This window comes from Lissotriton vulgaris, chromosome 2_2 (assembly GCF_964263255.1).
Source record: "Lissotriton vulgaris chromosome 2_2, aLisVul1.2, whole genome shotgun sequence".
Lineage (NCBI taxonomy): Eukaryota > Metazoa > Chordata > Amphibia > Caudata > Salamandridae > Lissotriton > Lissotriton vulgaris.
The window spans coordinates 15,605,678-15,749,856 of NC_141688.1; positions in this window are offsets into that span (position 1 = coordinate 15,605,678).

Genomic DNA, 144,179 nt, shown 5'->3' on the forward strand with positions numbered 1-144,179 from the left:
TCCAGGCGCTAGCATACCCCAATGGCTTATTTGAACAACCAGGTCTTGAGGGCCATTCGGTATTCTGGAGGTGAGGAGATGGTCCGGAGGAGCATGGGGAGGCTGTTCCAGGTCTTTGTGCAATGTGGGAGAAGGAGCGTCCTCCACTTTTGCTTGGGTAGATGAAGGGAGTATGGGCAAGTGAAAGGGAGGTAGATATTAGTCTTCTCGATGATTGGTGGAAGTTCAGACTATGTTTAATATAGGAGGGTCCTTGGTTGTGTAGAGCCTTGTGTGCGTGGGTCAGCAGCTTGAATTGCCATCTCTTCCTTATGGGGAGCCTGTTGAGTTTCCAGAGGTGGGGTATGATTTGGGTTTGTCTGGGAAGGCCGACGAGGAGTCTGGCTGCGGCGTTCCGGATGGTCTGGAGTCACTGTAGAATGTGTGCAGCAATTCCTATGTAGAGGGCATTGCCATCGCCCAGTCGGCTGGTGATTAGGATCACAGTACATCTTGTGAGTAAGCCACTTGAAGATCTTACATAGCATGCGCAGAGTGAGGAAGCAGGTGGAGGAGACGGCATTGATCTGTGATTTCATGGTGAGCTTGTTGTCAATGATGCTTCCTAGATTTCTGGTGTAGTTGAAGGGAGTGGGAGCAGGTCGTAGGTCTGATGGCAACCAGGAGTCGTTTCATGTGTTGCTACTGTTGCCAAAGATCAGTACTTCCATCTTTCCTGTGTTCAAGTTGCAGGCAATTTCTCTTCATCCAGTCAGCGACGTTTGTTATGCATTTGTGGAAGTTGGTTCTGGTGGTGGCAGGGTCGTCTGTGAGTGAGAGGATGATTTGGATGTCTGCGTAGGAAATTATGTTGAGACCGTGGGATCTGACGATTTTGGCCAGCGGGGCATATATGTGTTGAAGAGTATGGGGCTGAGCGATAAGCTCTGAGGGACACTGCAGGCGATCTTCTTGAGTTCAAGGGTGAAAGTTGGGATGTGGATTGTTTGGGTTCTTACAGTGAGGAAGGAGGTGATCCATGTGAGTGTGCCCCCTTGTATGCCGTTGTGGTGGAGTCTTGCGATGAATGTGTGGTGGGATACGGTGTTGTAGGTTGCTGATAGGTTGAGGAGGATCAAAGCTGATGTTTTTCTTCGGTCGAGGAGGGTTCGGATGTCATCAGTGGCTGTGATCAGGGTGGTTTTGGTGCTGTGGTTGCTGCAAACTCTGGATTACGCGTTGCGTAGCTAGTTCTGCTCCAGGTGTGTCATAAGTTGATTGTTGATGGTCTTTTCCAGTACCTTCGCTGGCACTGTAAGCAGGGAGACTGACTGGTAGTTTTTTAGTTTGCTGGAGTCGGTGGAGGGTTTTTTGAGTAGGGATCTGACTTTAGCATGTTTCAAGGCATCTTGAAACATGCTAAAGTCAGACCCCTACTGACAGTCCTACGCATCTGGAAATATTGCCGTGGTGATAGAGGTGTGAAGTAGAGAAGGGAGTTCCTGGCCGATCCTTTGGTTTCCAAGGTTGTAGATGTGGTCTCGGCATGGGTCTGTGGGAGCTCCAGAGTGGATGGATTTCATGGAGGAGGTGGTATCATGGGTGGAGAAGATGTTCCAGGTGGTCAGTGTGTGGATCAAGTCTGTTACGGTGGTGGCGTATCTGTCAAGAAAGTCCGAAGGTGTGGGTTGGGGTTTGACATTTACGTATATGATTGTGATCATGTTGTTGAAGAAATAGGCGAGGTTGTCGCACAGCTCCTGTGAGGGTGTGATTTTGTTTTCGCTGGCAGCCGGGTTGGAGAATTCTTTAACGATGTTGAAAAGTTTCTTGGTGTTGTTGCCGCTGGTTTCAATGCGTGCAGCAATGACTGTTTTCTTTGTTGCACTCAGCAGGCAGTGGTAGAGGTTGAGCAAGGTCTTGAAGGCTGTCTCGTCAGAAGTGTCCCTGCTGGAGCGCATCTCCTCTCCAACTGTTTGCTGTCTCGTTTTACTGTTCTGAGATCTTTGGTGTACCAGCTGGCATTTTTGGGGAATTCTCTCAGGATGTTGCTCTTCATGTAGACAATGCTGTCTGCGTAATTGGTGATCCAGGCATTGAAGTTTCTCACTTCCTAATTAAGGTTGGTGGTGTTAGCAGGGTTGGAGGCGTTGAGGGCATTAGGCCTGCTGGTTTCTGAGATTTCTTTCCACCTCTGGTGGGGGCCAATGTTCATCTTGGGGATCGCAGTGTGGGAGCTGGAGATGCTGAAGCGAATGATGGAGTGATCGGTCCATGTGAGTTCTGTGACAAGGCTGTATTTGATGCAGTTGCTGGAGGTGAACATTGGGTCTAGCATGTATCCTGCGATGTGTGTAGGGTCTTGGAGTATCTGGGTCAATCTGTGGCTGCTCATACTGTCAAGGGGTGTGCAGTGTTTTTGTCTTTGGGCTCGTCGATGTAGAAATTTAGGACACCGAGGAAGATGTAGTCCTTGGAATCTAAGGCTAGGGGCGCAATGAAGTCTGCGATAGTGTTGCAGAAGCTGGAGCACGGGCCTGAGGGTCATCCTTGTGGAGCTTGAAGTTGAGATGTTCTATGGGGGTGGTGGTGTCGGTGGTGGTAGTACACTGTATGGTCTCTTTGTGGATGATGGCTGTTCCTCCTCCCAGCTTGTTGGTGCTGTCCTGGTGAGCGATTTTATATCCGTTGGGATCGCTGGGCAGTGTCTGGAGCAGATGTGAGGTTGTGCCAGATCTCAGTGATGAAGATTATGTCAGGTGTGAGGGTGGTGATTAGGTCCCGTAATTCAGTAGAGTGCTTGCATAGTGAGCGTGTGTTGAGAAGGGGGCATGCATGTTTGTGATTTTGTTCAGGTGGTGTCTCTGGTGTATTCAGGGTGGGGCTGGTAGGTGGGCGGGTGTGTAAGCAGTGGCAGTGGGTGCAAATGAAAGGCCCTACCGTGGAGCGTGGGTCAACGCGGTGGCAATGTTTGTTAAGGCGTCCGCGGTCGAGGGTGTAAAGCTCGCCGATAATGTATCTTCAGGGCCAGGGTTCGTGGATCTGGTTGCACTGCGGCCTGCATTAAGAAGGTCCTGGGTAGAGCGGGGCTTCTGTTGGTGGGAAGAACGGTGGTTGGGAAAAGCCGGTCAGGAAAACCCCAGCTGGAAAACCCGGCAGTTGCAGTGTCACTGAATCAGTCTCGAACAAGCAAGAACTGGAGGGCACAGGCAAGTGGCAGGCTAGGTGCCCAGGTGCCTAATGTTTCAGAGGCCTACGGTACTGAGTGTAAGCTTTTCCCACTATGCAATCAGGTATGTAGACACCAAATTCCAAATGTGCACAAAATTACAGTTGGCAAGGCAAAACACTAGGGGCTAGATGTAGGTAAAAAAGATTTACCGAATTTAAATTACCGAATTTTACCGATTCGGTGATTTAAATTCGGTAAATCTATGGGTCCGATATGTAGGTATTCCAGATGTGCTGGAATACCGAATCGGATGAATTCGGTATTTACCGATTCGGTAAATACCGAATCAGTAATGCCCATTCATTCCTATGGGCTTTGAAGCCCATAGGAATGAATGGGCCTTACCGATTCGGTATTTACCAAATCGGTAAATACCGAATTCACAAGGGTGCAGGGGGTGTCACTTTGACACCCCCTGGCACCCCCAAAACAGGCTTGGGTGCCATGTGGCAGGCATACCTGCCCTAAGGGCAGGTCTGCCTGTCACATGACATAGGTGTGCATGCACACATGTGCATGCACACCGGAATCGGTATTTTACCATGGATTTGTATTCCATGGTAAAATACCGATTCTGTAAGCCATGTGCAGAAGGTACATTGCCTACCTACATAGCATTTTCGGTAATTTTACCGAATCGGTATATATTACCGAATCTGTAATTATTTTACCGATTCGGTACATATTACCGAATCGGTAAATTTACTGATTCGGTAATGATACCGATTCGGTAAAATTACCGAAAATGTGCCCCTACATCTCAATAGCCCTTTACCGATCGGAAACGGCCGAAAATCGGTATTTTCGGCCGATTCCGAACGGTAAAGGGCTACCTACATCTGGCCCTAGATCTCTTAACAAGGTCCATCAAGGATTCTGACACTGCAAATCTTCTATAACCATGGTTTGTCAGAGAGTGGAACCAACAGCAAAAAAAACGTGGCCACTAACGTAATCTTTGAGATTCAGTGTAACATAAAAAACCCATCTGTAGACTTAAATTCTGAGTAATAACAATCAACCTTTAAATGCCTACTGACCTGATTGTAACTATCTCTTATCCCCACAGTTTCACCTATGCAAAATTCCTTGCCTGCTACGATCATCTGTGAAATTCCATGTAACAAAATACCTGCCTACAAGCTTTGGCACAAACTAATAACAATCCATCCTTAAAAGCCTATTGTCTTTAACATATGATTTTCACAATTAACCCTTGTCTACTATGGTAATCTGTGACATTCTAAATAACAAAATACCTTTCTGTGGGCTTTAGTATAGAGTAGTAACAATCTGTGCTTAGATGCCTAGGCCTTTAACATATGCTTTTCACAATAATTGTGTCAGGCCTAGTGGCCTTATCATAGTCTTCCATAATAAATACTTAAGGCCTACAGACATGACTATTGGCTTGCCACTGTAACCAACTCAGTCCTGGTGCATGCAGTATAAACTTCGCCACAAGACAAAAAAAGCAATTCATGCTGTGTTTTTAGTAGCATGCAAATTCTGTATTGAGGTGGTGGAGGATTTGTGTGGGTGGAGCCTATGTCCCTCTCTCAGTAGGACTCTGAAAGCTCTTTTTATTGATCACATAAGGTGAGGTGACAGCTACACTATTAAGCCGGAACTAAAAATGAATGTAGCTTAATGACTGCCCTTCTCCCATCTGTGCTGCTGCTAAAGAAAAACACCATAAATTATCTAATTAACTAAGGCACTTTAATAGTATTACAATGTCATGTGTGTGCCCCTGAAAGTTCAAAGTTAGGCAGCTGGACAAATAGACAAAATAACATCTGTATGGAAGGCAAGCACTTTTTTTTAGGAAGCACACTACATCTGCCCAACCAAACATGTACTCCTGGCTCATAACTAACATATTGGCGGAACCAACACCCCTCTCCTGATAATTCTCACATAATTGTGGCGAAAACTGCACTGTCAAGCAGACCATAAAAAGGGAGATAGGTGAAAGGGGAAAGTCAGAAAATAAAGGGAAGGTCAAGGAACCTGTAACAGAAGATGTGGCTTAGAAACACTCTAGAAATTTATGATTGATAAACTCGACTAGATAGAGTACAATCAGTCGCCTTCGGCAATTTCAATTCACCTTCTTTCACTCTCCCTTGCGGTGTCCCCCAGGGATCCTCGCTAATTCCAACACTATTCAATATCTATGTGTCGGACTTGGCGAGGATCATAAAAATCCATCACCTGGCGGTGACATCCTACGCTGATGACACCCAGATTGTCTTAGCCATTAACAAAAATGGAGATGAAGTGGCTTCCAATTTTAATCAGGGAATGTTAGCAATAAGGAATTAGATGTCCATAAATTGCTTGAAGCTTAACTCCGATAAAACGGAGGTGATGGTGTTTGGCAATCTCTCCCCAGCCTGGTCTCCCACCTGGTGTCCTGATGCCCTGGGACCACCCCCCTCTCCAGTGACCAAGGCAAGAAATCTCAAAGTTTTACTGGATACCAAACTCACTCTCATGCACCATGTTAATGCGGTTGTATCCTCCTCATTTTACACCATGAGAATGATTAAAAAACTTCTACCCTATCTCCCCATAAACATGGCAAAAACTCTGGTCAGTGCACTGGTCATGTCTCGCATAGACTATTGCAATGCGCTTTTAGTCAATGCTCAGGAAGGAGTCCTAAAAAAACTGCAATTGGTGCAGAATGCTGCAGCCAGACTGATCACGGCCACCCCCAAGTATACTTCCATATCTGGCACAATTGAACAGCTTCACTGGTTGCCGGTAAAGAAAAGAACTAAATTCAAAGCACTATGCATTGCGTATAAGGCAATCCTCGCTCAAGGCCCAGCCTTTTTAAAAGATGCACTCTGCCCCTATAAACCTGTCAGATCCCTTCGATCTTCTACTGCCGGTCTTTTGCAGGTTCCCAGGACTAAGAAGGTCTCCTGGGGAGACAGATCCTTTATAGTGACCACTACCAAACTATGGAACAGTCTTCCAAACCATATTAAAACTTGTACTTCCCTTCTCTCTTTCCGCAAACAGATAAAGACCTGGCTGTTCAAACAATAACTACTCATGGACTAGTTCTGTGGACACTCAGCGCCGAGGCACCCTCGGGTATTTGTGCGCTAAACAAATTTCCCAAATCAAATCAAATCAAATCAATTAGAATCCAAACATGACATAGGCAGAATGTTGGAATTGAGAGGGAAGGTATTGGGGACGCAGACCAGAAGCAAAGAAAAAGAAAAATTAAATTGGAATAGGGAGTATCAGGGAACATGGAGGTTAAGCACAGGTAGGCGAATAGATTGATTTTTTTTTTTATTTAATGACAAGAATTTGTCTCCCCACCTCCCCAAATATGCTGATTCCTAAAAGTGCCGGCTCTTTACCAGCAACAAAAAGAAGTATTGTTATAAAAAATGCATATCATTTTAAAGAAAAAGTGTGGGTGCTTCCTAGCAGACAGATTTACGTAGAACATGTATAGAAGAAACCTGTTATAGTTTTCTTGCACATTACAGGGAAATACGATTCTTATTGCAGCAAAGAAACGGGGTTATTGAATTTGCATTACTGGATCCTCAAGACACAGTTCAAACGCGCAATCATTAATAAAAAAAATACAAAGAAAAAGAATGCAAAGAAAAAAGCATTGGTAAAGTAAAGTATAGGGCCACCGGTGCTAGTAATTCAGCACACTTCTTTTTAGGCGAATATACCTATGTGATAAGGGAAAATGCGCTTTCACTAAAATCGGATGAGAGCCAGGGTCAGAAGTGAGCTGATCCACTATATTCTTTGGTGGGTATAAGCAAAATATAAATGTCAATATCAGAGATCAATGGACGAAGGCGGACACAAAGCCTCTGTATTTAATTATATATATGCAATTTACGCATTTATTTGACTGTATGACGTTGGCAATATGCAAAGCTAATTCTATGCCTATCCTAAATAGAGAAGCAATCTTATGACATACTTCATACAATAATGACTGTTATTAGATGAAATGGCAGTTAAAGACTGTCCTAGAGACACCTTCAAAAACATTTATTTGAATTGAGACACCGGAAATATAATGTAAGGGAGAGGGAAAAATAGAAGACCAGAAAAAGATGACGATCAAATGAGAAAATGAAGCAAAAGATAAAGTATTGGGGGACACAGGCCCCAAATATTAGAGAGAACATACCGGGAAACAGTCGGCCTCACGGCCCTCCTGTATCTTACCATTCTTTTTCTTTAGATGTTGGTAACAGTGCATTTTTCTGATGAATGGTTGCATGACATTCCCATCGCTTGAGACAAACTGCGTATACTGCTACAAAAGCATGAAATGCCCAAAGCCACGTTTATAACAAGAAGACACGTTTTAATTTGTTGCACACGGACACACTTACACCTGCTGTGCTAATAAACAATATTGGCCATTTTCACAAAGGTATTTAAGTTAGAAAACATGGAGAATGCTGAGAAATCTGCAGTAGTGATGCTCACCCAAGGATGTGAAGTGGTTGTTACTGTGCGTGGTTTGCCCTTTAAGTTTGTGAATGCCTACAAAGATATACATCTTTCACAAATATCGAACCAACTCCTTCCCGCTTTGGTAATGGTGTTGTAAAGTTACTCCATTCCAGGTTTGGAGTAACTCTCTTCCGGGATGGGAAGAGGAAAGGATCACGCCCACATATAGTGCGGTGTAGGGGAAAGGCTTACTCCATAGGTAAAAAGTTAATACGCACATAGGAAAAAATATGCATTTTCGTAGTTGGCTCCATTCCCACTGCGCTGAAATCTGCGCCATGTTGAATTCCGCACAGGGGAGATAGTTGGCCAGAAAAGATGTCACATGACAGTGTAATATGCTTCGAAATATGTATCCGGTGCTGCTTTCCAGTCATGCTAAACAAGAAAAACTTTTAAGTTTTTCATATTTTACTGAGTCAGAATCAATCGTCTAATGCCTTTATGCTAGGATTGACAAGGTTCGCACTATCGTTTCCATGCATACATATGGATTCAAAGTGTTTGATAAACAATGTTATTAGTTTTCATCAATGTTATTTCCATAATAAGCTGTATGACTTCTAGGACGGTGCTACGTGCATTATGTGAATGTTTCTCATTTCCTCTTTCTTTATCTTAGTGTTTCACAACTGGAAAATAATAATTAGTCCAAGAGTAAAAAAAAAAAAGTTTGGATGAGTAACTATTAATGAGTCATCTGAAGTGAGTTCACAGTTGGAGACTGAAAGATAAAATATTTTCATGAATGATTACTGCAAGCAGTATGAATTCAGCCACACCGTAAAAGAAATCTAGCCTCTGATAAAAGGATATGTCTCATTGCACTCCTAGCTCATCGGGAAACACTGAGGGATGCCCAAAAAGTGCTCTTAAGTTGATTAAAGTGTTGTTTGAATGAAGATGGAACAGAACTTACAGTTCACAACATCTTTGCATATTGCCACTTAAACAGAAAAGATAAACAGAAGTGTAGTAATTGTATATATATATATATAGCTCTACTCGTCTCCTAAACAAATCAGTGTGCCCCTCCTCATCTGAATCCCTCTCCCAATCCTTAGAAACGTTTTCATCCCGACACTCCTGTATCACGGCCAGACCTAACAACCCTTTAAATAGTCCATGCTCTCTTGTCCTGCTGATACAGAGTTCCTCGGCCTCTGATAAAGTGACCCGCCTGCCCAGTGATGGCATATATGCAGCATTTGGAGACCGGAAAGAAGGAGTTTTGAGGAAAAAAAGTATTGCTGGCATTTATTTTAGCGAATGAAGCTGTGGCAATTTTAGGCTGCAAAAGGCTAAATGTAAGTATCTTTCGGGCATATTTACAAAGAAGTGATGGAGTGCGGCGTTAGCCTTCTTGGCTTAACGTCGTGTTCCGCCACTTCTGAAACACAGGGGTCTACTGTATTTACAACAATACGGTATAGCCATGATTTTCCTCCTTGCACTGCCTAGCACTAACAGTGTGCTTTGCACAGCACACATAGAAGTTGCAACTCATCATTTTTAAAATTATTGTTTATGCGCAGGAAAGGACAGCAATGTGTTTTGCTGTTTCTATGTGTGCTGCACAATGCAGCACACATAGAAACAGCAAAAATAAGGAGAAATAAAGCATTTCTCCTCATTTCGCCATCTATAGACCAGGTTTTTTTTTGTCCTAATTTTGGCGCTGCCTCCTATTTACGCCAACCTTGTAAATAGGGAGCAGCGTCAAAATCAATGGGTGTTGCGGCAGAACTCCCACCACAACTGTGGTGTTGGAGAAGGCCTCGAAGAATAAGACGCAGCACAAGTGTGTTAGTGGTACAATGACCGGCTACAGTCTGACGCCACGCCCAGTTCTCTGGGCTTTTATTCACAATCCAGCGTGCCGCCCGCGCGGACACAGGGTCGGCCCACTGCTCATACGCAGGAGGGGGTGTGGCTACAAACCCCCACAAACTGTACCCATTTGGGTTAGCCCATTACAAGGCTGAACACTACATTCCTCCTTTACCTATAAATGTAAAAACAATTAAATCAACAGCAAGATATTTAAAACGCCTCTCAAAACATAGCAGTCTATGTAATATACGAAACCAAAACTAGAACAGTCTTACTTGGGTTTGACAGTTAAACAGGATTGTCCTACTTCCTCAACCGGCAGCGGGCAACAAAGTCTCAATACTTCTGGGAGGGCTGCGGGCAGGGCCGCAGGTGGTACCTGCCCTGACTGCCCCTGCTCGGCGGGGTTTGGAACATGTCCTCCGAATAATCTCGTTCTGCTATGTCCATGCAGCTCTGTGCTCCTGACGACGGGACTCCTTCCCGGTCCTGCGGGGAGGGAGCACTTCTTGGGCTGGAAACTCTGGGTGGCAGATCGTCCCTTGACGCTTCCCCTGGGCTTTGTGGAGTGTCCTGGTGGTCACCTCTAGACGCTTCTCTCGGGGCCTGTGGAGTGTCCTGATGGTTATCTCTCGCCTCCGGGAATTCTCCGTCTTCATCTGTTAAGACTTTTGAAGAATGACACATTTCTTGTGACTCTTTCTCCCCACCGGGATGCAGTGACCATGGTAACATTGATGTGGACCACGGTCCAGGGGTCCAATTCAAACGGCAGTCGGAACTTTCCTCTTTGGTGACGATCTTTTACCAGCACCCGATCCCTCACTTCGATCGGGCTGTCGGTGGCTCTCCTCTGCCGGGACGCTTCGGCATTTGTCTTTGTTCTTCGTTCCATCGACTGGTTCGGTGGGGCTGGAGTCGCTGCCCACGTTGGGTGGTATGGGATGGTATCCGTGACTACCCTGCCAAAACAGAGGCGGCTTGGCAGGACTCCTGTCGTGCAGTGAGGTGTTAGTCTGTATTCACGCAGGAATTGATAGAGGGCTAGCTCTAGACTTTGGCTGTCGGCTAGAGATATCTGAATAGTCTTGTTTAATGTCCTCATTAGCCGCTCAACTTCTCCGTTCGCTTGGGGCCACCTCGGGGTTATGCGTCTGTGTTTGATGCCATGAGACTGTAGGTACTCTCCTAGCTCAGTGACATTGAAAGGGGGTCCATTGTCCGTACGCAGTTCACCAATGAGCCCATGGGTAGCTATGATCTTTTCCAGCTTCGGTATGACTTCTAAGGCGGTGGTGGAGCACAGGATCTCCACTTCCGGATATCGTGAGAAGTCGTCCACCATGATTACTGGAGCAGGGTGGTCAGGCAGGCTGGTTGCCAGAAACACAGGGCACCTCTGGACGATGGTCTCCACGATCCGGTTCAGACACGGGAACCAGAGTTTGCTCCGGAGGCGATTCTTCGACTTTACAATGCCCTGATGCGCTCCATGAGCTAGGAGTGCTGCTTGTTGGGTGAGACAGTCTGGTAGCACCAGGCAAGGGCCCCTCAGGAGGCATCCTTCCGGGGAGACTGACAGTTCATTGGGGACCTGGTATAATGATTTCAACGTTGCTTGAGCTCCAGGAGTACGGAAAGAAGCAGGGCTTTGGAGGTTTATCCAATTTTCGGAGGCGGTGGCTTTGATGGCGATTTGTAAGCAGTCATCCTCTTTGGTAGCTCTCACTACTTCATTCAGACAGATAGGTAAGGGCCTGGACCTTTCCACAATCATCCATACATACTCCTCTGTAGCCGTGGCTTCCGCTGCTTCTGCAGCGGTAACTGGGCGGGCATGCCGCGTCAGGAAGTCGGCGGGGTTCCGGGTGCCGGGTCGATATTCCACGGTGAACTGGAATTCCTGGAGTTGGAGCACCCACTTCTCGATTCATGGAGGAGGACGAGTGGAGGATCCCTGGAACAAAGGGATGAGGGGCTTGTGGTCCGTTATCACCACGAATGGGTGTCCATACAAGTAGATGTGAAAATGCCGACACCCCACAGGATCGCGATAGCCTCTCTCTCGATTTGTGAGTAGCGCTGTTCTGTAGGTGTGATAGTTCGGCTTGCATAGGCCACGGGGGCCCACTCACTGCAGGCTTGCTGCTGGGCTAGGACAGCTCCTAAACCTGTTGGGCTGGCGTCCACTACTAGTTGCGACTCGTTCCGGGGGTCAAAGTAGGCCAGCTTGGTGTCTGCTGACAGGGCGGCCTTGGTCTCGCGAAAGGACTCCTGTTGTTCCGGGCCCCTCTCCAAAGTGGTGGTAGACTTGGTGAGGTCGCGAAGAGGGCCGGTGAGATCTGCTAGGTCTTTGATGAATCGCCCACAGTAGGTGACCTTTCCAAGAAAACTGCGAACGGCCGTCACCGATGTTGGGGCGGGAGCTTCGTGAATGTCTTTTACTTTGTCTGGGTCCGGGTCTATCCCTTGATCCGAGAAACGGTACCCAAAGAAGCTGATGTCCTTACGCAGGAAGTCGCACTTTTCCCAGTGGAGGGTCAGGCCTCGTTCTTAGAGCCGGGCGAATACCGCATGGAGGCGCCGGATGTGCTCGTCCAAAGTTGGCGCGTGGACTAGGATGTCGTCACTGACATTCAGAACACCGTCTAGCCCTTGCAAGACATTCTGAATGATGTTTTTAAAAACTTCTGCAGCACTTGATATTCCGAAGTTTAGCCGGGTGTATCGCCAGAGTCCAGCATGAGTAGGGAAGGTGGTTATTGGGCGTGAATCTGGGTGTAGGGGAATTTGGTGGTATCCTGACTTCAGATCCATTTTTGAGAACCATTTGGAACCAGATAGTTCCCCAATGAAGGTGTCTATTGTGGGCGTTAGGTGGCGTTCACGCTTGATAGCTAAGTTGGGAATGCGCATGTCCACGCAGATTCTCACTGTGTCTGGCTGTTTTGGTTTCTTTGCTACCACTATGGGTGATACCCACAGGGTAGGGCCGCTCACTCTCTCGATGATCCCTGCTTGTTTGAGCACCCTTAGCTCCGCTTCTACCTTAGGTCGCAGGTGGAATGAAATCGTCGGTGCCGGAGGGCCACCGGGGTGACTGATCTGTCTATGTGAAGGTGGATGGCCGGTCTCTTCAAACACCCGATTCCGTCGAACAGGGTTGTGAACTCTTGTACTAGGTGGTCGAGGCTGTGAGCTTGGACTGTGAGGGCAAAGTGGATCAATCCTAGGTCCTGTGCTGTCCGGCATCCCAGCAGGAAACCTGACCCTTCCTGAGACACGTAGATCTTGGTTTGCAGGCAGATGGAACCATGGGATAGGTTAGTTCGGAACATTTCACACAGGCGAAGTGGACGGGTGGTGCCGTAGGTGTACACTTGCACTCTGGAGGGGTGTAGTGCCGGGGCATTCGTCAGTGTACGGAATACGCTGGCTGCCATTAGATTGATTGTCGCGCCTGTGTCGATTAGAGTTGGTACCCTCTGGTCCTGGATGTCGATGGTGCACATGGGTGCTGCCGGCGGCGTGGCTGCGAGGGTGTTAAGCATCCGGACGACATGTATGGAAGCAGTGTCGGCTTCATCCTCGTCCATGTCGCTGTTGGTGGGACTGGTCGGGCGCGGCTCCACTGTCCTTACTCTCCTGCGTGGGTCATTCTGTTTCTTCCTCGGCGTTGACCGGCACACACTCGTGAAGTGATTGGCCTTTCCGCAGGCGCTGCAGACTTTGCCTTTTGCTGGGCAGGCTCCATTGTGAGGCGTCAGGCCTCCACACCACGCACAGGTGCGGCTACCCGATGACTGGGCTGGTTTGGGCGTTCCTCGTTGGGGCTGTTTTGGGCGGGCATCCAGAGAATCGGTCCAGAGGGCGCACAATGTCTCAGTCTTGATTGCGATGTTGGGTTTAGGTTCCATATGTGCGGCTCTGGCCTTGGACAGCTCTTTGGACCGACGGAGCGTGAGGATGTCTCTCATGGTCATATTGTCTTCCTCCAATACCCTTTCGCGCAGTTTCGAAGATGCGCAGCCCTGTATGAACTGGGCGCGGATCTCGTCGTCAGCATCCGGAAGGGTGCACGTGCTTGCTAGCTTCTTCAGCCTTGCATAAAAGACGTCAATGGACTCATCTGAGATTTGGCGGGCTTGGCAGAGCAGGAACCTCTTGTAGTCTGCACTGGCGAAAGGCTTGAAATACGCGGTGGTTGCATCGCGCAATGTGGCGTAGTTTCTGGGCGGGTCGCCTTCTACCACGTTCTTTGATATGTCATGGATCGCCTCCCCTCCGAGGTGCAACAGAATGGCATGCCGCCGCTCAACTGCGATCTCTGCCGCCACGAAGTAGTTTTCCAGGCGTTCCACCCATTTCTTCCAAAGTGCAGCTTGCGACGGTGGTGTGCCGGTGACTGTGAATGATTCCAGGGGGGGCACGTTGGTCATGGCCGCTGAGGGCGGGCGCAGGTGGCGAGGGCCTCGACTGTGAACCTCAGGGTGAGATGTCTTAGCTCTCCAGTGCTGTCGGCGGGTTCTCTGGGCAGACACAGGTGGCTAGGAGCTTCCGGCCAGCAGGAGGAGCAAACCAGGGGCCTTGAATGGACCAAACGGTGTCTCACGCGAAATGCGTGAGAAATGGGAGGTCCGGTGCGTTGCACACGAGAAGTGTGAGGGACGGCAGGCTTTCACGTAGCTCCGCGCATGCAGCCTGCGCAAAGACAGAGAGTTGTCAGGCGGGTGGGGGGCCAGTCGTAAGGCCTGGAGGGGCTGCCGGGGATGCGGGCAGGCGGGTAGGAAGAGCTGGAGCGCCTGAGCACTTCGCACCCTCACCTTGGAGGCCATGAGGTATCACCGCCGGGTCTGAGGGGCGGGGCCGTGGCGGGGAGAGAGATCCAGCACGTACAGAGCCTCAGCGGAGGCAGGCGGTGAGTCCGTTTGGGGTGCGCTCGGCACCAGGGCAGCTAGGGGGGGCCTCACTCAGCAACGTGGTAAGGCGGGGGCTGGACCGGCTGCCGGATGGGGGCCGCAGGGGCTGCGCCAAGCCGCTCCTTGGGCAAGAGCGTGGTGAGGCAAATGCACGCGATGGGGTGGTGAGACCACCTCGTCGCCAATGTGGTTTTGGAGAAGGCCTCGAGGAATAAGACGCAGCACAAATGTGTTAGTGGTACTGGTACAGTGACCGGCTACAGCCTGACGCCACGCCCAGGTCCCTGGGCTTTTATTCACACTTAAGCGTGCCGCCCGCGCGGACGCAGGGTCGGTCCACTGCTCATACGCAGGAGGGGGGGGTGTGGCTACAAACCTCCACAAACAGCACCCGTTTGGGTTAGCCCATTACAAGGCTGAACACTACAACAACACCAATTGCCCAAGCCTTTCACACTAAGTATAGCTTGAAAGGGTGCCTTATTTACAAGGCAACGTTCATCCATGTTAAGTGGCTTAACACTGCCTTGTAAATAAGGCGAAAACCGTATCGCAACTGGAACGTCTTTGAAAGTGACGTTGTTGTGGCGATAGGGGCTTGTAAATATGCCCGTTTGTCTCCTAAAAAGTGCAAGTCTTCCGTTTTAGTCGGGTCTATTGGCGTGTATGTATAGTGGCAGGCGAGCCTGGCTCGAACCAAAGGCCTAGCTCTGGTTTGGCTCTGGGGCCCAGTTTCAGGGCGAGCCACAGAAAACTGGGTCACTAAAACTTCACTCCCTTCTGCAGTTTTGAAAAAGATACCAAATAAGCAACATCCTGCAGAATGAAAAATTGCTGTTCCTAAGTACCAACATAAACAACATATTGCAATTTTAATTAAATGCGGAACAAGTGTCAATCACACGGCAGCCAGTAGAACTTTGCATTGACGTACAGTGACATGAGAGCCACCTTCTTATAGCAGCGCTTATTTTGTGCAAGAGGGCAGCAGCGGCTGGCTTGTACTGAGGATGATGAGGCAGAAGGGGGCACACAAAAAAATAAATGAATACATTCACTTACCTTCGCAGTGCAAAGTCCTCCTCTCTCAGGTGTGGTCTAGGAAGCTCCTGATTCAGGAAACGGCACTACCCAATCCTGGCGCTGCTCTCAGAGCATGAAAGCAGCACCAGGATTAGATAGTGCTCTACCAGAGCTCCTAAGAGCACAGGAGGCCTCTGCTTTAAAAAGTTAAAATGTGCATGTCTGGGTGGCCAAGATGGCCGGCCAAAGGGACATGCTCAGCGCTGACCCCGCCTGACACTTCGTTTGGGATGGGTTGCTGAAAAATAAAAACAAATTCAGCTCTAGAACTTGTGGGGTGATGCTCTTCCGCTTAAATGCAGAAGGGGAGCACAAAGCACACATTTTTTGGAGAACATGATTGATTTTTTTTTATTGTCAAGCCCTGAGCAAGAGAGAGAAAGGCAGAAAAGGGAGAAAGAAGTAGGCAGAAAAAGAATAGACAACAGCAAGTAAGTGAGGAATCGGAGATGAAAAAGAACTTTCAAGAGTGCAAGAAAGAGGGGTATTGCTGGCAGCCAACAAAGCGGTCGCGCTTGGATAGTATTCTCGTCTGGTCCCAAGTGCCTGCATAATCCTTCCTCAAAGCAGTACCAGAGATTCATGCACCATTTGGCAGACACCATGAAATGCAGCCCCAAGTGACAGTTGGAAAAGATGCTGATGTGTGGCCGGGCCACACAGACTCGAATTAGCCCACACCCACCCCAGGGCTATAAGGAGAGCGACCTAATCGAGTGGCACCACTGAGGAGTGTTGGAGCGTGGGTAAAGGCTTCCTTGTTCTGGCTTTTCATGAAGTTCATGAAGGGGTGACTCTGGGCCTGAAGAGCTTGTTGTGGAAGGCCTAGAACCTGTTGCTGTTGAGAGTTTCCTGCATGGTTCAAAGAATGGGGGAAGCAACAGCTTCACGAGAATCTCAGACCTGGGGCGGTTCTAGAATTTGTGGGGCCACTGGCAGAAAGGGAACGTGCGAGACCACTCTAATTTGCATACATGTGACAACCCAGGACATTACATCACATAATTACATCAATTGCAGTCCTCTTGCATCTTGAAGCGACTTTGCAAGAATCAACTTTCCTAGTGTGGATATCAGTAAAACAATCAAAACAAATAATAACACTAATACAAATATTTTATGAAGTTCCGGTAAGTGGAAACACATTATATGAATCACATTGGGTGGAAAAGCTTTGCTAGGTTTCTCCAAAGCTTACATCTTCAACCAAATGTTAACAAATAATTTCCAGATTAGTGCATTATTATATGCATTGCGTATGTAATACTTCCATGGCACACAACTAGCCGAGAAGTACAGGGTCAAAGCCACTGTAAATATGTGATATGAGAGGTTGCTGGTTTGTGGACCATTATTGCATCATGATGTAGTGTTCTTCAAAGAAGTGCATATACAGCTGTTTTGCAAGTTTGAGTTGGGTTGGGGCTGTCTGGGTAGACTTGTAGCTTATTTTTCTTATTTTTTGCACTTCATCTTCCGAATTAAAGGTGGCCTTGCTGCGTTGTGCAGAGAAGTACCAGGAATGGAGAACTTATCATCAAAGTAAGCATGGCTAATCTTGATTTCACTGTTACAAGCTGTTGTATAAGCATTGGTTTATGCCCAACTAAATTCACAAGGCTTCCTTTTTCTTTTCTCAAACCTTAACTGCTGAACTTCTTAAACTGTTCAGAAAAATGGGGAAGGTATTTATTTTCCTCACCACATGGAAACATGCCTCAGTGAAACCAAAAAAAAAAAACCAGCCCTGATCCACAAAATCTCGACAACATTCGACAAATTGGCTTTCTAACATTCCACAGCACTTTTGAAAAACGACCTTTAAATACCTTAAGCAGTTTGTTGAAGAATAGCTTTTAGATATCTTCTAAGCCTGATTTAAGACAGGCAACGTCAACGGATCCAGGCAGAAGACTCAGGATTTTTGACCCAAAAATTGCTTTATTTTGTCTGACTCCCACGGGAAATTGCCTCTGGTTAACTGGGGTGTGAGCCTGGTCAACCAACAACCACAATCATTGTCAGGGTAAGAAACAAGCAAACCCCAAATTAACATGTGCTCAGCACCCTGGTAGCATCGCACCGTGCAGTCATGCTTAACTTAGAGGCAATGTGTAAAATATTTTTGCAACACTTTAAACAGTATAACAGTGAAAACACCACTCACAAAGATCCCATACAAGGTTAGAAAAATAGGGCCCTATTTACTAGATAAAACAATGACAAAAATCCAATTATTAAAACTGGAGTTATGAATTTGTGAAGAATAAAGTGTAACATTGCTCCTCAAATGAAAAAGCGCCAACCACGGTATCTGGTTGCACTGGATGGGGTCAGAGGTTTAGGCCAACTGCAATGGCGTGCACGTTGGACACAGTCCCAAATTAGTTCCCCTGAAGTTTTACTTTTTTTTTTTTTTGAAGACTTTATTGATGTCCGTGCATTTTACACAGCATTCGCCTACAACCCGGAGGCCGGCTGCTATTTTATAAACATTTGGGTATATCATGGCACATCAGTCCTCCGGAGAAGTTATATGTCATCATCAACATAATACCAGTTATCAAATAACATATCAGCCTGCACCAAAAGTTTCAGTGTACGTCTTACTTTTATGTTTTTATAAACTTAACTCAACTTGTGACTCGATAGCTCAATTATGCAGTTCATACCATTAAATTGCACATTACTAGGTTCATACGAGTAAGTTCTGACTGTTATTCCTCTCCATCTTCCCGCCCGGAGTTCTCTCTGCCAACCAACCTCCCCCATTCTCCCTGTTCCTGCCCTCCCCGACTGTTGTCCCCTGCTCCGTGTTCAAGCTATATCTTCCTCATCCTCTGAATCGTCCGTCTCTTCCTCCGATAATGGTTCACATATATCCCCACGATAGCTGTTCCACGGAAGCCATATTTTGTTCCATTTCTTAGGATTAGCCCTTTGCTTGTACACTGATTGTTCAATCACCATGAGCATATCTACATTCCTACACCACTGTGCTCGGGTTGGGACCTCTATCGCCCCCCATTTCTGCGCTATATCACGCTTGGCCACCATCAGTCCTATAATAGCCCATTGTTGTCCCTGGCGTGTCAGATCATTAGGCCCCCATACATTAAGCAGACACATGCGTGGATCTGGCGAGAGTGAGACCTCAAGAGTTTGTGAAATCGTACGCAATACTTGCCTCCAGTAGTCCCCAATCAATGGACATTCCCAGAGTGTGTGGAATAGTGTCCCTTCCTCACCACAGCCCCTGAGACAGTATGGATGATCAGCCCTGTTGATTTTGTGAAGTGTAGTCCTCGTATAATACACCCTATGCAGTATTTTAAATTGCACTAGCCTAAATCGTGCTGAGACACCGGCTTCTCTTGGGGAGGCCACGGCCTCGTTCCATTCCGTTTCGTCCATCTCTGCTATTTCACTCTCCCACTTCTCCTTCAGTTTTTGTAGTGGATCTGGCATGTTATTCAATAATTTCCGATACGTAAGGGAGGTGGCGCTTGTTTGCATATAGTTTGTCAAGAGGCGATCCTCCAATGGGGAGGATTCCGGTACATCCGTACCTGCCTCAATCGCCGATAGCAGTGCATGTCGTATTTGTATGTAGCGGTATGTCTCGGTAACTCCCAGGTCGTACTGCTGCTGCAGCTGGTCAAAGGGGAGTACTCCGTCTCTAGTCGATAGGTCACCTACCGTGGATATTCCGATATTATCCCACTGCGTGAACCCTTTACTCTGCCTTAAGTTCCCCAAGGCCTTAGTGTCCCACAGGGGCGTGAGTTTAGTTATGACACCCCCCCATTTCAGTTTCGCCTGGGCTTTGTGCCATATCGCTACCGTGTGTTTGGTGGGTCCCATGAGCTGTGACAACAGGCTCTTGTTGTATAACAGGGATAAAAGACTGTTTGTATCCAGTTGCGCTCTGTCTGCCAGATAGGCCGGGTCATTTTGCGGCACATGTAGCCACTGGTTAATAATCTTGAGGTGAACCGCCCAGTAATACAGTTGCACGTTTGGTATGGATATCCCACCACTATACCAATCTCTGACCAATTTCCCGTGTGCCACTCTCCCCACAGCAGCCCAGTCAGTGCCGATGTCACTCTACGAAAGTATGAAGGCGGCACTAATACCGGTGTATTTTCTAACACATAAAGAAAACGCGGAAGTGCCTTCATTTTAAATAGGGCCGCCCTCCCTAGTAACGTCAGCGGGAGCGTTTTCCAATGTCTCGCGTCTGCCTGAAGCCGCGTGAGCCGTGGTAGTAGGTTTAGGTCATAGAAGACCTTACTGTCTCGGGTAATGGCTATCCCCAGGTATTTAAATGTGTCGGTCGCCACAGTCAAGGGACAGTCGGCTGGTAGGGCCGGGGTGGGGCCGCTAAGTGTATATATTACCGATTTGGTCCAGTTGATTTTGTAGCCAGATGTGTGACCATGCCGTTCACACAGTGCCAGCAATATCGGGATCCCCCGCTCGGACTCCGACATATAGATCAACATATCGTCCGCATATAATGAGACCCTGTCTTCCCAATTTTCCCCCCATCTTATTCCTCTTAGCAACTGGGATGTTCTAAGTACCACTGCCAGTGGTTCTAGGGCTAGCGCAAACAGTAAGTGTGAGAGCGGGCATCCCTGCCTTGTCCCCCTAGCCAAGGCTATGTCGCGGGAGATATGACCATTTGCCGCCACATGCGCCACCGGTTCAGTATATAGCAGTCGAATCCAAGAGATAAATCTTGGGCCGAAGCCCATATGGTCCAAGACCGCAAAAAGATAGTGCCATTCCACCATGTCAAACGCCATCCAGGCATCCAGCGACAGAATAGACGTTGGTTCCGTCAGTGACGGTGCCCTTGCCAGCACTCCATGCAATCTTCGGAGATTATGCGCCTTACTCCTGTGAGGCATGAACCCCGACTGATCCGGATGGATCAGGTGTGTCATGTGTGGCATCAGTCTGGTAGCCAGCAGTTTCGCCAATATTTTGGCTTCTGCGTTGAGGAGGGAGATAGGACGATAGGACGAGGTCTCATCTGGCGGCTTACCCGGTTTCGGGATTGGCACAATGGTGGCGACTCGTTGGTCAAGAGGCAGAATTCTCTTTGCTAGGCTTTCGTTGTACATATCCAACAAGGGTGTGCTTATCTCTTCAGATATAGTTTTATACCACTCCACCGGGATCCCGTTGGGGCCCACAGCTTTACCCACGTGCAGTGCATGGATGGCTAGTTGGATTTCATTCGCCGACAGATCTGCGTCGAGCTCTCCCCGTGCCCCCTGCGTCAGTGTCTGTGTTGGTATTCCGTGAAGCGCCACCGTCGCCTCCTCCTGTGTTATGGCCACCTCAGGGGTGTATACGTCTCGGAAATGCGCCGCCAGGGTTTCAACTATCACGGAAGGCCACGTTTCCGCCTCCCCGTTAGAGCCTTTCAACTGTAGTATATGTTTGGCACCTCCCTTTTTCTTATCTAGCCAGGCTAGGAGCTTGCTGGCCTTATCCCCGATATCATAGATTCTGTGTGTCGTCGCTGTGATGTCCTCGACCGTCTTCCTACGAAGATGGTCACCATGAAGTCGCTGACAGAGCTGCAGTGTATGAAGTGTGTCGGCAGTCGGGTCAGTCATGTGTGTCAGGTGCGCCTGCTCAAGTGCAAGTTCCAGTTTCGTCAATTCCTCTCTCTGAGCGCGTTTGTATCCTGTTACAGACGCTATTGCCCGTCCTCTCAGGACCGTCTTGTAGGCCTCCCAAAGGACCGACGGCGATGTCACCGAGGCCACATTTTCGCAAAATGATATCGTGTAGCCTTCTTCAAGTCTTTACGTATGGTCGGCACCCTGAGTTATCCGGGGAAGATTGGGTATATTCGTCTTCTAGCTATTTCAGGACTGGATAATGTCAGTGTCAGTGGTGAGTGATCCGAGATGCCCCTGGGTTTCATTTGCACGTCGCTCAAGGTGAGGAGGCCCACTCCCAAAGCAATAAAATAATCAATGCGTGATAGTCAGTGACTTTCCTTCCCACTGGCCATGCGCTGCTGCGAAGCAACCCTGGTCGTCTACTTTAGTGGATTGCAATATGAACCGGGACGATTTCTTCAGCAGTATACCCGTACCCCTAGACCCTGAGGAAAACTCCGAGTGTGCAATCATCTGATACCCACGCCTATCTAGTGCCCGGCTAGCTGCACCCACCAGGTGTGTTTCCTGCAGTAGAACTACTGTGGGACTTATCCTCCGGATGGCCTGTAGAACCAGCCCACGCTTAATCTTATCACCCAATCCCCTTACGTTCCAGGTCATCAGTTGTAAAGGTAGTATTGGCCCTTGCTCAGATCCCCCGCCCATCGGACCATCCCGAGTGTCACTTGCCATTATTATCCTGTAGTGTTGGAGCGAAGCAGCCCCTGAACTTACTCTGACCTAACCTTTGTACAGCTGTCCACGTGTCCTCGTGTATGTACCACAGTAAACCTTTTTGAGTCGAGCAGTTCAAACAGTTTGCTAACATTGATAACTTCCCCCCCCAAAATCCCCCCCTCCCTGCCCTCCAGCTACACGGACATATAACCGCCCGCCTCCCCAACTAAGCGGAGTGCTCAACCCTTTCCCCATACAGTTTATACTTGCTCTATGGGGTGAAGGACTCTCCGGAGACGGCAGCCCCTCACACTCCCTCCGGGGGCCCCTTGGCCCGGTGCCCAATGGCAGTCCATCAACCACACCGCTGGGATCGTAAAATGTTCAAAATCACCGGCGGTCATTGTTCCTCGTTGGCTTCTTCGTCTACACTGTCTCTCAACTGCGAACGTTCTTCCGCGTCGTGCCTAGAGTCCTGGGAATTCCGATGCCCACCTGTTCTTTGAGTCCTGTTAGTTCTATTGGAGCGGCGTGGTTGGGTAGCCGGCCTCCAACCATCCAGCCAGTCTCGGGCTATCTCAGGATTATCAAAAAAACAGGTCTTGTTATCCGCCACTACACGCATCTTGGCCGGGAATAGCATCGAGTAGGGAATCTCTCGTTTTCTGAGTTCTTTTTTCACATCCAGGAATGTCTTTCTACGGCGGGCCACCTCTGCCGTATAGTCTGGGAAAAAGGCTAGTGTGGAGTTTTGAATCTTTACCGGTGGTGACACACGCGCCGCCTGCAGGATGGCATCCCTGTCCCGAAAATTGAACAGTCTGGCTAGGATCGGGCGCGGGGCTGCACCCGGCTTCGGTTGTCCCCCTGGGACCCGGTGCGCTCTCTCAACAGAGAAGAAGGCGGAGAGGCCCTTAGGTTGGAGCTCCTTCTGTATTAGTTCTTCCACATATAGGTCCATTGCTCTAGTGCCTTCAGACTCCGGAACTCCTAGGATCCGTATGTTGTTTCTCCGAGAGCGCCCTTCTTGATCATCCAACCTTTCACGCAGTACCTTATTTTCCGCCGACATCTTCTCCATTGCTATTTGAAGCTCTGATACATCCTCGACCAGCGACTTCGTAACCACCTTCATGGAGCTCACCTTCTCTGACATTTTATGGAAGTCCGCTCTTATGAGAGTTATTTCGGTGGATATCGTGCCTACCGTCACTTGGACTTGTGTCAGGGCTCTCATGACATCATCCAGCGTTGCCTTTTTCCCATTCATGCCCTCTGCCGCTTTGCCCGCCGGCGTCTTACCATCCACTGGGGAGGATACGCTCTTATCGCAGGCGAACCGGTCAATTCTGGTCTGCGTAGTACCACCTTTCGTGCCTTTTCCTGCCATAGTGGCCAGTTCTGCGTCTGCTTACACCCCAGGCTTCAGGCACTGTAGCGATGTGTTAGTGCAATAGGTGCGACCGGTTGTCTTAGTGCTGGTCTGAATGTTAGTCCACTGCACCCTCACCTTAATGCTGTCGTCCAGCACCGTGTGTACACCCGTCCAGGATATTTGTCACTCACTCGTTGGTTTCTAAAGGTTCACTATTCAAACCAAGGTGTCATCCATTGGTGGTCTCATGACTCCGCGATCTGGGCTGCCGGCCATGCCTTGTCCAGTGATCAATGGCACTCCAAAGGTATACTGCGGGTGTGAGTCAGCCGCCCACACATCCTGGGGCACAAAACAGGTTTCTCAGTGCTGTTCAAAAGGTGGTACACCCCAGGTCTCAGTGGCTCTGCGCACTAATTAACTGCGTCATTCGCACGTGAAGGAGAGCAGCCTCGTGCCCGGATCTACCTCGTATTACTCACGCAGTCTGTATCTGGCCGTCCGGCGTCAGAGGGTGCCAGGCTTCCAATCACTCATGTGCACTCTCCTGTAGCAGGACCACCGCCCAGTTCAGCCCGGCACCTCGTACCTCTGCAGCTTGCCAGTGTGCAGTATCGGTCACCGCCTCCACAACAGTGTGTCTCCACGGGTCCGTTAACAGCTCCTCTCTTTTCTGGCACTGAGCAGCGTCGCTGCCACCGTCGGATACCACTGCTGGTAGTTGCCGGTGAGATATGTCTGTGTGACTTGGGATGGGTCGTCCTGCACCAAGATGGCTGCTCACCCTTCTCCGTCGTCGTCACCTGCGCCGGAGTTAGCCCGCGGCCCGACCCGGCCTGTTGTCCGTACCCTCAGTGTTCTTTGCCGAGTTCGTGTCGGGTGTACTGCAGCGCTTCCATGTGCAATTCCACCGAAGTTTGCTCACCGCCTCTATGTATTCCGGGGTCGGGCGCTTCCGGTGTGTTGCGCCCCGCTCCGCTGTACTTCTGGTCGGCTTTAACCACAGGCGAGTCCCCGGTCTGAAGTCTCTTGTTAGGCCAATCTTGTCGCCGGCGATAACTTCACTTTGCCGCTTCTGTTGCCGCCCAGCGGTAGTGTTTCAGGCACCGCCCGGTCCCGGGCGTCGGGTCCCCCAATTAGAGACCTAATCTTGGCCGGATAAGTGGTCGGATGGTCAGAGAGGCAGCTCTATCCCCGGAGCTCGCCTTTTAGGCAGCCGCCATGTTCAGCCGCTAGCCACGCCCCCGAAGTTTTACCTTTTCAAGTTTTGTGCCAACAGTCCTGTTCATGTTGGAGAGGGTCGCTAGTAGCGAAGAGAGTGTCGCGGGCAGTTGTCGGCGTGGTGCAAAGAGCAGGCCGAGTGTCATGGATGGGTGGGCTGGTGCTTCATGCTGGTGGTGGTGGCACATGAATATTTTTGTTTTAATCAGTTCAACCCTTAACTTACAAGGGTGGTGTTAGAAATGGGATTGCTGGTTGGCTAGGCTTGCGCCAAAGCCAGGCAGAAACCACCACTCTAGTCAGGGCAAGGGAATTACACGCTGAAGATAACCCCTGCTTACCCCCTTGGTAGCTTGGCACGAGCAGTTAGGCTTATCTCAGAGGCAATGTGTAAAGCGTTTGCCCAACACACACACATACACAGCAGCAACACCCTAAGTACACTACAAAAGAAACTCCACACAAGGTTATTGTTATAAATAGAAAGTCCTTGAGCCAGGTGTATAAACAGGATAGGTTCTTGTCCTGAAGAACCTAATCTGGAACTTGACCTAATAAACCTATCCTGTTTATACACCTGGCTCAAGGACTTTCTATTTATAACAGTTACATCAAAAATAGCCTTAGAAACATAATCACACATTTACACTGTGCCAACTGGCACTGGGCAATATTCACAGGGGATTATATACAGGACCGTGCCAATCGGGCCATGGTCAGAACCATCAAAACAGGTAAGTAAATATAAAACACAACCAATAACTACTGGCACAATAATCACCTCAGCATTACCACATTGGGCATAAAACATGTTAGGCCCAAAAATCATTAGCATAAACACATTACGCCATAATCACGGTGCATAAATCACATTATACATACGCCATCAGTATAATCACCTTGGAAATAAATCATTTTAGGTATCACATTAGGCATAAATCACGTTGTGAAACCACATTAGGCATCCTCATAACACATTATGCGCCATATTAGAGCTCTGCGCCCTACCACATAAAACTGAACCCCAGGCCAACTGGCCTTTTCTAGGGCTCCAATGCCCTATGTCCAGCAAAGTCAGGGCTCAGCTGCAAATGCCTCGAAAACGCACCATGTGCACATGCGCTGGGGCATGGGGTACACTCACTCCTCCTTTAGTAAACAGAAGATCACTGGCCCCCTCGTTGCAGCTGCCGGTATCTGCTGCACAGCTGTGCAGGAAACAAACTGCCCTGTCACTCTTCGTGCCTCTGGCACCCAAAAACAATGCCCCACACTCAGCCCCTGAGACCGGGACTCTTCTGGTGCCTCCTCTGGCAGGGGGAGGTACGCACCGACGATGCAGGAGTTGGAGCCCTGCTCAATGGGCTCTTCACACTGGGTGGCAGGCACCAACAGTATGCCCTGACAATTCCCTCCCTCGCGGACACTTCTGGTGCCTTCTCTTTATGTGCAAGTTAAAACCCCACTCACCGGCCTCTGCAGACTTCCTCCCACTAGCACTGGCAACTCCGCTCCGGGCTGGTATCTGTGTCTCCTCCGGTCTCATCTGTGGCCGCACCACCCATGGCAATACTTCAACAGCCGGGGACACAGAGCGAGGTCCCCGTTGTACTTGTCGCAGCACCACCCCCGGCCAGGCAATCTCTGCCTTGCCTTCTGGTCTCTGTGGCGACGCTTCCGCTGGATCGGTTCCAGTCAGGCCAATACGCGGGGCTTCCACCATCACACAGGGGACCCGCCTTCTTCTTCACCCTCAGTTCCGACGACTTCCTCACCGGCCGGCATCTTCCTGTGCTCGTGCTTTGAGCAGGCCCCACCTACAGTCTATCGCGAGTGCCTGACTTCCGTTCTCGGCGCACCTTCTCTGTCAGCAATTGCGGGATGGGCTCCCGCTTAAAATCAAAGCACAGAAGCGGGGTGGGCACCTGCCAGCCACCCACAAAAGTGGCGGGAAATGCGGGGTGGCACACGCTTTAAAAATCTCTATTAGAAGGGTGTCCTCCCGCTATGTTTTTAAAAGAGCATAAAAACACGGGGTAGGCTCCTGCCTCAATGGCATAAACGCAGGGTAGACTCCCGCTGAAATCGGCAAAATGTGGGGTGGGCTCCCGCTTCCCATACTGTGCCGGGGAATCCACACGCTGGGATTCCCCCCAGACGCTCTGGCATCCCAGTGCTGCAGAGCACACATGCTCCGCTCCTCTCCTCTTCCTCTGGTAAATAAAATAAAGCGCTCAGCCTGTCTCCCACCTGACACAAACAGGGAGCAGGCAGCCCTTCTTTTCCAGAAGTGCGCAGGCAGGCAGAAATAAAGAGTCCTTGGTGCTGGGGAGAGCACAGCCAGCCAGGTTGTCCAGCACGCAGGGACCCCCGGGAGAAAGCAGCTGGGTCCCGCGCCGGTTTCTCCTGGCACAGGGTCCCCTCCAAGTAAGCACAAGCACAGAACAATTTCATGGGATCACAGCCCCTATGTTTATACCTAGTTTTCTTTTGTCTGCCCTGGCACAGGGCTTGGGGAAAACAGTCAGAACTGGTTATGGAGCACTCTGTTTACCAGGCTTCTCTTCCCTATTATTAGGTGGGGGTTCGTCTTCAGACACACCACAAGGGGGCGGAGCAAGAATTCACCAAGGCAGGCACCATCCTATTCAGGGACCAGGGATTTCTCCTCCCACCACTCCAAATGCAGATGTCCCATTCAACCTAGTGCTTACTCACCCTGCCCCTCCTGGAGCCGCACACACCTCACCAGCTCCTGTCACTCAAAAGCCACACATGCAATCCACTGCAGGCAGATATATAGCACATTGAAATGCCAACGTCTAAAAGTGGCATTTCTAAAATAGTTATAATAAATCTGCGCACACCCTTGCGTAGTATTTATTATCACTATTCCAAACATACCAACCTTGACCACGCTGCGCCTCCCATATCAGGGATTACCACTGAAACACTTATCAGGCAATCCCCAATGCAGTCCGATGGGAGGGCAGCCCCACAATGGTGCGAAACTAAAATGGCTGTTTGTCACTACCAGGACATGTCACACACATAAGGTACATGTCCTATCTTATACCTACACTGCACCCTGCCCATAGAGCTAGCTAGGACCTACCTTAGGGATGACTGATATGCAGTAAAAGGCGGGGGGTCACGGACATGGCACACACATTAGGTGCCTTATCACAGCGGCAGTAACACTGCGCGCACAGGCCCTGCAAAGTCCTGAGATAGGTTTCAAGGCTCCTTTGGTGGTGTAGTGAGGGCTGAGCCTTGTTATACACATTGTTATGTTAGCATGGGCTTATTAGAAGTTTAAACTCCATTTTTCCTTTCTGCTGCTTTTGCACACAAAACTGCATATAACTGTTATTGTAAGTTAGGCTGGGTGAAATGCTTCACATGAGACTGGCTTGATTTCAGCATCCCTAGACTTACATCGTTACTCTAGTCTGCACACTGAGTGCTAAAGCCTCCAAGGTTATCATCAATCAATCAATCAATCATGCATTTATAAAGCGCGCTACATACCTATGAGGGTCTCAAGGCGTCGGGGGGGGGACTGCTACTGATCGCAGAGCCAGGTCTTGAGAAGTCGTCTGAAGGCCAACAGGTCCTGGGTCTGTCTTAGGCTGGCAGGGAGATCGTTCCAGGTCTTGGCGGCGAGGTAGGAGAAGGATCTGCCGCCGGCAGTGGTTTTCCGGATACGAGGAACTGTGGCGAGGGTGAGGGTGGCAGAGCGGAGGTTGCGGGTGGGGGTGTGGAAGCTGAGTCGGTTGTTGAGGTATGATGGTCCGATGTTGTGTATTGCTTTGTGTGCGTGGATGAGGAGTTTGAAGGTGATCCTCTTGTTGACTGGGAGCCGGTGCAGGCCTCTCAGGTGGGGTGCGATGTGGCTGGGTTGGGGGACGTCCAGGATCAGTCCTGCTGAGGCGTTCTGGATTCGTTGTAGTCGTCTCAGGAGCTTGGCTGTTGTTCCTGAGTAGAGGGCGTTTCTGTAGTCGAGTCTGTTGGTGATGAGGGCCTGGGTGAAGGTATTTCTCGTGTCGGGAGGGATCCACTTGAAAATCCTGCGGAGCATTCGGAGGGTGTTGAAGCAGGACGCGGAGACGGCGTTGACTTGCTTGGTCATGGAGAGGGAGGAGTCGAGGATGAAACCCAGGTTGCGTGCGTGGTCGGTGGGTTCCGGGGTTGTGCCTTATCATGTGGGCCACCAGGAGTCGTCCCAGGCTGATGGGGTGGGTCCGAGGATGAGGACCTCCGTTTTGTCTGAATTCAGCTTCAGTCTGCTGTCCTTCATCCAGTCGGCGACGGCCTTCATTCCTCTGTGGAGGTTGGCTTTGGCGGTGTTGGGGTCTTCGGTGAGGGATATGATCAGCTGGGGGTCGTCGACGTGGGAGATGATGTTGAGGCTGTGCTGTCGTGCGACGTGGGCGAGTGGAGCCATGTAGACATTGAACAGCATCGGGCTGAGGGAGGATCCCTGTGGGACGCCGCAGATGATCTCAGTGGTACTTGAGCGGAAGGGAGCGAGGCGGATGCTCTGGGTTCTGCCGAAGAGGAAGGATGTGGTCCAGGCCAGGGCCTTTTCTTGAATTCAGGCGTCATGGAGGCGCGCTGATAGGGTGCGGTGGCAGACCGTGTCGAAGGCGGTTGATAGGTCCAGGAGGATGAGGGCGGCTGTTTTGTTGCGTGCTTATCTAGGTTCCTGATCGATACTGTGACCTTATGCCCCTATTCGGCTATAAATCCATTTATTCCCTATATTGGCATAACCGTTCAAGTGCGATTTTCTGTAAAGTCATCTCTGGCCTCACACGAACAGAGCCACACTCCAGCATGACTCTCTGCTACTTCCTTTGCGACCAATTAGTACAATGACAGAGCAGTAGTCACTATCTGATATTCCTAGATAACACTCCGAGTTCTTCAACAAGATAAAAACTTAGCAAACCTGGAAATCCCCTCTTGCTATGTTTTGATTAGTAATGGAACTCTAATGAGCAACTGATAACTGCCACTTCCTAGTGACATCTTTAATTGACGTCTTATGTCCAGCAAACTTGCGTCAAACCCGGCACCTGTCAGGTATAAATATTACCAACGTTGCCTTAAGCAATGAGCGAACCTGTTGCTGATGCCAGCTGCCTGCATGACCCCGTGTTGGTAAAAACTAGCACTCTGTCGCTGCAGCCTGCTATCCTGTGGTGGTGAAGCTGCTGATTACCATTATCGCCGCTACAGCGCGAACTATGGTGCAGTACGCTTAAGGAGCTGAAACAGCCGTCCTCTGCGAAGACATCCAGCCCAGCTGCCCGCGGACGCTTTCACCCCTCCTTCCTCGACGCGCTGAGAGAAGCCGCTGCCTTTCTCGTGCAGAGAAATCCAGTCCCGGCGCTTCCAGTTTACCCTCGCAGGTGACTGGGATATCGAGAGAGACCCCTGAAGGAGATACCAATCCTCCATCATTCTATTCAGAGGTATGGTGTTGACTAAACCCTTAGACGAGAATTCTTGAAACAAACCTTGGCAAAACCAACTTAACTTAAGCTACTTACTTACTCCCCTTCTCACGTGTTAGGCTTAGGTCAGGAACACTGGGGTAGGCTTAGTTAGAAGCACCAGTTGAGTATGTTAGCCTAATGTATATATGACTGTATATATGTTTTATTACTTTTAAACCATTGTATGGCTAAGAAACCATATCAATGCTTTTACAGTTCTATTTCGCAATTCTTATCTTACTGTACGTACTTTTTATAATAACAGTTATTGCAATTGTGGCAATACATTTCTCTTGTACGAGAAGAAAGACTGTTCAATAAATGTTAACCTTTATTGATACACGCCCGTCTCTTTATTCTCTACATACTGTGAAAGTAAACTGCACTAGACTGACTGAGTGAAATCTGTGTCTATTGTTTCACACGACCCTAGAGATCGACTCTTGATCTGAGGAGCAAAGTTGTCATGTTGCACGGTTGTTGGAAAACTGAATCCCTTCTTGTCTGTGCCAAGGAAGCTGATCACTTCCTATGCAGAGAAGAAAGTTTCCAGTGACCTCTGAGCTAGTTGGTAACACAACCTAATTAAGTTTAGCATAGTCAGTGGAGGCCTGGAATATAAGCAGTTCCACGTCGATACTACTGTTTATGTTATTCCAATGCGCAGGGCCTAGTGGGAAACTAGGAACTACACTACATGGCGCCCTAACGTTTGGTAAGGCGATAAACTAACGCAAGACTTGTAGAGTAACTCAGTCGTGCATATTTCACACTCCTTTCTCCCGTAAATACTCCAATAGACGTCTGGAGTGGGTGAAAGGTTAAAATCCGCCCGACCTTAGTAGGAAGAGATTCCTATGTAAAGCTCTGGTTTATTCAACGTTGAAGGATACAGTGTTCCAAAATATTGTGCACCTAATCTTTGTCTCCTTGGAGACCTACTCTGCAAAAACTGCATTTATAGAATGTCAGTACAAAACAACGGCACCACTGGGGCCGCAGCAGATGCGACTCAGCAAGGTCCCGAATACGCAGACCCGGATGCTATTATCATCCCGGTCCAGTTAAGAAGATCTATAACTTTAAAACTTATAGAACACGGACTGACACCTCAAGGTGGTACAGTAATTTTCGTGATAGAGGCTCACGAGTATCGGCAGACAGAGGTATTCTATTCATGGATAAACTTTCCAGCGGTAAACGCTATAACACAAGAGTTTCACTATTACAAAATAGAGAAACCTCCGGAAGAGTACGCTCCTTTCGAGGAGGTTGAAATTCCACTTAAATTAGGGCTAAAAGAAGGGCTATCGGCAAGTGATAAAAAGATCTAAAGTTGCACCTTGGTATTCCCCTTCCCTTAGGACTCTGAAACAAGCTTGCCGCAAAGCGGAGAGAGCCTGGAGGAAAGACCGCTCCCAATCGAAGAAATTGGAGTATAGAGTGGCAATTAGGCAATACAAGAATGAAATAAAACTTGCTCAAGCCAAGTTCTATGAAACCAAAATCAACATGGCAGCTAACTCCCCTAGGGAAATTTTTAAAATTGCCAAATCTTTAATTTCCCCTCCTTCAGAGATCTTGCCATCAGAGGGTGCACAGGTTCGCTGTGAGAATCTGGCCACTTTCTTCTCTCAGAAGATTCAGGCCATCTATTCCCAACTCTCGAATGGTAGTGAAGATATGGCTTCCTCCATCACCTTGGACTCTGATCCACCTGTATCCTGTTCTTTAGTCTCTTTTCCACTTCTGGATCCCAGCACTCTAGACATCCTGGCCTATAAAGTTACCTCAGGATCTCCAAACGATCCAGCTCCCCCACAGACCTTAGTAAAAGTTATTGACACCATTCGCCCGTTTATTCTGGAGACTCTTAACACCTCCATTACCTCCAACTCTGTCCCAGCCACATGGAAGTGCGCGATGGTAAGGGCATTGCTGAAAAAGCCGAATTTGGACCAGAACAATCTGTCCAACTTCCGCCCCATCTCGCTGCTCCCATGGATGAGCAAATTGTTGGAGAGACATATTAATAAAATCTTAGGGGACTACCTAGAGTCCAACAATCTTCTACAGGTCTCCCAGACGGGGTTTCGTCCCCAGCATGGCACCGAAACTGCCCTTCTGGCAGTAACAGAGGCAGCCAGAGCTATAATGGACCAGGGAGGTAAAACAGCCATTATACTTCTTGACCTCAGTGCCGCGTTCGACACTGTTAACCATGCCACACTTTTACATCGTTTGAAGGGCATGGGAGTGTCGGGCGCGGCCTTGACTTGGCTGACCTCCTTCCTGGAGGAACGCTTTTTTCAGGTGTTTGAGGGAGAGGTGGCATCATCAAAACATCCGCTTAGCTGTGGGGTTCCACAGGGCTCCTCCCTGAGCCCCACACTTTTTAATGTCTATATGCAGCCTCTAGAGAAGATAGTCCTCCCTTTTGGTGTGCGAATTGTCACCTACGCAGACGATACCCAACTTGTGGTCTCTCTGGACCACAAGGAGGGTTCGTCTAACACCTTGGGCCCTTGTCTAGAGGCTGTTGCTAAGTGGATGCAACTCTCCCACCTCAAACTCAACGGGGAGAAGACTGAGATCATGTTACTAGGTAACCCCTCCCCAACCTCCTTAGCCTCTGGATGGCCTATATGCCTCGGTGTCCCCCCCCCTCCTAAGGACCAAATAAAGAGCCTAGGAATCTGGCTTGATAGAGCGCTGGATTTCTCAGTCCAAGCTACTAAAACGGCTTCCATTTGTGTGGGACTAATGAAAATGCTCCGTAAAGTGCTCCCCCTACTTCCATTTCAGGCGAGAAGGGTCATGGTCCAGGCCCTGATACTCTCTCGCCTGGACTATGGAAACGTTCTATATCTAGGAGCCCCGGCAGCAGTGACTAAAAAACTCCAAGTCACCCAAAACTGTGCCGCCCGTCTATTGTTTAACATCCCCCGCTGGCAATCAGCAAGGAATGCCTTAAAAGAACTTCATTGGCTTCCAGTGGCTGCCAGAACACAGTTTAAGGCCATGTGCATTTTGCACAAATCTTTCCATCGAACTGGCCCGGCAGTTCTGTACCCCCTAGTGTTACCTTACTTACCATCCAGAGCTCTTCGTTCGGCCTCATTGCATCTTGCTACCATGTCAAAAATCAAGAAAGCCCGCTGGGGCGGCCGCTCTTTCTCTCATACAGCGGCGAAACTCTGGAACTCCCTGCCTCTAACCCTTAGACAAAATAACAACCGAATGTCATTTAGGAGAGATTTAAAAACCCACCTGTTTTCAAAAGCGTACTAATTCACCCAGCAGCCCGATACAATAATCAGTCTAAAGCGCTGCGAGGCCTCCGGGTGGTTATGCGCTATATAAATGGAATTTTTCATTTCATTTCATTCATTCATTTCAAGAGCACCTGCTCTGGTTTAATGGCGCCCTAAAACACAATGATCACATAACTAGGCTCGGTCCACTGGGTAGACCAGGAGCCACGTGGCCGGTTCTAGCCAGCTACACACCACATCCTGACATTGCAAGAATGTCTAAAGAAGAGCTGTTAGCACAGCTAAATACATTAATAAAAATACATAGGCAATTAGTCCAATATGTAATGCGGACTGCAACAGTCCAGCCAGCTGTTAATACACCACAGCTGACCCCTCATCAGGGGAACACAAATAAAATCACACCACAGAACATACAGTCATGTCTTGGTAAAACACCCGTAAAACGGGAACAAATTCCTTTCTGGTTAGCCCAGAAAATCACTCAAATAGAGGCAGTATTTCCTGATACTACCCCTATTGAGAAACACAGAATCTTGACCATCTGCCTTCCTATGGGAATCGCACCACACGTGGAGGACTGCGACACTTGGGGTACAGTCTTTGCTTCCATTTACACAAAAACACACGGTGTTCCGTCTATGGCGGTAATACCAGAAGTGCTAAAACAGATTCAAAATGAATTCGGTCCAGAGCCCGCTTTAAATCTAGGTATGAAATTACTGAAAGACTTCAAATAGGTCACGGCTATATTATTAGCCAACGTAAAGGGAGAAGCAGCATCTGTGGCAATTCGCCAGAAGTTGAGGGAAACAGATATAAAAGATCCTGTTGAGCTTGCAAAAATCATAGAAAAATGCTATGAAGAATTAGGTAGAGACAGCTTGGGTGGGAAACCAGTTAAGCCCCAACTGCTCGAAAATCCTGAAAAATTATTTATTAAAAATAATTTAAACACTCCTAAAAAGAGCTGGGATGGAAATAAACAATCCACTCCCAAGGAAAAAGTTTTCCAGTCCAGAGGAAGGTCTCCTCGACGGAGGGAAAGAACTCCGACTCGAGAACGCCAGTCTCCCCAACGGGAGCCCTCTGAGAAATGATATAACCTTAGAAATAGGGATAATATAAAAAAACCTGATAGATATCAAAGTATTGATACACGTCCCTCTCGATCTCTTCCACAGAATTCGGAAAGAAGAGGACGGTCAGACCCAGGAGAGCACACCAAGTCCAAAGACAAGGAACCTGCTCAAAATAAGAAATCTCAATTTCAGAAAAAGAAGGTAGCCAGTATTAGAGTAATCAACCATGCCGAGAATACTGAGGACACAGTTGAAAAACGGGGAGTGGGCATTGACAATGTTGGACAGTGCAGCAGAAATCAGTATAGCGCGCAAGATCTTGATGAGTCATCTGGAGACAGTGGACACGAATGAATACATTCAGGTTGAAACTGCCGACGCCAGACTTAGCGAGCCCCATAAAATATACGAAATAACATTGCGTATGGAGGGTGATAAGACTAGGAAAATTAAGGGTCTGTTTTGGGATAAGCTCTCAAAAGGCTATGATATTCTGTTAGCTGAAAAAGATTGGCCCCCAGAGTTTGTCAGGGAGTGCCCTCGTGGCGAAGAAGTGATTATGCCTGCCTTCTCGAATCACATACCGATTCACAAAAAATACACATATGCAAGGAAATGGGCAGTAGCCCAGGCACCTGCGTTGTATAAAAATCATGTAGGATGGGATGAGGATTCAACGCCTCACAAAATCCAATTAAAAAGTGAACCAACTGCCCAACGGCAGTATCCCATAAAGCAAGAAGCTAAAAAACAAGTCAGGGAGATCTTAGATCAACTTGAGTACCAGGGGGTGATTGAAACATGCACCTCTCAAATGAACAATCCTTTGTTTCCTGTCTCCAAGCCAGACAATTCATATCGTCTAGTTTTGGACTACAGACATCTTAATACATGTTGCAAAACTTTTGCAGTACAAAACTCGCATAGTGCAGCCCTAATGAATAACATAGTTAGGAAAAAATACAAAACGACATTAGACATTTCTAATGGTTTCTTTTGTCAAAACATTGCACCAGAAAGCAGATATTTGACCGCTTTCTCCGCATTTGGGTCGCAGAAAAAATTCTGTCGACTCCCACACGGGTTCAAGAACAGCCCAGGACTATTCTTAGCTAAGGTAACAGAGTTACTACAAATCTATGATGATGAAGCATTGTCTTACGTAGATGATATTTATCTCACAGACGACGACTTGGATACTCACTTGAAAAGAGTGAACACCATTATACTTGGGTTCGCAGCAGAGGGTTACAAATTCAACTTTAAAAAGTCCCGAATTGCCCATCTGACAGTACTATTTTTAGGGTACGAATTATCAAGTGAAGGGAAAAGCCTAGCGGACAACTTCTTAGAGAAGTGCGCTGTACTCCAAGCCCCAAAAACGCTGAAGAATTTACAATCAATACTAGGTTTTCTGAATTTCGGAAGAACTTACATACTAAATTACGCAGAGAGGGTTAAACCTCTCTACGAACTAATTAAACCTGATTTAAAACAAATCAATTGGACTCAAAAACACACAGAAATTTTGAGATCACTGCAAACAGACATGTTAGCAAAAACAAAATTAGATACACGTGACAACACGATCGATCTTGTAATCCGAGTCATCCCAGGAAGATGCGGATTCACGTACCTAACCTCTAATGAGGGAGAAAAGGTACCAATTTCAATTAAATCTCACTTGTACACACAAGCAGAAAAAACATTCAGTCACACAGAAAGAACTGTGAACGCAGTGCAAATCGCATTAGCAAATGAAAGAGAACTAGCACACGGCAAACGGATTAATATCCTTACAGCGGAATCCGCCTTCGAGGCGCTATTCAGCCCGGTAAACCTGCCTACAGTGTCACTGGATCCGAAATGGATACAGTGTATAGATTCTCTAGGAGCGGAAGATGTGAAATACTATTTCGCCCCGCAATACGAAGAACTGAATGATTTAGAATATGAAGAAGAATATTCTCTGTCAATCGAAATTCTGCCTCTCCCACAATACGCCTGTATAATCTATACAGATAGCTTTGTACAGCATTTTAATGTAGAGAGTAAATCCTACAATGCAGCATGTGCGATCATTAAAGGTCGTTGGCTGTCCGGTAAATTCACACCGAAAGTAACAAAAACTGAATCAGTAAAGTACTGTTCGGTACAGAGAACTGAAATCAGATGTTTAAAGATGGCGCTCGAAAATGCAGAACGCGAATTCCCCACACTTATAGTGTGCGATTCTCATTTTTGCGTCAATTCTTACAATAACAAACTGCAGAGTTGGATCGAAAACGACTACAAAGATGACACAGGTGCCACAATAAATCATAAAAAGCTCTGGAACGAGGTAGCTCTTTTACACAAAGAACTACAAAAGACTCACGTGATTCACACACAGAGTCTTCAACGTGATGGCGTTCACGTTGCAGGGAATTCATTGGCTAATTCAGCCACCGCAGAAGCAACTAACACGGCTTCCGTAGCCACAAAAAAGCGTACAGATAAGTATATAGACGGGGAAACCATGCTAGCAGTAAAAACGACCGTAAAAGGCGACTGTGCAGCATTACCCGTAAACTATCCACTCAATTATGCATACATAATCGATGCAAACTCCGTTCCTTTTGCTCGAATCCCTGGAGTGGGGGATAGAGTAATTCCAAACATGAACAGGAGAATATTTTTAATAGCAGACGCACACATGGGTTTGGGTCTAAGGCACAGAGAGATCAAGGAATCACTGACTGAATTACAATCAGCATTCTGGTGGCCGGGAATGAGTGTAGAACACCAAATATATGCAAACAACTGTGAAAACTGCAATAGGGATCGCAGTAGCGAACCTTGCTACCGGCTACCGATCAGAAAGAGCGTAACGCTGCCTACACCCCGTCCTGCGTCCTATTAATAGTTAAGACGAAATACACTTAAATAATGAGGCCACCAGCGCTCGGCTGACGCTAGAACGGTTATAAAAGATTTGCGAGTCCTTATCGGCACATACGCAATTACCACGTTCCATTCTGACCAGGGTCCTGCTTTCAGCTCTCAAGCCTATAAGGAGGCCATGGCCAGCATGGGAATTGGGTTGTGGTATTCTTGTCAGTCATACCCCGGAAGGGAATAGTGTGATAGAAAGAAAAAACCGTGACATAAAGCAATCTATAACAGCGAAGGTATTAGGTTCAGGTGCTGGGTGGGTCAAACATTTAATAAGTGTCCAGACTAGTCTTAACAACATGCCAAGAAATTCTCTAAAAGGTTTCAGCCCATACGAACTATTGTTCGGAATTAGAATGCCCGTTCAGGACCTCGATAGTCAGATGTCAGTGGTACAAGAAGAAACAACGCACTTTGATGTAAAGGATCGTTTGGCTGTTTTACAGGAACTGAATGAAACAAGAAAATCATTAAGCAACATAAAGTTAAAACAACAGCCAAGTACCACTGACGAGGCACCACCCGCAACAGCCCCAGCAAGGCCTGTCTGGATTCCAAAGATTGGGGATCTAGTCAGAGAAAAGATCGCGGTGAAGAAGGAATTTGGGCCTTCTTACAGAAAAGCAGTACCTGTCTTGGCAGTCACCGGAACAAGATCAGTTGTGCTACCGCCCCTTGCTGGTAAAAAGGAGAACAGAGTCGTGTCCATCGATCTGGTAAAACCATAAGCATGTGGCCTATAATCAACAGTAGGCCCAGTGGACTCCCAAGAAACAACAGAATACCCAAACTTGCAACAATCCAAGAGGTTCAAACTGAAAGACTCATCACATTCGATCAGCCTGCAGTGCACAATGAAGGACTATGCAATACAGCCATGGAACTCGTGCCTCTTGAAACACAGATTGAAACAGTTCGTCAAGAAACAACACCAGTCTACAATGATGTGGCATCAGAAAGTGCTACCGAGAGACAGATTGAAAGAACAATCCCATCAATTGACAGAACTGCCTCTGGTTATTTCATCAACTTCGACAACTTCTCTGAAGATCAAAACGACCCCGAAGTGATGCCAGAAACAAAAAAGTCTTTTAAAGAAAAAGCAACAGAACTCTTTCATCAACTGAAGGAAATCTACCTTATTTCCCCTTGGCTAGAGTTCTGGTTCGGTCTAGGTGTATTTTTCCTCCTGCTTTGGCTCATCATGGTACTATGTTTGGGAAAATTCATTGAAGGAAAATATATTACAATGGACACAGCAAGTCAGAACATCAACCTAGTCCTGAAACCACACAGATCATCCCACGTGATGAAAAGAGAACTGTCAAAAGTAAATGTCACAGCAATTCCAATACCTGGTGGGGTAGTATGGGAGAAAACAGACTATGAGATCTATGGTCCGGTCGAAATCCTGAAGTATCCTCATCAACTAAAGGTTTCCTTAAGTGACTTTGTAACACCGAGTACATTCTCTGATGATTGGGACTCTAACAGTATTAATGACATGATGTCTGATTTAGTAATGTCAGCTAGATTCACAGATCATGATTATTCACAAGGTTCATCTAGTTATGAGCAGTTATTCTGTTACACCCACTATGGGGATCATTACTTGCATAAATCTGCACAGCCTAGAAATGTTTTTATGTATAATCAATGGGAACATTGTTCTACACCACCTAAAAGCAGTTCTAAAGCATTTTTTGAGAAATTCAAATACTTCTCAGGGTTTAACACCAGTGATGCAGAAACGTTTTATTATAAACTGTTAGATAAAACAGGAATGAAAACAATGCTGACAAATTCTAAATTGATATATTCAGAAGCATTTTATGACAAAATGATGACATTTGGTTTTGATTATTGGAAAAATAATATTGAAACGAAAACAATTTGGGGTACAAAAGATTGGCAGGTGCAAGGCATTGAAGCACTATTTAGAACCTGCATGATACCAGAACAAATGTTATTTTTAAATGACACTGTACACCAAACATCTTGTCTTGGCCTAGCTAAGATCAAAGACCTTAAAACACCGTCTATACCAAAGCCAATACCTGAGAATGCAACCACAGATATTGAGTTAGACGTGTCACAAATTTTACATTTCAACAGAACACATCCTGATTGGAAAAAGTGGTTAATCTGGCCTACAGACACAAATAGCTGTCAAGATAGATTCCTGAATAAAACACAGGGTTTAAAAATGACCAGATTAGACTCAAGATACTCCCAGAGACAACATCCAGGGATTATTACAACATACAGTGTAGGGAAACTCTGCCTAGAATGGCTAACTACATCCACACTGGCTGAAATTAAGCAACACTTGTCTTTATTAAAAGATGGTGCTGATTTGCGCAATTTCATTCTTGGACCACGCAAACAGCGTCAAAAGCGTTTCATAGCGATCAGCATCTATGCTGCTTACAACGAGGCTTGGAAAGTAAAGCAAATTGAAACTGCTGAAAAGATACGAGAAATTGATCGTATTAATTTGGAAAAATCACTTTCTGTGGTAGACAATGGGTTAATGACTCTGTCTTCCAGAATATATTCGTTGGACAATATTGTATCCTCTGCCTTTGATGTGATAGACAGAGATTTGCTTATGTTACAACAGGGCCAGTCTCAATTACGCTCTATTATAGAATTAGGCTGGACGCTGCAAAATCTTCGTTCAGGCTATGTGCCTTGGCGTTTAATCAACACAACGTCATTGTTTTCCAGTTTTAACCTTACTGATAAACAGATCAGTTTGGCACAGAAAGGAGCAGACTATACAATCCTGAGCATCGAAAAACTCGAGCGATTACCATTGACAATGTCAGAGAGTCCTGTCATTGAATGGATAATACACGGAATTATCACCATTCCGATAACAACTTTCCGATTTAAAAAGTGCCTTGAATACATACCTGCTGGCCAGTATGAACAATTGGGTAAAGGATATGTAAAATCTGAATGGAAATTACCATACACTCATTCTTGCTATAGTGACAGCGACAAAAATGTATTTCTTAGTGGTGAGAATTGTAAACATTCACTAAGCGGTATACTTTTGTGTCAGGGTATTAATTTACACGGAGCATGTGATGGAAATTCAAACAACCTCTCATGCCACCAGCTAGTCACACCTGCAACTCAGATAGAGCCCTTCTTTATGCAACTCGCAAACGGGAGTTACATTCTAAGAACGGATCACAAGTGTTGTGGCCTCGCGCCCGGAAAAAGTTATCTAGTACAAGTAACGTCCATGGTCAAATGTTGTATGCAAGCATTGTTCCCGAGCGGGCCTCCAGACATAGTGACTCCCCTCTGGCCTCGTCTGAATCTCTATTCTATACGAATTGATACATTAAGCAAAATGAAATCTGTGCTTTTACAGACAACAGTGCCTATAACGTCATCTAAAGAGACGTATGATCTTCTAGTCGCAAGGACGGCTACTGAGGTCCATGACCTTTTATCAACAAATTGCCCCGTGCATTTCGTAGAAATGTTCAGCCAACTCCTTAACATGTCTAGTGCAACAAGCATCCCAGGCATATTTAAGACAGTCTTTACGGGACTGCTAACACCCTTCCAGGCAATTTTGGGAATCTTTCCTAATTTTGTGCACTCCATTTTTGGTGGTATACCACTATTTTTGGGACTCATCGCAGGGATTCTATTTTTGATCCTCCTGCTTCGATATGGCAAGCCTCGCCTCAGACATAGCTCCCATGGGAATGGAAGAGACAATCCTAGCAATGCGCTACAGGGACAGGATAACTAACGTCCTCGGATTGGCCAGGCTGAGAGATCTAAACATGACCTGGTTCCTTTCATTCAGACCGATATGGCAAAATTGCATTTTACCTGTGCTACGGTGTATGCTTTGCGGCGATGAATGCGTGTTGGACATCTGTCTTTCACTTCCATCAGCAGTACCAATGGACGTCGATACTTTGCTCAGTCCAATAACGGCTCACGCATTGTGTTGTCCCCAGCGGCTACCAATCCTGATGACGGCATTCGTGGAGACTCCTGTACTACAGCCAAGTGGTAACAGTGGAGCGAGTGACAAAAGCAACATCATCCAGGTACAACGTTCTGTGAGCATTGCTGGTCCTGCCTTCGATGACAGCAATCATTCTCACACCTGCCAAGTTACAGCGCTATCTAATTTGGTTGAACTATCACCTGAATTTGTAGACCAATTCTTTGCGAGCCTGTCTGATACGATGTTCTCACCCACAGAGAAACAATAACTTTTTGAGAAGCTTTCCGACACACAGCGTTCCCATGAACTCTGAATTCGGCCTTCAGTTTTGATCAACAAAAACTGCCAGGAGCTTTGGAAATATATTTTCTTTGAATTGGACAATTTTTTCTAATATTGACCTTTTTTTGGCACGAACAATTCTCTGCTTAACGTAAAAACTATTCTTAAAGAACAGAAGCTTCACACTTCTATTTCTAGAACACATCTAGAGACATAACGACATAACACCAGCCTCTAGCACACATGTTATTACAAAGCATTTTTATGTGATGATTTATCTCGCATTTCTTCTGTCAGAGATACTTCATGTGTAATTCTTTATGCATAATCGTTCATTGATTTCATATGCATTATTTTTTGAATGATTACTATGCTTTAAAAAACGTACAGTACCTAAAATTCCATGTATTACAAGTACGCCTATTTCGAATGCATTTATGTATTTTGGGGTGGGCAATGTTACACATGCATCTAATTGCTTAGTTTAAGCAATTTTGATGGACATTAACCCGTGGAGTGGGTGTTGCGTGCTTATCTAGGTTCCTGATCGATACTGTGACCTTATGCCCCTATTCGGCTATAAATCCATTTATTCCCTATATTGGCATAACCGTTCAAGTGCGATTTTCTGAAAAGTCATCTCTGGCCTCACACGAACAGAGCCACATTCCAGCATGACTCTCTGCTACTTCCTTTGCGACCAATTAGTGCAATGACAGAGCAGTAGTCACTATCTGATATTCCTAGATAACACTCCGAGTTCTTCAACAAGATAAAAACTTAGCAAACCTGGAAATCCCCTCTTGCTATGTTTTGATTAGTAATGGAACTCTAATGAGCAACTGATAACTGCCACTTCCTAGTGACATCTTTAATTGACGTCTTATGTCCAGCAAACTTGCGTCAAACCCGGCACCTGTCAGGTATAAATATTACCAACGTTGCCTTAAGCAATGAGCGAACCTGTTGCTGATGCCAGCTGCCTGCATGACCCCGTGTTGGTAAAAACTAGCACTCTGTCGCTGCAGCCTGCTATCCTGTGGTGGTGAAGCTGCTGATTACCATTATCGCCGCTACAGCGCGAACTATGGTGCAGTACGCTTAAGGAGCTGAAACAGCCGTCCTCTGCGAAGACATCCAGCCCAGCTGCCCGCGGACGCTTTCACCCCTCCTTCCTCGACGCGCTGAGAGAAGCCGCTGCCTTTCTCGTGCAGAGAAATCCAGTCCCGGCGCTTCCAGTTTACCCTCGCAGGTGACTGGGATATCGAGAGAGACCCCTGAAGGAGATACCAATCCTCCATCATTCTATTCAGAGGTATGGTGTTGACTAAACCCTTAGACGAGAATTCTTGAAACAAACCTTGGCAAAACCAACTTAACTTAAGCTACTTACTTACTCCCCTTCTCACGTGTTAGGCTTAGGTCAGGAACACTGGGGTAGGCTTAGTTAGAAGCACCAGTTGAGTATGTTAGCCTAATGTATATATGACTGTATATATGTTTTATTACTTTTAAACCATTGTATGGCTAAGAAACCATATTAATGCTTTTACAGTTCTATTTCGCAATTCTTATCTTACTGTACGTACTTTTTATAATAACAGTTATTGCAATTGTGGCAATACATTTCTCTTGTACGAGAAGAAAGACTGTTCAATAAATGTTAACCTTTATTGATACACGCCCGTCTCTCTATTCTCTACATACTGTGAAAGTAAACTGCACTAGACTGACTGAGTGAAATCTGTGTCTATTGTTTCACACGACCCTAGAGATCGACTCTTGATCTGAGGAGCAAAGTTGTCATGTTGCACGGTTGTTGGAAAACTGAATCCCTTCTTGTCTGTGCCAAGGAAGCTGATCACTTCCTATGCAGAGAAGAAAGTTTCCAGTGACCTCTGAGCTAGTTGGTAACACAACCTAATTAAGTTTAGCATAGTCAGTGGAGGCCTGGAATATAAGCAGTTCCACGTCGATACTACTGTTTATGTTATTCCAATGCGCAGGGCCTAGTGGGAAACTAGGAACTACACTACAGTTTCTCCTTTGTCCATCTGGATCCTGATGTTGTCTGTGGCGGCAATAAGCGGTCTCGATGCTGTGGTTGCTGCGGAAGCCAGATTGGGATGGGTCCAGGACGTTTTTGGCTTCCAGGTAACGGGTCAGCTGTTTGTTGACAATCTTCTCTGTCACTTTTGCCAGGAATGGGAACAGGGAGATGGGCCGGAAGTTCTTGAGGTCCTTGGGGTCCGCCTTGGGTTTCTTCAGAAGGGCGTTGATCTCGACGTGCTTCCAGCTTACCGGGAAGGTTGCTGTCTCGAAGGAGCTGTTGATTGTTTTCCGGAGGTGGGGTGCGATTGTTGTGCTGGCTTTGTTGAAGACGTGGTGAGGGCAGGGGTCAGATGGGGATCTGGAGTGGATGGAGTTCATGGTTTTGATGGTGACTTCGTCGCTGATGTGAGACCAGGCAGTCAGGTGGCAAGTGAGGGTGGTGGAATCAGTGGTGGGTGTGGGGGTGTCGGAATTGAAGCTGTCGTGGATTATTGGCGATCTTGCGATGGAAGAAAGTGACCAGGGAGTCAAACAGGTCTTGTGATGGTCGGATGTCGTTGGTGTTGGAGCTGGGGTTGGAGAGTTGTTTTACGATGCTAAAGAGCTCTTTGGTGTTGTGTGCGTTGTTGTCCAACCGGTCCTCAAAGGCGGTCTCTTGGTGACCACCTGGACCTGCTCCATTGTGGTCGCTCCCCTATGCTCCCAGCCACGATCCCCAGGCTGATTGCTGCACTCCTCCTGCTCCGCTTGCTGCCTCTGACGACTGCCTGCCCCAGCTGCTGCTCCTAACACCCTCTGCCTACCTGGGTGATCGCGCTCCGTCGCAGCCTGCACTCCCTGAGCGCCTCGAGGGAACATAGCGCCTGGTATCGTTTTTTCTACAATTGTTTTCATAACGCAAGGCATCTCCTTGCATTTCGCGCTGCTTTGAAGTGTTTTTATTTACTTTGACGCTCTGATTGCTATCCCTGTTTCCGCCCGTCCATTTTGGGTCTGATCACTCGTGTCTCCTCCCCGCTCCCCGCCTCCCAGCAGCCCCTCCCACCCACAAGCAAAGCAGCCCGACCCTGCCCACACCCCTCTGTGACCACCTGGACCTGCTCCATTGTGGTCGCTCCCCTATGCTCCCAGCCACGATCCCCAGGCTGATTGCTGCACTCCTCCTGCTCCGCTTGCTGCCTCTGACGACTGCCTGCCCCAGCTGCTGCTCCTAACACCCTCTGCCTACCTGGGTGATCGCGCTCCGTCGCAGCCTGCACTCCCTGAGCGCCTCGAGGGAACATAGCGCCTGGTATCGTTTTTTCTACAATTGTTTTCATAACGCAAGGCATCTCCTTGCATTTCGCGCTGCTTTGAAGTGTTTTTATTTACTTTGACGCTCTGATTGCTATCCCTGTTTCCGCCCGTCCATTTTGGGTCTGATCACTCGTGTCTCCTCCCCGCTCCCCGCCTCCCAGCAGCCCCTCCCACCCACAAGCAAAGCAGCCTGACCCTGCCCACACCCCTCTGTGACCACCTGGACCTGCTCCATTGTGGTCGCTCCCCTATGCTCCCAGCCACGATCCCCAGGCTGATTGCTGCACTCCTCCTGCTCCGCTTGCTGCCTCTGACGACTGCCTGCCCCAGCTGCTGCTCCTAACACCCTCTGCCTACCTGGGTGATCGCGCTCCGTCGCAGCCTGCACTCCCTGAGCGCCTCGAGGGAACATAGCGCCTGGTATCGTTTTTTCTACAATTGTTTTCATAACGCAAGGCATCTCCTTGCATTTCGCGCTGATTTGAAGTGTTTTTATTTACTTTGACGCTCTGATTGCTATCCCTGTTTCCGCCCGTCCATTTTGGGTCTGATCACTCGTGTCTCCTCCCCGCTCCCCGCCTCCCAGCAGCCCCTCCCACCCACAAGCAAAGCAGCCCGACCCTGCCCACACCCCTCTGTGACCACCTGGACCTGCTCCATTGTGGTCGCTCCCCTATGCTCCCAGCCACGATCCCCAGGCTGATTGCTGCACTCCTCCTGCTCCGCTTGCTGCCTCTGACGACTGCCTGCCCCAGCTGCTGCTCCTAACACCCTCTGCCTACCTGGGTGATCGCGCTCCGTCGCAGCCTGCACTCCCTGAGCGCCTCGAGGGACCATAGCGCCTGGTATCGTTTTTTCTACAATTGTTTTCATAACGCAAGGCATCTCCTTGCATTTCGCGCTGCTTTGAAGTGTTTTTATTTACTTTGACGCTCTGATTGCTATCCCTGTTTCCGCCCGTCCATTTTGGGTCTGATCACTCGTGTCTCCTCCCCGCTCCCCGCCTCCCAGCAGCCCCTCCCACCCACAAGCAAAGCAGCCCAACCCTGCCCACACCCCTCTGTGACCACCTGGACCTGCTCCATTGTGGTCGCTCCCCTATGCTCCCAGCCACGATCCCCAGGCTGATTGCTGCACTCCTCCTGCTCCGCTTGCTGCCTCTGACGACTGCCTGCCCCAGCTGCTGCTCCTAACACCCTCTGCCTACCTGGGTGATCGCGCTCCGTTGCAGCCTGCACTCCCTGAGCGCCTCGAGGGAACATAGCGCCTGGTATCGTTTTTTCTACAATTGTTTTCATAACGCAAGGCATCTCCTTGCATTTCGCGCTGCTTTGAAGTGTTTTTATTTACTTTGACGCTCTGATTGCTATCCCTGTTTCCGCCCGTCCATTTTGGGTCTGATCACTCGTGTCTCCTCCCCGCTCCCCGCCTCCCAGCAGCCCCTCCCACCCACAAGCAAAGCAGCCTGACCCTGCCCACACCCCTCTGTGACCACCTGGACCTGCTCCATTGTGGTCGCTCCCCTATGCTCCCAGCCACGATCCCCAGGCTGATTGCTGCACTCCTCCTGCTCCGCTTGCTGCCTCTGACGACTGCCTGCCCCAGCTGCTGCTCCTAACACCCTCTGCCTACCTGGGTGATCGCGCTCCGTCGCAGCCTGCACTCCCTGAGCGCCTCGAGGGAACATAGCGCCTGGTATCGTTTTTTCGTTTTTTCTACAATTGTTTTCATAACGCAAGGCATCTCCTTGCATTTCGCGCTGCTTTGAAGTGTTTTTATTTACTTTGACGCTCTGATTGCTATCCCTGTTTCCGCCCGTCCATTTTGGGTCTGATCACTCGTGTCTCCTCCCCGCTCCCCGCCTCCCAGCAGCCCCTCCCACCCACAAGCAAAGCAGCCCGACCCTGCCCACACCCCTCTGTGACCACCTGGACCTGCTCCATTGTGGTCGCTCCCCTATGCTCCCAGCCACGATCCCCAGGCTGATTGCTGCACTCCTCCTGCTCCGCTTGCTGCCTCTGACGACTGCCTGCCCCAGCTGCTGCTCCTAACACCCTCTGCCTACCTGGGTGATCGCGCTCCGTCGCAGCCTGCACTCCCTGAGCGCCTCGAGGGAACATAGCGCCTGGTATCGTTTTTTCTACAATTGTTTTCATAACGCAAGGCATCTCCTTGCATTTCGCGCTGCTTTGAAGTGTTTTTATTTACTTTGACGCTCTGATTGCTATCCCTGTTTCCGCCCGTCCATTTTGGGTCTGATCACTCGTGTCTCCTCCCCGCTCCCCGCCTCCCAGCAGCCCCTCCCACGCTCCGCCCCCTCCACTATCCTTCAAATGCCAGATGTCCCAACGCGCAGCGTCCACGCGCTACGGCCACGCCGAAGGTGCGCCAAAGGTAAGCCCGTCTACGCCCGTCCGCGCCTGGACCGCGCCTAGCGCCAGACCCCCTGCCCCTCGCTTTGCCCACCCCCGCATTACCTACGATGCCGCCACCCTCCTAGCCCTTAACCCCGGTCGCGCCCCCAACTGCGTCCAAGCCGCCCCTGGCCACACCCATGGACCTTTCTCTTGCTACTCCTGCAAATTCTGCGGCACCGACAACATCTCCACTACGACTACACCACAGACTCCCGAACCCAACCACCTACAATGCATCCTTCTCAACACCCGATCGGTGCACAGGCACGCCATTGACCTATGGAATCTACTAGACACCATCTCTCCAGACGTCGCCTTCCTTACGGAAACATGGATGAATGCTTCCTCCGCACCAGACATCACCATTGCCATCCCTGAAGACTATAAGATCACTCGCAAAGACCGTACCAGCCACACAGGAGGAGGAATCGCTATCGTCCATAAGAAATCTATCCGCATCTCAACCAGCTCTGACGCCAACCTCGCCAACTCCGAACACCTTCACTTCCAGATCCACATCGACCCCAAAACCACACTCAGAGGCACTCTCCTCTACAGACCACCAGGACCCCGCGCAAAATTCAGTGAAGACATCACGGACTTCATCTCTCCACACGCGCTCCCCTCCAAAGACTATATTCTTCTGGGAGACCTCAACTTTCACCTTGAAAAGATAAACGACCACAACACCGCCACCCTCGTGGACAACCTCGCCAACCTCGGACTTAAACAACTAGTCACTTCCCCCACCCACACCGCAGGTCACACACTCGACCCCATCTTCACCTCCAGCAATCATGTCTCCTTCAGCCACACTACGGATCTCCTATGGACCGACCACAGCTGCGTTCACTTCACTTACAACAAGCCGAAACCCATCAACCACTCCCAACCTACCCTGCAAAGAAACTGGAACAAAATCACCACGGACCAAATCTCCGCATCGCTCCTTCGAAACTCCCCAGCCCTCTCTTCTAACGCCAACGAAGCCGCCGCCAACCTCACCCTATGGTTATCCATCACCGCCGACACCTTAGCACCACTGAAAAAACGTCAAAGCAAACCTGGCAACAAGAAGGCCTCATGGTTCAACGATGATCTTAAGAAATCCAAGAAACTCTGCCGCTCCCTTGAAAAGGCCTGGAAAAAAGACCCAACCACTAGCACCAAGGACGCATTCAAAAGCGCCACCCGCACTCACCACCAACTGATCCGAAAAGCCAAGAAAACAGCATTCAAGGATCGACTTGACAACAACGCCCACAACAGCAAGGAACTTTTCAACATCGTCAAGGAATTTTCCAACCCCTCGGCCAACTCCAACGACATCACCCCCTCTCAAACCCTCTGCGACTCCCTAGCCTCTTTCTTCCACAACAAGATTGCAGACATCCACAACAGCTTTGACAACCAACCCGGAAACCAACCCACCCTACCACCTGCTGACCATCTTCCCCCCGTAAACACCCTTAACGCCTGAAACCCAATCTCCACTGAGGAAACCATCCGCCTGATGAATTCCATCCACTCTGGATCCCCCACAGACCCATGCCCTCACCACATCTTCAACAAAGCTGACTCCGTCATAGCACCGCACCTCCGAGACGTCATCAACTGCTCCTTCAACTCCGCTACCTTCCCAGAAGTCTGGAAACATGCTGAACTCACCGCCCTTCTGAAAAAACCAACAGCGGACCCCACCGAACTCAAAAATTACCGCCCCATCTCGCTTCTTCCATTCCCGGCCAAAGTCATCGAGAAAGCCGTCAACAACCAGCTCGCCGCCTTCCTCGAAGCCAACAAATCCCTCGACCCCTCACAATCTGGCATCCGAGCAAAACACAGCACTGAGACCGCCCTCATCGCAGCAACAGACGACATTCGAACTCTACTGGACAATGGAGACACAGTCGCCCTCATCCTCCTCGACCTCTCTGCAGCATTCGACACAGTCTGCCACAGCACCCTTCTACAACGCCTCAATAACATCGGAATCCAAGGAAAAGCACTTGAATGGATCACCTCGTTCCTCACCGGAAGGACCCAGAGAGTCCGCCTTCCTCCATTGAAGTCCGAGGCCTCTGAAGTCATCTGCGGCGTACCTCAAGGATCCTCACTCAGTCCCACCCTCTTCAACGTATACATGAGCCCCCTCGCGGCCATCGCCCGCCAACACAACCTCAACATCATCTCTTACGCGGATGACACTCAACTGATCCTTTCTCTCACCAAGGACCCCAGCACCGCCAAAACTAACCTACACGAAGGAATGAAAGAAGTCGCAGAATGGATGAAACAAAGCCGTCTGAAACTGAACTCAGACAAAACAGAAGTCCTCATCTTAGGTACATCCCCCTCTGCTTGGGACGACTCCTGGTGGCCGGAAGCCCTCGGAAAAGCACCCATCCCGACAGACCACGCACGGAACCTGGGCGTCATCCTGGATTCTTCACTCTCAATGAACAGACAAGTCAGCGCCGTATCCTCTTCCTGCTTCAACATTCTTCGCATGCTCAGAAAAACATTTCGCTGGATCCCCTCCGAAACAAGGAAAACAGTCACCCACGCTCTGGTCACGAGCCGACTGGACTACGGAAACACCCTCTACGCAGGTACCACCGCCAAACTTCAGAAGAAACTCCAACGAATCCAAAACGCCTCAGCCAGGCTCATATTAGACATCCCACGCAACGAACACATCTCTGGTCACCTTAAAGACCTCCACTGGCTACCCGTCAATAAGAGGATCACTTTCCGACTGCTTACCCACGCACACAAATCACTCTACGACATAGGACCAGACTGCCTCAACTCACGACTGTCCTTCTACACCCCCCCCGCCAACTACGTTCTTCCAGCCAAGCCTTCGCAACTGTACCTCGCATCAACAAGTCCACCATGGGAGGCAGATCCTTTTCATATCTGGCTGCTAAAACATGGAACTCTCTCCCCGCTTACCTTCGCCTCACCCAGAACCACCTAGCGTTCAGAAAGCAGCTTAAAACGTGGATATTTGACAAATAATCCTCCTCCCCTTCCTAAGCGCCTTGAAACCCTCTGGGTATGTAGTGCGCTATACAAATTTTGTGACTTGACTTGACTTGACTTGGCGGTCCTGATGAGTTGGTGGTGTCTGCGGGTGGTGCTTTTGTGGGTTGTGTGACTGTCTGGTGTTCGGTCGTGGAGCCATTTCTTCTCCAGCTTCCGACAGGTGCGCTTGGAGGTCCGGAGGTCTTCGGTGAACCAGGCGGCTTTCATGTTGGTGTGGTTAGTAGTGGAGGACTTGAGAGGGGCGAGGGCGTTGGCGCAGTCGATGATCCATTGTTTGAGGTAGGTCGTGGCAGTGTCTGGGTCGGTGGGGTTGGCGGGTGGTCTCAGGGCGAGGGTGGTAGTCAGTTGGTCCTTGGTGACCTTGCCCCAGCAGCGGCGTGGTAGCTGTTGGGTGCGGTGGTGTGTGGTGGGTTTTGCATAGGTGAAGTGGACGCATTTGTGGTCGGTCCAGTGGGGTTCGGTGGTGTGGTTGAAGGAGATGTGGGGATTGTGGAGAAGATGGGATCCAGTGTGTGTCCAGCGGCTTGGGTGGGTGTCGTTACGAGCTGCTTGAGTCCGAGGTTGCCGAGGTTGGCGATCAGGGCGGTGGAGTTGTCGTCGTTGTTGTTCTTGAGGTGGAAGTTCAGGTCCCTGAGGAGGATGTACTCTGTGTAGGCGAGGGCGTGGGTGCTGACGAGGTCGGCGATGGTGTCGCAGAACTGTGGTCGTGGTCCGGGTGGTTTGTAGACCAGAGTTCCTCTGAGGGTGGTGTTGGGGGTCGGTGTGGATCTGTAAGTGCATGTGCTCGGCGGTGGTGATGGTGTCATCGGTGTTGGTTGAGACTCTGAGGGTGTCCTTGTGGATGATGGCGATTCCCCCTCCCACTTCGTTGGTGCGGTCTCTGCGTGAGATCTTGTAGCCTTGTGGGATGGCTATGGCGATGTCTGGTGCTGAGGTGGCGTTCAGCCAGGTCTCAGTCAGGAAGGCGACGTCGGGAGCGGTGGAGTCTAGGACGTCCCAGAGTTCGATGGTGTGCTTGCGAGCGGAGCGGGCGTTGAGGAGGATGCATCGGAGGTGGTTGGGTTCGCTGGCTGGTGGTTTGTAGGGCTGGATGCTGTTGTATCTGCAGTTACGGCAGGCAAAGGGCCCTTGGGTGCGCTTCGGGGTGGCCCGGTAGCAGGGGTGGTCTCGTCCGGTGTTGAATGCGTGGAGGGTGCTGGAGTCATAGTGCAGTCTGGTGTTGCGGGGGTCACGGGGTACAGGGGTTCTGGCGCTGGGCGCGGTCCAGGTGCAGACAGGTGCAGACGGGCTTGCCTTTGGCGTGTCAGCGGCGCGCCCGCTGCGCACGTCCACTGCGCTTCCGAGCGGCGCACTCCATAAGAGGCGAAGTGGGAGGGAGGAGCAGCTGGGAGGCGAAAGCGGGGCGGCCAATGGGCGAGGGCCCGGGGCACAGAACGAAAAAGGGGGTGGGGCCGCAGGGAGCAGTGGCGGGAAGCAGGGGGGCACAGAGGGCAAGGGCGCAAAGGAACGGCAATCAGAGGAACAATAAAACAAAAATAAACAGCCAGGTATGGGGAAAGAACAGAGCAACTATACAGAACCAACGAAACAGGTACCAGGGGCACACCAACGGCGAACCCTCGGCAGCAGCAGCAGTGGGGCAGTCACAGGCAACCAGGAGGAGCTGTGCGGCGTGGGGAGTGACCAGAGATCAGGTCACACTCACTGACGCGCAGCGCCCTCCATAAGAGGCCAAGTGGGAGGGAGGAGCAGCTGGGAGGCGGGAGCGGGGCGGCCAATGGGCGAGGGCACGGGGCACGGAAGGAAAAAGGGGGCGGGCCGCGGGGAGCAGCTGCGGAAAGCGGGGGGGCACAGAGGGCAAGGGCGAAAAGGAACGGCCAATCAGAGGAACAATAAAACTAAAATAAACAGCCAGGTATGGGTAAAGAACAAAGCAACAATACAGAACCAACGAAACAGGTACCAGGGGCACACCAGCGGCGAACCCTCGGCAGCAGCAGCAGTGGGGCAGTCACGGGCAACCAGGAGGAGCCGTGCGGCGTGGGGAGTGACCAGAGGTCAGGTCATACTCACTGCAGCGCGGCGCCCTCCATAAGAGGCCAAGAGGGAGGGAGGAGCAGCTGGGAGGCGGGAGCGGGGCGGCCAATGGGTGAGGGCACGGGGCACAGAAGGAAAAAGGGGGCGGGCCACGGGAAGCAGCGGCAGGGAGCTGGGGGCACAGAGGGCAAGGGCGCAAAGGAACGGCCAATCAGAGGAACAATAAAACAAAAATAAACAGCCAGGTATGGGGAAAGAACAGAGCAACAATACAGAACCAACGAAACAGGTACCAGGGGCACACCAGCGGCGAACCCTCGGCAGCAGCAGCAGTGGGGCAGTCACAGGCAACCAGGAGGATCTGTGCGGCGTGGGGAGTGACCAGAGATCAGGTCACACTCACTGACGCGTGGCGCCCTCCATAAGAGGCCAAGTGGGAGGGAGGAGCAGCTGGGAGGCGGGAGTCGGGCGGCCATGGGCGAGGGCACGGGGCACAGAAGGAAAAAGGGGGCGGGCCGCAGGGAGCAGCGGCGGAAAGCGGGGGGGCACAGAGGGCAAGGGCGAAAAGGAACGGCCAATCAAAGGAACAATAAAACTAAAATAAACAGCCAGGTATGGGGAAAAAACAGAGCAACAATACAGTACCAACGAAACAGGAACCAGGGGCATACCAGCGGCGAACCCTCGGCAGCAGCAGCAGTGGGGCAGTCATGGGCAACCAGGAGGAGCTGTGCGGCGTGGGGAGTGACCAGAGGTCACTCCCCACAACAAGGTAGCTGTTGTCCGGGCTAATCGGCTCACGTTTTAGCCATAACATATATGCAGCTGCAAGCCAATGTGATTCTGCCGGCTTTTAGTATCACACTGTAAGCATGATTTCAGACACTTGGAAGAAGTCGTTTTTTCCAGAGAGGCAGAGAGCTTTTGCAGATCCTAATGTGATTCACACCTGCTGGTCTTTGAGGTATGGGGTCCCCCAAACAAGCCTAAGAGACCTTCTATATTTTATAAAAACATAGTTCCTAGCTAGGGAGGGTGATTCATTAGGCGCTATAGGATCTATTTTCACCATCATTGTAATATGATTTCTCCCTTTGTATTTTATGGAATTGTAACAATGCTGATCATATTATTTCTAATCATATGCCTGTTCATGTTAGCAAAGATACTGCATCTTAGAGCACGTCGTTAAAATAAATATTTTAACCCTTCCCATGTCTCTTCTTTAGGTCTCGGATAGGCAGCGCATGTGCTGTCTCATCGAGAGATGGTGTGTACAGTATAGTGGGGGAAGCTCCGCTGACTTTCCAGCCTTCTGTTTGATTCGCTCGCATCATATTTTCTGTATTGTGATTGGTGCTTAGCTTTGTAACCCCGCCTCCTGATGGGCATGTCGTAATTTTTTCCCTTCCGGGGCTATCAGCCCCTTTACTCCTGCACTATTGTCTTCCCTGCTCTTGTCAGCTTCCCTGCTTCTATTTTTGGCAAGCCATCGCCATTTCTGTACAAACCTTGTTCAATATTGTCATGGGGCAGTATGCCGGCCACTTCAGGAGGAGCGCAGCTGTTTTCTTTCATCATATTGGCGCCCGGAGCGCAGCTGAAAAGATGAACGGCCTACAGGTAAGTTGGTACCTCATTTATTTGTGACCAGTCCTGACAGCTCCCAGGCAGCAACTGCCAGACTCGTTCTGTGTTCCACGCAGGAAACATAGACGTAGAGAGATTCTAATGATACTCAATAGGAGATCCCAACACACCTCCATTCCCAAAACCAAAAAGAGAAGAATGAAAGAAGAGATAGGGAAAAAAAATGAAATCAACACAAGAGATGAAGAAAAGAAAGAAGATGAAAACAAGCAATGAAGAAATCAATACTAAAAGAAAAATATCAATACATGGCATAATCTTGAAACTTAGCTGGCATAGATCTCGTCCTAAAAGAAGATCTTTTTTGGGCAGAAAAGAATGGCTGATCATTCCTGTTGGAAGGAATAGCATTAGAGGAAGAACAACTGGCACAAGAAGATGAGTCAAGAGTGGCACGAGAAGATGAGTCAACACAGACACCCATCTTCCCACCCACATACACAAGTTTGGATCGAAGAACAATGGACATGGCACACTTATTCCACACCTTGCTATTATCTAACACCACCACCCGGTTTCTTCTTTCTTTGACCCTTGCAGGAGCAGAAAAGCGAGAATCGTCCTTGCGAATGAATCCGGGCTTCTTGATTCTTACCTAATCACCCAAGCACACAGGAGAAACTTTCTCAGAAACAGTGGCATATTTGGACTGGACCGCAGTCCTGACATCGACAACACTACCAAGTTTAGATTGATCAATCACTTTCCTGGACATCCAATCCTTGTTTCATTTGAAACCAGCAACTCTTCCTCTGAGTAATGTAAAAGGAGATATCCCAGTACTTAAATGGTGAGTAGTCCGGAAAGCTCATAACATATCCGCTACAGCCACACACCATGATAAACCATTCACAAAGGCCAAACGTAAGTGGTCCTTAATAACGCGATTAAAACGCTCAACTAAGCCTTTGCTGCGGGGATGGTAAAGAGATGTTAGAACATGCTTAATCACAAATAAAAGGGTCATAGTCAAGAAAAAGGGCTATTAACTCAAGCTAAACACAAGTGTAGATACTAAGATAGAGAAGCTAGTGCCACCATATCAAAACAATTATGTGTAATTATATGTTTCTTGTTACTTCTAAATAACAAGAAACATATATTTACACATTATGTGTAATTATGCAATGTTTTTAGGAGGAACTGTAATACTCGAAATTTTTTGTATGTATTTCTATGTTTGTACTTTTATGATACATGTATGGAATAAAGTATTACAAGTAATTATATGTTTCTTGTTATTTAGAAGTGTCCTGAAGAAGGTGTTTTCACTCTCAAAAAAACGAAACGCTGCGTCGACAACTACTTCTCGAATATTGTTATTAGTATAAAAGAAATGCAATTTTAATATGTGATTTTAATGCATTGTTTTTATTAATTTATGAATGACCCATGATTGTATATTGTACTTAATAAAAATGTTGATGATTTTTTAAGAGAAACCTATATATTTTTTACACGTTTTTTGTCTATAGCAGTATATTGATATGGTGGCACTAGCTTCTCTATCTGAGTATCTACACTTGTGTTTAGCTTTATTTAATAGCCCTTTTTCTTGACTGGGACCCTTTTATTTGTTAATAATTTCCCCCCTGTCCCGTATTGGATTAGCGAGGGGACCTCCCTTTTGTTTGTGTCAGAACATGCTTAATGCCATGTTCCCTAAGAAAGTCCTGCATTTCCTGCGATACCAGTTGGGTTCCATTATCCGTCACCAACTCCTCAGGAAACTCCTCACGAAGAAACACTTCCCTGATAAAACTAATGACAGAAGACAAATTAACACACTCAATAAATTTGACTTCAGGCCTCTTAGACATATAGTCTACTAAAACCAAAGCATACAAAGGCAAACCACCAGAAATTCCAAATGGACCAGCAACATCAAAAGCAAGTTTAGACCAAGGTACATTCTTAATAGGCACAGGATCAATAGGAGATGGATGAGTGACCTGAGACTTATCACTGAGAACACATGCACAACAGTCCCTAACAAAATGCTCAATGGGCCTATCCACACCTGGCCACCAAAAGTCCTCACGAATTCAGCGTTTCATGGCACGAATAACCTGGTGATCTACATCGGCGAGATTCAAAATCTTTGCCTGCATGCACTTGAGAACAACTAAAAGACCACCTCTGCGTGAAATACCATCCACCAAGGACAACTCATCACAAATCCTTTTAAAAGGAACTAACTCAAGGGATAAATTACTATTTACAGGCCATCCCTGAACCAAAAGGTCAGCAACCATCTTAATTTCCTTATCTTCAGATAAGGCATGCAACCACTCTTGCTCCAAAAGTGCACCTTTCACGATATCAACTACAGCTCCAACAGCACATACCACATCAAGATCATCATCAGAATGAAGAGAGAGATCATTTGCCAGAGGTAGACGAGAAAGACAATCAGCAATGTTTTTTTTGATACCAGGTACATATTGTAAACAATAATTGAACTCCTGTAATCTGTACTGCCATTTAGCAATTCTTGGAGTAGCGCGACCACCAACCTTTGTGGTGAAGAGATCCACCAATGGTTTGTGATCAGTCCTGACATTGAACTCGTTAACCCACAGGAAATTCCGAAAATACTGAACAACCCACCATAGAGCCAAAGCTTCTTTCTCGATGGTGGAGTAAGAACTTTCAGCACCACGAAGTGTCCTGGAAGCAAACACGATTACATCCTCACGACCGTGACTTCTTTTTTGCATTAAAACCGCGCCCAAACCAATGTTACTGGCATCAGAGGAAACAATGCATTTGTCATTGATATTAAATAATTTCAAAGGACGAGCTTGCACAATTTATTTTTTTAAGATACTAAATTGGTAAGCACATTTGTCACACCATAGAAATTTAACATTCTTTTTTTAGCAGTTATCTAAAACAGGAAGTTTTATCTGCAAAGTTTCCTACAAATTTCTCATAGTACTCCACTAGTCCTAGAAAGGAGCGCGATTGATCCTTATTAGAAGGCGGTGGAGCATTTTGCATAGCATCTAAAATTTAAACTTTCGGTTCAATCCCTTTATTGGTGATGTGATGACCTAAATAATCAACCCCCTCCAGAAAAAATTTGCACTTGTCCTTCCTGAGCGTTAACCCATAAGATTTTACGGTATCAAGAACCAGTTTGACTCTGCTGTCGTGTTCAGCCTCAGTGCGTGCATGGACTAATATGTCATCCCGAAAGAACACGACTCCCGCTGTGTTTTTAAACAGGTTGCCCATTAGACCTTGAAACACAGCGGAAGCCGATGCCAGACCAAAAGGCATGCGTTTGTAGCGAAATGCTCCCTCCGGTGTGACAAAGAAGGAAAGATGTCTGGACTCCTTAGAAAGCCAACTTGGCGATAAGCTGAAGAAATGTCAAATGATGAGAAATACTTAGCCCCGTCAAGTGTCGCCAACATTTCGTTAATGTTCGGAAACGGTTGACGGTCGATCCAAATATTGGCATTCAAATTGCGCAAGTCCACACACATCCTAAGAGACTTGTCAGCCTTGCGTGCAAGAACTATGGGAGCCAACCATTCAGATCCCTCAATGGCTTCAATTACATCAATATGACACAAGCGTTCAAGCTCCTCTTTCAGTTCAGTACGCAAACTCAATGGTACTTTACGCACCTTGTGTGCAATGGCTTTAGCGCCATCTTTTAAAACAAAGCGATGTTGGAAGCCTTTTAGTTTCCCAAGCTTGTCACAAAACATTTCAGGATACATATCAATCCACTGATCCCCAGACAAGTGTTTCACTACCACATTTTCTAAGACATTGGAGGATGAAAGGAGAGAGTAAAACTTGTAAACTTCACGCCTGGATAAAACCCTGTCAGGATGATTAGGATCAAGGATGATCCCAAGTTCCCCTTGTTCTTCACATCCTAGCAAATTTGCTCCATCCTTAACAATGAACACTGGACCAGTGGCTACATCCCCACCGAATTCCAAACTGGCATTGAATTTTTCCAAAACTTCCACTCTTTTTCCCCCATAAGCAAAAAATGTAATGTCCGACTGTTGCAACTGAATGTCTCCTAATAATCCAAGATCCTTGATGTTGACAAGAGTGAAAGGAGAACCAGAATCAGCCAGAAAATTCACATTCTTGCCATTCACACATATAGAACATGAGGGTAATTTCCTCTTGCGTGAACTACCCATGGATGTAATTTTAACAACACCATCAAAATGTGTAACTGAGGAGGACAACATTAGTAACATATTATCATTCTCTTCGCTAGAGTCAACAAAGTCCTCTTCAATTGACTTGACAACTTGGGTATTTTCTTTGTTGGACGCTGTAGCTTTGCAAAAACAAACTAGATGCCCTTTTCTACCACACCTGAAACACGTTTGATTCAAAGCATAACAGTACTTTGCATTACCAAGATGATTCTTGCTACCACAGCGAAAGTGGGTTGAGTAGGATTGTCATTTCCTTCATGCAAAATTGCGAATGCTCAATACTTTTAGCAAGGGTGATTGCAGTTTCCAGATCAGGGTCATCAGAAGACAAAAGTTTCTCTTGAATTTTCTTGTTGCAAGTGCGTTCGATTAATTGATCACGTATAATCTCATCCCTGAATTCCCTATAATTACACGTGAGGGATAAGGTCCTGAGGACAGAGACGAAATCTCAGAGACGAAACCCTCACCCCCTACCCTGCCCTCTAACCATCTCACCCCCCCAGCCACCGCCACCGACCACCGCCTAGGACAATTCCCTTCCTGCCAACAGGCAGTCCCCAGCCAACCAGCCTCCCCTCTAGTCTCCCCCCTACTCTCAAACCTCCCCTGTCCAATCCTCCTCCTGTCCCTCTCCATATCTCTCCCATGTCTAAACCCCCCCCTAGCCCTCTCCCCAAACCTCCCCCTCCCACTATCCCGATCCCTATCTCTCAACCCACTCTCTCTAACTATAACACGCTCGGCCCCTCCACAGCTGCTCACAACCCCCCCACTGACTCCATAACAAAGCGGCTCACAGCCCTTGAAAACCAGGTCGACACTATCACCCAGGGCTTAATAGAAATCCTTCTTAACCTCGGTATAGCCTGCAAACCCCACAAACCCCCTCTCCGAACCCCCCACCTCGCCAACGCCAACACCACCCAGGGGCCCACAGTAGCCCTCAATGCCCACCCGATCGATCCATATCCCAAGGACCCGGTTTCCAGTCCCAAAAAATTCGAACACTCCAGAGCCCCATGCACCAGGCCCCCGACCACTATCTCTTCTCACTCCTCCAGACCGCGCAGATCAGAAGCTCCTATGTCAGACAGAGAAGCAGCCTTACTAGCCACTACCTACGACCCTACCATCTCAGTTTCACCTAAATCTAAAATCCAAGTAATCACGAGCTACCGGAAAGACCTACCCACCCTCAAACGACAGAGATTACCAGTCCTCACCGCTATACCTAGAGAGGCTAAAGACAAAACCACCAGAAATCAGGAGAAAATCACCAACTGCCTCCTAATCAACTGCAGATCGGCCTCACTACATGCAACGGACCTAGCCGAAGCTATCCTCACACATGACATTGACGTTGCGTTCCTCACGGAGACCTGGCTAAACAAGGCATCTCCTCCCTGCCTTGACATGCTGGTACCTCCTGGTTTCTCCCTCATCTCCAAAGACAGGATTGATCAACGAGGAGGTGGGGTTGCTATCATCCACAAGGACAGCTGGAGCATCACAGAAACCTCCTCCTTCGAGTACAACTCATTCGAATATCTATCCGCTGTCATCAAAACCAAAGACAACGACTCTCTACTGTGTCATCTACTCTATCACCCCCCGGGCAGAAATAACGAGTTTGGAGATCAACTATCCAACCTGATTGCACAAGTCGCCCTCGGTGATTCCAACAACATAATTCTTGGTGACCTGAATCTCCGATGGAACGAAATCCACAACCCTCTAATCAAATCGCTATCCAGCCTCCTCGCCGACAACAACCTTACTCAACATTGCACTGAGGAGACGCACTACAAAGGAGCCACACTGGACGCCATCATCGCACAAAAGAACTCAATCACGGTCAACCACATACTACCTGTTGACTGGTCAGATCATCATATGATCCTATTTCACATCAATCACCCCATCATTATTATTATTATTATTATTATTATTATTGCATTTATAGAGCGCACAGCTACCCGGAGGTTTCCCGGAGCTTGCCTTGGGAACCCGTCCTGGCTTTTCCCTGTGAGATAGCCCCTACAGGGCATCCCCGAGGTGAAAGCCAGGCATCCCGCCGCAGGGGGCCGTTGTGGAGATTAAGCAAGCTTAATGCCCAGAGTTGCAGAGTGAGAACCCATGATTAGAGCACGCACCGAAGCGAGAATTATCGAGTCCGTGGACATTTGAGCTCAAGACCCTGCCGCGTCGGGAATTGAACCCTGGTCCCGGGTCTGACCTCAGCTTCCGGGTCTGCCTGCTCTACACCGTGAGCCACACTTCTCCACCTACACCTTGAGCCACACTTCTCCACCCGTGAGCCACACTTCTCCATCCCGCTCAAACCTCCCCAAGACCCCCCCAAATGGTCAAGAAACCTCTCCCAAGTACCCCAAGACATTCTAGAAGGTCACCTAAGTTCACTTCTTCCAGACAACTCTTTGCACCTCTCGACCAATGATCTCATCGACCACTACAACTCCGAGCTAGTCTCCATTCTCGATAATCTAGCTCCACTAAAGCTCAAAAGAAGCCGTGCTACCCCTTCTAGAACCTGGTTCAATGCGGACCTCAACGCAGAAAGAAGATCCTTGAGAGCCAAAGAAAGAAAGTGGAGAAACAACCCAACAGCCATCCTTCGCTTACAACTAAAAACAGCACGCAGGAAATACAACAACCACATCAAAAACAAGAAATCCAGCTTCTTCCGAGAGGCACTAGCCAATTCCAAAAACAGACCTAAGGAGCTCTACAACATTATCAGACGTCAAACATCCAAGCCTCTGCCCTCTTCCCTGCAGGAGTCCAAAGAACTATGCGATAACTTTGCCACCTTCTTCAACGATAAAGTCTTAAAAATCGAATTATCTCTAGACATCAACAACTCACACCTCCCAAAGAACAACGCGGCCATCCCACAGGCCCTACCATCCGGCTCCTCCCCCCTCCGTTGGCTAAGCTTTCGCCACGTGCAGGAAACTGAGATAATCTCGTTGATCTCGACCTCCAAACCATCAGCTCACATCTCAGACCTCATTCCCCCCTCACTAATCAAAAAAATGAAGCTCACCTTAGCACCTATCTGGGGCAAAATCATAAACAGCTCCCTACAAAGCGGAGTGGTCCCCGACTGTCTAAAAATGGGACAAGTCACCCCTTTGCTGAAAAAACCCGGTCTTGACTCTACTGACTTGAACAATTTCAGACCGATATCTAACCTCCCTCTACTTGCCAAAACACAGGAACGATGCGTTCTCCTGCAATTGACTCATCATCTGGATAACATCGATCTCCTAGACCCCCTCCAATCCGGCTTCAGACAAGGCCGCAGCACAGAAACCGCAATGCTGAACATCATAGACGATATTCACGGTTCCCTTGACGCTGACAAATGCTGCCTCCTCATACTCCTTGATTTATCCGCAGCTTTCGACACGGTGGACCATAAGCTCCCCATCAAGACTCTGCAAGTAAGAGCTGGCCTCGGCGAGGTAGTTCTCGATTGGTTTTCCTCCTTTCTACACAACCGCTCACAAATAATAAAAATGAAGAACTTCACCTCCGAATCCCAGCAAGTCAACAGGGGTGTCCCCCAAGGATCAGTACTTTCTCCTCAGCTCTTCAACATCTATATGGAACCGCTCGCCAAACTACTCAGGAATGCCAATATCCACTTCCACCTCTACGCGGATGACACACAGATCTACCTGGAAACCTCTTCAATTAACGACATCCACCGAGTAAATGCGGTCTTAAATGATGTTCAAGATTGGCTGACAAAGAATCACCTGAAACTCAATCCCGACAAGACCGAAACTCTCCTCATCTCAAACAAAGACAACCCTCAAATCATCGAGTGGCTGAAGTCGATCGATGCTCTTAAAGGTTCTCTCACGCTAGCTGATTCCGTAAAATCTCTGGGCTTCACCTTAGACCCCAAACTAACCTTGACAAACCACATTAAGAACTCGGCAAAAAGCGCATTCTTTAACCTCAGACTGCTGAACAAAATCAAACCTTTAATTCCCAACAAGGACCTCAAACTAGCCACGCAATCTCTAGTTTTATCTAGACTGGACTATGGGAACTCAATCCTAACAGGCATCCCCAAATCACACCTGGCTCCATTAAAAACAACATTGCATGCGGCAGCAAGAATGATCACAGGATGCAAAAAATCCGACCACATCTCCCCTGCACTCAAAGAACTTGAATGGCTCCCGGTGGATATGCGTAGCACCTTCAGAACGGCCTGTCTAACCCATAAGGCCCTCCACACCGGAAAACCAGAATACTTGGCAAACAAACTCACAAAAGCTGGCCAAAGTAGAATCTTGAGAAGCTCTAACTCCCTGCTGCTCATCCTACCAAAAACCAGAAAGAAGAAAACTGCGGACTGCTCCTTCTCAGGAAATGCCCCCAAAATATGGAACTCTATCCCCCCGCATATCAGAACCATACCGTCCTATGCGGAATTCAAGAGCCAACTCAAATCCTTGTTCCTCATCCGTTCCCTAGGTCCTGGGTAACTAGGATCAACATCCATCCCCAGAACTATGTGAGAACTCTGTATCCTATTGCCAAGAAGTCCTACTGTACGAACTTCTCCTCTCCCCTAACTGTCATTTGATGATCACCTTTATTTGTTACTTGTCTTTTTGTCCACCTTTTCATGCCTTTACTGTAAAGCGCTCTGCTACCTTCGGGTCTTGTTAGCGCTGTAGAAAACTTCTAAATAAATAATAAATAAATAAATCAATGGACTCACCTGAGATCTGGGCACCTTGGTAGAACCTGTGGCGTTCAAGTACTACGTTCTTCTTAGGATTGAACCTTTTTTCTAAAGTTTTTATCAAAGATGCATAGTCATCCACAAGTAAGGAATCCCAATCTCCACTACGAGTGCTAACAACTTCGAGAGTTAAAGTTTTCACAATACTTCTACCCTCGGCACCCACATTTTACATAAGCACTGCTTTTTTCTTTTTAGTGGTAAACGTGTCACCGTCAATGGCCTCTAAATAGCTTTCGAAGGTGTCCTTCCACTGTTGCCATACCAACAGAGGAGAACCAGGAGACTTAAGAAATGGTGGAGGGGCTGCTATATGATCCATAATCACACAACACGTGGGTGAGTTGCTGCCCACTCTGTTGAAGATTAAAATACACTATTATTGAAGGCTGTTCACAAACTAAGAAGCTGAGCACATTTAAAAAAAAAAGCTGTGCTCATCAGCGTAAAATTATGATGCATAGAGTACTCAACATCCATAAATTAAACTGAATTACTGTGCCGTGAGTGCGTCGACACTCATGAATTAACTGTATGCTGTGCGCATCAGCGATAGAAACAATACAGAAACTGAGCGCAATGGTGAATAAAGCTGTGCGCATCAGCGTTAAGATCAACATGCATAAATTTACTTGAGTAGCTGTGCCGTGAGCGCATCAACACTAATAAATTAAACTAAACTGCTGTGCGCATCAGCGAAGGAGACAATGCAAAGAGCTGAGAGCATTGAAGAATTGAACTGTGCGCATCAGCCTTAAAGTTCGATGCATAGCGTTGTTATGACAACGTAAACTTGCCAGCGAGTGTTTTCAAAATGGCCGCAAGCAACGTCCTCACGTTACGTGCAGCAGGTCAGGCAGGGACAGGCAAGGCTACGTGATGCTGCGGCGTCACGGAAGAAGGCTCCTTTTGAACGGCTGCAGCGGGCGCATATAAAAAGTGCCCCAACAGCGCGTGGACACAGCGCGTGGACCCAAAAGTACCTCGAGGAGCCCAAACCGGCTCTAGCACCACAGCGGAATGAAGGCAGGCAATCAAGAAGGCAGAAGTGGCACTGCCACTGCAGGCTCTACGGGGTTGCCGAGACGAATCGCCAACAGACAAACAGCATCGAACGTGATCCAGAAGAAAATGAAGTCGGGACACAGCAGAAAGGGCGCCAGGAACCCAAGGAATGCCTTTGAAGTCTTTGTGTTCAGGGGGCTCTGAGCCCAGTCCAAACCAGACCTTGGTGTCTTCCTGCCAGTGCACACCCTCTTCCTTTAATAGTCAGGGTCTGGCGCCCAGACGTTCCGCAGGAGATGGGGCCATCCTTTTGTGGCAGCAACACAGCCCTCTTCCCATCCAGGTGGCTACTCCCCCCCCCCCCTGCATCAAATGCAGACCAGCCTGTTGCTGTCTCACCTTCTCCTCCCTGGGGTCAGGACACTTCCCAGACCCTGTCACATCCAAACCCAGATGGATGGTTTAAGACAAGGAACCAGCCGCGTTTAAAAACGTGGTTTCTAAGCACACAATTTAAAAACCATCTTCACAAAAAAGCTGTGTTATTAAATTCTGAGTTCAGACACACTAAACTCCATCTTATGCCTATGGGAAGATATGCTGGAAACATGGGACACACCATTCCATGTTCTGTCCTATGGGCAAGATGGCCTTGCAACAGTGAAAAACGAATTTGGCAGTATTTCACTGTCAGGATATGGTACATACCTCAGTACATGTCCTACCTTTCACACACACTGCACCCTGTCCAGGGGGAACCTTGGGCCTACTATAGGGGTGTCTGATGTGCATAAAAAGTGAAGGTAAGGCCTGGCAAGTGGGCGCACTTGTCAGGACAATAAGGCAGTTAACAAACTGCGCGCAGGCACTGTTGTGGCAGGCCTGAGATCTCTTTTAAGGGCTACTGGCGTGGGTGGCGCAACTAGTGCTGCAGGATCACTAGTAGCATTTGCATTACCAGCCCTGGCACACATAGTGCACTTTACTAGGGACTTTACTGGTAAAAAAAAATACCAAATATAGACACAAATTACCATAAGCAACCAAGAGCACTTGCACTTTGACACTGATCAGCAGTGGCGAAGTGCCCAAAGCATCTAAGTCAGCAACATTATGTCAGAAAAAGGTTTAGGAGAAAGGCAAAAAGTTTAAGGAACTTTAGCCAAAAAGGGCCAAGCGCAACACTTCCCTTTATGATTTATAGGTTCTACTTTGCTGAAGTGGTGTCACCAACAAACATAACTTCTTCTCTTCTGCACATATGGAAGAGAGTGCTTGGATTAACAAGGAAGTTACAAAAGACTCCTTCATACCAGGCTTAAATGGAAGTGGTGAGGATGACTTCCCCTGACTGGATTTATAAGTGCCCAACAAGTTAGCTAACTATTTCAAAGCTCTAGAACATAGATATCAGGTCAGCCATCTAAAATCTACACTCTGATTTGCAGTCACATATTAACATTAAAAAATATGATTCTGCACCTGCAAGGTCTGCTCCACAGACCGAAATTATATACAGAGCATCATCACCCATACAACTACTTTAGCCCGGATCTCCACTTTGCTTTGTGCATCAGCAGCCCAGTGCAATATCAAGGAATGTGTCTCTGATGTAGTTGGATCTATCTGCTGTGCTCACCGATGAAGACAGACAGTGCAGAAGATTTTCCTCCGCATCTAGCCAAGCTTTCTCTGTTCAACAAGCTATAAGGAATGCTCTTCACTTACACAATACAGCATATTCTAGGAGGACCAACATCATGTTTCTTCCAGAGCAGTTGAAACATATATGAATTATCTGTACTTTGGTAATGAGAAGCTTTTTTAGAGAAAAGTTCTTATTTCCTTTAAGTGAAAACAAGGCTCCATTGCATCAAAAATGTTTTCTAAAGTACTGACCTACAAATGCACTTACCTTTCATCTCGGTCGATAACCTCGTCAAAAACCTGAGAAAGCCCCCGGAGCTGTCTAATACCGGTGGAAACAGTTTCTAAATCTTTGTCAAACTACCTCCTCCTGCTGACTGAGATGAGTCAGAGTTGAGTTAGAGGGTATATTGAGAGTGGTATAGGGTGAGAAATAGGGTTGTGCATTGGCTATGCTGAATTAGAAGAAAAGTACTAAATATATAGATCTATAAGTACATGGAAGGTTTATAGATGCATAAAGGAAGGTTGTATATGTAGATTTAAGATGCATTAAATAAACTCCGGCTTTCATGCGTTGTTGCACTTAAATGTTTTTTTTTTGTATTTCAATAGCAAAGCCATTGTAGATAAATAGTTATGAGAAAAGATTTACTTAATTATGCAGTCACTTATATATGGTAAAACATAGAATAATGTAACTATCAGTAATATGTGCATTTGTTAAGCAGAACTCATGAATATCTATATTTTTTAAACATAATTATTCTAAACGTTTATACAAAGCAATACACATATCTAGGTACATATCTATAATAGAAATAAATGCTTATATACAGAGTGATGATTTTCTGTATATTTTTGTTTGCGTATGGTGGTTATGTGGGGAAGGACCAACTTTTAAGTAGCTTTCTGAAGATAAGGTGGTTATCCATGGATATTATATAGGGGGGGGGGGTAAAGAGTTCCACAGTTTGGCTGCTTGAACAGATAAGGATGTGCCAACCATGGTTTTTGCTTGTATACTGCGTTTTTGAGGCGATGTGCCACTCTAGAGCAAAAATTCCTTTGTTGAATGTGTTTGGTGATTTTATTCCTGATGAAGAGCCGTCTCATTCCATGTATTGCTTTGTAGGTGATACAAAGCAGTTTGAACGTGGATAATCTGGCAACCGGTAATCAATGCAAGGCTTTCAAGGCAGGGGAGATGTGGTCTTGCGGTTTTCTATGTATGAGTAGTCTGGCAGCCGAGTTCTGAATACGTTGTAGTCTTTTCATGGTCATTAAAGGTGACATGTGGTAGAGGCTCCTGAAGTAATCGAGTTTAGACACAACAAGGGAGATGGTAGCCAAGATCTTGTGTGTAAATCCCCAATGGGGGAAGTTTTTATAGTAACAAAGCTTTATCTTGCTAGTTTGTCCCTTTGGGCATCCACTGATAGCTTGGAGTCTGGCGGCGCGCAGCGGGCGTGCCAAAGGCAAGCCCGTCTGCCCCCGTGCGTGCCCCGGGAGCGTCCAGCGCCAGCCATGCTGCTCGAGCCCCGGCCGAGGTGCTGGGTGGTAAGAGGCTGTATAATCGCGAGGAACTCATGGTGCTTAATGTTTCAGATTGTAAAGAATGTATGCAGTGGAAAGTTCTGTTTAGCCTCTCTAAGTCGTGTCCCTCTTGGAAATTCTGCCTCCAGCCAAGGCGCACTGATCGCCCCCAACCAGTTGGAAACAAGACTACGATTCTTGCGGCACTTATTAATGCCCGTTCCATGGCCAAGCACGCAGCTGATATTTATGAGCTTCTCTCCAATGCTAAACTAGATGTTTTATCTATAACCGAGACGTGGCTGAATGATTCTTGTGCCCCGGTGGTGGAGCATGCTATCCCCAGGGACTACAAAATCATCCGAGCCGACTGGAAATCCGGGAGAGGCGGTGGAACGGCAGTGGTGTTCAGGGATACCTGATCCTTTTCCAGCGAGGTCTCTGGCAAGGTGGGGGAGGGAGAGGCCTTGCACTTTACCTTTATTTTATCTCCTCATTTCACGCCGGAAGATTTTTTAAAAGCCCTGGACGATGTTATCATTCCTCACGCCCTCTGCTGCTCCCAATTTTTACTCCTGGGGGATTTTAATATCCACCTGGACGCACTTGAACCCTCTGACTCCACAGTTCTCCTGGGCTCATTCAACCTGGATCAGCTGACCCAGTGGGTCAAGAAGCCGTCGCACTCAGGAGGCCACTTACTGGACCTAGTTTGTAAAAATGTTTGATTTTTTTATAAGGGAACCAGAACAAGGTATCTGGTCCGATCATTATCTGATCAGGTTTTCGTGGTCCATGGGGAAGTCTCCATGTACTTCTGCCGTACTTTCTGGCATCCGCCCCCAGAAGATTCATCTTCTGGCGTTCTCTGAATCTCAGCTTCAGGCCTGGCTGACACCTGATCTTGATCTTGCTGGGGCGGCGGACAGCTTTGACTCCTGGATTAGCCGAGGGGTTAGCTCCACTGCCAAACCAGCTTCTAGTGGTAAACCGTGTTTTCCACCTTCGAAGCCTTGGTTTTCGAATGCCCTAAATGAGCTGAAACTGAGCTGCAAAAAATTGGAGCGCAGCTGGCGTCAGGAGTATTGCCCTTCCACTAAGTCTGCGCTCCGCACAGCCCAGAGGGAATATTACACTGCTATTAGGAAAGCTAAAAGTAACTGCTATGCTGGGCCGATCACTAGAGCTAATAACAACAGTAAGGAGATTTTCTCTATTGTTAAGAGCTTTTTATCTCCCTGTGCGGAACAAAGGACGTTGCCAGCCTCTGCTCGTTGGTGTGAGGACCTGTCTTCCTTTTCTATTGAGAAAATAGCAAAGATTCAGGACAGCTTGGGAATTCTCTCCCATGAACAGAGGAGTGCTCCTTTGGCACCCCCCCCCTGATTTCTAGTCCACCCACCTCCCTGTTTATGCAATTTTTGCCTGTGGCTGAGCCTGATATTCTAGCCATTTTGGAATCTTTGAAATCAGGCTCACCTACTGATCCGTGCCCGGCCCGAGGTTTAGCTGGGGTAGCAGAGGTGGTTTGCTCAGAGGTAGCTGAGATTATCAATCTCTCCCTTCAGACTGCCACCGTTCCTGTGTGCTGGAAGAAGGCTAAACTTTTACCCCTAAATTACAAAACAGAGATGCCACGGTCCACTTCGTGTGTTGCTGTGCTAGTCGCTAAAATATTTTCCTGTCCAAGTAGCCAATTTTAAATATCACATACACTTTAGCACTGCACTTCATTAGCACCACCCTCTCTTGAGTAACTCTGGCAAGAGTCTCTTCTCAACATCCATATCCACACTATCAACTGATGGTTTGGGCGTTTTTCTGGATTGTTCAATTTATTCCCACATGATGAGATTCCGCCACATGGGTGGGCTGATGGGAACTTCTCAGCCAGATGTATTGTTCTTGTTGGTTCTTAGCGACTAGCACAGCAACACACGAAGTGGACCGTGGCATCTCTGTTTTGTAATTTAGTGTTATATTCAGAGGGAAGTGAGATGTCAGGTTGGTAAAAATATTTCCTCAGACCCTCCCCTACAGTTTTTTGTTCGTAAACTTTTACCCCTTCTTAAAAAGCCTTCACTATATCCCTCTGTTCCATCAAATTATCGTCCCATCTCTCTTTTGCCAGCTATGGCAAAAGTCTGTGAGAAGGTGGTATTCCGGCAGCTTGAGGCCTTCGTGGAAACATCTAGGGCCAGATGTAGCAAAATCAGAAATACCGACTCTTAATTACCAAATTTTACTGATTCGGTAATTAAGAGTAGGTATTTCTAATGTAGGTACCAATTCGGTAAATTTTACAGAATCGGTAAAAATCGGTATTAACCGATTCAGTATTTACCGAATCGGTTAATACCGATTTTTACCGATTCTGTAAAATTGATGCCCATAGGATTCAATATCAAATACCGATTCGGTTTTTACCGAATCGGTAAATACCGAATTTTGCAAGGGTGCAGGGGGTGTCACTTTCACACCCTCTGGCACCCCTGTTTTAGGCTTGTGTGCCATGTGGCACACATACATGCCCTTAGGGCATGTACACATACATGCCCAAAGGGCATGTATGTGTGCCACATGACACAGGTGTACATGCACAGATGTGCATGTACACCTGAATCGGTATTTTACCATGCAATTGTAATGCATGGTAAAATACCGATTTTCAAAGCCCTGTGTCAATGTTAAAATTGGCTCCTACATACCAAACATGCATTTTCGGTAATTTTACCGACCGGTATATTTACCGATTCGGTAAAATATACAGAATTGATAATTTTACCGATGCTGTAATTTGACCGAATCGGTAAAATTACCGATTCGGTAAAATTACCAAAAATGCATGTTTTTAATCCCCCTACATCTCCATGGCCATTTATCGGTCGGTAACGGCCGAATTCGGCCGTTACCGGCCGGTAAATGGCCAAAATCTCCCACCTACATCTGGCCCCTAGTGCTCTGCACCCTGCTCAATCCGGGTTTAGAGCCTCCTATAGTACGGAGACTGCGCTGGTGGAAATGACTGAGGCGATCAGGGAGTGCCTACATGGAGGCGGCAGGACGGCTTTGATTTTGTTGGACCTCTCTGCCGTCTTCGATACGGTGCCTCCCCAACTTCTTCTAGCCCGGCTGTCATCTATTGGCATTGCCGGTCCTGCATTGGGTTGGATAGAATCCTTTCTGGAAGACCATACTCAGCAGGTCTGGGTGCCTCCCCACTGATCCTCAGTGAGGAAACTTTCAACGGGAGTGCCTCAGTGCTCCACGTTGAGCCCCCTGCTTTTCAATATATATCTGACCCCCCTGATTTTTTTAGCAGAAGAACTGGGTGCAAAAATTATAGCCTATGCGGATGACACCCAGCTGCTATTTACTTGGAGGTGTTCTGATCTGGATACCAAGTTTGCTCAGATTTGCCTTTCATCTGTTTTTCACTGGCTTGCACATGCCCAACTTAAGTGCAATGAGGAAAAGTCGGAGGTACCCCTGTATGGCCAGTTCCCCCCTGCCTTCAGAGAATCCTTGTGGCCTCCTAATGTTCCATGCCCCAGCTCTGTGGGTGACCCGGCAAAGAACTTGGGGGTTTGGTTTGGGGAAGATCTACGGTTTGCAGAACACATTAAAAAACTTACTAGAGTCTGCTTCGGGACCCTTAAGGCCTTACGAAGGTTCTTTCTCCTGCTTCTGAGAAAGGCTAAAGAAATGGTAGCGCGTGCCCTCATCTTCTCCCGCCTCGAATATGCCAATGCACTGTTCATTGGCATTCCAGGCTATCTGGTTAAGAAACTTCAAATCATACAGAATGCCGTGACCAGACTCCTGTTTGACATCTCTCGGAGATCTAGTGTCCGGCAGCATTTGCGTTATCTGCATTGGCTACCTGTTGCACAGCGGGTGCAATTCAAGGCCCTTATTCTATCTCACGGGGCTATTCATGGCCAAAGGCCGGCGTATCTTAGAAGGCGTTTTATTCTGTAAACGCTGAGTCGCCCTTTACGATCGGCCACTCAGCGCAGAATGGTCTTCCCGTGGTTTAGTAGGGCGTGCTTGGGAGGCCAGTGCCTCTGTCAAAGCAGCAGCTGCCTGGATTGCCCTCCCCATGGAGCTACAGCATACACAGGACTTTTTCCTATTTAAAATTTTTTTAAAAACTCATCTGTTTAAACTGGTCATCTAATTTTTCTGCCCGATCTTCCACAACCTGTGCACGCGCCAGGACACTCTAGAGTATTAGAGCGCGATACAAATCTTTTTATAACATAACATAACATAGTCATTCTGAGGATTCTTACTTTCTTCGATACTTTAAGCAGTGTTCCCAGAATATCAGGCCTTGCCGCGAGTGGGTCATATTGTTTCCAATCGCCACATGTGAGTATTTCCGTTTTGGAAGCACTCAATTTGAGATGGCTCTATGTGTAGGAATGTAAAAATGTTCAACTGTGGACAACGATGTCCATTAGATAATAAATTGTATGTCCAATAGTTGAAAGTTTTGGTTTTCGGCTACAGGCTCCCTGCTAATATGATGAGGTTTTATTAGGTTTCCCTTTCTCGCCTGTCATTTTACATGTTTTCTTAGGATTTAACTTCAAATCCTTTTCTTCCATGTACACAGAGATGTTTCCTATTCGGCACTGAAGGCAGTTTGTGGTTCTGGATAACAGAACCACATCATCTGCGTACAGTAGAACAAAGGTTAGTTGCTTACCAATCATAGGAACATCGGCGTTCAGCTAGGGTAATGCCTCATCAACCTCTTTAATGTAAAGGGAAAACAGAAGGGGGGCAAGGACACAATCTTGTTTAATCCCATATGTGACTTTAAAAACGCACTGCACACTAGCGTCTTATCTCATAACACAACCAGGCAGACACACGTTCATATATTTGCAACAGGTAAATGATGACCTCCCTGGGGCACTCATTTTACCCAGCGTCTGCCATAATTTTACGTTGTTAACCAAATCAAAAGCACTTGTTAAACCTGCAAAGCATAGATCAAGGTGACAACCGTTAGAGTATATTTTCTGCTAATAAGATGTAGGTTTATAGTTTTGTCCTGTTTTCCCTACATCTCTTACGAACAGATACCGGGAATGCATAAGCACAAAGTTCTCAGTCTCCCAGTTCTCCAGCCTCTCTGGAAGGACTCCGCCCTTCTGTTCGGAAGTTGAATCTAGAAGAGATATAGAGCTATAGCACCTTGCTTCTCCCCTATCTCCCTACGTGAAAATCAGGACAATTACACTTTCTATTCAAGTTGCAGGCAGGAAACCACTAGCTGCTGTATTACACACTTTTGCCAATATTGGTGCCGAAATGGAATCATAAGATTTAAAGGTGTCTATTGGTACCCCATCAGGGCCCTGTGCCTTACCACAGGCACATTTTTCGACAGCGGTCATTCTTCCTTCCAGGGTAAAAGGTATCAAATGTGGGCAACCTATCATTACTATCTCTTTATCCTGCACAGATAGTCTTTCTTTATTAGGGTTAACTATCCCACTATAATGATTCAACAAATCTAATGGTTGAACTAAATTCTCAACCTTAGCAGAAGTATGATCTTTAAAGAAAAGATGATTTATTGTTTTCGAAAATAGTGTTGTGTCCTATATATCTGTGGCCTGTACTAATTTTTCCCAAGCCTCTTCCTGTTACTAAGTTCTTCTCTTAATTAAACTCTGCTTAAATAGACGTCTCAGTTTTAAACTTTTCACTATTTCTCAGTTTGGCTTTTAGGCTTGCTTAAGATCTTGATTTGCTTTTGAACAGTCGTAGTCAGCCCAACCAGAGCTTATCTTTGAGTCTTCTTACCAGTGATTTTTAGGTTTTCTACAAATGAGGCTGTAATTTTAGAGAACTGCCCAATAATGTGTGGACCTCTGGCACTCACCTTCATACATATTTTAAACTCTAAATAGTTATCCTACACTATTTTATCAAAGAAAGATGGCACATTTACACCGACCACTTTAATCCTTACTGTACAGATACAATGGGGGAACCCTGTGTCCCTCAGAACCTGGGTAAGTTAAGTAAAGCTACAATAGTTCGAGGAGACAGCAATTACATTATCGACAAAATCGAATCCTGTTACGAAAACTTCATATATATGGCTAGTGTATATGACTCACAGCTTAACAAATATGCTGGAAAGTAAAAAGTGGACTAAATTGCAGCGTGCAACAAAGGATTATTGGTATTTTAGAATACAATAATACAACAAGAGACTGCAAAAATGCATGCAAAAATACTTATTATTTTTGATTTTTGATTCAAGAATGTAATTACTATTCATACGGATTTTTGATACAAGAATGTGATTACTATTCATACAGATGTGAGTTATAGTTCCTTTACCACCTCCTGGAGTCAGACTTGACTGTTTGCTATTGCAAATTTTGTGAGACAACAAAAACAGAACAAACAGAAAATGAACAACCCTGCTACACAATTGAAATTAAAAAACCTTAAACTTTGAAACAATAGTGGGAAATATCACTATCTACCACTCTGACTGGCTGGCACTGCCCACTGCCACAGGACCTGGTCCAGTTGGAATGTTTAAAAATGGCACTTAGTATTTTACATTTAATCTCAGTTTTATCACTTGGTCTAAATATGATGGAATAGACACTGTATTCTGAAGCTGTGCTGGGCCCACACCACAGTGACATTTCTTTGGGCAGGGGAGTCCCTCGGCCTTGCCGTCATAATCACTGCTAACCCAGTTATGGACTAGTTGGAAATGTGGAACCAGGAAACACAGTTTTTAATCACCACTTCCCATTTGGTAAAATGTTGTGCTCTTGAATACTCACTTTTTTTAAACTTGTTCATATGCTCCCCTTTTGGCAAGATTGGTAATATTTAGCTACAGTGTAAAAGCTTCTAATAAGCTTGTAATTGTAAAAACAGACTAGATATTACTTGGGAGAGGGGTAGAAGTGGCAAGTCACATAGAATAATCTCCAAAATGAGATACAGCTGTAAATGTATAGCTTTTGCAGCAAGCAGCAGTGTGCTGCAGTCTTGGGACTTCTAATTTAAGAGACTGTTTGATCCGGGGCAAATAAAAATCTTAGTTCTCCATCTTACAATTTGTTCACACTTTGAAACAGGCATATTAAAAGAAATAGACACTTAAGGCCACATGTATCAACCTATTTTGCATTCGTGTGCTTCACGTGAACAATCAGATGCAGTCAATGCCATCGATTGGGTAAAAAAAATCTGCGACACCAACTCGCAAAAAAAGAGATCTCAACCTGGTACTGGATGCACGCAAAAGATGGCCCCAACACCCTACCAGTAGAAAGATGGAAGGAAGTTCTCCCTGCAGCTGATATACCATCTCTGTGGCAAGTATCTATGGCTACTTTTTTATCTTTTGTCAGATATGCCCCATTGAGAAAGAACCATTTGTTTACTACCCGTAGGGTATATTGGTCTTCCTTGAAGTTGTCTAAAATGGAGAGGAAATTAAGCACTGCCCGAAGTATGACGAGGAAAAAAAGCAGATGACGTCCACATATTCTGGCAATGCTCAGAATTTCAATCTTATTGGCAAGATGTGGGTAAGGTATTGACTATCCTAATGCAAAGAAGAATAGAGGTAAGCTTATCACTGATTGTCTTTGGGGTTCTAGAAGATAATGACCTTGCGGGAAGAGCTAGGAAGCTCCAAGAGCAACTTTTACTTACCGTGATAATCATCGCACGTAGAGAACTCTGCATTAAGTGGGTTTCACATTTATCTCTCACTTGTGCAGAATGGGTAACAGCAGCTGAACGTATTGGTAAACTAGACTGCTTAAGTGGGTCATCAAATAGAATCAAAACTTGGGAGCCGCTAGTCGCATACATGTTGGAACACGCACACACATAGCTTTGACAGGAATCGGTCCAATAATTAAGACACTTGCCTCCACTATAGAGCCAAATCAAGTGGAATACATTATTGAAAATGTCTAAACAGTTTGGTCTAGATATACTCCTCCTACAAGAGGCTTATCTATTGGATGATAAATGCCCCGGCCCCTCTCGCCAAAGATTTTACAAGGTACTACATGCAGAGTTCACTAGGCACCTGAGAAGAGTTGCTTGTTATGTTGAGGAAAATCAGACTGCATGTAATGGTTATGAGTAGAGAGTAGCGAGGGGTGGGCTCCCTCAGCTACCCACAATGTTTGGGGTCATGGGAGTCAGCAGCTTCTTTCTCCCTGCCCTCTGGTAAAGTCTTCTGCATTGGCCGGCCAACCCCGCCCAGACATGGGCAAGAGGAGTGGGGGAAAGTACACCGCCAAGGGTGGGGGGGTGGATTCTTGGCGCAGCCGCGGTACTGTATGCCTACCCCAAAGGAGAGGAGGACCCGGGGCTGAACTTAAGACAGTCAGGGGGCTCCACACACGCTCCTCCCTGGTGAAATTAAATAAATAAATCCTGCACCGTGCCCTGGTCCACCCCGGGGCTAGTTTAAGAAATAGAGAGACCTCCACGCGCTTTGTCATTGAAAAAGTAAAAGGTCGGCAAACTCTAAAATGCCATCATTCCACCCCGTTGGGTCGATATTGATGATCTTAATCTCATTTTAATCCTGGTGGTGAGCTCTAGACACCAGGGACAGTTGCAGAAGACTTTCTCAGCCCCAAAGTGGTACAGTACTCAGGGGGCTCATTCCCCTGGCTCCCTGCACCAGCCTTCCTCCTGGTGTCTGTTCTTCTCCCCAACTGGTACTCAGGAGGTGAACGAGGGCCAGCTTCACTGGCCCTTGAGAAGACCCACTGGTACTAGGATCAACTGGGGGAGTCATTTGTCCTTGGTGGGCATCAGAGGGGTTCTTCCTGCCAGCTCTCCATGGCAGCCCCAGGGTCCAGCAGTGAAGTTCAGGAAAATCACCAGGCAAGAAATAGTCTCCCCCGCGTTCAATAGTTATTACATGGGAGAGAAAGTTTCCTGAAGCCAGGCAACCCTGGTCAATCCTAAGGTGCCACATTACATCTCCACCTGTGTCCCATCACTCCTGCACAGCATGCTGGGACAGTTCAAAATGGCATCATCCAGGAGTCACTAATCACATCTCCTCTGGGGGCCTCGGCTCTGCCTCTCGCTGACGTCACTGCCAGGGCCTTCCTCACTAGATTTTCAGAGAGGAGTCCCCTCCCGTGTTGACTCCAGGGGCCTACCCCAGGTCTCAATGGCAGCCCCAGTGTCCAGCAGTGAAGTTCAGGAAAATCACCAGGCAAGAAATAGTCTCCCCCTTGTGCAATAGGTATTACATGGGAAGAGAAAGTTTCCAGAAGCCAGGCATCCTTGGCCAATCCTAAGGTGCCACATCACATCTCCACATCTGTCCCATCCTTCCTGCACAGCATGCTGGGACAGTTCAAAATGGCATCATCCAGGAGTCACTAGTCACATCTCCCTTGGGGGCCTCAGCTCTGCCCCTTGCTGACATCACTGCCAGGGCCTTTCTCACTAGATTTTCAGAGGGGAGTCCCCTTCCGTGTTGGCTCCAGGGTCCTACTCGAGGTCAATACCTAATCCTGCAGAGTCCCCACTGCACCAGGCTACCTGTGCACAGTTACCGAGCTGTACACAATAGTAGTTTCACACACAGCCCACACATGTGCACACTTGTTCCCCTGCACACAGTCAAGTGCCCCTTACCCCTATTGCATTACAGCAGACTTAGCTTAAAAGGCGTACACTGGCGGTCATCATGCGCAGTACATTTGCCATGTAGTGAGACTCACCAATAGTAAAAAGTCCAAAACCGGGTGATCCAAAAAGCAAATACAATCAAAGCAAAAAAACCTGGGCATACTGATTGGGTCAAACCCAACTGCAACAATGAAGTTGTTTATCTAGTACACTTTAGGAGCTTGAAATGCAATGTACAGTGGGGCTGCTGGTAGTGAGAGACAATTTAAAGGTACAGGGCGCCTACTTAAAGACCAACACCTTGCCTGGGAGAAATGCTTCCTCCCCCGCTGAATAAACTGCAAGGAGGTCTGGACTTTTGAAATCTTCTTCCATTGCCTATAATGAAGAAATCAGCTATAAAATTGTTGCACAGCCCTGACTTTTGTTCCAGATTCATATTTACTGCTAAAGAATCCCTAACACATTTTTCATGCATGCGAGGAAATGCTAAGAAACTTCTATTGGGAGGAAGGGACAACGAGAAGTCATATAGCAAAATTCCATAAATCAACTATGTCGGGACTAGGCACAGCACATTTTGCAGCATATTACATATTATATTACGGCGTACATGGCAGTGAGAAATGAGTGTCTCCATAATTTACAAAGGGAACCAATGTATGTCACTTAAAAATGAGCTATGGGAAACAATTCAAGAAAATAAAAATTTAATAGATTTTTATATAGCGTGAACTTGACCTGAATAGGGTATCAGAGCGCTTTACATAGGACCAAGCACTTACATAGCACTTGCCCAATCCATTTTCCATATGGCAGTAAAATAGATCGCAAGCTACCCCCAGCCACAATAACAGCAATACATGTCTGGTGAAGCACATAGAAGAGCTTTAAATAGAATGGGTGATTGATGAGGATATCCCTGTGGATGGGATTTTTACTTTTTGCAAGTAGTACCCTACAGGGTTCAGAGATTGGGATATCAGTTGGGATCTCCAAGTTGAGGGACATGATGAAAGCCGGCCATGTGCAAATTAGGAACCTCTGAGAGGATGAGTGGTGGGAGGCCAGGATAGCCTCATGTGAAGCTTCAATTGGCAAACAATTCTGACTCACCCAGCTTAAGTACCTGCACATGACATGAGCTAGGTTGTGCCTGGCAGGTAGAATGGAATCACCAGAATATTTGCTGTGTCATGTTTTATGAAACCTGGAAATGACCTAGGAGTATGTCCTTTAGGGAAGGGATCTTGAGAATCTTTATCAACTGGAAAGGGATTCCAGTCTGGCCCTGCTTTACCTCTCCACGATCACCGACTCACTTGTAGTCACTCTGGAAGTCCTGGGTTCTAGGTGGAAATCAGGTGCCCAGCAGCAGGACAGGCTTCTAAGGGTACAGACAGGCTTCAGGCAGCAAAGTAGTCTCTATGTTGGTGCAGTAAGACAGTCTTCAGAACTACACTGCAGGCAACAGCTGTAGGAAGTCCTGTGAGAGTCCTTTAGCAAGGTCTAGAAAGTGAACTGAAGATTGGGCCTGAGGATCCCCTATTTATACTTGGTGCTGACTTTGAAGTGAGAGAAACGTCTGGAGGCTTCCCCACACAAATGTATCTAGATTTTCCTTCCTTATTGCCCTGCCTTGCTACAAGCGCAAAAAGCTAGTGTGAGGTCATTTGTGTGACAGCAGGGCACAGCCTATTGAAGTGCAGGTACAGCTTTGCCCCCCACCTTCACTGAGATGGCCCATCCAGGCACACCTAATCCCTCTATTGTGTGGCCATCTGGGAGTAATATAAAAACACCAACTGCCTCTTGCACCTAGTCATGTGGCCAAGGAACAGGTTGCAAGCACTAAATGGTTGGGGGAGAAAATTGCCAACTTCCAAAAAATGACCTTTTTAGAACTGTGACTTAAAATAGAACTTTAACTTTGAAGAGGATTTTAAATCACAATTCCACAGACACCAAACATGACTTTTGTTGTATTCACATATTTATTGCTTGCGCCTTTCACTTTAAGTGGTTTGTTCTATGTGGAACTTGTACCAAGTTAATGTTCCATGATTTGTGGATTCAATAGCAGTTACCCACTAGCTTTTGTGGGAACACCAACTATTCTCGGTTGCTTAATAAAAGTTGTAATGAGCAATCAGTAAATTGTAGATAACTGTGTAGATCTTTCCCCTACAACAGATGGCGACGATTGGCTAGTGGGAAAAAGGAGCACAGAGTGAGGAGGAACCTTCGTTGGTGGAAAAGAACCAAACGCGTGAAGAAAAGTGAAAAGGAGAAGAAAAGCTGTAGTGAAAAGGAGAAGAAAAGCTGTATTACAATCGAAATTGAACAAAGAAGAATACGATTGACAAGCGTGAAGTAACGGTGTATTCACACCCGAATTACATTGAGGAACAACAGATATTGAAAACAAAATTCGATATGTAAGCTTTTAAAATGTGGGATATCGAAGAAAATATCTACGAACTGTAAGTCTAAATATTTGTTGTCTCCGGTGAAAGTTAGGAAAGTCGGCGATGCTTTATTATTTTTTTTTAAATTTCTACCTTTATTCACAGTCAAGAGGTTCTTACAACAGGGCGAGTCGCCTGCAGCCCAATAGGGCAACATCCGTATACAGAAAAACACCGCAAGTGGACAGCACCTATCTGACACAGCCTGAGTGCCGACATCCCGGAGGCTCGGCGGCGTTTGATGTAAGCATGATGCTTTGCTGGTTTAAACAAATTCCATATATCGTCAACGAACATACTTTCCATAGCGTGTGTCAACAAATCGCTGAGTGTGTATAAGTGGGTAACAGTGCTAAACAAAGAGGAAGTAGTCATGACTCCACCCCGTATCGTAAAGGAGAAAAAGAAGAAGAGAAAAGAAAAACTAACTCCTACCCCAACTAACCCCCCACCCATACATCGCCATCTGTGCTCTTGACCTATATACAACCTAGCTATTACTTGGAGAAACATAGCGCTGCTCAACTAAAAAGGGAAAGATGTGTGTGCCGCCTAACGGCCTGAGCAACTCGCACCCCAATGCCCCACCACCCGTCAAGCCCCTACTACATTCCCCCGGGGGCCCCAGCTTCACACTAACCTAGACCCCCTACAAAGGCCCCTACTCTGGTTCCTCAGGAGCGATCAGTTCATCAGCTTCCTCACCCTGCTCCGGTTCCTCCTCCTCCCCAGCACCTCTAATATATAACCGGTACAATGTCAATGTAGCAATTCGCTATATACCTCAGACTGCGTACAGCAGTACAACATATCCTTTGCCCACCTTTTCTTTGTTGGCAACGGTCCTCTCATCCAGCAAGCAGCTACTACCCTTTGAGCTATCAACAAGGCCATATCGGCCAACCGTCTCAGGGCTACGGGCAAGGGCTTCGAATATACCAGCAATGCCAACGCTGGATCAGCTTCGATCTCCACCTCTAGTATCAAGCTCAGCTCCGCAAACACCTCCCCGCAGAATTTACTGACTCCCGGGCAGACCCATGCCATATGGAAGAAATCAGCAGACAGCGTATGACAACGTTCACACTCTGGGGATTGCCGCAATCGGTATCTATACAGCCTCTCCGGGGTGTAATATATGCGCTGGAGAAATTTGAAATGGACCAAATCTATGCCTTCCGTTTAATGACAGCCTCTTCGTACTGAGGCAACAGTATCTCCACATGTCATCCTCTATCTGTACCTGAAGATCGCGCTGCCACTCTGTTCTAGCTTTGTAGGGCTGGGGCTGCCTATGCCGGGGTCCCAATTTATTTAGGTTCGTCACCAACTTACGGGCAGATACCGTTTTGATCACATAGGTGAGTTCCGGCACCTCTGTTGGCTCCTGCAAATCCGGACCCAGGAGCTCCCACAGTGCTGCCCGGACCCTGTGGTATTGAAAGCGGGACAGGAGCGAGGCGTCCGCCTGCGAGGGGGACAATTGGTCCCACGTCTTCACCACTCCGTCCGCAAACAGATCCTCCAGTTTGGTCACTCCCAGCTTCTGCAATGTTCTCGTGACTCCCTTTTCCCTGAGCAAGGGGATCCAAACCGCCCATTCAATTCTCATGAGCGGGGAATACAGGAGGTCGCAGCTCTGTGCTCGTGTCAACTCGTGCCATGCGTGATTCGTGGCTTTTATGGAGTCCAGTCTACCTATGCTCCGGTCCACTGGCAGGCATACTGTGGCAGGTAGCGGCAGTGGTTCCGCGAATAGGCGTTCGAGGATGACATGCGGGATCATCGGGGATCCGTGAATCCAGGAATGAAGGTGCGCAGCCTGCGCCACTCTGTAATACCTCTCCATGTCAGGGGCGCCCAGGCCTCCCATCTCATAAGGTAACGTCAGAATCTGCCATTGTACCCTGGGGTGTCTCTCCCCCCCACGCCAGACGAGTGAGTGCCTGTGTCATTTGTTTGAAGAAAGCCTTGGAGAGGACGACTGGAATGTTTGTGAATAAGAACAAAAATCTGGGCAGCACCACCATTTTCATAATAGAGATTCTGCCCATTAGGGACAGGGGGAGTTTGCACCATTTCTCTATATCATCCACAAGCCTGGAAAATGCTGGTCCGTAGTTCTCCCGGATCAATATATCAGGGTCCACATGCAAGCGAATCCCCAGGTACCGGACCGGGTCCGAGGACCGGGTCCGAGGACCATCTCAAAAGGTGTGGTGACTGGGGTCAACGGGAACGCTACAGATTTGCTCCAGTTGACTTTGAGACCCGATAGCGCCCCAAACCGCACCACCTCTCTGAGTACTGATTGGACATTCTTCTCCGGGTCGCGGACGTATAGCAGAGTGTCGTCTGCATATGTGGATATGCCAATCTTATACGTCGGGAAATTGACGCCCTCCGCAGCATGGTATTCCCTAATCGCGCAGGCCAGGGGCTCCGCCACTAGTGCATATAGTAAGGGAGAGAGAGGGCACCCCTGTCTTGTCCCTCTACTAATTTCGAAGGGATCAGTGACAGTGTTCCCTATTCACAGTCTGGCAGTGGGTTTATAATACAGCGCCCCTAGCATTTGCAGGAAGGGTTCACCGAGTCCGAGCTTTCGCAGCACTCGCAACATGAAGGGCCATTCAACTGAATCAAAAGCTTTTTCCATATCAAGAAATAGGGCTAGAGCCTTGTTTTCTTGTCGAACATGCTGCATTGTGCCCAACACTGTCCTGATGTTATATGTCAGATTCCGTTCCGGGACAAACCCTGCCTGTTCTGGCGCCATGAGATCAGGGACCAGGAGCGCCAGACGAGTAGCCAGCACTTTGGCATACAGTTTAGTATCAACATTCAAAAGTGACAGCGGCCGGTATGAGCCGCAAAGCTCCGGTGGCTTACCTAGCTTCAATATCGTTATCAGCAGGGCTTCACTCATGGTGGGGGACAACAACCCATCTGCACAAATCTCATCAAAGAGAGAAATTAGGTGGGGCATAAGTTTGTCCAGAAATGCCTTGTAAAATCCTACAGTAAGACCGTCGGCACCAGGGGCGCTACCCGTTCTCATCCCTCCCAGCGCTTCCCGTATCTCATCCTCCTGCACCGGCGCCGCCAGGAACTCCCTCATTGAGTCCGGCAGGAAGGGCATCCTTATATAGCTAAGGTAGTCCTCTATCTCCTCTTCCATGTGAGAGGATTTGGACCGATAAAGGTCAGAGTAATAATTTTTAAGGGATGCAATAATCTCTGTTTCGTCCGTAAGGGAACGCCCTGTTGGTGAAGTTAACTCATCTATTACCAAAGGTTTCCGTTCCTGCCTCATGATGCGGGCTAGCACTGAGCTGGGCCTATCCCCTTCCCCATACACCCTCGCCGTGGCGTACTTTCCCATGTGCTGAACCTCCCGATCAGCCTCCTCATGGAATTCAGCCAGCAGTGACTTTAGACGTTCCGCGGAGTCCGAGGCGGGGCAGGCGCTGTGTCTCTCCTCCAACTCTCTCAGTTGGGATTCGAGAGTCCGCAACCGCTGTCTGATGGCCCTGAGTGTACTGGAATGCTTGGCCATGGCCATCCCCCTAATGTAAGCCTTAAATGCGTCCCACAGTGTTAGGAAGCTGTCCACAGAGCCCAGGTTCGTTTCGAAGAAAGAGTCAATGTCTTCAGCAAGGTCACCCCTGAACGCCTCATCAAGGAGCGCGAAGGGAGGGAACCTCCAAGTAAAAGGGGGAATTCTTTTCGTCGGGACAACCAGCCGCAGCAGCAAGGGGGAATGATCCGAGAGCGTACGGGGCAGCACCTCGCAACCGCGGACACCCGCGATCAACTGTTGTGAGGCAAGGAAGTGATCAATGCGTGTATATATGTCATGATAGGCAGAGTAGTTCGTGAATCCTCCCCGTGAGGGGTGCCTGGTGCGCCAGACATCTACCAAGTCTAGTTTCAGCATTTCCGCCTGCATGCGGAGGGCCGCAGCCGCTGGGCGGCGCGTCGGCCCCCTGGACCTGTCCTTATCAGGGTCATAGATAAAGTTAAAGTCTCCCCCCCATAACATCCTGGAAGCCTCATAGGGTCGACAACGTGTTGCTAACCCCGCGTAAAACTCGGGGTGGTCATAGTTGGGCCCATAAACATTAACCACCACAACGTCCAACCCTTTGCCTAAGCATCGCGCAATCAGGAAGCGCCCCTCGGGGTCCGCCTCAATTAAGGACAGCTGCAGTTGCGAGCGAGGACTGGCCCATATGAGCACACCCCTCGAGTGTGTGGTGAATCCCGCTGCGAGACAACAACCCCTGAGCCTGAAGTATCAAGCATCTTGCTCTTGGGAGGGAGGTGCGTCTCCTGTATGAGTGCAAGATCAACTTGGTGTCTCTGTAAGTAGTTCAATACTTTTCTAAGCTTGCGATGATCATTCAGACCCCTTACATCCCAGGTTAATGCATTCAATGAATCAAGCCCACCAACAGTCGTTCTGCTACCTACATCAGCCATCGTCGGTGAGAGAGCAGTATGGCAGCCAACAGTATTCCCCTTTTGCAATTAGATATTGTCCATATACACAATAGTAGAGCAACAGTTCCTGTAAAAAAACAGTCAGCTGGCAGCTTGCATGGCAAATCCCCTAGAACTCCCCAATTGAAACCATCACTCCCCAAAACCTGAGCCACCCCCCACCCACTGCAGACCTCCCCCAACCTGGCCTGACAGGGTCCTATCCCACCCTCAAAATACATACCCTCCCGGAACACACTCTTAACTTCCCTTGTGACCGCAACCGCAGTCTAGAGTGCCATAAGCGCTAGGGCAGAGGTTGTCAAGAATGCAAGTACAATTACAAAGAGCAGCAAATTCCTGCACTTGTCCCGCGCCCCAGCCTCACAACAGTGTTGCCGATTGTGCCCATGAGCTTATCGCATATATACCCCGGGAAGCAAGACCCATCACGCAGGGGGCTCTGCAGCATCAGCAAGTCTGGGCGTGCCATTATGTATAAGCGTGAAAACATTATACCCTCCCTAAGCACATATCCTCAACCACTCCGCAAACAGAACAATCATAATGGAAAGGTCTCATCCATTGTCCAGTTTCTTGCCGAATCCAGCGCCCTCAGGAGGCCCATTGGATTATTCCCCCCCACCGCTGTCCTCTTTACTCTGATGTGTCCGCGCATCAGTCCCATCACGTCTTCCCTGCTTCACTCCACCAGACCACCTCCAGGGGAAGGCCGGGATCCCTGTGCTGAATATACAGTCGCCAGATCCCTATTCCTGTTCATCCAAATGGCTATTATTGTCTTGTTCGGCCTCCTGGCCCCTAGGGCTGCTTCTCTGTTCTTTCGACCAAACCTTTAGCGACTTTTGGAGATCCTTAGGGTCTGTAAAAAAGTGTGAGTGCCCCTGGCGATTGACTCTGAGTTTGACCGGATATAACATAGCGTAGTCCAGACCCAGGTTTCGAAGCTGCTGCTTGTAGGGAGCAAAGCGTCGCCGCTCCTCCTGAACTTTAGCCGTGAAATCGGGGTAAAGCGAAACATCCATACCCTCGAACTGCAGCTTGCCTTTGTCTCTCGCCAGCCGCAGCGCTGTGTCTCTGTCTCTATAGTTGAGCAGTTTCGCAATGATGGGTCTAGGGGGAGCGCCCGGGCGCGGTCTTGGGCCCAATGAACGGTGCGCTCTCTTCACTATGAACATGTGCGAGAAGACACCTTCCCCCAGAAGGACAGTCAGTAATTTCTCTACAAACAGCTCCATTTTACCCGTCTGAGTCGTTTCCGCAATTCCTGTGATTCTTATGTTGGAGCGTCTCGAGCGCGCTTCCAAATCCTCCGACTTGTCTTGAATCACCTGGAGAATTCTGTTGAGCTGCGTGCGATCCTTGTCCAGCTCCGTCTGCGCCTCCTCCACTTCAATCAGCCGTCTCTCCGACATGTCTAGGCGCTCCGTGTGTTTATCCACTCTCTCGGACATGCGGTCCATGCGATAGGTTAGTGCGTCGATTTTGGAGCCGATGGATGCCATGCTGTCTTGTAGGCCGTTTTCCATTGTGACTAGCAGGTCTTTAATGTCAGAGTACACCGAACCCTCCAATCCCCTGGACTGCTGCGACGGTTCCGGAGTCTGCGGGTCCTGCGCCCTGGATTTCCGCTGGTCGAACGGTAATTTTGACTGGGTTTTGTTGCCCTTTCCCATCGTGGCGACTCGCAGAGTAAAAGTCCAGGCCAAAATAGTGCGTGCACCCTGGCCTCCTGTATCCAGATGCTCACAGCCGGCAGGGTGGGCCGGGGAGAGAGCCAGCGCAAGGCGACCACCTGCACCCGGCAGCACTCACGTCCTCCACTTATACAACAGGTGTATTAGGCTTTAAATTACAGCGCAGGGCGATGAGCAGCGATCCCAAGTATCTGGAGTTGTCTCTGTGAATATCCCCCAGGGGTACCGCTGGGGTACTCGGCTCTCACCCCTTTGTGTGAACCTCCCTCAAGTCCCCCTTCACTGGGATCCCTACGTCTCTGTGCTTTTCTCCGCCCCAGTTAGCAGCTGCTCACCTCACAGGTGTAGACGCACCCTCGTTGTCGGCTCCGTTGGCCTCCCGCTGTCACGTGTGCACAGTTCTGATTATGGGCCTCGCTCCCCGTCTTATTGGGCCCTGCCAGCTGCTCGGTGATAGACGTAGGTATCTGAGCCCAGCCTGGGGTTCCCACCAGCCGTGCCCACCAGGCTTCGCCGGCCGTCCACCTGGCCCCGGGTACTGTCCACAATATTTGTTCAGTCAGTCCTGGTGGGCGTAACACCACCGGGATTGTGTGTTCCTACCTGGCTCTGCACCAGAAACCCTCGTTCGGCACTCCCTGTCCCGTCCTCTCCGCCGGCGTGGGGGCACCTGCAGAGCCAACTCCCGGCTCCGCCGCGATTGCTACGCTGTATCCTCTATTCGCGTTTCCTCTGCGTAGTAGGCCTGTCCGGGCCCACTCTTGGTTCTTCTCGGGATGTCCACCGCGTGCCGGGCTTGAGAGCCTGGGGTCCCCTGAGGAGATGTGCGCCTTACCACCGGAGCTACCGCAGGGTTGAATGGCGTTGTCTCGGGGCTCGGCCACAGAGGCTTCAATTTCTCCGTCTGCCGACTCGGCCCCGGGGCCCGGGGCGGACCTCCTGCAACTGGCCGCACGTACAGCTACGCACAGCGGGCTGGTCTCCAGTCAAATCCGGGGCTGTGGGCCCGGTCCGCCGGGAGTCGCCGCGCCTCCCGAAAACGATGTTATTACCGGCAAATGAGGGACACCGGCGGCAGCAAATGGTCAGGACAGCCCACTGGGATCAGTCTCACCCGATCAGGATGTCGGGCACCCCAACATCAGGATAAAAGAAGGATTTTGTTGAGGCTTAAGCGCAGAGCTCAAGGCCAGCACGTCTCACATCGGCGCTTGCCAAGCTCCGCCCCCTCGCGATGCTTTATTATTGAAATAGAGTAGTAAAGTAAGGATCAACATACTGCTTTTGTTCAAAAAGAAACGGCTGCTGCACACGTATGAGCTCGAGTGGAGTACGGCTGGAACACGCGTATCGGCTCGAGCAGAGTGCACGAAGAGTGACGGTTACAGCGTGAGTTCAAGGTTCCAACGCAGCGTGCGTGTTTACGTAGCAAAGTAGTGGCCATTTTGAAACTAGGTAGCGTTACCTAGCAACGTGTTGAATCTACGGATCGGAAAAAAAGAAAGAGAAGATTCTGGTTGTCTGTGTAATAAAATAAGGAAATGGTTGTTCTCGCTATCTTACCGGATTACTAGAAGCATTGCTACTGACTTTGAGGATTGGAAAGAAGTAAGTTAAAGGAGTATTGTGTAACGCGTGTTACTGGAAGCATTATAACTAACTTTGAGAATGTGACTTTGAGGATCGGAAAGAAGTAAGATAAAGGAGTATTGTGTAACGCGTGGAGAACATCTACATACAATAACAAACTTATGTCATTTGGAAATCGTATTTAAAAGAAGAAGAAAGGATAAAAGGAAGAATTATTTCGATCTTTATTTCGAAAGTTTGGAAAGTGGATTATAATATTCTGTTTGTTGTATTCTTGGGGAAATTGTTTTTATGTATTGTTGTTAGTGATTTTACAACAGGTATGGAGAGTCAGAATATTATAGTCCCACCTTTATTTTTACAGCAGAGTGGAGAACCACCCATTGAATGGGATGAATGGATTGAAATTTTTGAAAATTACATAGAGGCTTTAGATGGGAAGGACTTTAGTGTTGTAAGAAAGAAAGCATTACTTTTAAGCACCTTAGGAAAAGAGGGTCAACACTCATTTAAATTCTTGCCTGTAGGAACAAATGCGGATGGAAGGGTGATTACCAATGTTTATCAAGAGGCTAAATTGGCGTAAATAACAAGGACCCCCTGTTTGAGCAACAGAATATGTTTGACAGGGAAAAATGGACAATGTGAAAAGAGGCATCAAATATAATATCACCAGGGAGAAAACGACAAGTATAAAGCACACAATAAATTAAAAAGTACAACATTTTTTGTTTATTAAGTATATATGCTCAAGATAAAAACATTAAAATTCTAACACATAATAAAATGCAACACATAACCTATTCTAAGCAACCCATATAATACAAAAAATGACACCATTAATTATTAATTCATAGAACAGTGGCGGACAATTATAGTCCTCTTCGAGGCGCGTTTCGGCGTTTTCACAAGAACGCCTTCTTCAGGAGCCACACATACAATGAAGTATCTGGATAATCTGTATAATTCCAACCGATAAATGGAACATATAAGGGAGATCTGTCCTCAGTGGAAGTAGATGAGAGGGCTCCGATTCTTATAATTGTACCCAACCGTCAGGTCGAAATACTAATGTTGAACAAGTTGATACATCTAGTTTAGTATTTGTGGGAACCTTCAATCAATTCCAGTACTAATATGAGTAACAAGGCAGTTGTTGGTATCGAACCGAGACGGCTGTTTGAGAGTCTAGCGCTCGTTTCTGCTGATAATTAATTCTGAAATGAATAGCGTTCAGTCTAATCAATAGTATTCGAGTGACAAGGGACCGCAGTCGGTATATCTGTTCCCTTAGCGTTGTCTCTAATACAGTGATTCAAAAGGAATCTGCGTGAACAATGTTCAGTAGAATCAATAGTGTTCAGGCGGCAAGGGACCACAATCGGTATATCTGCTCCCTTAGCTTTGTCTATATTACGTGATTGAAAAGGAATCTGTGTAAACATCAACCTGCGGGCGTCATGACCGATGAATCTAATGGCGTCCCGCAGCCGTTGGAAAGGATAATCGAGGTTAAAGCAAGGCTTAAGAAACAATATTCAAAGGAGGTAAATATAGTTATGGCAAGACATAAGTTTTAACACGCTGGCACAAAGGCAAGATGAGAATATTGACCAGTTTGTTACACGCTTACGTGAACTTTCATTAAAGTGTAATTTTGGGGAGATAAGGGATGAGATGATCAGAGACCAACTGATAGTCCCGTGTAGGAATAAAAAGATGCAAGAGAAATTGTGGGCAGCGAAGAACCCTTCACTACAGGTTGCAATTGATATTGCAAAAGTAGTGGAGGAGTCTAGTGCCTGCATGAAAGAAATGGAACGGAAAGATGGAACTAAGGAAAGTGTGTCATGTGTAGAAACAGACGAAGAAGTAGCGGCAGTTAACATTAAAAGGCCTAGTGGGAAGAGCGAGAGTAGTTTCAGGAAGCAGGCTGGAGATAGTTTCACTAGTAACTCTGAACAGTACAAAAACATGGAGAAAATTTGCACAAGATGTGGTAGTACCTATCACACAGCGGAGTACAAGAAATTTTTGCAATAGGTAAAGAGTGTAGAAAATGTGGAAAAAAAGGACACTTTTATAAAATGTCTGGGAAGGGGAATAGGTTGAAAGTGGCTGTAGCACAAGATGAGGGGTTGCGTTACAACGTGCATAGTAAAGTTGAAGGTGCAAACAAGATCATGTGCGTGAGTGATGAAGAGTTGGATATGGAACCAGGTCTGAGGATGAGGCCTAGGGCATCATTCATTATCGATGGGAAAGCTATAGAACTTATGGTTGACCCAGGTTCATTTTGGACTATTATTCCAAAAAGTCTGTTTAGAGAAAATTGGCCAGAAGTGGTGTTAAGACCCAATGATATAAACCCTTGCGTTTACCAGGGTGAGAGTATAGATATAGTGGGCTACATGTTAGCGGACATTGCTTTTAAGAACAGATCTGTGAATGGAAAGGTATATGTAGCGCATTCAGGAACCCAATTTTGGGATGGGGTCCTCAGTATGACCTGCACATTATTTTAGATCCGAGGGCAATAGAGTAAGTTATGCTAGTGAATGATATCTCGACAGAATCAATTATAGAGAGTGTACCTAATCTGTTTAAAGAGGAAATTGGAGAATTGAAAGGGTACGCTCATAAGATTGTGTTAAAAAAGATGCTGTACCCATGCAGCATAAGGTTAGGAAGGTACCTATCATAGCAAGAGATGAAGTGAAGAAAATGTTGGGTGAGATGTTAGAACAAGGAGTCATTGAACAAATTGAGACATCAAGTTGGATTTCTCCAGTGGTCATCACGACCAAATCGGACGGCCAGTACAGATTCTGTGTGGACTTGCGCACATTGAACCAAAATATAATTGTGGATAGTTTCCCCTTACCAAATATCAACACACTAATTTTAATGCTAAAGGGTGGGAAATTCTTCACAAAATTGGATTTACGCAGTGCGTATCATCAAATTAAGCTGCATGATGAATCAAAACCATTGACTGCATTTATTACCTCTTAGGGGGTGTTTCAATTTACAAGGATGCCTTTTGGGCTGGCATACTCTGCTGGAGTGTTTCAGCGTATGATGGGATCCGTTTTAGGGGGAGTAAGGAATGTTGTTTATTTTCAGGATGACGTTTTGTTGTTTGGCAGTACGATGGATGAGCACAATGTGATACTTAATGAAGTTTTGAATAAGATGGAGAGTGCAGGCTTGACATTAAAGAAAGAAAAATGCAAGTTTGCAGTTGAGGAGGTTGAGTATTTGGGGTATACTCTGTCTGCAGAAGGTGTAAAACCCAAAAGAGATTTAGTTGAATCAATAAGAAAGGCGCCAACGCCTGTTGACAAAGATCAGTTACGATCGTTTTTAGGTCTAATTGAATATTATGTGAAATTTGTACGAAATTTTGCAGATAAAACAGAGAAAATTAGAGAATTGCTAAGAAAAGGATGCAAGTTTGTGTGGGGTGTGGAACAAGAAAAGGCGTTTGAGAACATAAAGAAAGAAGTATGTGAGGCAAAAATACTTACACTGTTTGACACAAAATTAGAATCAGTCTTGACTGTTGAAGCGAGTGCTGTGGGGCTGGGTGCAGTCTTATCTCAAATACATCCTACTGGTATCAAAACAGTAGCGTTTGCTTCTAGATCTTTGACTAGTTCGGTGAGAAATTATTCCATCATTGAGAGGGAAGCATTGGCAGCTGCATGGGGTTGTGAGTATTTTAGAATGTACCTGTGGGGGTTCAATTTTAGATTACAGACTGATCACAGGCCATTGTTAAGAATCTTGTCTCCGGGTGGTGCTGGAAAGGGTTCCGCGAGACTGGCTAGATTAGCCGCAAGAATGCAAGAGTTTTTGTATAAAACAGAATACATTCAAGGGTGGAGAAATTGTCAGGCAGATGGCTTGTCTAGGCTTCCTTTGCCATGGGATGTGGTAGATAAAAGTTGTGTAGAATCGTTTTTGTGTGAAGGATCTGTGGCAACTATAGATGAATTGGTGGAGATGTGCGGTGGTGCCAAATGTAAGTCAAAATGGAATGAGTGCATGGCTAAAGATGAGGTTTTGCGTAGTGTAAAGGAACTTATTGTCAAAGGAACAAGACGTGAAAGCACACTTGTACCTGCTGTTAGGCCATATTTGAAGGTTTTTGATGAATTGTCAATTTTTGTTGCTGAAGAGAATATTGTGATGAAAGATGACAAGTTCATCCCACCGCAGGATTTAAGGATTGTTTTGTTTAAGCTAGCACACGAAGGCCATCTTGGTCAGTCACTTACGAAAAAAAGGTTGAGGGAATATTTTTGGTGGCCTGCAATGGATCAAGAAATTTCGGAATGGGTAGAGAGGTGTGTGGAATGTTTGGAGTTGGAAGAGAAATTAACGGTGGGTAGCCAATCTTCTCATGGGAAAATTGATGATCCAGGGTCACCATGGCATACTGTTTGTATTGATTTTATTGGTCCGTTCAGTACTTTGTCTTTGGATTTGTAGTTTGCTTTAGTGATGATTGATGTTACTTTAAAATGGTTGGTTGTAAAGTTTTATAAGGAGATAACTACTAAATCAACTATTAATATAATGTCTGAAATATTCAGAGAAGGTTGTGTCAGGGACATGGTGAATGATTTAGTATGGGCATATCGTACTACTGAAAATTTTACGACAGGGAAAATACCATTTAATGAGATGAAGGGTTGTCCAGCTAGCACTAAGTTGATTCCTGCGTGGATGAAAGAGTGTATTGGTTTAGCAGATGTAGATGGTGTGAATTTGGAAGGAAAGGAGGATTTCACGGGGGAAGGTCGAATTTCAATGAATGATTGGGTGAAGATAAAACCTGGTAGAATTTCAAGTGGATTAACATAATTTAGAGGTCCATTTAGAGTAAAAATGGTTAACAACAGAGTTGTAACATTGTATAATGGAGAACATTGGAATTTAAGGAGAGTGGCACTGTACAAGAAACACTGTATAGATGTGAAGGACACAAGTGAATTGGAAAAGAAGTTAAGTGTTAGTCTGAATGAAAATGGAAAATTAAAAGGAAATGACATGGTATATTTAGAAAACTGTTCGAAGAATTGTGGTGTGAGGGATCAGAGACGCAGATGTCCTCCTAGTTATTTAAAGGATTATATTTGTGAAGGGTTTTGATGTTTACCATGTGCTATTTATGTGTATTGTGTAGTATGAGTTGTCGGCTCACTGTTTTTTTCTTTTCATTCATTTCATTCATTCAAAAGACTTTATTCGGTTTTGATCCAAACCATAAAAGTACATTAACATTATACACAATTTAAAACATTAAAACACACAATAGTTCTAAGACCTGAGCAGAAAGTGCAAAGTCCAGGGTACAGCAAATTTTCGTACATTACAAATTTATTAGTAAATATAATCAAATTAACAAAGATTTCATCATTGGTCCAAACAGTTTCTCATCCTAATTGACAATTTTAAAAATTCAGTTACTTGAAGGATACTGTCACTGTGCAAAAGTTGCAGATACAGTAAAGCTGGTCTGATAAGATTAAAATTAAGTTTCTTTAAAAGGTCTACCAAATAGCGTTTGCGGGGGTATTCATAAAATTTACATAAAAATATAAAATGCAGCATATCCTGAGGAGACACACCGTCGCAGCCGCAGGGAGCGGCAGGTTTAAAAAAAGCAGCATTTTTAGGTCTGAACAGCAAATAATGGAAAATATTAAAACTAAACCTCGTTAGCAGGAACTTCTCATAAGAAGACAGCGATCCCATCAAATAGGGCTCCATCATAACACCTGTTTTTAACATAGCGAATCTTCTTACACTTGGTTTCAGGAGCTCCTCAACTTCCTTTTTAAGCTTTCTGTCCAAAAAGAAGGCTCGCTTAACTGCATCCACATCACCCTTCACAATCCCACTCGGGTGCTCGAACAAATCCAGGTGGCCAAGCCTAGAAAAGTTCGATTTCAAGTATTTTAACCAGGGTGTACCCATTGCCTTATCCTGTGACAAATAATCTCTCATAATCAGGTGGGTCAATGGAATATCTTGATTCAGCCACAATTTTAGCCAGCAAGTCAACGGGCGCAGTGAAAAAATATCACAAAGATATTTCGCCCCTAGCTCTTCATGCACTACAAAATTGGATGTGCCTACTGGGACACACAAAAAGCGTTTCATAAAAGAATTTTCTACAATCTGTAGTTGCTCACCGGCCACATAACCCCATATTTCACTGCCATAAACAGCAGATGCCACTGATTTTGCGTTGTAACGTTTCAGCATGGCATTGTTAGGTTTTTTCCCTAATTTGGATGCAAAGTTGAAAATAGTAGCGTTCACCCTTACCAATTCCTTTTTCTTTTTGTCAAGGTGTGAGCCCCAGCTAAGTTTGGAGTCAAAAGAGACCCCCAGATAAGTGAATTTCTTCGAGATGGTAATTGCTACATTATCTATTTTAAATAAGAAGTTCCTTCTTGGTTGTTGGCCAACTTGCATAATAAAGGATTTAGAATTGTTGACCAGGAGGTCCCTATCCATCATAAATTTATTGAAAGCATTTAATAAAGCTTGGAGACCTCTCTCTGTTCTAGAGATTAAAACTGCGTCGTCAGCATATAAAAGAACAGGAATACCATGCCTGCCGACTCTAGGACAGTCGGCCTTTACATCCTGCAATACGCTGTCTAGTTCATTGATATAAAAATTAAAAAGAAAAGGGGCAAGGATGAAAATTATCAGTTACACATAGCTCTTGAGAGTACCTAACATTAGCACTAGTATTGTTGTGTAAGTCAACAAGGAAATTAACAATCCCACTATCAACACCCTTGAGCCTCATGGACTGCCACAGCTTTCCCCTGTTAACACAGTCGAAAGCTGAGGACAGATCCATGAAGGCAAGGTGGACAGTACCCTTATGGGCAACATTGTACGTACTTAAAATTAGAAAGAGGTTAAGGCACTTTGTAATGGTAGAACGTCCACGGCAGAAGCCATACTGGGAGATGGACATGATGCTGTTTTCCAGCGCCCAGTCAGAGAGCCTCCTCAGTAGAATTCTTCCCACTATTTTAACCATAAAATCAATTAAAGAGATGGGTCTATAACAAAGAGGGCTATCCTTGTCCCCCTTTTTAAAGACTGGGACAATCGTTGACACCCCCCATGACTTTGGGCAGCCCATTTTAGCCGCTGTGTTAAAGACCGATTCTAATATTGGTGCCCAAAAGCTGGGATCAGACTTATATAAGTCTGGTGGGATTCCATCCGGTCCTGGAGCTTTCCCAGCTGGAAGTCCCATTATTCCCTCAATAACCTCACCTCTGTCAAACCTAATAAGATCACTACTAGTAGGGGAAGAAGGATTAGAATTAACACTCAGCGTGCCACCATACAATTGGGTAAAATGTGTGACCCATTCCTCCTTTGTTATACAACATGCTAGTCCATCCCCTGGATCCTGGCTCAAAAAAGGTCTTTTTACTAACGCCCAGAATCTAGAACTACACTTCAGAGTAGAGGGTTCGAGAATCTCATTCCATGCCTCTTCTCTTAAAGACTCCTTACGTCTATTAATGACAGACTTATATTCTTTTCTGCACTGTTGGATATTCTCTTTTATTCTGGGTTTTGTTGTCAGTGCTGCCCTTAAGTTACGTGAGGCCCTAGAACAATCCTGATTAAACCATCTTGGTCCCCTGGTCTCTGATGGCTTTACTGGAGCTGACATCAACTGAGACACCTCATCAGAAATACTTTGGAAAGCACACAGAACCTGACAAGGTTCCGGCCCATCTTGAGTACATTTTACAATTTGAGACAATCATGGACCACTTCAGGTGCCTTCTCCCGTCAGTAGTGCTCAGCCTACCAGTGGTGAGGTTCCGTCCCTCCTTGGCCACCCAGGGGCCCCTCAAAAGTACAGTCAATGGGTTGTGATCACTGAAGTCACTGTGTTCGATGATAAAAGAGTCCACGAAGGTCTGCATTGATACTGAAAGCAGAACATAGTCAATGAAGGTACCCTTCCCATGGCCCTTACAAGTGGGAATCTCAAAGCGCTTCGAAGGATCCCTCAGAGCCATTGTCGGTAATAAATCCAAATTGGTCAACAAGTCATTGAAGGCTTCCCCCTCCGATGTGTGTTCCAGATGCCATCCCTCTGTGTGTTCACAATGCAAATCTAAAAGATTTTTAAACAAGGGATCCCCACATGAGTGACATTGAAATCACCCATTATCATAAGGTTATGGAGACATTCCTTCAACGAAGTACTAATAAATACATTCAGTGCCAATATAGAACTAAGAGTTGGACAAGAATTAACTGCATTATAAAAATTCACCAGACCAACTTGGAAGTTATCTCTACTTAGTACTAAACCAATGATACCAGAGTTATCTGTTAAAACTCTACGTATTTTACAGGAGAGTGCCACCGAAATAAACGTTACCATGCCCCCCTTAGGTCTACCTCTGCTAGACGCTACCGCAGGGACATAAAAAGCTTTATACCCCTCAAGAAAACAGTCATAGTTCACTAGCCAGGTCTCCTGGAGACAGATGAATTGAAACTGCTTAATGTAGCTGACCCAATTACAATCTGACATCTTAATGCCCAGTCCAGCAATATTCCAGGAGATTACATTATTTCCATGTGATTTCACCTGCGAGATCTCCATGTGAACCGCTTCCCCAGAGTTTACATTTCCTAGGCCCGTATGCGCCTCCCATCAATCACATGCCTCGAGGCCTGAGAGCAAATCAAATCTGTTATGTGTTTCCACCATAAACCCATTCCTATTTTGATTAACAACATTATACAGGTATGGTGGCGCTGAGATTGAAACAGATTATTGTGAACAACAGGGGTTAGGTCCTTTACGTGGTGGGGGCTAGACCCTATATAAATCGCAATCAACACACAGTGCCCACACCACAATTACTCAATACATGTTTTTAAAGGGTAAGAAACCGATTTATTGTCGCTTCCCTAGACAGCGTTACTTTGTGTCCATTATTTTATATCTTTTTCATATTTTCTAAAAAATCATAACAGAAAAAAGACAATAAATTCAAATATTTACATGGCTAAATAAACTTTGTACATACATTAAATACAAACATTATTTACACATTAGAAAACATTTCGACATCAAGCATTACAAAAAATGATAATAGTTTTGTCACAAACAACAATTAATGAGAGAAACTAACTTTGGGGGAAAAAAAATATATAAGTAACTCAATAACTTATGAACGCGCTAGACGTCATGGCATGTCCGTGCCAATTAATTTATATTGGAAAAACTAGCCAACAAGTGAACCAAAGAATCAGCCAGCACCGATCACGTATCAAGAGACAAGTTATGTCTGCTCCAATGGTTGAGCATTTTTGCGAAAAAGGTCACAACGAACAAGAGTTCAAATGGTCTGTACTGTACACCATGAATTCTAAGTCCAAATGCCATGACGTTGAGCGCGTTCTGCTACAGAAAGAGGCCTATTTGATTCTAAAATTTAATAGCGCTCAGACTGGCCTGAATAATCTGTCTAAGATAGCGCATATATACCTAAATTCAAGGACCCCCACTGTCCTGACTTGCATCGGTTAGACATCCCTGGTTTGCCCTTTGGTCTTTGTGATCTATTTTATGAAACTGACATTAGAATTGGTCCTTGGCCTTGAGATGTCCTTTGAATGTTGAAACAATTACAGGCTGTTAGAGCCATATGCTGCTGTAATATCTATAACAGTTCCAATATATCTGGGGGTAAGCACCATTTTGCCCTTTATTAAACATAAATTTCAATATGTTAATGTGCCAGAATCAGGACGCTAATTTGCGTGCATTCTGGTTACATTTGCTAGCTGTCTGAAAGCTATAGGACCACAAGTCCCAGAATGCACCAGCTCAGGTTTGAGCATAAAACAAACAGGAAATAGCGGCGGCCATCTTTACTGAGAGAAAGCAGACCCCAGCATTATCGAGCAGTGGCTGAGTAGCAGGTAATCATCCATCCTGCTGTAGTAAGGGTTTAACTTGCGCCTCCATACGCTTGAACATATCGCTAAGGTCGCGTTTTGTTTCCAATAGGACGGTGATAGTGACACTCCTTTCCTTTGAGAATAAGAAAACGAACGAAGGTAGGCTACCTTCCTTGATTGTCAGATTCTATCTAACGTGACACACTGGTTGTACGCTGCCCGCTTATAACGCAAATCTCCCCCATAATGTAGATCCAACCCTGATGGTTACGTCGCACAATTGATTCCGCCGCAATCCGGCAGTTCTTAAGGAACAAGGTACCCCCTCCACTTTTAATCTGTTCTCGTAACTAGCGAAACGAACGGATAAATATTGCAACTTAAACACACTCTAAAAAATCTCTTTAGGCATCTCTGTCTGGCCACATTAAGTAGCAACAGGACCACCACAAGACCCTTCACGAAGTCCTCCTTCAAACAAAATTGGTATGTAGCTTAGAACTGTTTGTAGCTACTGTATGGAAATAAGGTTAAGTAAAACAATGTCTTTGCATCTTGCAGATACAAAAGATATACAGCCCTGATGACAGACCAGTGACTTTGCGCCTGGTCTTGAAACGCGTCAGCAGTGTTGTTTGGGGGAAATAAATCACCATTTTAAAAATAGTAGGACCGGCTGGTCCAGTATTCAAACGTTTATAAGTTATTGAGTTACTTATATCTTTTTTCCCCCCAAACTTAGTTTCTCTCATTAATTGTTTGTAAAAATTGTTGTTTGTGACAAAACTATTATCATTTTTTTGTAATGCTTGATGTCGAAATTTTTCTAATGTGTAAATAATGTTTGTATTTAATGTATGTACAAAGTTTATTTAGGCTTGTAAATATTTGAATTTCTTGTATTTTTTCTGTTATGATTTTTTTGAAAATATGAAAAAGATATAAAATAATGGACACAAAGTAATGCTGTCTAGGGAAGTGACAATAAATCAGTTTCTTACCCTTTAAAAACATGTATTGAGTAATAGTGGTTTGGGCACTGTGTGTTGATTGAGATTGAAACAGAGGCCTGAAGTTCCTACGACTATGCGGGGCTTTAAGAAGGTGAGAATAAAAGTATCCAAGTGGTCGGACACATATGCTATTCGCATTAGCCAATAATGATGTTGCTCTTAGTAAAACTGTTGCCACATGTTGGGGGTGTCTAAAATTGACAATAATACAATCCCCACTATTTGACTTTCTAGATGGGCCAATCCAGTTTACCCTTCTCACCGTTAGTATCTCATTGGAATATGCAGTTGGAAATCCACAATTGGAGTTCAACCAGGCTACTGCTTTATTTTTTAATGAATCATGACATTCCCCTTGTGACTGGGCAAGATGATTTTCTGTAGTTGGAACGTTAGTCAAGACAGCCACGTAAGGTGCACAGTCAGGTGGTAGATTAATATAGCGGCTTCTTCTTTCTGGTCTAAGCTCAGGCCTGCCATCCTGATCTGCTGGTGTCGGTGCAGTCAGGACAGTTTTTGGTGGGGGCTTAGGTAAAGCATTATCTGCTACAGTGACTTGCCGGCAGATCTCCTGAGCCTGCTCCCTCGAGGGACCCTGCCCTATTTCCACAGCCTTAGGTCTAACGATAGGGGCCAATATCTGGTGTGTTGACAATAGACCCCCTAGTCGGTCTACCTCCAATGCTAAGTTGTCTAGCTTGATAGACAAGGGGCTGAGCAGCTCTTCCATTTTTGCCACCAATTTTCTTTCAAAAGTACTTATCAGGAGGGCAAGTTGTTCAGAATAAGTTTTAATACCATCCTCGTTATTTCCCTCTGGAGGACAAGGGCCTGAAAATCGACCATTACTGACCGATACAACTGTTTCGGCTCGCTTTGTATTATACTTACCCCCCCCCCCCTCCCCCCCCCCCCTGTTTAGGCTGAGATTTTCTACAGTTTCTCACCGGTATAGACACTGACTTCATCGGTTCTATTTCTTCAATGGAGGTATCAAGGGGGTCCCCCTGCGTCTCAACATGTACCTGCGCTACAGTTATTGTGGAATCCCTATTACTAATAGCAAGGGAATTAGAATTATCAGGCGTAGGTGTATCAATTAGCACGAGAGGCACCTCATCCTGTAATACTGGAGCACTTCCCAATTCTAAAGAAGCCCTTCTCTCGTTGTTAATCTGATTGACCTTTTTCACTAGGAAATTATCCATAGTACCCAGCCCAGAGGTGGGTTTCTCTACTTTACCTCTGGACATCACGTCTACTTAAAAAAAGCCTGTGAAAGAAAATATTGAATTTAAACAGTCACCAAAATAAGCTACTACAGAGCACTTTGACAAGACAACCAAGTCTTTTCGGAAAAAAGTTTAAGTCTTACTTATAAATAATGACTCCAATAACAGAGCCAGAATCTGTGGCCGAGCCCAGTCTACTCGGGCCACAGAGGGCCCGCCCTTTGCCCGGGCATCGCTCGGCGTCCCGCGAAGCGGAGCAGAGCGCTGTTTATGGGCGCCTCCTGGCACTTGCGGTGCGTGTGAAAGCAGCGCCGCCGCTGAGGCAGCCGGGAGTTGCAGTCCCGGGGCGGCGGCGCTATCCCAGCAGGTGGTGACTCCTGGCGGTGGCGGCAACACTGGAGGACTTCCCTCGTCCCCCTCAGCTCCGGTAAGTGTTCTTTTCTATTTTTAACTTCCTTTGTTTTTCCCTCACTTCTTTTTCTTGTTTAATTCTTCTAATTGGAAATTTTATTATAGAGTGAAGGGAAGAGGATTTGTTGTATTCACATATTTATTGCTTGCACCTTTCACTTTAAGTGGTATGTTCTATGTGGATCTTGTACTATGTTAATGTTCCATGCTTTGTGGATTCTATAGCAGTTACCCACTAGCTTGTGTGGGAACACCAACTATTCTCTGTTGCTTAATAAAAGTTGTAATGAGCAATCAGTAAATCCTGTGTAGAAGTGATCTTTCCCCTACAACAACTATCCCGTGCAGCGGCAGGAAGTCACTTCCGTGCCGTTGGAGTGAATGGGGTGTAGCAGCCTGGGTGCGCAGCAGTGGGCAGACACCTCTGGGCAGTGGAAGTGGATGGGGTGCTGCAGCCTGGGTGCGCAACGATTAAGACGTGCGCTGTTGTACTCTGCCATTACTGATTCTATACTACGTTTCAGATGAGTAAGCTTGAGGGCTCAACTATGTCCCGGCACATGGTTGGAGGCACACGGGTGGCGGAAAGGTGAGCTGTGAGGGTTTTGTCCACAGTGTGGGCACTCACTGTCCCTCTAATCTCTTCCTTTCTCTCCCTCACACTCTTTCTCTCTCTCTTTGTCTCTCTATCCTTTCCTTTCTCTCTCTCACACTTTCTCTCTTTCTCTCCCTCTCTCTCATTCTTTCTCTTCCTCTCTGTCTCACTCTTTCTCTCCCTTCCTTTCTCTCACACTGTTTCTTTCTCTCTCTCTTCCTTGTATCTCACTGTTTCTCTCTTTCTCTCTCTCACTCTTTCTCTGTCTTCCACTCTTGCTCACTCTCTTTCTTTCTCTCTCTCTTCCTCTCTCTCACTCTTCCTCTCTCTCACTCTTCCTCTCTTTCTCTCTCTCCTTTGATGAACGCATGACACACAATCTTATTTTACTTTTTGTCTTGCAGGCTATGATTCCCATATGGTCCAGGGATGACACCTGTACCTAGTTGTATTTGTTGTTGTTTTGTTTAAATACAATGTTTTATATGTAAACGAAAATTGTGGAAAAGCACGTTCAGGCGGTGCTCTCCAATTTTCTTGAGACAAATGAGATCTTGCACGCCACCCAGTCGGGCTTTCGTCCTCATCTCAGCACAGAGACTGCGCTCCTTGAGGTATCAGAAACCATTAAAGGGGTTCTGGACTCTGGGGGCAAAGCCATGCTGGTGATGTTGGATTTGTCGGCGGCTTTCGACACCGTCCCCCATGATGGCCTTCTCGTAAGACTTTATGAGATAGGTCTGCGGGGGACGGTGCTCAGCTGGTTTTCCTCCTTTCTAGCTGGCCGCCGGCAAACGGTCTGGGCCTCGCCAGATTCCGCCGTGATGCCGCCTCTGGGAGTCGGGGTCCCACAGGGCTCTATTTTGAGCCCGACCCTTTTTAACATCTTCATGACCCCTTTGGTGGCGTTGGCGGAGTCGTTTGGGGCCCAGATCGTATACTACGCAGACGATACCCAGCTCCTCTTCTCGTGTAAGAGAGGAGGAGACTTTGACGGGGAGAGTATCCGGGATTGCCTTGGGGCTGTTTTTCAATGGTTCCAACTGAACAGCCTCAAGTGCAATTCCGACAAGTCCGAGGTACTCTTCTTTGGGTGTGACACAGAGCCAGATTGGCAGGTCTGGTGGCCCATCAATATGTTCCCTCCGTCTTGTTCTTCCCAAATCGCTAAGAACTTGGGGGTCAAGATGGACAAGGGGCTAACGCTGAAATCCCAGATCCTCGGGGTGTAGGGCACCTGCTTCGGCCTCCTCAGGATGCTGCGGAGGTTTCTTCCCCTTTTGTCCGAGGAGCATAGGAAGCTGACGGTGCAGGCCCTGATCGGCTCCAGGTTAGATTATGCGAACGCTCTTTACCTGGGCCTGCCAGAGTATCTGCTTCAGCGGCTCCAAGTGGTGCAGAACGCTGCCGCAAGAGCCATTTTTGGTCTGAATAGACGTGCCAATGCTGCGGGCCTGCTGCAGACTTTGCATTGGCTTCCAATCCGCAAACGGATCGCCTTTAAGGCTTTGACTTTGGCCTATAAGGCCCTCCATGCGGTGGGAGCAAAGTACCTCCAAAAGAGACTTGTCTTTTATCATCCGACGCGCTCTCTGAGGTCGGAATCCCTGCGCCTGGCGGTTGTCCCGCGAGTGAAGAGAGCCCGCCTGGGAGGTCGTTCCTTTGGACTACTGGCCCCACAGCTGTGGAACTCTTTGCCGCTCTCTCTTCGGGGAGCCACCAGCCTACTTGCCTTTAGAAAAGGTCTCAAAACCTGGTTGTTTACCCAGTAGGCCGCTTTCTTTTGTGTGCCATCTTCCCTTCCGTTCTTTTCTTTTTTAACTGAGTTATGTTACTGTGTTGCAGCCCTCCTTACTAAAAGCGCCGGGACACTCTTTTTGAGTAGCCGTGCGCTATATAAAAGTTATAATAACATAACATAACATAACATAACATACATGACTGTGATTCTTATTTATCCAACCTCACATGCATCTTCTTAATTATAATTGTGCGACATCAGCCAATTTGTTACGTTCCAGATTTCCTAAGGTTGCTGTCACATTTGTTTGAGGGAGGAAGGTGAGGGAGGGATTTCGGACAAGGAGCTAGTGGCGGAGCAGTATTGGGTGTCCGAGCTGCATGATCGTTGCCTCCGTTGCATCTGTTGTCATTCAGGTGTTGCTCTGGGCTGGGCTCCCTTTCATCTTTTAGGTTGTATTGTGACTTTACACCAGCTCAGAGTAGGTGTAATCTTCCTGCTAGTAACACACCATGTCACCTGTTTTGTACTCTCTTTGACGATCTTGCTGGTGGTTGAGAAACTTGCGAAGTGATGTGCTCGCTGCTCTTTGCACAGAAACGCCTACTCTACATCTCATTAGCAATATTTGCCGGGGTCATCCCCGACAATGCTTTTTGAGGCTGCTATCGCTGGAAAACTGGTGATATGGGCTGTTTGCTCCAGCTTGTGAATGGTGTGTTACATTTATCACCATTTTGGTTGCGATAAAGTGCCGTTAACTTGCCGATGTGTCCTTGAGAATATACCCCTCGATGTTTGAAAGACTTAAGAAGTATTCGAGTGCCGCGCTGAGAGCCGCACACCCATTGCTTTCACTCGGGGGGGGGGGGGCTGCACTGAGAGCCGCACTGAGTTGTGACTAAAAAATAATGTCCACTTTCACTAAATTACATTAGCCTAGGAAACCACACCACCCGAGGCCTGGCCTCACCGTTGGGTTCTGCGGGAGCCGGCATTGCTTTTCCACACGGGGAGCTGCTGACGTGCACCTCCCCGTGTGGAAAGCAATCAGCTTTGGATTTTGGATGCGAGAGCAGGTTCCCAGGCTCTCGTTTCCAAAATCCAAAGCAAGTTTGCAATGACAGGGCAGGAGCCGCGAGGCTCCCGCCCTGTCATAGCAAACAGCAGTGTCCCGGGGATGGGCACCCCGGGACACTGCAGGAGCCGGCCCTAGGGGGTGGCGGTCCCCAGGGCCATCACTAGCTCAAGGAGGGTGTCTGCGCGGCCCCCCTCCCAACATGAGTGAAGCCCCTGAGACGTGGTGGTCCCCGGGGCTGAGGAGGCCCCCAAAGGCACCCGCTATTATTTTTTAAGAAATGAACCCGGGAGCCTCATTAAAATAAAACACAGGAACCCGTGCTTCATTGTTTTTTAACATTTTCGGCGAAATTCGCGACACCAGGACGAATTGCACCAAATATATATATTTTTTTATGCTTTTTTTGGCCCTGGGGTCCTTTGGCCTTAGCAGGCCTAGGTGGTCAGGGGGTTTCTACCATGCCCCCTTCTCTTGTTTTATATCTTTGTTTCTCTGTTTTCTGGTGACTCCCTTCCACCGAGTCACAAGATGGCTGCCAACACTTCCTGGTTTGGAGTGTTGACAGCCAGTTAGAATACAGCTTGTGGTCGTGGCAGCCAATTAGAATGAAGCTCGTGGTCGGAAGGGGTTGCGACTCCACCGCTGCCCTAGATATCGAAATTTATTTTTTTAATTTCTCAGCAACTACTGAATGGATTTGCACCATATTGCTTTCTGATCCAAGCACTACCTTTCTGCCAAATGTGGGGTAATTCCGTTCAGTAGTTCAAGTTCAAAATACACTTTATTCGATTTGATTAAAATCATAAAAGCCAATAAAAACACAATGATATTTACAATTTAAAAGAATACATACAAGTCTTCAGATTGTACGACACATTAAATAATCATAAATAGCTGAACAAATAGATCGACATTCATGTTACAGCATTACCCTTATTGAGCCTTGACTTGCTTCTAAATGCTGCAACTAAAAAACTAGCCACAGAATAAGTGATGAAAATGTTACCTAAAGACTGTAAGTATAACAGGGCAGGCCTAACTTGTATAAAACTGGCTTCTTTTAAAATAGTTACTAAATATTTATTTCTTGGCTCCCTAAAGGTACTGCAAAACATCATAAAGTGCAACGTGTCCTGGGTTGAAAAATCGTCACATTTACATGGGCTCCTGATTCTGGCGTGCACCATTGCTGAAAGCAGCCCAACACATAAGGAATTTGATTAAATCTAAATTTAATAAGGAGGTGTCTATGTAAAGGTTTAGTAACGAAGGTAAGGTAGGGCTCTAAGGATGGGGAGTATAGCAGCATGTAGTGTGCTCTTACTGATGTTTTTGTCAGCTCGAGTTCCTCCCGAGCTAACCTTACAATCTCCATAAAATGTTTTTTGACCCAATTGATATCCTCAAGCCTGATAGAAGATGGCAGATTAAATAATCCTGGGCGACCAAGTTTTTCAAACACCAGGCGCACATATTCTAACCAGGGGATTTTCTTCATATGATCAAGAGACATGACATCCTCCAAAACAGCATGAATAAGAGATAATTCCTCATTGAGCCATAACTTTAACCAACATGTTTAGGGAGCCAGTCTCAGTATATAATCTAGGCCCAGCTCTGCGTGCAACGAAAAAGTAGGGGTGGATTGGGGAACAGAGATTAGTTGTCGAAGAAATTTATTTTCTGCCCTTTGTAAAAGATCGTGGGACAGGTACCCCCATAAAGGTGCGCCATATGTAGCTATTGCGATACATTTTGCGTTGTATATTTTTAAAATAGCCTCTATGGGTCTTCCTCCCAGCCTGTCCGCGAACCCCACAAGGGCTGAGGTGGCTCTAGTCATGGCCAGCTTTTTTAGCTTAATTTGTGGACCCCAGGTGCCCTTTTCATCGAAAGTAACCCCCAGGTAGGGGAACGATGTTACTCGGGGCACAACCTCTCCTTTACAGTACAATGGCATGGTTTTATACTTCTTTCGGGCAACCACCATGGTGTGAGACTTCTTGGTATTGATCTTGAGATTTAGCTGGTCCATAAAATTACCAAAAGAGTCTAGCAGGCGTTGGAGGCCCACTCCAGTGCGGGCTATCAGGACAGCATCGTCCGCGCATAGGAGAGCTGGTATTTTTCTCTCTCCTACACGCGGAACATCCCCCTCCACGGCCATCAGATGTTTTTCAAGCCCATTTATATAGATCGTAAAAAGGAGAGGGGCCAGGATGCAGCCCTGCCTTACCCCTCTCTTCGATCTGAAAAAACTGGTCCACCTGCCCTCTTTTGTCACTCTCACTTCGGCAAACAAGTCCTGATGTAGAGAGGCTATAAAGTTCACCAGAGAGCTGTCCACCCCCATCTCCAGCATAACTGGCCACAGGTTAGCCCTATTAACCATATCAAAAGCCGAGGAGAGTTCCATGAATGCAAGAACCAAAAACCCCTCCTTGGCGACTGTATACTTGGAGATTAATAGTTGCAGGTTGAGGCATTGGTCCACAGTTCCCCTCTTGTCCCTAAATCCGTACTGTAAGTTTGACAGCCCCTCCCCCTTCTTGATGTTTTCTCTAAGTTGGGACAATAGGACTCTGCCTAGAATCATAGAGTCCAGAAGGGAAATGGGCCTGTAGCATCCGGGATCATCGCGCTTGCCCTTTTTAAAAATTGGCACGATGACCACGGTTGCCCAACATTTGGGGAAAATATTGCTATAGGCCGCTATAAAAACCTGACTTAAGACCCCTGCCCACAGTTTTGGGGCAAACAGGTAAAAATCACCGGGCACCCCGTCCGGGCCTGGGGCTTTCCTTTTTGAGGTTTCTAGGATAGCCCTTTCCACCTCTCCTGCAGTAAAGACCAATGGAGCGCACACTAAAGGTTCCCACGGTTCAATGTGGTTGGCCATCTCGCCAGGACCATAGATTGTGCCAAAGTGGGTTAGCCACTTGTCATAAGGTATCACACAATCCATGGGACAGTTATCTGACTCTGAGAGAAATGGTTGTTCACAGTGGCCCAGAACAGTGAGCTATCCCGAACAACTGCTGAGGAAGTCAAATTATCCCAAGCTGCTTCTTTGAGCGCTTTCTTTCTCCCAGTGATGGTTGTTTTATACACCCTTCTGGCTTCGGAGATTTTGCCCCTATCTCTCTGACTGCTTTTCAGTGCCCTCATTAGTGACCTGTGAGCTTTTGAACACTTGTCGTCGGACCACCTATGAAGTTTAGGGGGACCTTGGGTACATTTAACGGTTAGAGCAGCTGAGAACTCTGAGCAGATTAAATCAAAGCTGCTCATAACAGCTTGAACAGGTGTACCTACCTCCTGGCAGATCGCTATATGGGGCCTAATTTTAGGTAAAATTTCCTGCATGAAATTCTCAGGAACCACGTTCGCCCATTTTAGTCTGCGTCCTTGATCTATGGGACGTACTGCTGGTCCCGGGACATCCCCTCGTTGCTTGGTATATAGCCAATCCTCCCCCTGTACCACTAACAGAACAGGGTTATGATCACTATAGACTACAGAGAGAGCATTGTATGTCTTGGCTCTGGCTAATATACCAGGTGACACAAAAATGTAGTCTATTATGGAACCAGGGGATGTACCCTTAAAGGTAACTGTCCTGTCACCCCTCTCTGTGATATTAGCTTCGAACAGGTTATGCGATGCCATTAGTTCCTCAAGGGCCTCCCCCCCTTTAGAATGTTCAAAATGGGGCACCTGGTTATACTGTAGGTTTTCCAAATCATCAATTCTACACAATTCGTTGCAAGGATGTACATTTAAATCACCTAATAAAACCAGCTCGAAATTAGTGTAATTATTTAAACTAAACAATGAGAGAAAATTATCCAGCCCAGCCAAATGTTCTCTCTCATTAATTCTCTCCCAAGCATTATAGAAATTTATGAAGAGGATAGTACAGGCGGGTGAGACTACCCATTCTACGACTAAGAGGTTTGGTGAGTCACAGTGGATCTGCCTAAAGCTAACCATTCAATTTGAGGGAAAACAGGGACATTAAACCCCCCTTGACTCTACCTGACCGGCTTGGGACTGCGGGTGTGGTAAAGGTGATGAATCCATCCACCCAGAAGTCAGGGGAGCTATCCCACGTTTCCTGGCATGCGATAATATTGTGTGCCTTAATAAGCTCCAACCAGGATGTGTCTGTCCTCTTATCTCTTAGGCCTGCAATATTCCAGCTAATAATTTTGCAGGCCTCTACTTCTATAAGTGTGTTGGGCGTGGGGCATATATGTTGTGTAAGGGCTGGTTGTCAGACAATTTCCTCTATGTCTGAAAGGGGGGCATAACGGTTAGTCTGGGTCACTGGCAAGGGCTCATTACCCCTTAGCTGGGGCGCCCCAGCCCGCGTGATTTTTGGGGACAGGGTGCTCCCAGGGGTGGTGTGTGACTGTATCCTGGGCCTGTGCCCGCTTACCCAAGGATGACTGTTCTCCCTGCGACTAGTAGGACGGGTGTACCTTGGTCCCCGGGCCGGTAATGAGGGCTGATAAAAGTACCCTAAAGGGACAGGTCTCAAATAATCTTCACTGGTGATGTTAGAACCATCCCAGAACAGTCTATGGGCCACATCGGGGATGTTAAAGTTTACAATGACACAATCGCCCTTGATGAGTTTGTCCCTTTTCCCAATCCATCTTACCCTGCGAGCAAAAATCACATTATTAGCTATATCAGACCCACCACTGCATGTCCCGGCACACCATGATTTTGCCTTATTCACAAGGGCCTATGATCATTCCGCCATCCCTTCTAGCAGCGGGGGAACGCCCACAAAAACAGCTACAAGCCGGGCTGCTTCTGGGGGTAGTTCAGTGGTTGGATAGCCAGACTGTCTGTCCCGATACACATCTGTCGCTTTAGGATTGCTATCAATTGTCTGAGGGGTTTGCTTAAGGTTGGTTAAAAGAGTTCTTTTATCTGATTGTCGTCCAGCTCCATTCGAGTCTTTGGTGCTCCCACTGCTAGTGGGTAAGGGGTTCGCCGTGTCTGTAGCGTCTGATGGTCCCAAGTCCCTTAGAACAATTCCCCCGGCTAGCTGTGAAGATATAGTTGCAAAGTCTTTAACCAACTTATCGACTAAGGAACATTTAGCCAATAAACCAGATAGGCAGGTGTTAAGAGTCTCCACAATGTCTTTCGCTATATCTACAATTAGAGGTTCAATGCGTGAGGTAAACAAAGTTTCAAGTTGTTCGCCCAGTGGGCTCTCAGCCTATAAAGGTGAAGCAAGTATACCCCCGTTTTCTTCCTCTTTTTCGTGTTGTGCTTAGCGCCCTTTGTTTGTGGGGGGGAGGACTCTGGTACAGAGGGGACCTTGGTACTAGTAGGTGAGGCGGGCCCCACTAAGGTCACAGCTGTAGTGGGCTTTACAATCAGCACCTCTGGGTCCAGAGGAATAGGTGGCACTGCAGCAGGTGAAAAAGTTTGTGGCAAAGGTGGGTTTGGCGGTAGGCCCAGTTCAGATTCGGCATGTGCTATTTCTTTAGTGAGGGCCCCCACCGCAGAGGAGAGGTACGACAATATGGATTCAGATTGCGTGGTAATTTTTGCTTTCTTACCTCCCTGGTCTGAGTGCGCCGTACCTTTTCTTTTGCCCATGATGCGGACTTAGGGGGGTGGCCCAGCCCTGTCTCCTCCTGTACCGGACGGCCACAGACGGCCCGCCCTTGTCCCAGCCAGCTCCCGCGCACGACTCGCGGGGCGAGAGGGCGCGTGCCTCTTGAAGCGCCTCCGGGCGCGCTGCTGGCGTGTGAGGTGTTCGCCGGCCCTGGGTGGTGCTGGGAAGTGTAGTTCCCCGATGGGAACTACAGCCGTTGCCCTCACGGCGTTCGTGGTCCGCCTGCCGTTCCCCTCACGGCGTGTGGCTGTTCAAAGTGGAGCCACTACCCAGCTGTCGGCAGAGCAGCAAGGTAGGTCCTTGTTTGTAAAGTGCCCCCGAGGACTCGTGGAGCGCGAGCCTCTTGAAGCGCCTCCGGGCGCACTGCTGGCGTGTGAGGTGTGCGCCGGCCCCGGGTGGTGCTGGGAAGTGTAGTTCCCTGATGGGAACTACAGCCGTTGCCCTCACGGCGTTCGTGGTCCGCCTGCCGTTCCCCTCATGGTGTGTGGCTGTTCAAAGTGGAGCCGCTACCCAGCTGTCGGCAGAGCTGCAAGGTAGGTACTTGTTTGTAAAGTGCCCCCCGTTCAGTAGTTTCGGCTGTACCCTTACACAAAGTTTCCTATGGGAAATTGATTATTTGACTATTATTTTTTGAGTTTCTCAAAAACTACTGAACGGATTTACACCATTTAAAAAAAGGTCGCTTTCTGAACCAAGCTCTCAACTTTTTGCCAAATTTGGAGTAATTCCGTTCAGTAGTTCGAGCTGTAGCCTGTCTCAAAACTTCCTACGGAAATTAACATGGGGAAAATGCGTTGTGGGACCCCCCTTTTTTCTCAGCCCCAGCTTGATGAATCACCCCCAAACTTTCAGAATATGAGCTGACCTGGATAGACTTTTTTTGGGGGAGAATTTCGTGAAGATTCGTCAAACGACACCAAAGGTATTAGCAAATCAAAAAACGCTTTTCTTATGGAAACTAGGTTCTAACTATAACTACCTACTGGCGACCGCCATTAGGTAATATATATATATGTATATATTCACTGAAAAAACCATAGGTTTCAGGAACGTTATAGTTAGTCGGATATTTCACTCCTACAAAACAATAGAAATTCCCCTGTTATAGTTAGTTGAGTTAACTATAACTTGCGCCCCCGCAATGCACTGCTGATGACGTCATATATTACATCAGTCATGACATGGTCAGTGACATCACTGATGATATCATCCAGTGACTATGTGTTTCTATAAATTGTAAATATGTTTTATATATATATATATATATTAATATATATATATATATATATATATATATATATATATATATATATATATATATATATATATATATATATATATATATATCAGGGTGTATTGAAGAATGAATGGGTGTATAAGAGTCAGAATGCATGATTAAGTAGGTGTGTGACTGACTGTATAAGTGATGTGTCTTACTTAATGCATGTGTTAGCGACTGACACAGACATTCACACAGTTTAGGTTATCAGATGGTGTGTAAGCGGTTGCATGGTTTGCTCAGCAGCTAAATGATGATCTATATTGGCTATCAATTGCTTGTCTGAGTATCTGTATGGGTGCCTGAGTGTCTGTGTGGGTAGATGTGACTGTGCATAAACGTGTGAGTGGATAATTCACTGCGTATATGTGTTCAAGTCTGTATCTGTGAAGGCTGTATGGCTGAGTGAGTTTGTGTATGGGTGTCTTGGTGAGTGATGGGATGCCTCAGTGGTACACGTGTGAGTAACTACATATGTGAAAGGAAGTATATGTGAGTGTTAGACTATATTTATTTATTTAGCGACTTGTAAAGCGCCTGGTGACCCAAGGGCATCCCCGCGCTCTTAAAGAATTGTTATCCCGATGAGGGGAAGGAAGAGAGGAGAGACATTATTTAGGAATATGAGTGTCTTCAGTTTTTTACGAAAGATCAAATAACTAGGTTCCAGTCTGAGGGTACGTGGGAGGGAGTTCCATCCAGTACCCGCTTGTACAGAGAGTCGTCGGCCTCCTGTGCGTGTCCTTTTGAGTTTGGGAATATTGGCTAGGTGCTCATTCTCGGATCGTAGGGATCTGGGAGCTAGTTAGGGGGTGACCATGCTACTGAGAATCGCAGGGCCAGATCCGTTGATTAGTTTGTATGCCGTGCACATGGCTTTGAATTCCACCCTTTGGCGCACAGGGAGCCAGTGCAAGGCCTTGAGGGCAGGTTTAGCTGACACTCTGGATGGAAGGTTCATGAGCAGACGTGCTGCTGCATTCTGTGTCCGTTGCAGTCTCGTCAGGGTGGCCTCAGGTGCTCCCAGGTAGACCATGTTGCTATAGTCTAGTCGTGATAATACTAGCCCCTGGATAAGTAGCTTCCTGGAGGCGGGTGGTAGTAAGGGAAGAATCCTGCGGGTAGTGCGCATGAGCCCAAAACAGGTGCCTGAGGTTTTGGCCGCTTGCGTCTTCATTGAGAGCTCGGGTTCAAGCCACACTCCGAGGGTCTTAATTTCGCGCTTCGGGGTGGGAATTTCCCCGAACACGTCTGGCCAGACTGCTTGGGGGATGGTCACCCATTGCTTTCCCAGGAGCATCACTTCGGTCTTTGACCCATTTAGTTTTAGTGATGAATCACACATCCAACCGTGGATTTCCGTGAGGCAGTTGGCCAGGTTGTCTGGGTGGTCGTCTAGTTGGGATAGGGAGACGACCAGTTGTGTGTTATCAGCGTAGCTTACTATTTTTATACCGAATGGTGTCACCACGTCTTCAAGGGGGGCCATATATGCATTAAAAAGCGTCGGGCTCAGGGAAGATCCCTGAGGGACCCCGCTCGGGAGGGGGAGGGTGGACGAGTGGTGATTGCCGTCCCATACCTGGAACGTGCGCCCGGTGAGGAAGGATTCTATCCAACTGAGTGCCATCCCGGTGAGCCCTGCTGCCGCAAGTCGATGGAGGAGGACACAATGGTTGACTGTGTCGAAGGCTGCGCTGAGATCCAGGAGGATCACTGCCACTGACCCTCCTGAATCCAGGATGCGCCTTGCCTCCTCGATGACGGCAAGGAAGGCGGTATCTGTGCCGTGACCCGGGCGAAATCCAGTTTGGGATTGCCGTAGGATGTTATTTGTCTCGAAGAACTGAGACAGTTGTCCGTTGACCAATTTCTCGGCTACCTTGCTAATCCCAGGGAGGAGTGATATTGGCCGGTAGTTTGCCATATCTGCTGGGTCGAGCTGGGGTTTTTTAAGGAGTGCTTTTACCACCGCGCTCTTCCAGCTAGCAGGAACAGATCCCTGGGCAAGTGAGATGACTATATGTGAGAGTGAGTGATTGTGAGATTGTGAGAGGGCCTGTATGGATCAGTGTGTGCTTGTATTAGTTATTGTATCAGAGTGAAAGTATGTGTTAGTGTATGTTAAAATAAGTGAGGTGGTATGTGTATAACTGTACAGGTGAGTAAATAAAAGTGTGATTCATTATTTCCATTACTGACTAGGTGTGTGAATAACTCTATGAAAGAGGGGCAGTGTCTGAGTGTCTGTATAGATATGTGTCTGGTTATGATAATGCTGTATTGATGGCTGACTGTATATATGAGTGACTGTATGGGTGACCGAAATGATGTGTGTGTAGACTTAGGAATTAGTCAGTGGATATGTACTAACTGGTATTGGTGTGTTCATGGTTTCTAAAATTATAGTCTGTATTTTAGAGTGGGTGTATCAAGTGTTAGATTAGGGTCTGATGAGGTGCATCACATTGTCACGTGGATGATGTCATCAGTGATGTCACTGACCACGTAATGAATGATGTGATATGTGATGTCATCAACAGTGCATTGCGGGGGCACAAGTTATAGTTAGCTCAACTAACTAAAACAGGGGGATTTCTATCGTTTTGTATGAATTAAATGTCCAACTAACTACAACGTTCTTGAAACCTATGGTTTTTTCAGTGAATTTCTAAGGTTTTTTAAATGCTAATTTCTAACTATAACGTCCCTGAAACCTATGGTTTTTTCAGTGAATTTCAAAGGTTTTTTAAATGCTAATTTCTAACTATAACGTACCTGAAGCCTATGGTTTTTTCAGTGAATTTCAAAGGTTTTTTAAATGCTAATTTCTAATTATAATGTTCATTAAACATATCTTTTTTTTCTGTGTTTTTTAATTATCATCCCATTCTCAACCTGGAGAAAAGAGAAAATCTCACCACTCTTCCATCAATACCTTCCGCCAACAAAATCGCCACAAACGAGAGCCACAACTAACGCTAATGATATGCAAAGTAGGCATTCCCGTGCAAAAAAAACACGAAAACACCACTTCCCCATATTTTCAACAACCAGCCAAATCTGCGATGCGATCCAAAAAGCAAATGATTAGACGACTTACCAGTAACAAATTAACATCAACCTTTAACTGGTGTAAGGAAGTCGACTATCTACTGCGTGAATTAGACCCAACTCACAGCCACATCTAAAGACCAACACATGATAGAGCTACTGATCATGCAGCTCCGATACCCAACAAGGCCACAACACCCAGCGCCACCACCACCAGAACTTCGCCCCCGGACCATCCCCCCACTACTACCACTGAGGCAGCGAAAAACAGGACAACGGATCTTCCCAAAACATTATGTCCCCTCAGCCACACAATAGCTGAATGTTGGGAGATATGGTAACCAAATATATATGAAGAAGCCAAGTCACCCATCAATAATAATGTACACAACGCCAAGTGTAACGCTGATGTACTGCACAGACCTCACTATGCAAAGCACACACCCCTGCATGTGGAGATATACTATTGATACTTGTAGTGTAGTGCACAGTGGACGCAACCATGTTACCTCAGGCAGTGGGGAAGATCTCGGTCAGGTGTTGTTCCCCCCTGGAAGAGGAAGCAGAGTGTGCTGGTCCAACGTACGCCACTCTAGCGTAGGAGTATGAATAAATAGGCCAGGCCCTGGGCGTGGTTCACTTGTGGGAAGACCAACGAGTCTGCAGAGTGGCAGCCCTCCCCCTGGCACGTGGCTTCCGCCATGACCACAGGCCCCCTCAACAGAGGCCTCCTGCGAACCCAGCGGCACAGCACCGCAGACTTATGCCTGTACCAACTACTGCCTTCGATCTACACTGCAGACAAGAGTTCACAACTTGAATTCAGCCTTGATTTATTAATTGCACAGAGAATTGTACTCGATGTCCTCGGATTTTGTCAAGAAGTGACAGAAAGCATTCCTGGATATCTATGCTAACTACTGCCTTCGATCTACACTGCAGACAGCAGGGCTCACAATTCAGATGCAGTGGCGATTGCAGATGACGCAGTCCAGTTCGCAAGACACGTTACTCCCAGTGAGGCCTGCCGGGACCACGCATCATTGCAGGATGCTGCTTCAGGTGCTATTAACTCACTGCACCACAAGTCATTTCCACGTGGCTTTATCAGTGCAAGACATTGCTCCCAGTGCGGCCTGCCGGGACCACGTATCATCGCAGGGTGCACACCCGCCGAGTACTCCAGGTGCCACTAACTGTGCAGCTCAACTCAACGCCACATGGCTGTGCGCCCATCCTGACAGCTGCCTGCACCCTACACTGGGGTTACAGGGTTCACAATTCAAGATTATTAGCGATGCAAATTGTGTAAGAGATTATAATGGGTTAAGAAGACCAAATGCTCCTAATCTGTGCAGCTCAAGTCAACGTCACCTGTCTGTGGGCCTTTGCTGACCACTGCCTCCGGCCTACACTGTGGAAGACCGGCGACATGTGGTGCCAACTAACGCTGTTCAACACAAGCCGATCCCACATGTGTAAATGTGTCCTGAGTCCTGAATGGCAGCAACCCCAACTTCATTGCAGCGACCGCAACACCTCATTCCCTTCGATTAGTGAAGAGTATTTACAGATTGAAGTCTGTCGACAAGTGGTGCCACTGAACCTGCACTACGCAGGCCGGTGGGGCCACCAACATATGCACATGGCTGGGGGCTCTTCCTCATCGCTACCTCTGGCCTACACTAGGATCAGCAGGCCTCACAATTCAGATACAGTTACAATTCCACAAGATGCAGTCCAGCAGGCAAGACACATTGCTCCCAGTGAGACCCGTCCACATCAAGCATCATAACAGGCTCATACACTCTCAATGCTTCTGGTATCACTAACCCTATTTAACACAAGCGAATCCCACATGTGTAACTGTGTCCTGAATCCTGAACGGCAGTGACGCCAACTTCGTGGCAGCGACCACAGCACCAGATTTTGCGGCATATTACACAACAGCGTACCTGGCAGTGAGAAATGAGCGTCTCCATAATTTACTAAGGGAACCCCTGAATGTCACTTAAAAATAAGCTTTGGGCGAGAATTTAAAAAAAAGAAAACTCAATAGATTTTTATATAGCGTGAACTTGACCCGAATCGGGTATCAGAGCACTTTACATAGGACCAAGCACTTACATAGCACTTGCCCAATCCATTTTCCATATGGCAGTAAAATAGATCTCAAGCTACCACCAGCCACAATAACAGCAATACATGTCTGGTGAAGCACATACAAGAGTTTTAAATGGAACGGGTGACTGATGAGAAAATCCCAGTGGATGGGATGTTTACTTATTGCAAGTAGTACCCTACAGGGTTCAGGGATTGGGATATCAGTTGGGATCTCCAAGATGAGAGAAATGATGAAAGCCTGCCATGTGCAAATTAGGAACCTCTGAGAGGAGGAGTGGTAGGAGGCCAGTTTAGCTTCATGTGAAGCTTCAATTGGCAAACAATTCTGACTCACCCAGCTCAAGTACCTGCACATGACATGAGCTAGGTTGTGGCAGGCAGGTAGAATGGTTTCACCAGAATATTTGATGTGTCATGTTTTATGAAGCCTTGAAATGACCTAGGAGTATGTCCTTTAGGGAAGGGATCTTTAGAATCTTTAACAACTGGAAAGGGATTCCAGTCTGGCCCTGCTTCACCTCTCCACAATCACCAACTCACTTGTAGTCTCTCTGGAAGTCCTGGGTTCTAGGTGGAAATCAGGTGCCCAGCAGCAGGGCAGGCTTCTAAGGGTACAGACAGGCTTCAGGCAGCATAGCAGTCTCTTTGTTGGTGCAGTAAGACAGTCTTCAGAACTACCCTGCAGGCACCAGCTGTAGGAAGTCCTGTGAGAGTCCTTTAGCAAGGTCTAGAAAGTGAACTGAAGATTGGGCCTGATGATCCCCTATTTATACTTGGTGCTGACTTTGAAGTGGGATTAACGTCTGGAGGCTTCCCCACACAAATGTATCTAGATTTCCCTTCCTTATTGCCCTGCCTTGCTACAAGCGCAAAAAGCTAGTGTTAGGTCATTTTGTGACTGCAGGTCACATCCTATTGAAGTGCAAGTAAAGCTTTGACCCCCACCTTCACTGAGATGGCCCATCCAGGCACACCTAATCCCTCTATTGTGTGGCCATCTGGGAGGAATATAAAAACACCAACTGCCTCTTGCACCTAGTCATGTGGCCAAGGAACAGGTTGCAAGCACTAAATGGTTGGGGGAGAAAACTGCCAACTTCCAAAAAGTGACCTTTTTAGAATTGTGACTTAAAATAGAACTTTACCTTTGAAGAGGATTTTAAATCACAATTCCACAGACACCAAACATGACTTTCCCGTGCAGCAGCGGGAAGTCACCTCCGGGCCGTTGGAGTGGATGGGGTGTAGCAGCCTGGGTGCGCTGCAGTGGGCAGACACCTCTGGGCAGTGAAGTGGATGGGGTGCTGCAACCTGGGTGCGCAGCGATTAAGGCGTGCGCTGTTGTACTCTGCCATTACTGATTCTATACTACGTTTCAGATGAGTAAGCTTGAGGGCTCTACTATGTCCCGGCACATGGTTGGAGACACATGGGTGGCGGAAAGGTGAGCTGTGAGGGTTTTGTCCACAGTGTGGGCACTCACCTTCCCTCTAATCTCTTCCTTTCTCTCCCTCACACTCTTTCTCTCTCTCTTTGTCTCTCCATCCTTTCCTTTCTCTCTCTCACACTTTCTCTCTTTCTCTGTCTCACCCTCTCTCTCATTCTTTCTCTTCCTCTCTGTCTCACTCTTTCTCTCCCTTCCTCTCTTTCACACTGTTTCTTTCTCCCTCTCTTCCTTGTATCTCACTGTTTCTCTCTTTCTCTCTCTCACTCTTTATCTCTTTCTCTTTCCTCCACTCTCGCTCACTCTTTCTTTCTTTCTCTCTCTCTTCCTCTCTCTCAATCTTCCTCTCTTTCTCTCTCTCCTTTGATGAACGCATGACGCACAATCTTATTTTGCTTTTTGTCTTGCAGGCTATGATTCCCATATGGTCCAGGGATGACACGCCATAGCTGTACCTAGTTTTATTTGTTGTTTTTTTGTCAAATACAATGTTTTATATGTAAATCCATACATGACTGTGATTCTTATTTATCCAACCTCACATGCATTTTCTTAATTATAATTGTGCGACATCAGCCAATTTGTTACGTTCCAGATTTCCTAAGGTTGCTGTCACATTTGTTTGTGGGGGGAAGGTGAGGGAGGGATTTCGGACAAGGAGCTGGTGGCGGGGGGTGACGGAGCAGTATTGGGTGTCCGAGCTGCATGATTGTTGCCTCCGTTGCATCTGTTGTCATTCAGGTGTTGCTATGGGCTGGGCTCCCTTTCATCTTTTAGGTTGTAGTGTGACTTTACACCAGCTCAGAGTAGGTGTAAACTTCCTGCTACTAACACACCATGTCACCTCTTTTGTACTCTCTTCGACGATCTTGCTGGTGGTTGAGAAACTTGCGAAGTGATGTGTTTGCTGCTCTTTGCACAGAAACGCCTACTCTACATCTCATTAGCAATATTTGCCGGGGTCATCCGTGAAAATGCTTTTTGAGGCTTCTATCGCTGGTAAACTGGTGAAATGGGCTGTTTGCTCCAGCTTGTGAATATTGTGTTAAATGTATCACCATTTTAGTTGCGATAAATTGCTGTTAACTTGCCGATGTGTCCTTGAGAATATACCCTTCGGTGTTTGAAAGACTTAAAAAGTATTCGAGTGCCGCACTGAGAGCCGCACACCCATCGTTTTCACACGGGGGGCTGCGCAGAGAGCCGCACTAGAGTTGCGACTAAAAAAAAATGTCCACTTTCACTAAATTACATAAGCCTAGGAGACCCCATCCCCCGAGTCCTGGCCTCACCGTTGGGGACCCTGGGGGGAGCCCCAATGCCCCCACGGTCCCGCCGGCTCCCCGCGTCCTGCGGGAGCTGGCATTGCTTTTCCAGACGGGGAGCTGCTGACGTGCACCTCCCCGTGTGGAAAGCTATCAGATTTGGATTTTGGAAGCGAGAGCAGGTTCCCAGGCTCTCGCTTCCAAAATCGAAAGCAAAATTGCGATGACAGGGCAGGAGCCGCGCGGCTCTTGCCCTGTCATAGCAAACAGCAGTGTCCCGGGGATGGGCACCCCGGGACACTGCAGGAGCCAGCCCTAGGGCGTGGCGGTCCCCAGGGCCATCACTGGCTCAAGGAGGGTGGCCGTGCGGCCCCCCTCCCAACATGAGTGAAGCCCCGGGGACGTGGTGGTCCCCGGGGCTGAGGAGGCCCCTACAGGCACCAGCTATTATTTTTTAAGAAATGCCCCCGGGAGCATCATTAAAATATAACACAGGAACCCGCGCTTCATTGTTTTTTTAACAATTTCGGCGGAATTCGCGACACCAGGACGAATTGCACTGAATATTTTTTTTTTAATGCTTTTTTTGGCCCTGGGGTCCTTTGGCCGGAGCAGGCCTAGGTGGTCAGGGGGTTTCTACCCTGCCCCCTTCTCTTGTTTTATATCTTTGTTTCTCTGTTTTCTGGTGACTCGCTTCTACCGAGTCACAAGATGGCTGCCGACACTTCCTGGTTTGGAGTGTTGATAGCCAGTTAGAATAAAGCTCATGGTCGTGGCAGCCAATTAGAATGAAGCTCGTGGTTGGAAGGGGTTGCGACTCCACCGCTGCCCTAGATATCGAAACTTTTATTTTTTTAATTTCTCAGCAACTACTGAACGGATTTACACCATTTAACAAAATATTGCTTTCTGATCCAAGCACTACCTTTCCGCCAAATTTGGGGTAATTCTGTTCAGTAGTTTTGGCTGTAGCCTTGCCCAAAGTTTTCTATGGGAAATTGATTATTTGACTATTATTTTTTGAGTTTCTCAAAAACTACTGAACAGATTTACACCATTTAAGAAAAGGGCGTTTTCTGAACCAAGCTCTAAATCTTTTGCCAAATTTGGGATAATTCCGTTCAGTAGTTCGGGCTGTAGCCCGTCTCAAAATTCCCTATGGAAATTAACATGGGGAAAAGGTGTTTGGGGACCCCCCCTTTTTCTCAGCCCCCGCTTGATGAATCACCCCCAAACTTTCAGGATATGAGCTGACCTGGATAGACTTTTTTTGGGGGAGAATTTCGTGAGGATTCGTCAAACGACACCAAAGTTATTAGCAAATCAAAAAACGCTTTTCTTATGGAAACTAGGTTCTAACTATAACTACCAACTGGCGGACGCCAGTAGCTAATATATATATATATATATATATATATATATATATATATATTTATATATTCACTGAAAAAATCATAGGTTTCAGGAACGTCATAGTTAGTCGGACATTTCACTCCTACAAAACGATAGAAATTCCCCCCCGCAATGCACTGCTGATGATGTCACATATTACATCAGTCATGATATGGTCAGTGACATCACTGATGATATCATCCAGTGACTATGTGTTTCTATAAATTGTAAATATGTTTTATATATATATATATATATATATATATATATATATATATATATATATATATATATATATTCACTGAAAAAACCATAGGTTATAGACCATATATAGTTAGGGATTAGCATTTAAAAAACCTTATTTTATTTGCACAAAACCATTGAAATTCCATATATAGTTAGTTGCACTAACTATATATCGCGGACCCGCAATCCACTGCTAATGATGTCACATATTACATCATTCATGACATGGTCAGTGACATCACTGATGACATCACTGATGACATCTCAAATGACATCACTGATGACATCACTGATGACAACACCCAGTGACTGTATGTTTCTGTAAAGTTAAAATATGTCTTACATATTGAAGAATGAGTGGATGTATAAGTGTCTGGATGAAGGATTTAGTAGGTGCATGACTGACTGTATGAGAGAATGATTAAATGTGTCTCACTGAGTGCATGGGTTAGTGATTAAAGTGTCTTAATTTGGCAATCATTATTTATGTTCTTCTGTAAACTGCTGCATGTTTAAATCAGTAGCTATATCAGTAACTATATGGGTTATTGAATGGTTGCCCAAGTATTTGTATGGGAGACTGAGTATGTGTGTGGGTGGCTGGGAGGTGTATAACTCTGTGCATAGATGTGTGAGCAGTTGATTCCCTAGGTGTATGGCTTCAAAAGTGCATGTAGAAACAGCTGTATGGACAGTTGACTGTGTGCATGAGTATATTGGTGAGTGAATGGATATCTCAGTTCTACATGTCAAAGTAAGTACATATGTAAAACACACTCCATGTGAGAGTTGACATATATAAATAACTGAACATAAGAGCCAGTGAATGTGAGAGTGGCTGTATGAATCATTGTGAACTTGTATCAAGGATTGTATAAGAGAGTAAATATGTGTTAGTATATGTTTGAATAAGTAAGGTGTGTATAACTGTATAGTTGAGGAAATGGAGGTGTGATTGATTCTTTGCATGACTGACTAGGTGTGTGAGTAACTCCATGGATGTGTGACAGTCTGTGAGTGCCTGTTTAAACTGAGTGTATCTAAGGTTATATTAGAGTCTGAAGATGTATTATCACATAAATGATATCATCAGTGATGTAATCAGTAATGTCAAATGAGATGTCAGTGATGTCATCAGTGATGTCATTTGAGATGTCATCAGTGATGTCATCAGTGATGTCATTTGAGATGTCATCAGTGATGTCATCAGTGATGTCACTGACCATGTCATGAATGATGTAATATGTGACATCATTAGCAGTGGATTGCGGGTCCGCGATATATAGTTAGTGCAACTAACTATATATGGAATTTCAATTGTTTTGTGCAAATAAAATAAGGTTTTTTAAATGCTAATCCCTAACTATATATGGTCTATAACCTATGGTTTTTTCAGTGAATTTTCAAGGTTTTGTAAATGCAAATTCCTAACTATATATGGTCTATAACCTATGGTTTTTTCTGTGAATTTCATTGGTTTTTTAAAAGCTAATATCTATAGCTGTAAAATATATTCTTTATTAAGTGACGTATCACGTAGCCCGTGAGACGCCTCATGATGCATCGCATAACCGTGACGTATCGTCTCTGCAGCGCAAACCAAACCCAAAACGTAAGCGCGCCAAAACACGCTTAAAGATATATATATATTTTTTTAACCTTAATTAGACAAAATCCACACGTGCACATATCACAAACGTTCAAAAAACACAATATGTCGGACTCCCGTTAAGCTGCCGGTTAGCTGCCCGGTTAACGTACCAGGAAGCACCTTTACCGCGAAAAATCGCTTTTTCTTTTCACCCCCCAGGGAACTTTAATAGCCCCCTCATCAATCCTAGGGGTTCAGGAGGGGTCTGCCTTACCCCTTTCATTCATTTACACCTTTTTTCCACCTCTTGTCTCTCGATCCCACAGAGAGACAAGATGGCGGCCGCTCCAGACTGTTTACAATGATAACAGCCAATCAGCTTCTCCTCAGACTCCCGTTACACTGCCGGTTAGCTGCCCGGTTCGCGTACCAAGACGCGTCTCTACGGCGAAAAAATCGGAATTTTTTTTTTTTGGGCCCAGCGTGGCTCTATAATATCCCCTCATCAATCCTAGGGGGTCAGAAGGGGTCTACCTTGCCCCCTTTCCTTCATTTCCTCCTTTGTTTTAGCCTCCTCTTGTCTCTCGATCCTACCGAGAGACAAGATGGCGGCCGCACCGGACTGTTTAGAATGTTGACAGACATCGGAGAGCCAATCAGCTTCGCTTCGCAAAGTTCCGATAAGCGAAAAGTACGCGAACCGGATCGCTGCCCGGAGCGCTGTTACAGATATATATCTTGATTTAAACGTTAATTTCTCAAAATCCACTGAAGCACATATATTGAGACCTAGCAAAGGCACATCGGGCTAACAGTCCCTACAATTTTGCCAAGTTTCGTGCAAATCCATTCAGCCGTTCGAGCTAAAAGTGAGTCCAACCGCCCTATGGAAAACTCAATGTTAAAAACGCGTTTTGGGACCCCCCTTTTTTCTCAGCCCCCCCTTGACGAAACCCCCCCAAATTTCCAGGAGCTGCTCAGGAACAAAATGTGCCATTTTCCTGAAAATTTCAGCCGATTCCGTCCACAAACGCCAAAGTTATTAGACATAGAATTTTCAGAAATCCCATAGGGAAAAAATCCTAACTATATATACCTACTGGCGACCGCCAGTAGGTAATATATATATATATATATACATATAAAGTATATTGTACACTATAACTTAATATAGTAGACTTTTTCTGCTAGATATACACTATCCCTCTGTACTAGTAATGTATTTAGATAGACTTCTCTGTTATAGTTATGAATGGAGTTGACTTGTCTTGGTTAAATCACATACACTTTTTTATAGTCCTATTTCCACTCTGATACTATACACTGCCAAAACATAAATTCACTGATAAAAAATGACTATCTAAAATTAATCCCAACAGTGCCCTATCTCTACTAATATATATTGTTTTAATCCAAATTTCAGGCAAAATGGAAGGCGAAAACCAAGTTTCTTTTGAAATGGACCTGCAAGAGAGCAGCCAGGAATTGATTGAACAAATTGACATGGAATTTATGGATGAAAGCTTGGATAATGAACTGCTGCAATGTGTCCAAGCAGTAGATGCCCTCCTTGCAAATGAGGACATTTTACAACCTCACAGCTTGCAAACAATATTTCAAGAAAATAATGACATTTCAGACACTGAAATGTTAGAAAGTTTAATAAATTATGAAAAACAATAAAAAAATTTAAAAAAATTAAAAAAAAGAAAACAAAAAAAAAAACAAAAACAACAAACAAAACAACAAACAATTAACATTTAGTCTTTGAAAAGTATATCATTCTATTATCCTTAAAGTACGCTGCCTAGAACGCTTTCCGGTTCGCGTACTAGGCGCTCATCGCGAAAAAAAAAAAAAGAAAAATTTTTTTTGAACCCTGCTGGGCCCTTTTAAAACCTCCACATAAAACCTAGGGGGTCAGGAAGGATCTACTATGCCCCCTTATGGAAATTTCCCCCTTTGTTTTGGCCTCCTCTTATCTCTCGATCCTACCGAGAGACAAGATGGCGGCCGCACCGGACTGTTTAGAATGTTGACAGACACCGAAGAGCCAATCAGCTTTCCGTGCGCAAAGTTCCGTTACGCGAAAAGTACGCGAACCAGATCGCTGCCCGGAGCGCTGTTACAGATATATATCTTGATTTAAACGTTAATTTCTCAAAATCCACTGGAGCACATATATTGAGACCTAGCAAAGGCACATCGGCCTAACAGTCCCTACAATTTTGCCAAGTTTCGTGCAAATCCATTCAGCCGTTCGAGCTAAAAGTGAGTCCAACCGCCCTATGGAAAACTCAATGTTAAAAACGCGTTTTGGGACCCCCCTTTTTTCTCAACCCCCCCTTGACGACCCCCCCCCAAATTTCCTGGAGCTGCTCAGAAACAAAATGTGCCATTTTCCTGAAAATTTCAGCCGATTCCGTCCACAAACGCCAAAGTTATTAGGCATAGAATTTTCAGAAATCCCATAGGGAAAAAATCCTAACTATATATACCTACTGGCGACCGCCAGTAGGTAATATATATATATATATATATATATATATATATATATATATATATATATATATATATATATATATATATATATACCTACTGGCGGTCGCCAGTAGGTATATATATATATATATATATATATATATATATATATATATATATATATATTACCTACTGGCGGTCGCCAGTAGGTATATATAGTTAGGATTTTTTCCCTATGGGATTTTTGAAAATTCTATGTCTAATAACTTTGGCGTTTGTGCACGGAATCGGCTGAAATTTTCAGGGAAATGGCACATTTTGTTTCTGAGCAGCCCCTGAAAATTTGGGGGGGGTTTGTCAAGGGGGGGCCGAGAAAAAAGGGGGGTCCCAAAACGCGTTTTTCCAATGTTAATTTCCATAGGGCGGTTGGCCTCACTTTTAGCCCGAACGGCTGAATGGATTTGCACGAAACTTGGCAAAATTGTAGGGACTGTTAGCCCGATGTGCCTTTGCTAGGTCTCAATATATGTGCTTCAGTGGATTTTGAGAAATTAACGTTCAAAAAAAGATATATATCTGTAACAGCGCTCCGGGCAGCGCTCCGGTTCGCGTACTTTTCGCGTAACGGAACTTTGCGATGCGAAGCTGATTGGCTCTCCGGTGTCTGTCAACATTCTAAACAGTCCGGAGCGGCCGCCATCTTGTCTCTCGGTAGGATCGAGAGACAAGAGGAGGCCAAAACAAAGGGGGAAATGAAGGAAAGGGGGCAAGGTAGACCCCTTCTGACCCCCTAGGATTGATGAGGGGGATATTATAGAGCCACGCGGGGCCCAAAAAAAAAATTCCGATTTTTTCGCCGTAGAGACGCGTCTTGGTACGCGAACCGGGCAGCTAACCGGGCAGCTAACCGGCAGCGTAAAGGGAGTCCGACATATTGTGTTTTTTGAACGTTTGTGATATGTGCACGTGTGGATTTTGTCTAATTAAGGTTAAAAAAATATATATATATCTTTAAGCGTGCTCTGGCGCGCTTACGTTTTGGGTTTGGTTTGCGCTGCAGAGACGATACGTCACGGTTATGCGATGCATCATGAGGCGTCTCACGGGCTACGTGATACGTCACGTAATAAAGAATATATTTTACAGCTATAGATATTAGCTTTTAAAAAACCAATGAAATTCACTGAAAAAACCATAGGTTATAGACCATATATAGTTAGGAATTTGCATTTACAAAACCTTGAAAATTCACTGAAAAAACCATAGGTTATAGACCATATATAGTTAGGGATTAGCATTTACAAAACCTTATTTTATTCGCACAAAACCATTGAAATTCCATATATAGTTAGTTGCACTAACTATATATCGCGGACCCGCAATCCACTGCTAATGATGTCACATATTACATCATTCATGACATGGTCAGTGACATCACTGATGACATCACTGATGACATCTCAAATGACATCACTGATGACATCACTGATGACATCTCAAATGACATCACTGATGACATCACTGACATCTCATTTGACATTACTGATTACATCACTGATGATATCATTTATGTGATAATACATCTTCAGACTCTAATATAACCTTAGATACACTCAGTGTAAACAGGCACTCACAGACTGTCACACATCCATGGAGTTACTCACACACCTAGTCAGTCATGCAAAGAATCAATCACATCTCCATTTCCTCAACTATACAGTTATACACACCTTACTTATTCAAACATATACTAACACATATTTACTCTCTTATACAATCCCTGATACAAGTTCACAATGATTCATACAGCCACTCTCACATTCACTGGCTCTTATGTTCAGTTATTTATATATGTCAACTCTCACATGGACTGTGTTTTACATATGTACTTACTTTGACATGTAGCACTGAGATATCCATTCACTCACCAATACACTCATGCACACAGTCAACTGTCCATACAGCTGTTTCTACATGCACTTTTGAACCCATACACCTAGGGAATCAACTGCTCACACATCTATGCACAGAGTCATACACCTCCCAGCCACCCACACACATACTCAGTCTCCCATACAAATACTTGGGCAAACATTCAATAACCCATATAGTTAATGATATAGCTACTGATTTAAACATGCAGCAGTTTACAGAACAACATATATAATGATTGCCAAATTAAGACACTTTAATCACTAACCCATGCACTCAGTGAGACACATTTAATCATTCTCTCATACAGTCAGTCATGCACCTACTAAATCCTTCATCCAGACTCTTATACATCCACTCATTCTTCAATATGTAAGACATATTTTAACTTTACAGAAACATACAGTCACTGGGTGTTGTCATCAGTGATGTCATCAGTGATGTCATCAGTGATGTCATTTGAGATGTCATCAGTGATGTCATCAGTGATGTCACTGACCATGTCATGAATGATGTAATATGTGACATCATTAGCAGTGGATTGCGGGTCCGCGATATATAGTTAGTGCAACTAACTATATATGGAATTTCAATGGTTTTGTGCGAATAAAATAAGGTTTTGTAAATGCTAATCCCTAACTATATATGGTCTATAACCTATGGTTTTTTCAGTGAATATATATATATATGTTGATATATATATATATATATTACCTACTGGCGGTCGCCAGTAGGTAGTTATAGTTAGGATTTTTTTCAATGTTAAATCTCAAAATTCTATTTGGAATAACTTTGGCGCCGGTTGACGAATCTGACTGAAAATTTCCTCAAAATAGCCTCGCGGCGTTCCGGTCCTTCCCTGAAAGTTTGGGGGGATTCGTCAAGTGGGGGCCGAGATAAAAGGGGGGCCCCAAAATGCGTTTTCCCCATGTTAATTTCCATGTGGCGGTCGATTTCACTTTTAGCCCGAACGGCTGAATGGATTTCCACCAAATTTGGCAAAATTGTAGGGACTGGTAGCCCAATGTGCCTTTGCTATGTCTCAAGATATGTGCTCCAGTGGATTTTGAGTGATTTAGGTTCAAAAAAATATATATATCTATGGCAGCGCCCCGGTACGCGCCCCAGGGAGCGCTCCGGGCGCGCCACGCGAGGTGCGCACGGAAAGCTGATTGGCTCTCGGGTGTCTGTAAACATTCGAAACAGTCCGGAGCGGCCGCCATCTTGTGTCTCGGTGAAATCGAGACACAAGAGGTGGCTAAAACAAAGGGGGAAATGACCATAAGGCGTCAGGGATAGACCCCCTCTGGCTCCCTAGGTTTGATGTAGGGGCTATAAAAGGGCCCCGCGGGGTATTTAAAATATTTTTTTTTTTTCGTTTTGTGCGGGGGGAGCGCCCGGTAAGCGCACCGGGGAGCGGACCGGGGAGCGTACTATGAGGAAAAAAGAATGACAGTTTTTAAAAAATGAAGCCTTTTTTTTTAGAAATTGGAGGTAGTTCTAAAAAAAACTTTTTTTTTCTTCTTTTTGTTGTTTTATATTTTTTTTGTTTTTTGAACATTTTGTACTTTTTTTGGCTTTTCAAAACAGTTTTATATTTTTTTTGTATTTTTTTAGGGGGAGAAACAAAAAAAAGGGAATTGAAACTGGCTCAACTCAAAAAAACAAAAAAAACAAAAAATTACTTCTTTTTGGGGCACTTGTGATTGTCACCTGCAAGGACGATGAGCTTTACACTCTTTTCACCATAGGCGATAAGCTTGCCACATGCAGTACAAGTGATTTTAAAATCAGCAAATCGTGGCTGAATACAAGGCATCATCTCTGATGTTTCTTGTCCCGATGAAGTGGGTTTGTTTCTTTGGGAGGTGGTCCTTGAAGACTAGGGGAGGTTACTGGCCAGTTCCCTGAGCTCTGCACGAGAATAGTTGTTAGGGTGCTTACGGGTCATATGTCGAATCATGGTATGGTTACCAAAGGAATATTTTTTGTTTGGGTTGCCCCTTGAGAGTTCTTCCTTACAGATTAGGCAAGTTACCTTGGCCGCATTCACTTTTTTCTTGCCCTCTGGGAGTGAAAAAAACTCCCATACAATGTGTGACTTGGGCTTGTATGGGGTATTTTGTTCAGGCAGCCATCTTCCACCATCCTCCTCTTCCTCTTCCTCCTCCTCCTCTTGTTGACCACCAATATAATCTTGAGCTGGTCCTCTTGGTTGTTGTGGTGGTGGTGGTGGGGCAGATGCACCAGCTGCTGCTGCTACTGAAGCCATTATAAAGATCAAAAAGGTACAGAGAGGTACAAACAGGTCTTCCTAAGTCAAAGGACAAAGTCAGAATAAGGAAAAAAGGTGGGTCTTTCATCATTTGGAAAAAAAAACTGTCCTGAACCAATGAGAAGTGTTATTCTCAGGTCACAAGACCAGGGGCTTTATCATTATGAAACCAAAACTGTTATGAACCAATGAAAAGTGTTATTTTCAGGTCACATGACCCGACGCGCTTACGCTACGCGCCCCCGGGCGCGCCCCGGGTCGCGTCGCGTAAGCGCGTCGGATGTTTACGTTGCGCAATCGTATTCACTCGAGTACTTCCGGGTGCGCTTACGCCATGCGTATCACGCGGACGCGGCTACGCGATACGTCACGATCATGTTTTCGTTCGCGATATTGGCGCTTACGGGACGCTCCCCGGAGCGCGTCCCGGGGCGCTTTATAGAAGTACGCTTTTCGGGGCTGGTAGCCCTATTCTTGAGTGGTTTTTACGAAAATTAACTTTGAAAAAATATGTATTGTGCTACATTGGCCTATATATATGTTAGAGCCAAAATGTAGCTAAATGTAGCCCAATGACAGAATGTACCAGAGTGTTCTAAACAACTAGAGCGCTAACAGTCTTACTTATAAAGTGAGACTTATAGTTAGGAATTAGCATTAAAAAAACCTATGAAATTCACTGAAAAAACCATAGTATTCAGACCAGTTATAGTTAGGAATTAGCATTAAAAAAACCTATGAAATTCACCGAAAAAACCATAGGTTTCACACCAGTTATAGTTAGGAATTAGCATTTAAAAAACCTATTAAATTCACTAAAAAAACCATAGGTTTCACATCAGTTATAGTTAGCAGGACATTTTACTGACATAAAACCATTGAAATTCCACGTTATAGTTAGTTGGACTCACTATAACTTGCGCGTGTAATGCACCGCTGATGACGTCACATATTACATCACTCATGACATGGTCAGTGACATCACTCATGACATCATCCTTGTGACAGAGTGACAGACCTCCTTTCACTGTAATGTAACCCATGAAACACATATTGAAAAATATAAATAATTTTTTTTTTTAAACGGAGATACCCATACCAGTTACAACAACCAATTCAATAATTCCACCATCTATATACACATTCACCCATTCACCAACAGTTCTATGCAGTCACTCATACATATATACACTCATCATATGTAGTGATACACCTATACATCCTGTTACACACCGACAGTCATCCAAAAGTTACTCACACACATACTCACACATGCAAATAAACTATTGAACATCCATTTATTTGCATATACAGCTATAAACACACTACCACCTTACTTCTAAGGAAACTTACACATACTTACTCTCTTAAACAATCACTTATAGAAACACATACTTATTTAAAGAAGAACTCTTTCAATCTCTCACTCTCACATATACTCACTCATATACATCAATACTCACATATACTAGATTAAAACATATGTAGTTACTGATAAAGACACTAATGAGACAGCCATTCACTCACTAACACACGCATATACACACTCATCCACCCATACAGTCCTGCACATATGCCGTCTTCAAAACACATACAGTGAGTCAGTCATTGATGCATCTATGTGCTAAGTAACACTCCCACCAAACCATAAAACATCTAATAACCCATATACACACACATGTAGCTACTCACCAACCCATGCAGCCATTTATACACAAAGTGAAACACTGATACATATATTTAAATATTTAAACATTACTCGTTAATATATGTATTCACTAAGATACACTTAATAAGCCAGTTAACTAATCACTTTTTTTTAAAAAAACATCCATTTACACACTTATTTAAACATTTATTCTTCCATCGACCTTTACATATACATATATAAAACATATTTATTTTTCAGAAAGGCACACATTCACTGGATGGTGTCATCAGTGATGTCATGAGTGATGTCACTGACCATGTCATGAGTGATGTAATATGTGACGTCATAAGCAGTGCATTACACGCGCAAGTTATAGTGAGCCCAACTAACTATAACGTGGAATTTCAATGGTTTTATGTCAGTAAAATTTCCTGCTAACTATAACTGATGTGAAACCTATGTTTTTTTTAGTGACTATATGTATATCAAGGTGTATTGAAGAATGAATGGGTGTATAAGAGTCAGAATGCATGATTAAGTAGGTGTGTGACTGACTGTATAAGTGACGTGTCTTACTTAATGCATGTGTTAGCGACTGACACAGACATTCACACAGTTTAGGTTATCAGATGGTGTGTAAGCGGTTGCATGGTTTGGTCAGCAGCTAAATGATGATCTATATTGGCTATTGATTGCTTGTATGGGTATCTGTATGGGTGCCTGAGTGTCTGTGTGGGTGGGTGTGACTGTGCATAAATGTGTGAGTGGATATTTCACTGAGTATATGTGTTCAAGTCTGTATCTGTGAAGGGCTGTATGGCTGGGTGAGTTTGTGTATGGGTGTCTTGGTGCACGAATGAATGCCTCAGTGGTACATGTGGGAGTAACTACATATGTGAAAGGCAGTATATGTGAGTCTTGGACTGTATAAATGACTATATGTGAGAGTGAGTGATTGTGAGAGTGCCTGTATGGATCAGTGTGTGCATGTATTAGTTATTGTATTAGAGTGAAAGTATGTGTTAGTGTATGTTTAAATAAGGGAGGTGGTATGTGTATAACTGTACAGGTGAGTAAATAAAAGTGTGATTCATTATTTCCATTACTGACTAGGTGTGTGAATAACTCTATGAAAGAGAGGCAGTGTCTGAATGTCTGTATAGATATGTGACTGGTTATGATAATGCTGTATTGATGGCTGACTGTATGTATGAGTGACAGTATGGGTGACTGAAATGATGTGTGTGTAGACCTAGGGATTAGTCAGTGGATATGTACTAACTGGTATTGGTGTGTTCATGGTTTTGAAAATTATAAACTGTATTTTAGAGTGGGTGTATCAAGTGTTAGATTAGGGTCTGATGAGGTGCATCAGATTGTCACGTGGATGATGTCATCAGTGATGTCATTTGAGATGTCATCAATGATGTCACTGACCATGTAATGAATGATGTAATATGTGATGTCATCAACAGTGCATTGTGGGGGCACGAGTTATAGTTGGTTCAACTAACTATAACAGGGTAATTTCTATCGTTTTGTATGAATGAAATGTCCAACTAACAATAACGTTCTTAAAACCTATGTTTTTTTCAGTGAATTTCTAAAGTTTTTTAAATGCTAATTTCTAACTATAACGTCCCTGAAACCTATGGTTTTTTCAGTGAATTTCAAAGGTTTTTTAAATGCTAATTTCTAACTATAACGTACCTGAAACCTATGTTTTTTTGTGGAGGAGTGTGGCTCACTGATTAGAGCGGCAGACCCTGATGCAGAGGTCTGGCTCGGGACCAGGGTTCGATTCCCGACTCGGCAGGGTCCTGAGCCCAAAAATGTCCACGGACTCGATAATTCTCGCCTCGGTGCCTACTCTAATCATGGGGTCCCACGCTGCAACTCTGGGCAATAGCTTGCTTAATCTCCACTACGGCGACCCACCTGCTGCGGGATGCCTGGCTTTCACCTTGGGGATGCCCAGTAAGGGTTATCTCACAGGGAAAAAGCCAGGACGGGTTCCCAAGGCAAGCGCCTTGATGCCTTCGAGTGATACGTGCGCTATATAAGTCGCAATACATTTACATACATTTATGATTTTTTTCAGTGAATTTCAAAGGTTTTTTAAATGCTAATTTCTAATTATAATGTTCTTTAAACATATCATTTTTTCTCTGTATTTTTTAATTATCATCCCATTCCCAACCTGGAGAAAAGAGAAAATCTCACCACTCTTCCAACGATACCTTCCGCCAACAAAATCGCCACAAACAAAAGCCACAACTAACGGTAATGATATGCAAAGTAGGCGTTCCTGTGCAAAAAAAACCACGAAAAACCACTTCCCCATATTTTCAACAACCAGCCAAATCTGAGATGCGATCCAAAAAGCAAATGATAAGACGACTTACCAGTAACAAATTAACATCAACCTTTAACTGGTGTAAGGAGGTCGACTATCCACTGCGTGAATTAGACCCAACTCACAGCTACATCTAAAGACCAACACATGATAGAGCTACTGATCATGCAGCTCTGACACCCAACAAGGCCACAACACCCAGCGCCACCACCACCAGAACCTCTACCTCGGACCATCCCCCCACTACTACCACCGAGGCAGCGAAAAACAGGACAACGGATCTTCCCAAAATATTATGTCCCCTCAGCCACACAATAGCTGAATGTTGGGAGATATGGCAACCAAATATATATGAAGAAGGCAAGTCCCCCATCAATAATAATTCACACAATGCCAAGTGTAACGCTGATGTACTGCACAGACCTCACTATGCAAAGCACACACCTCTGCATGTGGAGATATACTATTGATACTTGTAGTGTAGTGCACAGTGGACGCAACCATGTTACCTCAGGCAGTGGGGAAGATCTCGGTCATGTGTTGTTCCTCCCTGGAAGCGGAAGGAGTGGGCTGGTCCAACGTACGCCACTCTAGCGTAGGAGTAGGAATAAATAGGCCACCCTGGGCGTGGTTCACTTGTGGGAAGACAAACGAGTCTGCAGAGCGGCACGTAGCTGCCGCCATGACCACAGGCACCCTCAACAGAGGCCCCCTGCGAACCCAGCAGCACAGCACCGCAGACTTATGTCTGTACCAACTACTGCCGTCGATCTACACTGCGGGCAGCAGAGTTCACAACTTGAATTCAGCCTTGAATTGATGTGTTTTATCTAGAAACCCGATCAATATTGTGACCTTATGCCCCTATACGGCTATAATCAATAAATATCCCTATAATGGCATAATAATCAGAGCCATATTTCAGTAACTCGCCTCTGCAGTCCATGACACAGCAGAAGCTACTTCCTTAGATTCCTAGAGAGGACACCGAGTTCTTTCGACACACCAAACCCCCAGCAACCTGGGAAAGCCCCGCTTGCTTTGTCTTGATTAGTAATAGAACTCCTGCGAGCACTGTAAGAACGGCCAGTTCTTAGTGACATCTTTATTGACGTCTTATGTCCAAAACTTGCGTCAAACTCGGCACCTTTCAGGTATAAATATACCAACGTTGCCTTAAGCAAACACATGGTGGTGAATACTGGAGCAGAACAGCTGTCCCCGTGCAGAGAGCCCAGCAGATGCGAGAAGCCCACGGACGGTGGCCCTCCTCTTTGACGCGCTGAGAAAGACGCTGTCTTTTCTCCTGCCAAGAAAATCCAGCTCCGGCGTTTCCAGCCTACCCTTGCGGGTGACTGGGATATCGGGTCCTGAGAGGGAGATACCAGACCTCCTACATCCTATTCCAGAGGTACGGTGCTGACTAAACCCTTAGAGAGAATTCTTGAGTCAAACTCTTGGCAAAACCAACTTAACTTAAACTGCTACTTACTTACTCCCTCCCACGTATTAGGCTTAGGTCAGGTACACCGGGGTAGGCATAGTTAGAAGCACCAGTTGAGGTCGTTAGCCAATGTATATATGAATGTATATATTTTATTAATTTTAACTATCTTATGGGTAAGAAACCATATCAATGCTTTTACAGTATTATTTCGTAATACTTTTCGTTATAACAAGTCTTGCAATTGTGGCATGAGAAGGAAGACTGCTCAATAAATAATATCTTTTATTGAAAACGCCCGTCTCTCTATTCTCTGCACCCTGGTGAAATTAAATCTGCACAACTGAATGAGTGAAATAGCTGTCTATTGTTTCACACGACTCTAGAGATTGACTCTTATTCTGGGGAGCAAAGTTGTCATGTTTATGCGGTTGTCGGAAGAGGAATCCCTTCTTGTCTGAGCCAGGGAAGCTGATCACTTCCTATTCAGTCAAGAAAGTTTCCAGTGACCTCTGAGCTAGCTGGGGCAAACCTAAATTAAGTCTAACATAGTCAGTAGAGACCTAGAAGACCACAGTCCTACGTCTACACTGCTGTTTATGTTATTCCAATGTGCAGGGCCTATAGGGAAAATAGGAACTACACTACATGGCGCCCAACGTTTGGTAAGGCGATAAAACTAACGCAAGACGTTAGAGTAACTCAGTCGTGCTTTTTCACACAGACCCTTTCTCCCGTAAATACTCCAATAGACGTCTGGAGTTGGTGAAAGGTTAAAATCCGCCGGAACTTAGTAGGAAGAGATTCCTATGTAGAGTTTCTGGTTTAGTCAACGTTGAAGGATACAGTGTTCCAAAATATTGTGCACATAATCTTTTGTCTCCTTGAAACCTGATCTGCAACAAAAAAACCTTTCTGACAGTAAAATGCCAGATGGTGAAGATGAAAGGGAAGCAGCTAGATTAGCAGCCCAACTAATGGGGGATGACACGAGTCTCCTACAGAATGAACCGGGTGCAATTATCATCCAGGCAAACATAAGAAAAACTATAACTTTAAAACTTATAGAAAACGGACTGTCATCACAAGGTGGTACAGTCATTTTCGTGATAGAGGCACACGAATATCGGCAGACAGAGGTATTCTATTCATGGATAAACTTTCCAGCGGCAAACGCTACAACACACGAGTACCACTATTACAAAATAGAGGAACCTCCGGAAGAATACGCTCCTTTCGAGTAGATTGAAATTCCATTAAAATACCAAGAGCACCTGCTCTGGTTTAAAGGCGCCCTAAAACATAATGATCACATCACCAGGCTCGGTCCACTAGGTACACCAGGAGCAACGTGGCCGGTTCTAGCCAGCTACACACCACATCCAGACATTGATAAAATGTCAAGAGAAGAACTTTTAGCACAGCTAAAATTATTAATTGAAATACACAGACAGTTAGTCCAATATGTAATGCGGACTGCAACAGTCCAATCAGCTGTTAATATTCCACAGCTGACCCCTCATCAGGGGAACACAAATAAAATCACACCACAGAACATACAATCATGTCTTGGAAAAACACCTGCAAAACGGGAACAAATTCCATTTTGGCTAGCACAGAAAATAACTCAAATAGAGGCAGTATTCCTGAATACTACCCCTATTGAGAAACACAGAATTCTGACTATCTGCCTTCCAATAGGGGTCACACCACATGTGGAGGACTGTGACACTTGTGGCACAGTCTTTGCTTCCATTTACACAAAAACACATGGTGTTCCGTCCATGGCGGTAATACCAGATGTGCTAAAACAAATTCAGAATGAATACGGTCCAGAACCTGCTTTAACTCTTGGTATGAAACTGCTAAAAGACTTCAAGCAGGTCTCGGCTATATTATTAACCAACATAAAAGGAGAAGCAGCATCTGTGGCGATCCGCCAGAAATTGAAAGAAACAGATATAACAGCTCAACCAATCGAGCTTGCCAGAATCATAGAAAAATGCTATGAAGAATTAGGTAGAGATAGTTTGGGTGGGAAACCAGTAAAACCCCAACTACTTGAAAATCCTGAAAAAATATTTATTTAAAATAATCTAAACACTCCTAAAAAGAGCTGGGATGGAAATAAACAATCCACTCCCAAAGAAAAAGTTTTCCAGTCTAGAGGAAGGTCTCCTCGGCGGAGGGAAAGAACTCCGAACCGAGAACACCAGTCTCCCCAGAGGGAGCCCTCTGAGAAAAGATATAACCTTAGAAACAGGGATAACTTGAAAAAGCCTGATAGATATCAAAGTAATGATACACGTCCCTCTCGATCTTTTTCGCAGAAATCGGAAAGAAGAGGACGGTCAGAACCAAGGGAAGAGCACACCAAGTCCAAAGACAAGGAACCTGCTAAAAGTAAAAAATTACAATTTCCAAGAAAGAAGGTTGCCAGTATTAGAGTAATCGAACATGCCGAGAATACTGGGGACACAGCTGAAAAACGGAGAGTGGGCACAGACAATACTAGACAGAGCAGCAGAAATCAGCATAGCTCGCAAGATCCTGATGAATCATCTGGAGACAGTAGAAACTGCAGATACCAGAGTTAGCGAACCTCATAAGATATACGAAATAACACTGCGTATAGAGGGAGATAAGACTAGGAAAATAAGTGGTCTGTTTCGTTATATCCTCTCAAAAGGCTATGACATCCTGTTAGCCGAGAAAGATTGGCCCCCAGAGTTTGTCAGGGAGTGCCCTCATGGCAAAGAAATGATTATGCCTGCCTTGTCAAATCATATTCCAATTCACACTAAATATATATATGCAAGGAAATGGGCAGTAGCCCAAGCACTTGCACTATATAAGAATCATGTAGGATGGGATGAGGACTCCCCTCCTCACAAAATCCAGTTAAAATGTCAACCAACGGGGGGCGTGGCCAAGATGGCGATGGAGTAAGACGTGCCTGCGAGCTCCTCCGGCACCCCGAGCCTTTCATAGCTTTGTTTAGCGGCACTGGGGCGATTTCAGCCTCGGCTTTGACTCTCCTGGGTTCGCTGAGGTGCCCTGCATTGGTTTGCTCCTTCTCCCGTCGAGCTACGACCTGGGACGGCGGACTTAGCAAACGTGTTAGTTTGGTGACGCACGAGTACCGGAGCGGCCTACGGGGCTTTGTCTGAGCGACAACGACTCTTCGCGCGAGGGGACTCGGGACTCTAGCCAGTTACCGAGTGAAGCACTTGCATTGCGGGTCCCCCCCACCTGGGTTTGTGGCGAGCCTGCCTGTGATCCTGGCGTCCTAGCTGGCTGCTGTCGCCGAGCGGAGGTGACGAAGAGGCGCCGGCCTGTCTGGAGGTTTGCTGGACAGCGCAGAAGACTAACGGACGGGGAGAGGGTGCCATCTTGCCTCTCACCATCTGAGCTGAGGTGTCGCATCATGTCGACGAGGAATCGCCTGAATAAACCGGGGAAGGATGATCCTGGTAAGGGGGCGTCTGGATCGCCCCCCGGCCCTAGCAAGTCGCCGACCAAAGACGACGCTGATGGTCCGGTCACGAAGGCCTTCCTGATAGAACTTTTTTCCTCCATCAAGGAGGATATTACGGAGCTGAAAGCACAACTAGCCTCCGACCTACGTGAGGTCCGCCGAGATGTAGACGGCATCGGCGAGCGTGTAGTGACCTTAGAGGACCATGACTTGGGCCTCAGTGGGGATGTCCATCAGCTACAGCAAGATTTACTCCAGCTCCACAAGCAAAATCTGGATCTCCAGACCCACTGCGAAGACTTGGAAAACCGGTCCCGCCGTAATAATATCCGAATACGAGCGGTGCCATGGCATGGAGATGGTGAGAACCTACGGGAGTATGTGGAGGCTCTCTTTTTGCAAATTTTGGCGGATGACGATCGCACTGAAGTCAAGATGGACAGAGTACATCGGGTGGGCCTGCCACGTGGCGCGCGCTCGCCGCCTCCCGACATCTTGGTTTGTGTCCATGACTTTCAGCTGAAGGAGACGATCTTGCGGAAGGCGAGGGATACCAACAACCTGCTTTTTCGTGGGCACAGCCCTCAACTTTTTCAAGACCTGGCGGCTTCCACCTTGCAGAAGCGACGGGACTTCCGCCCGATTACGGCCTTCCTGAGGGAGCACGGGGTGTCCTACTCCAAGGGACACCCCTTTCGGCTTATCTTCCGGTGGCCAAATAGACTGGTGCAAGTGCGAACTCTAGCAGCCGCCAGGGAGCTGCTCGGAATGGAGGAAACATCTGCGACGGCGGACGCCAGCGCCTCCCCAAGAAGACGTCGCCGTTCCCGCTCACCAGCATGGCAAAGAGTGGGTCGACATGGCGTAACAGAGGGGCCATCTCCATCGGCCAGCCAGAGTGAAAGGGGGGAAGCCTTGGCCTCGGTGGCCCAAGTGACTGAGTCGAGCTGAGTGGACAGCTCCTCGGCGGCCGAGGCCCCCTCAACAGCGGCCCATGGGAGCCGGGGGGGCTCTACCATCTCAGGTACTCGGTGGGACAGTTCTCCGCTGGAGGGTTACCCCGACCCTGGATTCGGGGGAGCCATTACCAGGGTCTTCTACCCCCGACCCTTATGGTCATGTCCGACTTTCATTGTTCTCTTTCTAGTTCTCGCTTTTCCTTTTTTAAGTTTTGTTTTTGAGGCTCCTGTGGGTTTAGGTAGGGTTGCTGGGGATGGGTCCCGCTGGTGGTGGCTGGGGACCTGGTATGGCTGTGGTGTGTCTGGTTTGTATCTGGCGGTGGGCTGCATTGATTGGAGCGATGGGGGGGGGGGGGTGCTGGACTCGATGTCGCCTGTTACAATAGACTCCTGGAACGTTAAAGGCCTTAATTCTCCTCAAAAGCGCCAGAAAGTGTGGAAGTATATTCTTGATCATCAGCTGGATGTGGTGGGTTTGCAGGAGACTCATTTGGCCCGTAAAGATGAATCTAGACTTAAGCACAGGCAGAATCCCCTGATTTATAAATCCTCAGCCACTACTAAGCACCGAGGGGTTGCGCTTTTGTTCCGCTCTTCACTTCAATTTCAACCTGTGGGGGTGCGGGGGGACAAGGAGGGGCGGTGGTTGATGGTGAAGGGGATGCTCATGGGTAAGCTTTGCACGTGGGTGGTTGTCTATGCGCCAAACACGGGCCAACATGGGTTCCTTGAGGCTCTTCTGAGAGTGGTGGGGGACTTCGGGGAGGGAGCGTTGATTGTGATGGGGGATTTCAATTTGGTTTGGGATAAATGTCTTGACTGTTCACATCAACAGAGGACGGAGACGGGTCTCTTTTCCCCGGAGCTGCGTGATACTTTGTTGAGTCTGGGCCTTATTGGTAGCTGGCGCTCCCTCCACCCCCGCACTAGGGATTACACGTTCTTTTCACATGTTCACCACACATATTCCCGTCTTGACCACATTTTTGTGCATCAATCTCTACAGGGCGACTTGCGCGATAGCAAAATTTTTCCGCTTTCGGTTTCTGATCATAGCCTTTTGGCGACGTGCTTGATCTGGGCCCCAGAGTCGTCCCCTCACCGCAAATGGTATTTCCCGGCATCCCTTACGCGGGAAGAGGAATCCTGCAAGAAGCTTAGGGCGGCCATTGGTGAATTCTTCGAGCTTAACAAGATTGGTGACACCTCGGTCTTCACCCAATGGGACGCCTTCAAGGCGACGACACGGGGCACGTGCATTGCATTGAACTCCGCCCTGAACAAACTTCGGCGCGAGGAGAGGGAGGCGCTGGACGCGGAACTGGCGACGTTGGAAACTGCGCATAAGCAGAATCCTTCTAGAAAGACCCTTCGCCCTCTTGCTGCGGTGCGAGGGAAGCTTAGGGCGCACTATACTAATCAGGCTGAATATACCCTCTTGCGCCTACGGCGCCTCTCCTATGCTCAGGGCAACAAAGTGGGGAAGCACCTAGCACGGCAGCTCCGTGACAAACGTGAGAGGGAATATGTGGGTGGCATTCGGACCCCCTCCGGGGTCGTGGAACACAGGGATGCGGTTAAGGCAGAGCTTTTTGGCGACTTCTATGCCGCATTATACTCGGCAGACCGCCTGGTACCGGCCGTTCAGCGAGCATACTTGGAGGCCCTGTCGCTTCCACAGGTTTCCAAGGAATGGAACGAGCTCTTGGAGGCCCCCTTTACTAGGTAGGAGGTGCTGTCCGCCATTCGGTCCCTTAAACCGCAAAAGGCCCCAGGCCCGGATGGCTATACGGCTTCCTTCTATCAGACGTTTGCGTCCGAGTTGGAGGACCACTTGGTGACTCTTTTCAACAGCATGAGGGAGGCGGACCATACTTCGGGCACTATGGCGGAGGCTATGATCTCGATCATTCCCAAGGCGGGGAAAGACCCCTCTAAATGCGAATCGTACCGGCCCATAGCCCTGTTGAATGTTGATGCCAAATTGTATTCCTCTATCTTAGCCACCCGACTCCAGGACCTTATGCCTGCCCTCATCCATCCGGATCAATCGGGCTTTATAAAGGGTCGCCAGACCCATGATAACACTAGACGGCTAATCCATCTGGTCGAGAAAGCTGAGCGCTTTAAGATTCCAGCTGTTCTGCTAGGCCTTGACGCTGAAAAGACGTTTGATCGGGTGGACTGGGACTTTCTCTTTGGTACTCTACATGCTTTTGGCTTTTCTCCCAAATTTATAGATATGCTTCGGGCCAATTATCATGGCCCGCGCTCGAGGGTAATGGTGAATGGTCATGTCTCACCCTTTTTTGCACATTCCCGGGGCACGAGGCAGGGCTGCCCCCTATCTCCCTTACTTTTTGCGCTCAGCATGGAGCCTCTTGCCATTAGGGTATGAGAGGACCCGGATATTGTGGGCCTCCCCTTTTCGGGGGAACAGCACAAAATATCTCTATTTGCTGACGATTTCCTATTGTCGCTAGCTGACCCCGGGACTTCCCTCCCGCGGGTGCAGGACGTGCTATCCCAATTCGAAGCGGTGGCGGGATTTAGGGTGAATCCCGGCAAATCGTACATTCTCAACCTCATGCTGCCACCCTCTGAGGTAGCGCGCATTCGACCGCTTACGCCCCTGTCCTGGTCAAGCTCCTCCATTCAATATCTTGGGGTCCGGCTGACCTCCTCCATCGCCACCTTGTATGCAGCTAACTTCCCTCCTCTGCTGACTCAGATACAGGCTGAACTGAATCGCTGGAAGCCTATGTTTATCTCCTGGCTGGGACGCGTACATGCCGTCAAGATGACGCTGCTCCCCAAGCTGCTTTATCTGTTCCAAGCCCTCCCCATTACCTTGGACGGGGTTTTTTTCGACGTCTAAAGACTATGGTTCTGCGTTACATCTGGCAGGGAGGCCGTGCTAGACTCTCCTTTCTTACGCTTTGCCGGCCATTGAGGAAGGGCGGGGCTGGCCTTCCGGACATGCTTCTTTACTACAAAGCGGCACAACTCCGGGTGCTGGCTGAATGGACCCAAATGGAGTCGGAGAAGCACTGGCTGCATATGGATAGGAGTGTGGCGGGTCGTTCTATATGGGACCTGGTTTGGAAGGTGAAGGGGGTCGGCCCCGCAACGCATACATTAGCACCCCTACGAGCACCACTTTGAAGGTCTGGGATTCGGTCTCTAGTGATGAAAGATGGACCTCCTTTCCCTCCCCCTTCACACCTATTCACTTTAACCCAGCGTTTCCGCCGGCTCTTGTTGAGGGGCCCTTCGATGGGTGGAAGGCGGGGGGCTGCCACGCACTTACACATTTGTTCCATGGCTATGAACCGCTCACCTTCCAAAATTGCATGCGTGACTATGGGGTGCCACCTACTGAGCGCTACCGGCACGCCCAGCTGCTGCATTGGGCATTGTCTCCTGAGGTACGGGACGCCGCGACGAGGCCTCTTACGGATTTCGAATCCTACATCACACGCACATCATCTATGAAGGGGGTGATTTCCTTCCTCTATGATTTACTATTAACCACGGCTATCTCACCATGCACTAGATACATGGGTTTGTGGGAGGAGCACCTGGGGCGGGATATCTCCGATGAAGAGTGGTCTCATCTATGGCGGGATCTGCAAAAATTTAATCATTCTATCGATCTGCGAGAAGCACATATGAAGACCATGCTGGATTGGTATCTGTATCCGACCAGGTTGAAAAAGATTTTTCCTTCCGTGTCTGACAGATGTTGGCGGGGCTGTGGTCTCCTGGGGGACTTTCGCCATATCTGGTGGGATTGCCCCATCATACGCCCCTATTGGGAGGAGATTTTGTCTCATATTAGGGAGATCCTGGGCTACCCGATTCCAGATTCCATTGGCTTCGTGCTCCTGGGCCTTCGGGACCCGCTTCTGGAACACCAAACCAGGGCTGACAAACACATCCTTTGGCTTTGTTTGGGTGCGGCCAAATTGACTCTGGCTCCTGCATGGAAAAAGAGGGAGGCCCCAGCTCTTTCCCTTTGGTTCGCTAGGTTGTGGAGGTTGCTGAGTGTGGAGCGTATGGCGGACATTTTCAGAAATAACTTTAAGAACTTTACTTTCAGATGGGGCCCACTGGTCCACTTTCTCTCTCGAGGGTTGCCGTCAGCGGTTTGCCCTCCCACCATACGCGCCCTACATCTGTTTCAGGTGTGAACTGCGCTTGTGTGAATGGTTGTTGTCAGGCTGCCCCCAACGGGGGGGGAGGGAAGCAGCGGGGTGGTTGGAGCCTCTGGGGGTGGGGTTTTGGGTTGTTTTTCTTTTCTGGAGGGGGATGAAGACGTTTGATTTTTTATGAGCGTCTTTGCCGAGTTGTCTTATGGCCGGGCCGCTTGGAGGCATGCATGGACTTGGTCGACTAAGCCTCAGACTTGGATAGCTTTGCCCGATGCCAGTGCGGGCTTTCCCCTCCGGGTCTTCTCGGGGGGCTTGACATTGTCCCGGGCGGATTTTTGAACTCTTTTTCCTGCCCTGAGTGATGACGCTGTACGGCCCTTCCTTACTGTTATTGCTACTCGGCCTTTTGCATTGGCCCCTGCGAGGGCACTTCTTTGTTTTACAATTCATGTGCTTTCATCCCTTCTCTCTTCTGTTTTTTCTATCTCTCTATCTTCTCAATAAAAATATCTTTAACAAAAAAAAATGTCAACCAACTGCACAAAGGCAGTACCCAATTAAGCAATAAGCTAAAAATCAGGTCAGGGAGATTTTAGATCAACTTGAATACCAAGGGGCGATTGAAACATGCACCTCTCAAATGAACAATCCTTTGTTTCCTGTCTCCAAACCAGACGATTTGTATACTCTAGTCTTGGACTACAGACACCTTAACTCATGTTGCAAAACATTTGCGGTACAAAATTCGCACAGTGCGGCACTAATGAATAACATAGTTCGCAAAAAATACAAAACAACATTAGACATATCTAATGGTTTCTTTTGTCAAAATATTGCACCTGAAAGTAGGTACTTGACCGCTTTCTCAATAATGGGGTCACAGAAAAATTTCTGTAGGCTCCCACAGGGATTCAAGAACAGCCCAGGTCTATTCTCAGCCAAAGTAACAGAGTTACTACAAATGTATGATGACAGGGCCGGCCTTAGGCATGTGCAAGCTGTGCACCTGCACAGGGCCACCAAATCCCAGGGGCCACCACATCAATATATATCCTTAATATAATAATCCTCTGAGGATGGATACATATTTGTGTGGGGGCCCCTGGCAGGGATTTGGTGGCCTCTGGCTCTATACAACTTCCAAACACCATGACCCCCCCTCTTCACTGGCCTCCGCGCTCCGCCCCACCCGGACCTCCTCTTCCGGGGCCCCCTACCTACGCTCCCTGACCATGAACCTAGAGCCGCCCCTGATGATGATGAGGCATTATCTTATGTCGATGACATCTATCTCACAGACTACGACTTGGATACTCACTTTAAAAGAGTGAACACCATAATACTTGGGTTCGCAGCAGAGGGTTACAAATTCAACTTTAAAAAGTTACGAATTGCCCATCTAACTGTCCTATTTTTAGGATACGAATTATCAAGTGAAGGCAAAAGCCTAGCAGACAACTTCTTAGAGAAGTGCGCTGTACTCCAAGCACCCAAAACGCTGAAGAACTTACAATCGATTCTAGGCTTTCTGAATTGCAGAGAGGGTTAAACCTCTCTATGAATTAATAAAACCTGATTTCAAACCAATCAACTGGACTCAAAAACACCAGAAATTTTGAGATCACTGCAAACAGACATGTTTGCTAAAACAAAACTAGAAACACGTGACAATACACGCAACCTTGTAATCCGGGTCATCCCAGGAAGATGCAGAATCACGTACCTGACCTCTAATGAGGGAGAAACGGTACCAATAGCATACAAATCACATTTGTACACACAAGCAGAAAAAACATTCAGTCTTACAGAAAACACTGTAAAGGCAGTTTAAACTGCTGTAGCAAGAGAACGAGCCCTAGCCCAAGGCAAAAGATTAACTGTTTTCACAGCAGAATCAGTCTTCGAGGCGCTATTCAGCCCAGTAAATCTAAAAACAGTGGCACTAGATCCGAAATGGATACAGTGGGAAAATTCTCTTGCTGCAGAAGACGTGACATACTATTTTGTCCCGAACATGAAAAAACAGAATGATTTAAAATATGAAAAAGAATATCCTCTGCCAATCGAAATCCTGCCTCTAGAACAGTACTCTTGAATAATCTATACAGACAGATTTGTACAGCATTACAATGTAGATTA